We start from the raw sequence: 144179 nt of genomic DNA on the forward strand, positions 1-144179 counted from the left end.
TACTGATTTTAAAAGACTTGATTTTCCATGACCTCAAATGTGGCAGAGATCTTTTTTTTTAATGGGATGTATTTTGACCCTTCAAATTTAGCTATTACATATAATTACATTTCTACGTGGGCTTTCACCAATATAACAGAAATATTCAAACCGAAAATGAACAACATAAAAAGTCAGACTAACACTTAACTTGATGCATAATCGGTTACAAAACTGAGTTTTATGGTGCTCTGTGCAGTGGCGTAAGTTCGTCCCAATTGCCCGGCAATATAAATATTGGTACCCCCCCCACACACATACACAGAGACACACCACCTTAAATAAATACATGTTATGTATATTATGTTTACAATTAATACAGTGTGACATCTATGGTCCTGCTAGGCTGGGGAGTAAGCCACTTAACCGTTATCGATTTTTTTAACCGTTAAGTGATTCGAATGTGCAGGGGAGGAGAGGTGCCCCCCTTGGGAGCAGGAGCCCGGCGGCAGATGACTCCATTGCCTCCCAGAGTTCTGCCTCTGGCTCTGTGCTGGCCAAACAACCTGTGCACATGACATCACAGTAGTCTGTGTTAAGAGAACATGTTTTGCTGTTTCCACCATGCACAGCTAAAGTAGGCTTCTACCTACAAAGAAATGCATTTTTTCAGTGGCGTGGCTTGGTTTGGGGCGCCCCCCCCGCCATTAATTGGGGGTGCCTCCCCCCCTCCCCCAGCCGCCCGTGCCCCCCCCCCATCGCCGCAGGCTTACCTGTCTGCGCGTCCCGGCTCCCCTCCTGGCTTCAATTAATTCTATGCAGACGGACCACGATAAAATGGCCGCCCCCATACCGCAGACAGTTTCAGAGAACTATCCAAGTGGGCATAAAGTTGATTTTATAAAGCTGCGCTCGCCACGCTTCGGGCTCGGTGGCTCGCTGTGCTCGCCACGCTTATAAAATCAACTCTATGCCCACTTGGATAGTGGGGAAATGAACAGGACCTTGTTAACATTGAATCCTATGCAAAATCGCATCGAATCGCATCGCATGCGATATCGGATGCGATTCGATGTTATTTTGTCGAAAATCGAGTCGAATCGCATCTGATTGTATGCCTTAAGGTAAGGCATACAATGACAAAATCGGGCGCCCAGATACTACATAAGTACCGCCAATATTTACCCTGCATAGAAAGAAAATAACTCACCCAAAACTCTCTCTGCACATGTTACATCTGCCCCACCTGTTTGTGCACATGGTTTTGCCCATTTTGACAACAAATTTTTACTGCAATCAGATCTGAATAAGGGCCATTGTGTGACTATCTGCCACAAAAAGGGTGTTACGTACTGGGGGATTATGGACAGTGGCGTAGCAATAGCTCCGCAGCCACCACGGTCGCTTGGAGGCACTAGGGAAGTTTGGGTGCCATGGGGTCTGCGGAAGCTATTGCTGCTGCCAAAATCTCTGATGCCCGCAGTGCCTGTCTGTACTGAGTCTCGGTGCTCCTTCATCTCCTGTCATTTGTAAAATGGCCGCCCCCTTCCCAGCAGACAGTTATTAAGGATGCTAGAGGAGGCAGCGACCTCCTCTTGCTTCCTAAATAATGGTCTTCTGTAAGGCGGTGGCCATTTTGGATGTCCAGCCGGCCGGGGACCGCTACGGATCATCGCGGCCGAAGATGCAGCGGTGAGGGGGTAAGTGCAGGTGAGTGGGGGGAGAGAGAGTAGGAGGGGGGGTGCACACATTTGAGTGGTGGGGGGGTGGGGGGGCCCAATTGTAGTTACACCACTGATCATGGATCACAGTACACTGGGGCTGATTCAGAGGTGGATGTTGCTGGAGCCACAGTACCCCAGTCCAAAGATAGTGCTATGTCTTCGGTCTTACAATGCAGATTTCCTGGCCTCTCCATCAGAGTTCCTGAAGTCCTTCTGAGTAACCTCAGGTCTTTGGACAAAGCTGCGGATCATATCATCTACACTATAGGAGATGCCTATTTATAGACCACGCCTCCTGCTACTTTTGTATATTTTACCACAGCCGCTGCATAGAATTACACATTGGCTGTGCATTAGCATCCATCTCTGGATCAGTCCCATAATACACATTTGTGTTACTGCTCATATAAACGGTATCCGGGTGATAGCCTGACACCAAAAGGTCGACATGCATGAGGTCAACATGACAATTGTTGACACATGCAAAGGTCTACATAAGTTTTTCATGATTATTTAATTTATTTATTTTTACTTTTCATACTTTAACATCCATGCGGGCTCTGAATGTCCCGCAGCATGGCGAGCTCAGCATGCCACGCAAGGGTAAGGGCTACACTACAGTTCATGTGCTTAGGTGTCAACATTGACATAGAAAATGCATGTTGGTATTTTCCAGTGTCATCCTTTTGTCAATGTCGTCCTTATGCAAAGTCAACCTTATGTCAACCTACTGCATGTTGACCTTTTGGCATTTATCTATTGTTACACTGTTAACACTTTGTTCCACGCTCCATATAAACTCATATAAGCTCTCTGATACCTTTGTCATAATTTTGTGCTACATAACACTTGACTATTTGCAAAGAAAATCCATTATTACAGTATATTATAAAGAAAGAAGTACTGTATATAAAAAGCATCTTGGATAAATGGATAAAATGTGCGTGTAGTATATCGCCTAAGCTAGGACATTTGCAGAATCCTAGAACACAAGGGGTTTTCCTAGTAGCTGGGTTAATGGAAGAAATTGACCCATATATAAACATGATTCCTGTAGCTTCTGTTAGCGTATTTGGCCTTGTTCTATAAAAATAGAACAGGTTCAGAGTCCCCACCTGCAAACACAACCTTGTGAGAGTAAACAGAAGCCTACATCATCCATTTCCAGTGGGAAAATGCTGGTTATGCAAAATAATATTGTGTGTGAGTTCTAGTGAAAGAACCTATTCTACTCTGCAGTTATTATCAGAACACCGGATCCACAGGCCGAGGCGTACCTAGAGATTCGTAGGCCCCATAGCAAAAGTTTGTAAGGGCCCCCTAATTAGCAACTGATGGTGATAAATATATGTAAAACATATTAATTAAACAGCAAATAAGGGCCCCCTTCAGCTCTGGGCCCCGTAGCAGCTGCACCCCTTGCACCTATGGTAGTAACGCCCTTGTCTACAGGAAATATCAGGTAGAATTTGTGACACTAGTTTATCAACATCAATGTTCACAAATAGGTAGTGTCCTCTATACAATACTAGTTAGTAATACAGAGGCCGATTCAGACCCATTTGTTTGGGTCAGAATTCGGACCCTTTTATGATGGTGGAGGGTCTGTGCGAACACCTTCAGTGAGTATCACATTAGCAGGGGGCCACAGCAAGGGAGCGCCCAGTGTTTTAAGAACGTTCCCATGAAAACGCAGGGCGTTCACCCGGGAACGCAGGCGAGTCAATGCCTGCACGGGGTGGCAGATGTCACATGATGCTAGCGCCCACCCTGTCTTTGGCGATCAGTGACAGAAATAAAAGTCAGTTTAGACTGACTTGTATTTCCGAAGGGGAGAAATGGTTGGAGGCCATTAACTGATTTCTCTCCCCTTCACCCGCATGAGAGGGGATCTGTTCTCGTACACATCCCCTTGCATGCTAGCATGTTTGGCGGGGGCGGCAGGATCACTGACCTGTTCTTTTGGCTGCGAGTGTACACAGGCCAGCGAACAGGTCTGAATCAGGCCCACGATGTCAAAGGAGAAAATATTCACAAAAACAGAATTTGACAATGCAGACTCTCTGGGGGAAACTTACTAAGATGGGAGTTCTATTTCACCTGGGATGTTGCTATGGGCAACCAATCAGAATTGACTTTTATTTAGCACCTTCTAGTAGATATGGGCAACCAATTAGATACTATCTGAAATAGAACTCCCATCTTATTTAAATGTACACCTTTATTCCTAATCTAGCAATGATTATATTATATTATGTATAATATACTGGTAGGCTAATTGGCTCCAACAAAAATAACCTTAGAATGTCTGTGTGTGTGTACATGTGGTAGGGAATATAGATTGTAAGCTCCGCTGGTGCAGGGACTGATGTGAATGTTTAAATATTCTCTGTAAAGAGCTGCGGAAAAAAAAAAAACAAATTAGTCACACTAATGGTGTGTACACACGGTGAGATTCCTTTGCTATTCAACTTGCTATACAATCTTTGCTAACTCATGTGCTATTACATACAATCCATACAATCTGCTTTAGATTTGCACTATATAGTCATTGCTGCCCTGTCTATCTGGGTTTCGATTTGTGCTGTTTCGGGAGCGCGCATCGGGATTGCAAGGTAAAAAACCGGCGCGATCTGCATGCGATTTTGAATATGAGATGAGAGATTCACTTTATTATCATTACCCCATGATAGGGCAACAAAATTAAGTTTTAACATCTTCCGTATCAGTGTATGGCGGCGACAAACTTAATCACAGTACATAAAAACAATAATACAATCAGTACACACACTACCTAGAATTTAAAGCTATAACTGCTGTAGGAAAAAAACTATTCCTCAGTCTGCTTGTCCTATTTTTAAAACACCTGAAACGCCTACCAGAAGGCAAAAGTGTGAATAGACCCTGCGCTGGGTGAGTCAGATCCTTTATAATATTATTTGCACGGCGCTTACAGCATTTCCGCTGAATAGCTTCCACCGCTGGAAGTGAGGTCCCTACAATCCACTGGGCCGTTTCAACAACCCTCTGAAGCATCTTTCGGTCTGCGACTGTGCAATTTCCATACCATACTGTAACACAGTTGGTTAGAATACTCTCTATGGCACATCGGTAAAAGTTCACCAGAATACTTGATGACAACTGATGTCTTTTTAACACCCTTAAGAAGAAAAGGCGTTTGTGAGCCTTCTTCACTAAACTCTTTGTATTCGTTGACCAAGAGAGGTCCTCCGAAATTAATGTGCCTAGAAATTTAAAACACGGAACCCTTTCAACCTCCATCCCATCTATCTGGATAGGGACAACCTGTTTACTTTACTCCCTTCGAAAATCAACAATAATCTCTTTTGTTTTGCTGATATTAAGTAACAAGTTGTTATCACAGCACCAAGCAGCAAGAGATTGTATCTCTTCTCTGTAAGCGGTTTCATCATTCTCGCTGATGAGACCTACCAGTGTCGTATCATCAGCGAACTTGATGATAGTGTTTGTTGGATGAACCGGCTTACAATCAGAGGTAAAAACAGAATATAAAAATGGACTTAACACACAGCCCTGCGGTACCCCTGTATTTAGTGTAATAGTGGCCGAACTATTGGTTCCTGATCTGACCACTTGCGGTCTGTCAGACAGAAAATCCATAATCCAGTTACACATAAAACCATTAATTCCTAGTTCAGATAGTTTGATAACCAACTTCGCCGGAATCACCGTATTGAACGCGGAACTAAAGTCCACAAACAATAGTCTAGCATATGTGTTGTATTTATCCAAATGAGACAGCACTGAATGCAATAACAAGGAGATAGCATCCTCCGTGCTCCTGTTCTTACGATATGCAAACTAGTAAGGATCCAACAGAGGGGAAAGACTATCCTTCAAATGTACCAGCACCAGCCGCTCAAAGCATTTCATGATAATCGGCGTAAGTGCTACAGGACGATAGTCATTTAAACCTTTTGGGCTAGCAATCTTGGGTAACGGAATAATGGCCGTGCTCTTAAAACATGCCGGAACCGTTGCCCTGGATAAAGACAGGTTAAAAAAATCTCTAAAAACCCCTGCCAATTGCACCGCACATGCCCCAAGAACACGCCCCGGATTACTATCCGGTCCTGCCGACTTGTCAGCATCAATCCGACCCAGTGCAGCACAGACCTCCTCTGATGACAATACAAGAGGCTGACCACTTAACGGCAATTTGGTCACCCTCTCACAGTTATCTCTATCAAAACGCGCATAAAAATAATTCAGCTCGTCCAGAAAAGAGACATCTGAGGTCACTAAGTTAGAGACTTTCGACCTATAATCACTCACGACCTGAATACCCTGCCACATGCGCCAGGGGGTCTGATTTTAAAAAATGCTCCTCGATTTTCATCTTATAACAATGCTTCGCTTTTACTATCCCCTTCCTCAGATTCGCCCTAGAAATGTTATAGGCTAGTGCATCCCCCTTTCTAAAGGCGATGTTACGAGCCTCTAACAGAAGCCGGACCTCCCCAGTCATCCAGGGTTTCTGATTGGGGTACACAATAATCTGTTTCCAGGACGTAACCTCCTCAATGTTTAAATTGATAAAGTCCAGCACTGTAGCAGCATAGATGTCAATATCCGTATGAAGACCACCGACAGCCTGTGGCACAAATGCATTCCAATCAGTATGCCCAAACCTCTTCTGCAGCTCAGCCTCCGCCCCGCTTGGCCAAACTTTAATGTCTCTCACTACCGGCTTCACTCGCTTAATAAGTGGAGAATACTTAGGGGTGAGAAATAAGGATAGATGGTCAGATTGACCCAGATGAGGAAGGGCCACTGCAGAATAGGCTCCAGCAATATTTGTATAAACATGGTCCAGTATGTTATCCCCCCTAGTTTTACAGGTAACATGTTGATGGAATTTTGGTGATACGGTTTTTAAATTCGTATGGTTAAAGTCGCCGGCAATTATAAAAGCCGCCTCCGGATAAGTAGTCTGCTGTTTGCTAATAGCCATGTGCAGCTCTTTCAAAGCCATTTTAGCCGCTGCTAAAAATCTCATGCTGGATTGTACTGTGTGTACACACCATAAGTTCTGGTAAAATATATGGTTCTCCTCTAGAACCAGCTCCATAACAAGAAAGGGGGATTTTTATGTGTCACATTTATCAACTGATACAATTACCTCTTTCATTAAAGGGCCATTATATAAACAGAATGTAGCTGTACAGTACAAAGTTCTATTGTATTTTACATATTGCTCTTCAATAGATTTCATTTCCAAAGGGAAACAAAACTACATTCAATGACCAAGATGAGGAAATAGCACTGGTCAATTGGAGAGTGTTAAAATCAATGTACAGTATCAAAGGCAAATATTTTCCAGCACACACCTTCAAAATCTGGGCTATGAGTGAAAGTCTCCATCAGCATATTACAATGTGTGTATCCATGTACTGTAAGATTGGTTTGTCTCTTAGGTTTAGAAAGCTCAACAGAGACAGATGAACCTCATGTTGTTTTGCAAGTGGTGCAGATTTAAATGTCATTGAGAGTCTAGAAGGAGTCTAAAGCTGCCCATTATTTGTTTTAGAAATACAATGCTGTTTTTTTTATATATTTATTTATTTTAAAAAAAGCTTTTACCAGCAGCAGGCATTTCCAGACATACATTAGGTTCTCCATACATAATGGAATAAATATGGGTGCCTGACCGTCAAAATACCGACGCTGGCATTACCTTTCCCCTGTCCTCCTTACCTTAACTCTCTCTCCCACCAGACTAACCCTACCCACCCCTTTACCCTCTCTGCCAGTGTCTAATCCTAACCTTCCCACCCTGCTGTCTAATCCTAGCCCTTACGCCTTGTTGACTAACCCCTTTTTCGAACTGCCAAACCTTCCCTCTCCAAAGTCAAGATTCAGGCATTGTTGCATGAAGCCCCACCCCCAAATGGTTGGTGAAGCGGTTAGTGTCCTCTTGCTACTTGGGAGGTGAGCATTGCTCTGTCCCTACAAATGTTTATTGATTAATTAAGCATCAGATATTTATACCACACAGAGGCCCTTATTCTAATCGGCTCGGTACGGCCCGCGTGCGGCCGTACCGCCGATGTTTTCTCTCTGCACATGCGCAGAGGTCACTCTGCGCATGTGCAGGGGAATTCTCCGTGTTAAAAATTTAGACGCCGCAAAGGGGGCGTATAGGGGCGTGAGGGGCTTCATCCCCTCATTTCCCTATGTGTACGCCCCGCGTTTCATGGGCGTTCCCATGCAAACGCGGGGCGTACGCATGGTAATGAGGGCATGACGCCACTCATGGGGGCGGAAAGCTGACGTCGCCGGATGTCAGCTTTCAGCCCCCATACAAGCTACCACACGGACGATTGTCCGTGTGGTCTCAGCTTGCGGGAGCTGCCGCGGCGTGCGGTCCTGCCTTCGATGGTCGTCGACCATCGAATGCAGGGGGCAGCTCCCAGCATGGTGGAGGCGTACGCCTCCACCATTTTCGTGCGGTTCGCCAGCCGTCCGTGTACGGACGGCCGTGGCGAACCGTATGGTGGGCGGGGATTCGTCTGGTGCGGTCGGAGCCGCATATGCGGCTCGACCGCACCAACCAGAATAAGGGCCAGAGAGAAGATCTATTTCTATCACTGCTATTTCAGAAATATCTATGGTCGAAGATCTTTAGTCAAAGTGTTAAATATCTTTGGTCAAAGTGTTAAAATAAGTTCCATGTGATAGACAGTGTTCCTACTGCAGACACTATCAAATAGGAAACTGAATTCCCAGAAATTGTGGGAACTGCAATTAATCATAATGTGATTCAGAAGCACATCTCCAGTGTTTTTGTTTGAGAAGCAGAACTGTCACATTTTTTTTATCTTCCCCCGTCTAAACAGAATTGATGTTACTATTTTAAAACCTCTATCTATATTTAGGCAAATGGCAACTGCTGTGGTGTTGCTTGAAGCTGTTTGTTATTTTAAAGGAAGGATGGTATAATCTGCATAATATAATAGTGATATTGTAAATAATTATATTAATATAACATTAAGAAGCTAGACACTTATTTTTCATACTTATAGTTCATATATTTTGGAATATTAGGCAATTAATTGACAAAAAGTAGTAGTCAGTGTCGGTTTTTACCTATGGACTGCAAGGCTGCAGCCCACCCAGGTAAAATCTGCCACTGTCTCTGCCTAAAGTGAAGCCAGATACAGTCTGTGAGACTGCTCTGGCTTCAATGTGACTGGCAGTGACTTACTATTGGAAGTCCGACCTGCCAGTCACTCAAGACATTCCCATTGGGAGGTGTTCCCTCCATCCGTGATGCCTCTCTGTGCGCAAATGTGGACCATACTGTGCATGCGCCGAACCTGGGAACCAGATTAAGCCTCCAGGGGCTGCTGCAAAGGCAGTCCATGGAGGCTTGGGCCAACGCATGCACAGTATTTATAAAGTTACTGCTGCAATATCAGCACTGCAGGCAGTGGCGTAACTAGCAATTTTGCTCCCCCCTGCCAAAATAAATTCTGGCGCCTCCCCCCCCCCCATTATTTTTTTAAAATGCCAGCCCAGCAGCCACCGGGGATCAAGAGGAGTAGGCAACGCCGCCTGGGGAGTGGGGATCAGGGGAAGCTGGACACTGACATGTGTCACACATTCCCCGGCTAATAGCCAGCGGAGGTAAACGTGATCTCTCTCCCCCTCTCCCCTACTGCGTCCTGTCAGGTCCTTACCCCGCTTTCCACCTGCCATGCTGTTCCTGGCCACAGTGATCAGACAGCCTATCTGATCGCTGTGACCAGGAGCGGCAAGGCAGGCGGAAAAACTGTAAATTCTCAGCGCTGTCCTGCACAATCCCCGTCGGCCGACTTGTACATAGCATTGTACCTTCGCCGCCTAGGATCCCGGAATACTCAGCAGCTCTGCGCACAAGCTGGAAGGGCAGCCGGCATGGTGGAAGGGGGAGCGCTCTCTGGCGAGTCTGGCTGTCTGTGTGTGTGAGGACGCTCAGTGAACCTGTCACTGCGTCCTCACACAGAGAGCCAGGGAGCACTCCCCCTTCCACCATGCCGGCTGCCCTTCCAGCTTGCGCGCAGCGCTGCGGTGAATTCCGGGATCCCAGGCAGCGAATGTACAATGCTCTGTACAAGGGAACACTCTGATCCTGCGCCCCGGTGGAGCCTGCTCCCCCCTGCCATCGCTGGGGCTGCGGACCCCAAGTTACGCCACTGACTGCAGGTGAGGCAGATGTAAAACATGTGAGGTGCGTTCATACTGGAATCATATAAATATAATACCCAAACAGGCTCTAAAACAGCCTCAAAGGGAGGAATCAAATTAGCCACTGGTTTAACTAACTTAACTAGTAGGGTTTAACCCGTGTGTTAAGACCCAGAGGTCGACTCTCCTAGCAGCTCCTGAAGCTGCAGTAAAAGGTACCCTGTTGGGTTTAACACACAAGGAAACTGATTGATTACACACATTTGGGTAGATGTATGAGGCAGGGAGAATTGAGCCAGAGGAGAAGTGGCCCATGACAACCATGGAGCTGCTCTGTATAATGTTACATTATGCAAATGATAGATGTTACTTCAGCGCTGATTGGTTGTCATGGGCCACTTCTCCTCTGGCTCACTTCTCCTCCCTTATCACTGCTTCATATATCTAACCTATTAACCCAAACTTTACCATGTGGTGAAAAAGCAGTTTTACTGAATAGCTTTACACGTGAAACACGGAGCTTATCCCCATGTCATACTTGCCTACTCTCTAAGGTGACACTCCTGTGGAAGTTGTATAGTCTCTCAGATTCACCCATTTCCCACAAACCAGCCGCCCACTTACCAAGTAGAGTGGGCTGGCCAATGACAAGATTTGCATGATTGTAGCCACTACCAGCCCCGCCCTCTCCCCTTTGTACAATGCTGGTAGCCTCAGCATTACATAGTGGGGGTGTGGCCACAATGACACAACACAAAGCCATGCCCACTTCACAGCCTCCCTCACTGCATCACCCGCTACCCGCCAAATATGGCAAGCCACGCCCCCATATCATGTTGATATGCCAAACTGGCTGCCCTCTCCCAGAAGGTGCAGCCATAAAGTTGCCAACTATGCCCCATGCAGCAAATCCTATGGCTAATTGGATGCCCCCCAAAGTGCTTTACATAAACCTGATTGGTCCAAATTGCAGCAGAAACAACTTAACACCGGTGCATACTGCATATTTTATTCTATTAAGGCATACAACATATGTATTGTACTGTGTATTTATAAAGCCTTCTTCTTTGGCATGTTATGTAAACAAAGTGCCTGAATGCATTGCTACACAATGTTCTCAGCAAGCCTTGTGAGAGATGAGGCCAATTGCTTTTTTTAACAGTTTCTAAAAAAGACACAACAACCTAGATAACTAGCAACATATATATATATATATATATATATATATATATATATATATATATATATATATATACACATACACACACACACACACAAGTGAAGAAGCATGCTTCCATAGGAAAGTACTGTGTATTACAAAACAAAACTCTACACAATAAACAAGGAGATTTAACAGGCACACATCAAATGTGACAGCTTGCCGTAGTGTCCATGGAATGTAACCCATCATGGTACAATATACATGCAGTTGTTGACCCTCCCCCAATTGCTTAATAAACCGATCTCTTTGCTGACCTAATGGGGAACCAAAATAGTTTGAGAGCAGGTGGCACAGCTTGCAGTGACCAATGAGCAGGCGAATCCAGGAAAGGGTGTCCTTTTGAATGATGACTGGGCTCATCAAATATTTATTTTCGTTTCTGTTTATCTGCAGTGTGCCCAGTCTGAGGATGGTGGAGGCAGGCTGATATTTTAACTAGTGAAGTTCCAGCTATAACCCATCCACTGATGGTAATGTCATACTTTCCCAATGTACATATTACCAACTACATCATTCAGCCATAGAGATGCCCTGTTTATTCTCCATTATAAATACACTAATTATTATCCAGGGACACATTCTCTGTTGTTGTGATGCATATATAATGAGGAGCTGTAACCTACAATGGTCCACCGGATGTCAGCTGCCCGCCCCTTTCCTTCCCAGTGTACACGCATATGTAATACCCCTTTTCCACTAGCCTAAATATCCCGGGTTTTTGCACAGGAGCGCGCAAAACCCAGGATTTTTGGCAGGTGGAAATGCTCCCTGTAGAAATAACCAGGTCCTGAGACCCGGCATTTCTACCCAGGTAGCGACTAGGGTTGAACACGTGTTCAACCTGGGTCACTGTGTAGTGTAAACGGGTAACCGGGGTCAATGCGACCCGAGTCCCGTTCACTAAAGTGCAAAAGCCGGCGCGCCTCCCTGACCCCACCTCCCGATGATGCCGGGTGGGGACTCTAGAGTGAATGGGTTTGCAAGCCAGGTCGCACCCAGGTTGTAGCCAGGTACAAAATCCAGGGTGCGACCCGGCTTGCAGATGGAAAAGGGGTATAAGTGACTTAAGAGTTACATTTCTATGCGTGAACCTTCCACATTTTCGTTGGTTGGCAACCATCGAAAGATGTGGGTGATTCCCCCTGCCCTGAGAATGGATGGTACTGTGTATCATCCACTCACAAGCCCCTGCGAGCGAGTCACCCTTGCGAATGGGTGGCGCCAACGGGTGGCGAATGGGTGTCTGGATTTTCTTGTGAAAAACACAACTCCTCTATCAACTAGGAAGAAACCAACACAATTAATCCAATAAATACATTTTTTTCAATTCACTTTTCTATTTGAACTATCAGGGTGAGGATTACAAAGAAATACAATGTTGGTTGTATTACGCTAACATATGAGCACAGGGGCAGCTTTTGCTATTGAGTTTTGCTCAATTTATATCAATGTTCAGATCAGTAAAAATACTATACAGTATAAGAACATACTTATATCAATGATGGCACAGGACAAACAATGATCTTAAAAAATCAATACATAATGGTTTAAAATGTGAGACAGCAGAGCTGCATAAATACAAGCTTAATACCAGCCTCATGAGTTTCTATGTGAGACTATTAATACACTGCTGAAGAGCCACATCAGAAATTCTTGCTGCGTTGCAAACCCTCTCTCCACTTACATCGGCTTACACACCAGAAGGGGTCAGCTGATGGTGTTGGCCTCAGAGTTAGCATAAGGAAACAGTGATTTCTCAGCAGGGCTTCTTATAGAAATCTGCTGTAAAGATTAATGTGCTATGGATATGGGTGGACCACCTTCACTAGCAATGTGTATGGGAGTGGCTGGTTATTTAATGTCCTTCATCTGCAATTACTTTGCCATAGACAGATCATAGAACCAAATCTGTTTTAGGAATATACACACTGTATGTAGACAGAAGGTTATGCTGGGCTGACTCGTTTAGCAAAATACAGTAAGCAAGACAATGTGATATTGGAAAACACCAAAGTCCACAGAGAACTAATCTCTGGGATGGGATGCATTTAGCATGTTGGTCCCGGTGGTGTTGACAATCGGAATATCGATGCCGGAATCGTAATACAGAGGACCGATGTCAGAACCCAGACACCACTCACAATGCCGGCACCTGACTGTTGGCATCCTGAATATACGTATCCCTGGGCTGGGTAGGGTTAGGCCATGGTGGTGGTGGTGGTGAGGTGTTTAGGAAATACACAGGAGGTTGGGGTTAGGCTGTGGGGTAGATGAGGGATAGAGTGCAGACAAGGAAAATTAGACACTAAGGGGTTTATTTACTAAAATGAGAGTTCTATTTCTGATAAGATGTTGCTATGGGCAACCAATCAGAATCTGCTTCTTATCTATTTAGCACCTTCTAGAGAATAATTCATAGAATCTTATTGGTTGCCCATAGCAAAGCAAATTCTCACCTGAAATAGAACTCCCCTCTTAGAAAATAAACCCCTAAGAAGGGGATATGGTTAGGGCTTGGCTTTGGGGAGAGGTAGGGAGGGGGGCAGGTGGGGAGGGTAAAAATGCTTACCTAGCAGATGGCAGAATTCTGTGCATCAAGCCCCCCCCCAGATGCCAATACCAGTATTTATCTTTTGAAAAATAAGCAGCTTCGACAATAATGTACACTACAGTAGCTAATATACCCGGTTTCAACTCCCTTAGGGCTATTTCACACGCTCCGGCTCCAGCCGGGCAGGGAAACCCCACATGGCCAGGAAGCTGTGCCGCACACAACAGTTTACAATGGTGGGGATGGCCACAGCCCGGAAGCCATGAACAACTACTGTGTGCGGCACGGCATTTGGCTGTGCTGGGTTTCGCCGCCCAGCAGGAGCGAGTGAAATAGCCCTTAGGAGTCAGTAGCGAATAGTATTCCTGCTTAGTGTGAGCTAAACATAAATCTTCAGGCACCCGGCAGGTCACATGTTGCAGGCCACACGGCAGGGGCACAGAGTTTACCAACTGTTATATTTTCAAAGAGCTTAATGGTGATGCATTATGATTGGCTGGCAGACATTTTGTCAAATAACAAAATGAACATCGCCAATTGAATTTTGCACATCTGCAGACCAAGAGTTTTAATTTGGTATATGATGTGCCCTGCTCAGGTAACTGCACCATATAGATTCTTCTGTAGCAGTTTCTACTACAAATGTCATTATTAAGGACTTCATGTGCTCCCCCAGTGAATCACTGCAGACTCAACTACTAATCTCTGTTCAAATATTCTCCTGGCTTGTACTGTGATGACAACGGTATTAAAAGAATTGTTTTGTCTTCATTCCTTCCTTCATTTCATTTCCAAACCTGCCTCTTGTAACAGGCTCGGTCCTCAGCTCCATTCATACTGTATTGTCACTTACCACCCTATCAGTGCTCATACCTCCCAACTGTCACGCTTTCCGCGGGAACGTCCCGATATTCGGGGACGTTCCCGCGTCCCGCCCGGGGCCGCCATTGTCCCGCGGTGGGGGGGACAGTTGGGAGCCCCCCCAGTTTGCCGAGAATAGACGCTGTGCACATGCGTACAGCGTCTATTCAGCGCCGACGAGCGGCGAAAACGGGGGCATGGCCGGAGTTCGCGTCACCCCGTGAGGCCACGCCCCCTTTTCTTGAGGCCACGCCCCCTTTCCGCGCGAACGTCCCGACCTCCCAACTTCAAAAGTTGGGAGGTATGAGTGCTGGCAAACTGTGGCAGTGGCACCAATTACATTTTACAGATTTGGAGCCAGCCACGGCTCTCACCAGGTCTCCTCTTCCCGGCGTGCCTGCCTCGGTGATGCCAGCAATCCCAGCAATCACCGCTGCTCCCACAGTTCTAGCTCATGAGATCTTGCTTGTCCCCAACTCCAGCAGCAGCAGGAAGCGCTCAAATCCCAGCGCACTCTATTGTGCCGATGCTGTGCCCCCCCCCCCCCCAGGACCCAGCGCCTAGGGCTGCAGCCTAATCAGCCATTTGGTTAATCAGGTCCTGGCTGAGGCTGACAATTTGCTGTGTCACGGAAGTGGATCAATGTGGAACTGGAACGTGTAGTTGCAGTGAGTGACCTAATGCATTTACAGTACATGCATCTGCTGTATAACTCTACAACATTTTCAACCTCTGTGATCGTTTCCCAAAATACTTCTTCAATAAAACCAAATAATTTATGAAATGCTTTTTGAATGATTTAACTAAGGGCCTTATTCAGACCTGCTCGCTAGGCAGCTTATATTCGCTGCCTAGCGAGCAGGTAAACGCTGCCCCATTGCACGCACGCCCACTCCCCCATCCCCCTCCGAGTGAATCCCTGCACTGGCATGCGAGCGGATGTGTACACTAACACATCCCATCGCACACGGCCGCACTGTGGAAAGATCATTCGATGGCCCCTCACCATCGTGGATAAAAGTAAGTCTATACTTACTTTTATTCTGGATGGAGATGACCGAAATGGGGCGCTGAAGTCATGTGACATCAGCCGCCCACTCCAAGCAGGCATGGATACACCTGTGCTTGCAGGGGTATGCCCAGCATTTCTATGGGCATGCCCATAAATGCTGGGCGGTCCCCTGCTTCTGCCCTTGCCCGCCCATCACTGAGCGTACGCCCCAGCAGGTTTGCACATGCACGTATTTGCACATGTGCAAACCCCAACCATCAGGCAGGGTTGCAAATTCGGACCAGACCAGAATCGTCCCCTATGACTGCATGTCACACTCCTGAGAATGTGTAAAGTACAGTACACATCATCACATCTGTAATTCTCACTCTGAGGCTGATGGGTAGGTGGGCATGGCATCTGGTTGGCAGGATTTTATGTTTCGTGGCACACAACATGCACACTTTTCGAACCCCCACCCTCCCACAAGACCTGTGTCTGACCTGGGTAGTTGAACAGGGTTTCAAACCCCCCTCACACTGTAGGTTGAATTAGTATCCCGACTGCCGGTGCTCCGACAGGGGGGATACCAACACACAGGGGCTACTCTCCCTTTTGGGGGTCCACGACCCCCATAGATGGAGAATAGAACCTGTGGGGAGCGTAGTGAAACACCGGGCCCGCAGCGTGGCAAGTGCATCGAGCCATCAAGGGGCTTCTTTGCACTCGCCCCCCTGTCTGAGAACCGGCAGTCGGGATCCCGATGTCGGCCTACTAACTGTCGGGATCCCCACTGTCGTAGGAGCATACCACACCCCTCCCCACTGCTGGTACTTGGATATGATGTCCTTACTGAGTTTGACTGAGATTTCCAGGTAACACGACCCAGTTTAAATTTGCGCCCCCCTGCCACAAATTTGGGTCCTGGCTCCTGCTGTTAATAAAAAGTGACACTCAGAAAATGGATGCCGCTGCCTCCTCTAGCATCCTCAAAAACTGTCTGCATTATGTGGGAAGCCATTTTCTGAGTGTCACTTCTTATTAGCAGCAGCAGCCGGGACAAGCAGACAGAAGCGCCAGCGGTAGGAGGTATCGGCCGAACGGGGGTGTGTGTGTTGTTTTTTATTAGCACCAGGAGCCGGGAGAGCTGGGACCCGCAGACAGAAGCGCCGGTGGCAGGGACAGCGGGCAGCAGGTAACAATAGCTCCATAGACTCCCGCGGTGCCCACACCTTCTCAGCACCTCGGGGGCTGCGGGGCTATAGTTACGCTACTGTCTCAAACCCTTTCCCACCGAACATAAACTAGGGCGTTGCCCAGGCAATAACCCAGGTTATAAGTTTGGTGAAAAAGGGGTATAAATTTACCTCCACGCTGTATGTAAGTTCAACAACTCCCCACCTTCCCACAAACTGGCATAAACTTGTCAGGGAAAATACATGCCAATAACAATTATCGGAAATCAGAGGCATATACTACCAATCCTTGAGATGTCTACAGTTCTGTTTATTTACCATAAGCTATTTTTGCATCTAGCTACAGAGAACCTTGGACATTGTATCAACAGAATGAGTAAGAGGTCACATGTCTAATAAAACAGAATGTGGAGATATGCTTTTTGCTGCATGAAGATCTTGAGCAATGTTTAGTAATCTTTTGAGCATTGTCATTTATTTCCTAAAACGGAAACTACATTCAGGAGTTCACAGAAAAGCTGTTATAGTAAACATGTCACAAATGCACTTTGAAGCATTTCGCATACAACAGGCTATTTGTTACTATTATTTATTTAGAATTATTTATTACCAGTTATTTATATAGCTATATATAACTATTTACGGAGAATATGCTTCCATTCACATCAGTCCCTGCCCCAGTGGAGTTTACAATCTATATTGCCTACCACATATCCAAGCACTCACATTCAGTCTAGGGTTAAGGCCCCCACACATCGAGGCGATTTGGTCCGATTTCGGACGATTGCGACCAATCGGCCTTTTAAATCGGACCAAATCGCCTCTCCCTGACATGCAGTCGGGTCCAATGCGCGGCCCCGTGCGCATTGGACCCGACTAGGTGGTCAGACCGGCTGGCCGACCGACCACCCGTTCTGGGGCGGGCGGGAAGCAGGGACGCATGCAATTCATCACAACGGATCGCATGTGTCCCTGCCGCCAGGAAGGTCCCGGCGGCTCGCACTCTGTCGGGTGTCCGTACACTGCTGCAAGACATCGCAGGATTTCCGGGAATCTCCCGATTTTGGTGGCAACCCTCCAGGAGGCTTTTTCAGTATCCGGATTCCAGGATTCTCACGGAATCTGGTTGTCTGAAAAAACCTCCCTGCCCTATTTGCCTCCTCTCCGCGTCCCCATCCATCACGTTAACATACAGCGCCTGCCAGGACTGCCTTCGCAGCCTGACAGACGCACTCGCGAGATGATGATGTCATCACCTTGCGAGTATTACCCTGCAAGTCCGCCGGCACCGCTCATGCGTTTTTCATTTGCTGGCTGCCTGCACGTGTTTCCAGACTCCCAGCATGCCCTGCCTGCTGCCTCCGCCCCTCCGCTCTGACTGCTGCTACAGTAGTTGTGGGATGGACTGACACCACGCTGCTGCTGCTGAAGGACCTGACACATGCTGGCATGTAAGACTACCAGCGCCAGTGGGTGAGTTGAATGTGGACTTCCTCCCTGCCATCTGCCCCCCCCCCCCGGCTTGCCAGCGCTGCCCAACTCTCCTGCCAGCGCTGGCCACCCCTCCGGCCTTCCTGCGCCCTGCCAGTGTCAGCGCTGCCCACCCCCGGCCAGCCAGCTCCCCCCCAGGCCTGTAAGCTGCCCCCCGGGCCTGCCACCTGCCCTACCCCCCCCCCGCCATCCCCCCCCTGCCAGCGCGCTGCCCCCCCCCTCCGGCCTGCCAGCTCTGTCCACCCCCTGCCACCTGTGTTATCTGGCACTGTGGGGCATATGTGTTTTCTGTCACTGTGAGGGCATGTGTGTTTTCTGGCACTGTGGGGGCATGTGTGTTATCTGGCACCGTGGGGGCAAATGTGTTATCTTATGGGGGCAAATGTGTTATCTTATGGGGGCATTAGTATTATAGGAGGCATCTCCAGGAATTGAAGAAGAGTGAGGTGGCAACCCTAACGGCTGCTAAACTATCTGCAGCCATGCGAATACATCCAGATTCATTTGAAACTTGCTTATCATCGAATGAGTTGTGTTTACACACAAACTTTTCTTCTCAGCCTGCTAGTCTTATAGTGTGTACACACGGTACAATTTGCCTTCCGATGTTGACGATACAGTCAACATCGGATCGGCATTGGATGCAGATCGCAAGGGTTTTAACCCTTGCTATCCCGATCCGAGTTCACGTATCGCAAGCTAGAAAGTCTTGGCTGCCTTGACTATATAGTGCAGATCTGCACTATATAGTCAAGATTGTATGCAAATCGGATTTGCCTTGCGATCCGATCTGATCATATCGGAGATCGCATCTCAAGGCACATCTCACCGTGTGTACACACCATTAGGGCTTATAATGGATTGCATTAAATAGTTGATAGATTACAACACAGTATAATAAACTATAGTGTTCTGTATTTTCCTTCAAACATGTTGTATTAAATTACAGTACATATAGTAGAAAAATAAGACGTCTTTTTCCACCCATTTGTTATATTACTACACAGCAGATTATATCACAATTCAGTACAATAATGGTGCTTTATGTTTGGCCAAGAAAGGGAGAGCATATTGCAGATAATATCCTGCCTGTCACCAGCAGGCAACACCCAAGCAGCCTCCTCCGGCTGACCCTGTCACAGGCACTGTACATTCACACATCCCTCACCAGTGACCTTGATGGGCGGAGCTCAGATCGGTGACCTTCATGGGCGGAGGAAATGTCCCTTCTAATGCTTAGCGTCAGCGTTTTCTAAAACGTCACCCGCTTCTCCTTCCTCTCCTGACCTTCTGAGGCGTGGCCTGTGCGGCACTACTAGGCGGCCATTGGATTACCTCAGTTGTGACCCCGCCCTCCACCGCACGCGATTGGATGTCGGCGGAAAGAGGGGATACTCTATGTCTCCCGACAGTGCGAACCGGAAGCGCCTCTCGCTCCAGCTGGTTGTCATTTCTCTCTGCGCTCGGTCCTGACTAGAAGGACGGGGAGGAGCAGCGGTGTCGGACAGAGCCTGGCGAGAGACAGACACACAGAGGGTTCCCCTCCCCCGCTCCCGGAGCCTGACACACGGACCCCCCTCCTCCTCCTGCTACCCCCCTGACACAGAGACCCCCCTCCTCCTCCTCTCACCTGACACACAGTCACACAGCGCCGCACTTCCATCTCTCAGCTCTGACACACCGGGGCCGGGCTGCTGCTGTCACCGGGGCGGGGGACCAGAGCCAACCATATGCTGTAATGTCACTGAGGCTGGGGGCCGAGCTCCTGCGCTAGGGACACAGCAGCATTCTCCCCTGCTCGCTATCATATACATATAGATATAATCCCAGTCACCGGCAGCAGCAGCAGGCGGAATACTACCCGGAGACCGACAGCTGCTGCCCCAAAATATGCTGCTGGCTTCATGAGGTAATTACTCTGCATGGTGACTGTAGTAAAGGGGCTGCTGTGTGGGTGGCTCTGGTGTCCTTGGAATGATGGTGTATGTAGCCATGTATGCATTGATCTGGTGTGTGAGGTGTACTGCTAGTGATGGTGGATGTAGTAATGTATGTGTGTGTGTGGGGGGTGTACTGGGAATGATGAGATAGATATAATGTGGGTGTATTAGGATTTTGGTTCATTCTAAAGAGGAAAAAAAAATTATACGTCATCTTACTTTCCTCTCTCTCTCCCTCTCTCTCTTTTCTCTGAATGATGGGCGAGCCAGGGTGCTGAGAGGAGGAGGAGGACATACAGCCAGCTGCAGCCAGGAGAAGATCCCTTCCAGCCCCCTTATATTCTGCCTTCATATACCTTGTTAGCTGTGTGAATGGAAAAAGCCTCTCAATGACAGAAAAATCCCCATTGATCTCCACGCTGCACTTAATGGATTGAAGCTGGGGGTGAGGCAGAAGCCAGCCCAGGCACAACCCAGTCTCACTAAACCAAAGAATAATTTGGTATATTCCACCCATAATTTCCTCCTCCGCCTGATAAGCAGGCACGCTAGGCTGTTGTAAATGTCTGGAAAGGAATATCGTTAGAAGGTGCAGATTTGTTTTCTCCATATCGAAGAATATTTGTAACCACCATTATTATATTTTGGTGTTCAGGAAAAATTGAATCCGAGGCGGCGTATATACACATTGAGCACAATTTGGCCTCAATCAGAAAAAAATCTATTTTTTGCTCTGAATATTTGTAATGGGGGATTACGGGTTTGGAGTGCTGGTGCAAAATAACACTGGGAATAAATCAGCTTTTCCAGTCAGATTTCATCCACATCTGCAGCCTCCTCACCATCATCAAAACGCATCCCAGAGCCCTGCTGCTTTTATAAATAATACAGCTGCCAATGGCAGCAATGCTGGATCAGCTTGGCTCTTTCCTGCTCCAGCTGCCCATAACATTCAGGATGAGATTTTGGGGTCAGAGAAATCCAAATCTCAACAACAGGAACAGCAAGAGTCCTTAGAAAAACAACAGCTTTCCCCTAGCCAAAGCCAGGAAACGGGAATCCTACCTGACCCTGAGAAAGTGAAATCAGAAGAAAACCAAGGAGACAGCTCTTCAGAAAATGGCAAGGAGAAAATAAGAATAGAATCTCCAGTGTTGACAGGGTTTGATTACCAAGAGGCATCAGGGCTTGGGTCTTCAAATCAGACCCTGACTTCCTCCGCATCCCAACTTACAGGTTTTAGCAACTGGTCAGCTGCTATTGCCCCTTCTTCTAATACTATCATTAATGAAGATGCAAGCTTTTTTCATCAGGGAGGGGTCACTGCTGCTTCAGCAAATAATGGAGCTCTGCTGTTCCAAAATTTCCCTCACCACGTGAGCCCTGGTTTTGGTGGTAGCTTTTCTCCACAGATTGGACCCATGTCACAACATCATCCCCACCATCCTCATTTTCAGCATCATCATAACCAACATCAACAGCAAAGGAGGTCTCCTGCCAGTCCACACCCACCCCCATTCCCTCACAGAAATGCTGCTTTTAACCAACTACCCCATTTGGCCAATAATCTCAACAAGCCTCCCTCTCCATGGAGCAGCTACCAAAGCCCGTCACCTACACCATCTTCTTCATGGAGCCCAGGAGGCAGCGGATATGGAGGCTGGGGTGGATCCCAAGGTAGGGACCACCGTAGAGGACTTAATGGAGGAATAACACCATTGAATTCCATCTCGCCCCTAAAGAAAAATTTTGGAAATAACCACATCCAGTTGCAGAAGTATGCCAGGCCCAACTCTGGCTTTGCACAAAAGTCTTGGATGGAAGACAGTTTGAACAGAGCCGATAACATATTTCCTTTTGCGGTGAGGATACATGTATTGTGTTTGTGTGTCTCTAGCTGTTAAGTACAAAGAAATTAAAAAGGGAATGGGAGGTGGGATTTCTTATGCTCTTCATTTTATGCTAGCATCTTCGTCAGCTTGCATCTCTAATCACCAATCAATGAAATGTAGCATAATGGTTTATTTTTGCTCGGCTCATTAGGAGTTGTATGCAGTGGTAAGTAAAATTTAGCATCATTTTGGGTATTTATATAATAAATAGTGCATTCACAACTTCCATCTACAGAAAATTTATTTTTTAAGGTTTTAAACTAGTTAATTTAACAACGGCCTCCAGCAGATGGTGGGAGATATGCAGCATTACGTATTGATTAATTTAACAAATTCACTGATTCGATCTGTAGAACACTGCAATTCATTGACTGTGAAATATCTATTCTCAGCATGCATGGCATGCCTTCGTCATACAGTGTCATTTAGGCTGGATTCCTATGTACCAGCTACTGTATCATTGCTAATATCAATGATTGCGTAATGCGTGACCTTGAAATATTGCAGCAGAGCTACAATACTTGCCTATTGCTCAGCAATTGTGCAGTTTGATGATAAGCTTAGGGAGTGCAATGCAGATATCACATCAGCTCCTGGCAATGGCCCATAGCTTGAGGGCTTTTACCAACAGATAAAGGCTTTTTTTTACATTTATTTCTAAAACAAAAGCAAAGGCGAACATGTCAGTTGATTTACAAAGATCTCAAATGTGCTAAAAAATTATAATTTTTTTTTTGTTTCAATTCTGCCAGCTTTTCTGCAGCAGTAAGCAATGGTTCTCTATAATATCATAGCCTTTTACTGTTACATGTGAAGGCTCTTACAATGGTTTGATTTTCCAATGTATATATATATATTTTTTTTTTGTACATATATGGAAAAGAATGCGTCCAGGCCCCAACACCTACCCATCTGAGAATGTGTAGCAGTGTCTTATATTATGTATCAAACTACAATTATTTTATATAGTGTCATTCAAGTATATGGTTGTGCATGTATATTTTCCTGTATTTTTTTATTTTTTTCCTCTTCCCAAGTAGCTTGTATATGCTGTATATGTATGTATGTATGCATGATGTTTTGGTTTATGTTGGCAATGGTGTTCAAAACATTTACATGGATGTCCTATAATAATGCAGGTAATTGCTAGTATCATTGGCAGCTGTTGTACTGTTCTTTTACATAGATTCATAGGGTGGCTTTTTTTATAGGTAGCAATTTAAGGGTTGCAGCATAACCTTTTTGTGTAGACTAGTCATGGCTATATTTAGTCCAAAGACTGCTGAAGCTTCAGCTCTTTTTACACTATGAAACCAAGCCTTTGGTATATAGTTACTTTAGAACCATTATTAATTAAACATTGGCAGCATTGTCCAGTTCTAGAAAAGCATGACATTTTAAAGCTAGTAACCTTTTTAGCTTTCTTTCTTTTTTTTTAATAAATGCATTCTCAATCTTTAACATGTTGCCAGTGGAATATGCTCTTGCATTATCAATTATACCTTAATATGTAACACAGGAGAATTCGATGACCTTTGCCTTGGCTCAGTTCGGTATCCAGATTCACAATAGATTGACTGACTCTAGGTCAGGCATGTCCAAACTGTGGCCCTCCAGCATGCCTTGCCATAGTTTTAGCATTCCCTAATACGCACCCATCTTTGTAGGGGGTGGGGTGGCGGGCTGGCCAATTAGCATGTGGTAACATGCAGCGTTCTTATGCTAATGAGGCCATGACGGACATGCGTGGTGGGGTGGGCAGCTGACATCACTGGATGTCAGTCACCTGCCCATCCCCCCACCTGCCCATTCCCCCCCATAAACGGATGTTTATGTAAAACCTCCATTCGCAGCCATTGCAAACTTAAGCACCTTGCGAATGGTGGGCTGGCGTACCACCATTTACAAGGCGGGATCTGGTTTACTCGCAAGGATGCAAATTTGCATCCAAACGAATTAATCAGAATACCCCCCCACCAGAGTGAGAATAGAATAGTGTGCAGCGGTACACTTATACTGTGTCCATGTCGATATAGGCGCCCCAAAAAACTTGTCGACCTTTTACTGGTCAACCTTCTGTCAATGTTGACATTTAGTATGTTGACCATTGTTAAAGGTGTCGACCTATCCACTCTCGACCATTAGTGGTTGACCTAATGACTGTTGACCTAGAGTAAATCTATCATTTATACCATAACTGCTCAGTTCATAGGGGCCAATGCACTTAACGATGATATGCTGCTTAACATCATTGCCATGTTGAACCAGATACATTTATTTATTATTTATTTACAGTTTCTTATATAGCGCAGCAGATTCCGTTGCGCTTTCCAATAGTAGACAGTGATAAGACAAACTGGGCAACAACAGACAGACTTGGAGGTAGGAGGGCCCTGCTGCAAGCTTACAATCTATAGGGATATAGGGGGGAACACAAGGACAGGCACCAGTAATAGCATAGCTCTATATGAGGTACATGGAAACTAGTGGAGCTAAATTAGCTATTGTTTATTAGTATCGCGCCAAAAGGGTTCTGCTCCTAACAGCTATACATAAATAAGCAAGAAAAAAAATAACAAATTACAGTACAAGACAATTTAGGACAAGATCATGGTAAGTAGAGAGTTGCATCAGGACACTGAAGCAATTTTTCTGGTGGTAGAGATATATCTATTTCTTGTTTCTTATATAGCGCACCATATTTCGTTGTGCCTAACCATTGGAAACAACCGAGATAAAAAAACGGACATAGAGGTAGGAGGGCCCTACTCACAAGCTTACAATCTATAGGGATAATAGGAGGGATACATAAGGATAGGATTCCATAGCATGGCAGTCCCACCAGATTACAAGAAAGCCCGGATGGGATGCAATTAGATATGAAAGCTACTGGAGGTTATGTGGGGGTTCTGGTAAAATGACCAGCTTGCCTGAAGAGGTGAGTTTTCAGGAAATGCTTTAAATTTGGAGGCTAGAGGAGTGTCTTAATGTACGTGGAAGTGCATTCCATAGGGTGGGTGCTGCCCGACAAAATGCTGTAAGTGGGAGCAAGTAATAAGTGTGGATGAGAGATGCAGATCTTGTGCAGAGCAGAGAGTTCGGGTGGGGATATATTAAGAGATATGAGTAATGGCTTTGTATGTAAATAGAAGTATTTTATATTGAATGCGGTAATATACAGGCAACCAACGGAGGGACTGACAGAGCGGACCAGCAGAGTCAGGAAGATCAGCCTAGCGGCTGCATTAAAAGTCCAAAATCTATATATTCTAAGAAAAGCACATGAGAGCTTACATAAGACCAGTGATTTCCAACCTTTAAACCTTGTGGCACACTAAATAAGATTTGAAAATTGCCAAGGCACACCATGAGATCCCCACAGGGCAAAACACATTGGCCCCTACAGGAAAAAACAAACCCATTGGCCCCCATATAAAAAAACAATCACACTGGTCCCACAGGTAATAAAATACATTGGCCCTTTACATGAAAAGAGACCAGTAAATAACAGTTGAACTGGTGGTGGCTGTAATCTGGTTTGGGCATCTCTAGATAGGGGGGCACACTTGAGAACAGCTCAGGGCACACTAGTGTTCCACGGCACAGTGGTTGAAAAACACTGCATTAGACTATACATTTTAAAATGGAAAGCTACATTGTGGAATGGAGGGCTGTATGTCCAATACTTGTGCTCTTTGGGAGCTGCCTAGTCTGCCACTCAAGGATCTATGTTTAAGTGCAAATTGCTGGCTGGAATATCGCTTGGTGCCTTACACATTGAGCAATTTTCACGGGACTGAACGACTTTCCATAGTAGGAGACTACTGCGATGATGGCCATACAAGGACTAGGTGGTTTAGAGCTGAAAGCAGCTCAAATGGCAACAATTGTGCTACTTTCATCTCAAAATAGACTAGTTATTGAATTGGTACTATTAAAAAATAAATCAAGATTGATAGGTTGAAAACTGTAGTGGAAAACCATACATCTAGCTGATAAATTTTTATTGAATGGTTCCTTTTTATATTCCTCTATGAATACTTAAATCGTTTTCAGTGTTGTCCCTCCATAGTAAAATCTGAGTATAGACACTAGAAAGCATTTTTTTTAAATTAAGATTGCAACCCATTTTTAAAGATCATCCATTTTGCAAGTCCCTATTGCAGGATTGGACTGGCCTACAGGGGTCTAGTGGAAACCAGCCCGCCCTGTCTTCAAGGGATCCATTCCAAAATTATACATACAGATGTAGCGGGATTCATCTTCGCACGTCCCCTTCCGACGGTTCTGCCCTCGGTCGCCCGGTGCCCACACCGGGCGACCGTACCCCCCGCAGTGCCCTCGGGTCCCCCCCAGCCCCCTCCAGCGGGAGGCGGACAGTATTGCGTCCGCCTCGCCGCCCGGATACTGAGACTCAGTCAGATGGAGCGCCGTGTTGCTGGCGGATCGCCAGCAAAGATAAAACCAGCCCCATCTGTATGTCACCTTCTACTGCACAGACCTATGGTCAGGGGTTGGCTGGCAACTTTTCGCCTGGGGGGCAAGTCTAGAGCACTGGCCCACAACGCATCGTTAAATGGAGGTTTTTTTGTTTAACAAATAATAAAAAATAAAAAAATTAGGCCTGGAATTGATTTATACCATAGATACTTTTTTATTCTAACTGCTCTACATGTATAACAACACGAGGACACTACAGGCTGCTGCTCCTGCATAACAACATGAGGACACCACAAGCTGCTTCCCTGCATAATAACAGGACTGAGGAGTAGGGACACCTGTCGTGTCCTCACTCCGCAGTCCTGTTCTCCCCCTGTAAAGATGCTATTACCTAAGGCTGATCTCAACGCCACAACTGGACAGACACTGAGGCTGCAGTCCTACAGCACTAAAATTAAAAACAAGTATGTGGTGCTTGAATGATGAAAGAAAACAGTACTTGTGTAGTTTCATGGCGCCGTGCTACTTCCGGGTTCTACGCTCGCCACAAACTATGTTAAAAAAGTAACATCACTCCATGCCAACATGGATAGTTCATACCCTCACTATCCATGTTGGCATGGAGTTGATTTTAAATAGCGTGGCGAGCGTAGCGAGCCACCGAGCCCGCAGCATGGGCGCAGTGAAACTACACAAGTACCAAGAAAACCAATATATTTATTAACAACACATATAACATGTATATATCAAAACATTTGCACAGGTGTGTGTGTGTATGTATGTATATGTGTATATGTATATATGTGTGTGTGTGTATATATGTGTGTGTGTGTGTATGTGTATATATATATATATATATATATATATATATATATATATATATATATATATAGTGTGTGTGTGTGTTCCTTCTAGGAAATAAGGCAGGGCGCTGGAGGGGCGGACCGGGCATGCTGACGTCACTAGAGGGGGCGTGCCCGGTCCGCCGACGTCACTACAGGAGGCGTGCCCGGGCCGCCGCATCGCACATGGGGGCGTGCCCAGGCCGCCGCATCGCTGAAGGGGGCTTTCCCGGCCATGGCTACGTCACTGAGCTGCCGGGACGTAGCCATGGCCGGGCAAGCCCCCTTCAGCGATGCGACGGCCCGGGCACTCCGGCGGGACAGACTGCAGGCTGATTTAGCGGGGCGCTGCTAGAGGGGCAGGGCGCATTTTGCCCTTTAAAAATCGGGCAGGGTGCAGCGCCCTGCTAAAACAGCCTAGCGGGAACACTATATATGTGTGTGTGTATATGTATGTGTGTGTATGTATGTGTATGTATGTGTATGTATGTGTATATGTGTGTGTATATATATATATATATATTTACATTTACAAATATAAAAATAGGGTAATAATTAAAAGCAAGTGGCCTACAGCACTAGTAGGGGAAAAATGGAACTTTACGCACACACAGGCCGGCTGGTGGAAGTAGGGTGCCTTGTGATGATCGGCGCAGGCTGTGCTGCTTCCTGGTGCTCTGGCCCTTCATCCAACCTACATCCCGCCCTCTGTTGCCTCCTGCACTGTCTAGACCAGGGGTTCTCCAACTATTTTGCTTTGGGACCCCATCAGCCAATAAAAATATTTAGAGGACCCCAGCAAGTTACTACAGAAGGTCATCACATCACAAGTGTAGTCAGCAGACAGCATGTACATGGTAGCATTGTGGAGGCACAAAATGATGGGAGGAGTCTATGGGCCCCATACATCAGCAATTAATTGTGACAATCCTGAGATCTGGAGATGATGGCCACAATTCATTTTAGATGTGTGGGCTCCCCCTTTTGGCAATCCCAATCAAAAATTAATAGGGATCGCCAATCGATTGCTTTAATCAGATTTTTAAACATGCTTAATAATCTGGTATTATCTGCGGATCTTTTTATGTGTGGGCATTCCCAATTCGTCTTTATATATTTACATTATGAACAGCTTAAATGACAATCGATTGGGCAATTTCCAGATATGAAGATGCAATCTTTAGATGGAAAAATCTGCCGATCACTGAAATAAATCTGTAGTGTGTGGGCAAGTCAAATAGTTTGTAGAATCCATTTATCTGGCCAAAAAAATCCCTGGATCTGGAAATCCATTAATTGTGATTGCTGATGTATGGGGCCTATAACATAACAGACCATTCAACAGATGTTTCAGACTCCTTGAATCACTGACTGAGATTAGAAAAGTCATCAGCCTGATGGTCAGCAACATGGAGTCGCAACCACATGCTGAGAAGGTCAGGACCCTCAGTTTACGAAACGCTGGTTTAGACACATCCTCAGTGCAGGAGGCCGACGGCCATGTTCTAAAAGCCGTGGATGCTGACAGGAGGAGGTGGCCAATACTCACTGGACCACCAGGCGCAGCACTAATTGATAATAAAGCGGCCAGTGGGGTACATGGCACCCCCCCCCCCCCCCCAGCCCAGCTCGCCACTGCCTATGGTGTATCTTTCACAGTACACTGCTTTTACCAATTTGGTACATTATCCTGCATGCACTAACAGGACAGATATACATACATGCATGCATACGTACAGTGGGGCATACGTACAGTGGGGCAAAAAAGTATTTGGACTGCTACCGATTGTGCAAGTTGACCCACTTAAAAAAGATGAGAGGTCTGTATTTTCCATCATAGGTACTCTTCAACTGTGAGAGACAGAATGTGGAGGGGTCAAAACCCCACAGGAAATCCTTGTATGATTTCTAAACAATGTATTTGGATATTCTTGTAGAAAATAAATATTTGGACAATCAAAAAGATAAAACTCAATAATTTCATAATATATAACCTCGATTGGCAATTGGCAATTACAGAGGTCAAACGTTTCCTGTAGATCTTGACCAGGTTTGCACACACTGTAGCAGGTACTTTAGCCCACTCTTCCATGCAGATCTTCTCTAGATCTGTTATAAGACTACACAGCAAAGTCTCTAAGCATGGGCCCCTGCCACTGAATTTTCCTGGTGGGTCACTCATGCCCGAGTCCGACACACGTGTAATTGCTTCAGGCGTTTCTGAAATGCAATTAAATTGTGTGCACTCAGCTCCCTATATATGAACTTAAATTGCAATAATTAGGTAGCCAGAAATAGTGATTGGATGTTCTTGTACCTACTTGCCTATAATACAATTATTAGGTGTAAAAACAATATAGGTTACAGTGCCTTTTAATACCATGTCATACCTTGCATAAAATGAACCTTCTGAATGCTAAAGCTATATGCTTTTATGCCAATGGTTGCCCCTCCTTTTCCATAATGGGGGTCCTTGGTTTTGTTTCCATGCTGCAAGGAAGAGTATTTGTGTAGGTATCGCTCTTGACCATATTAACCAGACTAACAACTACAAATTGCTGTATGAGAAGGCATTTATTAAACTGCAGCTGCACCTTTTTGAGTCAATTAATTTCTATGAGGATAAAGGCCAGTAATTTACCGCAGCTGATGAACTCGGCAAGGGCTATCTACTTAGACCTGTTAAGCGGCACTTATAAAGTATTATGCTTCAGGCACCCGAACCATAGTGTGTCATATGGAGCCTAAGCCACAATAACATACGGGATTGGGAAAACCTATCCCAGATCACTTATCGCATAACCGTGAGTCCTTTTTTAACTACCGTAAGTGGCCTGTAACTGAATAGCACGGTTTTTGACTGATGGTGAATATGCAACTATAATGCCATTTTTATTGGGCCTAAAATAAAACTTGATGGGATGATAGTCAAAAAGTGAATTGCAGTCATAAGTTTGTAATATTGACACATTTGAAAAGCAGAATATATACAGCTTCTTTAGAGACATTGACACATTATGCAATTGGTTACTTTTTTCAGGTTAAACAACATTTTCAGGCTTTGCAGACTTCCTTCTTGATCTCTAAAATTGTGTCCCCTAGCTTGTTTTCTCAAACATTGCCGGATATATTTCGTTAAATGAAAGCGATTAAACCAATATTTCTGAATGACCATTGTTTTTTAGTGTTTGGATGAAAATGGTAGATTTGTCATTCACTCCCATACACCAGATTTGTGTTCCCATTAGACAGATTGGACAGATAATTATTTAGGTGTGGACCCATTTTTAAGCCCCATAAACACTAGAAGAAACCCGCCAATGCTAATATAGCTGGGGGTGGGAACCAGGCGAGGTTCCCGTCACTGCCAAGCACAGAGGGGAGCAATGCTGCAGCAGGACTATGCATCGCTAACTATATTGTGTGCACACACTAGACAAGATAGTAACAGAAGGGCCCTTCTGAGCAGTATCTTTTACTATCTTGTCTAGTGTGTATGGAGCTTTACAATACTATGCTCTTTAACATTTGTAACAAGTTGCCTTGTGCTTTTTTAATTAAGTAAACAGACATGCTTTTCTCTAAACCAACTCTACATATCTATTAACCACTCAATGTATTGGTTTTGTACACTGGGTCATGCCCAGTGATGTCACAACAATATATTTGTTTTGCTGTGTCAGTTCAGCAGGTCCTTTTTTAACTATTAAGGTAGCTGTATAATTAACAATGTATTGGTTAACTAGAATTAAGATGAATAGTTTTGTGGATTTTCTCAACATTCGGTCAATTTGGTTGACGTATTGACCTAAACATTGTTGAACTATTATATATCATGCCCTGTCTATAGCTGGGTTTACCCTGAGCGATATGCCATCCGGTAGGGTGGTTTGTACCATTGTATTGATTAAATCGCTCAGGGCGTACGCTTAATATGCTGGCTCCTGCTATCGCATGCAAGTTTTCAGGTTTGAAGTGGTGCACATCAAACTTAGCACTATGGCTAGTGATTTGGTGCCTATTGTGCAGTGTATGGTAAATAGAACGACAGACAATATGTTGGACCGATTTATCATTCTCTTCATGCTAGAATTAATTTTATTAGAATTGAGTGTCATAAAGGTTGTTCAAGTGTGTACAGGATTAACGATATAGCGCTTGTGTCTACAAATCTAAAATATTTGGTTGCTAGCAAGATTGGAGTGTGAGTACACTCAATTTGGCTAGTTCTGGCCTAAAGGGAAATAGTCGGTAAAGTCTGCATGATTGGCAGTCACTTCGGTGTACCCAGTTTAAGATATGCGTTGACTTGCACACATTTATTAGCAAAAGCAAACATCATTTTTTTTTCTTAGACCTATAGCACCTGAAATATACATAGAATTCATATCATAAGCTGGCTTTTCATTGTTAACTTGTTACTTGAACGTCTTAATTCAAAACCTACTGTGCAATCAGGTGGTATTGTACCCAGGTTTTTAATCTAGATTGGCAAAGGCTGAAAGAAGTGTGTCTATATTGCGTGGATGTGGTTTTGGCCAGCTTATCACATTATATTGGGCTACAAATGATGGCCCAGATATGATTTGCAAAGGTTACTTTATCGACTAATGGCTAAGGTCCTTCTGATATGTTGCCCATTATGCCAATGAGAGAATCGAGATGAAGCAGGCTGAAAATTGCTCAGGGCTTACACACCGAGCGGTTTTTGCCTGTCCAAGCGTCAGCTATGGAAAGCTGTCCACCGCGTCGGTCATCTGCTGGTATTATCAGCCACCGGTGATGATGCAGGAGCGAGCATCAGCGTTCATCGATGCCCCTTGCATTCTGGGCAGCTTTTGAGCTGAAAGCAGCTCAACCAACAAACCTGAGCTGCTTTCAGCTCAAAATCTCCCATTGTGCATGGGCCTTTAAGCACCATACTAGACAGATACAGGTAACTTTTGAAATGCTCTCTGGGGGTTATACTTGTTCACTCGCAAACAGGGCTGTGGAGTCTGAGTCGAGGAGTCTGAGTAAATTTCGAGTACCTGGGGTCGGAGTCGGCAAACAATGCACCGACTCCGAAAATGATAATTAATGACTTCTCTACTGTAAGAATAAAGACCAATGCATGCAGTGCCTCACGTAACCGCAAAACAAACACGTTAAGTGACCATGAAAAAGCATGCTTTTCATGTGCTTCACTATATGGCACGCAACGCACAATTCGGAGCACCAATACTTATAAATGTATTCTCCCTGTTGTAGTTTACAATTTATTTCAAACGTTCAATAAGGTTTTCAATACCTCGAAAAATTCATTCAACCAAGCTCTCCCACCATACGCACAACATCTTTTTACGCGGATGAAGATCTTGTTTCATGCGCGGGGTCGTTTGTTTACCTTGGCTAAGCCATTCCTTACGCTGGTTCATATTGATGTACAGGCACCATTTTTCGTCGCCAGTAACGATTCGGTAAAGAAATTGTTCCTTGTGTCCGTGAATTGAACGGTGACGAGCAAGCAAACCAGCGGACAAACATTGTGTTTTGTCCTTTGCTTAAACTGTTCAATACAGTAGACTGTTGGCTTCCCAGCCTCTAGTTTCTGTAGTAATAATATGTATGTTGCCTTTCTTTCCTTCAAGGAATGTATCAAATACATTCGCATATTAATACAGAGGAGTCTGAGTCGGGGTCAGCCGTATGAGGGGTCGGGGTCAGAGTCGGACCATTTATCTACAGACTCCACAGCCCTGCTCGCAAAGGCACCATCACTCTCTTATGGACAAAACCATGTGCACTGCAGGTGGGGCCTGATGTAACATGTGCATGATGGAATTAGATTTGGGTGGGGTTTGTACTTCAAAGTGAGATTTTTATTGCAGTGTAAAAATAAAGCAGCCAGTATTTACCCAGCACAGAAATAAAACACCCAAATCTAACTCTCTCTGCACATGTTACATCAGCCCCACCTGCAGTGCACATGGTTTTGTCCAAAAGAGAGTGATTGTGCCTTTGCGAGTGAACTAGAATAACCCCGATTTAATGTGTGTGTGTGTGTGTGGGGAAGGGGAGAGGGGCAGATGAGTTTGCTACCAAGGCACTTTTATACTACATGCCAGGAATTTTCCGAGGCTTGCAAGATGTTCTATTCCTGTCTCTTGGCACAGGCCCTGGTAAGGAGAAGGATTGAGAACCCAGACAGCATCCTTGGTAGAATGCTTTCATACACACGCAAAAATTGCGGTTTAATGTGCCTTTAGGTGCAAAAACCCTGGAATTTTGTGCTACTGTAAAAGGGCAATTTAGTCTCCTACGTTCAACAGATCCTGGCAACTAAAAGGATTTGAATCTTCCTTATCCATTTTCTAGTGATTTAACCTGAAGTTATTTTTATACTTCTGTAAACTACAGGGCCAACATAGAGCGCACCCATGTGTGCTATTTTAAACTCTTATTTCAAAAGTTTAGGCATTCTTATGGAATTGGTCTTGTGTCTACTGTAATAACAGCCTCTATTCTACCGAGAAATTATTATTCTCATATTTATATGCTTACCCATATGTGCCACAAGATGTCTACAACAACACAACTTGACTGTACATCATTACGTAGGGTAGTGTTAAACACCATTCTGCAGCCAAAGACAAAGTGAAAGTGAACATGTCAAAGCAAATGGTGGGACATCATGTGGCACAAACATCCATAAATCTGGACCCAACTGGATGGAAAATCCCAATAGATTTTGAACTTGACCGCAAGGATTTTGAACTAACCCGGTCAGCAAGTATGTTAATGACATTAAGCTCTGATGTTGGGTGATGAGACCTGGCTTTCTACATCAAAGTATGCAAATTATTTTTGGTGTATCTCTTTGCCAGTAAGGGTCACATGTCCAAATCCATGTTTAAAAACAAAAAGACCAAACTGTACTAGAACATTATTAAAACTAGCCAAAGCTATAGTGTTGTCAGTACATATCCAGATAGGAAGTGTTTTCCTAGCATTCATGCAACCTATATTCATTACACTGCCAAATGGTGACACATGATTTATCATTCTCTAGTGAACTATTTTCACTGCTCCGGTAGATGTTTTACACCACAGAAGCTGTAAATTGCTGTTGAGCATTGTGATATGAGTCTTGTGTATAGCTGCACATAAACTCAATCCATGAAACCTTTTTATGAATAGTTATGGCAGTGATGTTTCTTCTAGATGCAGTTCATAACTTATTACTTAGTCTTGTGACCAGGGATAGACCATTGTTGTACTTTTCCACTTCACAATAAAAGTAACTCACAGTTTATATGGCAGATCTAGCGATTTAGAGGTTTGATAATCTGCCTGATTGAACAGGTTACATCTTATGACAGTGCAGCATTAATATTCACTGAGTTACCTGATACAACCCATTCTAATACTAATGTTTGTCACTCTCTAGCGATTGTATAGCTGTATGCTTGCGTTAATGCAATGTTTGGGGAAACCTACTAAGCAGTATTAACCGTATGTATTTACATCTGTGCAATATGGGGGTTGTCTATAATGGAAAACACACTCTGTGGCCAAAATTTATCTTCCCCTATACAGAGCAATCTGTGGCTCGTTATTAAATTGTGTTTTGCCTAGTCCCTATGAGCACAGACTAATGGCATGTGATGTTTCGTTGTACAATTTCATTAATTGTAAAATACACCGATCGCCGTGTTGGCTGTGCTTCCCCCAGTCCTCGTGCACCCCCCCCCCCCCCAGCCATCATCCTGGAGGTGAATGGATGCCACGCACAGGCATCCATTCACCTCCTCCGCTACCGCCGCTGCTGTCTGCACAGTATAGCAGAAAGCAGCGCAGGCTCTGTGCCCCCCCGGTACAACCTGCGGACCAGGTTGCACGTCCCCCTTTGATTTGTAAATAGGAGCCAGGTCATCCAACCCGGCGTACCCATTTACACCGCCCTCTACCCAGTTCCTAGCTGTGTTCTACCCAGGTCAGCACCTGGGTAGAAGTCCCGTGTAAAGGGACACAGCGTGACACATTTTACACCGCCTCTGACCCGCCGAAGATCCGGTGTTTTGAGGCGGTGTAAAAGGGGTATAATTATTCAGCAAAGATAAGGTAGTGCACTTTGTTGCCCAATGGCACGTGCAGTACAAAAAAACCTTACTTGAAGTGGAACAGCCCTTGTTAAAGTTCAGTAACCTTTATGTTGAAGACTTCATTGTACGGCATATCTTGGTCCGCTTCTGTAAATAGTTCCAAGTTCTGTTAAAGGAAAGGTTTTTTTTTATTATTTATTATTCTCTCTGCAGTAAGCATAACATTATAAGACTGTAATAAATATTTTCTTCTTTTTTATTTATTCTGGGATAACATTGTAGCCCCCTACACACGGGGCGACGGGGGAGCCTGTGCTGAGCGATGGTCTAAAGCACACATCGTGGTATGCTCGCTGTGTGAATAACAATGCAGAGCGAGGCTTCGTCAATTTTTTTTTTTATAGGCAAATCCCCTCAGTGAAAGCATTGTCTCTCCCTGTGGGCATTGCCAACGTGCAGGCCCATGCATTGCCGTCTCCATACACACAAAGCGATCAGTGCTCCATTTGTAAGCAATCTAGTCAGATCGCTTGGAGATGGGGTGAAAACTTTAGAAAAAAATGTAACTTAAAAATTTGATTAGTGTCAGCATAGTGTCCCTGTCAGAATCAGCGTAGTGTTCCTGTGGCCAGCGTAGTTAGTGTAGTCAGCGTCCCTGTCAGAATCAGCGTAGTGTTACGCGGCCAGCGGCCCTGTCAGTATCAGCCTCATGTTTACTCAGCCAGCGTAGTCAGTACGTTCGCGGCTAGCCAGAGCTTATGTAGTTAGCGCAGTTAACACGTGTCATCATTATTGTTTAGGATAGATGACATGACAGGTGTGAATGTGTTCCTGAAACACCCCCACTATCCACGCCAGCCCGAAGCGTGGCGAGCGGACGCGGATTACTTGACGTGTATTCTGCGTCCCCTTGCGGGACTCGCTGCGCTTGCCATGCTTCAGGCTTGTTTTACACGTCCCCTTGTGGGGCTTGCTGTACTCGCGACGCTTTGGGCTCGCTGCACTCGCCACACTTTATAAAATCAACTCCACGCCGATGTGGATAGTGGGGGTATGAACTGGTCGGGAGGACGCGTAACGCATCCATACGCGGGGCTCGCCATGCTTCGGGCTGGCGTGGATAGTGGTGGTTTGAAAAGGAGCCAGTATGTAACATGGAGCACTGGCAAATGTGTCCTTTATTGTGCATGAGACGCACTTGCGCCTGCACCCCCCTTTGTACACGAGATGCACGTGCTGCTGAACCCCCTAACCCTGTCTCCCTGAAGCGGACATAGGCAGGGTTGCCGTACCCTGCCACAAGAATAACTGAGATACGCGTCTCAGGCAGATAGAGCGCCTCTCCGCCGGTGTACGCCAGCTCAGGGGATCTGGCGGTTACCGGTGCTGTGTGAGAGGTGCTCACTAGGCTTTCTGGGGACAGAGCTGCAGATCGCGGGGACAGTACGGTGACTACGCTACCTGATTGGGACACTACGCAGGGCTTAGCCGTTGGGCTAAGCTGACAACATAGCTTAGCCTATGCTGAAAACATAGCGTAGCCTGCTGCCGTGAAACTACACAAGTACCAACTAGATATTTACTAGGAGTGTGGTTTACATGTGATGTATTGATTTTTCCCATCTGTATTTATTTTTACATTATCCTATAGCTACATTAACTTGGTATAATATAAACGATCATTGTGTGCAGATGCTTAATAGTCAATATTAGTCTAGCTTTCAAGAAACTGAATGGAGCTTGCTGCAGCTTTTCCAGTTTAAAAACTAGGTGTTGACACAGTGATGTAGAGGAGAACTGGATTATTTCTGTGCCAAAGATTAGTTTCACAGCAATAAATGTACCATGCGGTACAGTATACAATGATCAATACAGTGAATGTCCTCTTTCTAGTTGTATTACTTACCATCTGATTGTTTTTGTTTATTCACCTGCTCCTAGCTCACCCTGGCGCTTAGGAGCAGGAAGTGCAGCCCCTTTTTGAATGACACTACAAGGAAAGTGAGGAAACTAGATGGGTCAAATGTTTCCTATATGCCATCACATTCTATGAGAAGTACATTAGAAGTAAGTAGGAGACCTAAAAGGGGAATTGGGTCACCAACAACTATGTCGACATGCAGGTAGGTCGACAGTCGACCTGTTTTTTTTTTTTTTTTTGTGCCGACAGGTGGTATATCATGCCCTACCATCCACTAGGGCAGGCATGTCCAAACAGTGGCCCTCCAGCTGTTGTGAAACTACACATCCCAGCATGCCTTGCCATAGTTTTAGCATTCCCTAATAGCAAAACTGTGGCAAGGCATGATGGGACTTGGAGTTTCACAACAGCTGGAGGGCCATAGATTGGACAGACCTGCACTAGGGCTTGGTGAGAGAATAAAATAGTGTGCCGAGAGTAGCGAGGCACCGTGCCTAAAGCGTGGACGCACTGCTACGCTTCAGTGTTTATGTTGACTGTGTCGATATTCTGAGGAAAAAACACGTAAAAAAAGCATGTCAACCTTTTAAATGTCGACCTTCTGTTGTGTTGACCATACTGCATGACGACCTACTTGCTGGTGACCAAATGATCCATATCCATAGAAAGTTATAGTCCTAAGCATTGCCGCTTCTAATTAGTCCTCAGTCTCTACATCCCCTCACCGAAATTTAGGAAATCTAAGGGTATGTACACTGGTTGATGTGTGCACTGAAAGATATCGGTGACTAATTTCCCTTGAACTTCCCCATCCTGGACGAACGATATTGTACATACACACTGAACGATGTGACATGATCTAGTTAGACTCTCGTTTTTTCTTCTGACAGAGATGCAAAATTGACACGCCTACACAGTTGACTAACAACCTTGATGAATGACACGTGGGTGTATGCGCATCATCTGTAGCATAGACGCTGGACGATATTTTGACAAGTAATATTCAGAAGGGACAAAATTAACGATATTGGTCAAAATAATCATAGAATATGTATGTGCCTTAAGAATTGGTTGCATGAAGCAGTGCCTGGTTCTCTTGCAAGTGGATGGAGCAGAGTACCTTGCAAGTGGTCTGCAGAGTACCCCCAGGGGTACTAGTACCCCAGGTTGGGAACCACTGGTATAGATTAAAGTTCTAATTGTGGGTCACGCTTCTAGTCCTGATGTTGCTGTGGTATAACACAGCAGTCATTGGATTCCTTATTTTTCAACCTCTCTGTCCTTTATGATCTTGTGCTCTTTTACCCAGCTCATACTGGTTTAATATCCTGATTCTTGCAATTTATTTTAAAATCTTGATCAGGCTAGATTTTTAAGTAACACATTTAATGAGTGAAACATTATTATGATGGTATAACTGGATCCCTGTTATACATACAGATGTGTCCTACTTCATTCATTCTGCAGTCACATCTTTCCAGACGATTTGTATATATCTATACCAGATTTATGTTACAAACGGCCAACTATTTGGCTGGATGGAAAGATGATTTTTATGTACAGCATGTGACCAACACTTGTCTGCTTTACCAGCAAAGATTGAGATCTTGGAGCAAACCGATTGGTTGCTAAATGAGTGGAGCAACTTTTTTGGGATTTTAGGGTTGGGCTAAGGGCTGATTCAGACTCATTTGCTCCGCTACAAATTCGCAGCACGAGTGGTTATCAAACGACCACGTATGCGCTTGGTCCAAAGTGAGCATGCGCGAGCCATCCTTGCAATTACAGCCCGTGATAGTAGGCCATTTGCAAGTTGATTGACAGGCACGTGGGTGGAACCCAGGCATTTTCTGGAAGTGCTCAGGAAAACGCAGGCATTGCGTGACCATTGGGAGGGTGGGCCGCTGATGTCGATAGCAGTCTCCTCCCGATGGCCTTTGCATCGCCTGTGAACAGGAGGAAATCCATTCGATGGTGGGTGATTACAAATGGATTTCCCCCTGTGTGTACGGCTGTGAATGTATTTACAGCCATGCACCGGGGCGGGGAGACACCGTGGTGGGTCAGCATTTACCTGATTGCTGGGCTGCAAACATTTGCAGCCCAGCAATTAGGTCTTAATGTACTCTACCGAGTGATCACAATGTGCATGGCGAAATGTGTGCAACCTGGCTCGCAGGTGAACTGGGTCCTTTCTCTTTCTAATACTCTCCATACATCCTGTTTTTGAACTGGGTCAAAATGTCCCACCTGTGCCGCTTCAACCGCTTCTAGTTGGTCTGGCAGGGGATCTAATTCTGCGGTCACCATCGCCTCTACACGTCGTTTAACTTCATATGCAAACTTGACATCAGTTTTATGGGTTTTTTCTAGGAGTTAGTGAAACTCCAATTCCGGGACTCATGACTAAAACTTGCAATAACTGCTGCCGCTCGTACTTCCAATTCTCCTTACACCTTGGATTGGCGGGTGTTGGCAGAGCTGCATCTAGTGTCTATGTCTATTAGTGTTTATTCTAGCATCCGCTATCTTTGAAAATCCATGCAGTTCCTCTTCCCTGCCTGGGGTGTCACTGTAGTGCTTCTAGCACAGTGTGGTCTGTATATCAGCACTGAAATGCAAACCAGACCTGTGTTAGAAACAGTACAGCAGACAGCGACACCCCAGTCAGGGAAGAGGAACTGCATGGATTTTCAAAGATAGCGGGTGCTAGAATGAACACGATCTATATTAATGTCAGGCTGTATTCTCTGTGGCTTGGCAGGTGAACAACCTGACCTAATGTACATGTAGCCATAGTCAATGGTGCTATATTTGTGTGCTGCAATTGTATTTTCCCCAGTGGGTTTACAGGCGTGCAGCATAACCACCTTGCAGCCATGGTTCCTGGTGCAGCAGTTGTGACAGGTTGTCTATCACTTTGCATTGGGAGTTTGGCGTCCGCCCGCAGGTGCCCCGCAGACCAACACTGGTACATTCCAGTGTTGCTGCTGCATGCTGTCAATCTGAGCTGGCACTAGGCTTGGCATGCATGCATGCCTCTAGGCATTCCAGTGCCCTAGGTATATGCCTTGGGCCAGCTCTGGTATAAACCCTTTATATTAGAAGTCATTGTTGTACTACTTTGACCATATGAAAAAACACTGCTGTACACCCCAGGGTTGTCTTTTTACACAGGGCACTAATCTGTCATTTATAATAGGCAGTGTACGCTTTATTTATATTATAAACCGTTTTCTTAATAAATTCATGGTTTTATTCATCTGTTAGCGCCCCTTGTGTAGCATAGATCTGTCACAGTTGTCCACAATAATCTATTCTACCTGATCTATACAACTTATTTTTGGGGCTTGATCCATTACGTAAATTTTTTTGGGGTAACCTATTTTTTATGTTAAATGCAAAGGCGTGACCTAAGGTGTCCCCTGTGGCTATCCAATTTGCCCGAAGTCTCACCTGCTGAGGTCCTAAAATAATGTCCCAATTAATGCCCCGTTTTTGCGAACTGTGAAAAACCTAGGTCTGTGAACTGTATCACTGATGCAATGTTTTTTGCCTGAAAACAGGTAATTCTTCATGCGGTTAAAGTGGGTTCTAATTGGATTGCCTGAACAGTAGAAGTATTTTTTGGGTAAATCTATGCTTTGGCAGGGTGAAATATTTTATAGTGGGCAACTGAATTCCTCAATGTGTAATTAATGCAAACAAACAAAATACCTCCATATTTCCAAATTTCAGGGTATTTCTGGAATTGCATCCTGCTTACATGTAACTTTCACGTGCTCATCTAAATATTTACTTCACTTACTTTACTTTCATTTTTATGTTCTTTTGCAGGATCGAACTAGAACTTTTGACATGCACTCGCTGGAAAGCTCACTGATTGACATAATGAGAGCAGAAAATGATTCTCTGAAAGGTAACTCCTCAGTTTCTTGTTCCCTTTTCTTTTCACAATTGATTTTAAATCTGTTTATTAAATATAACAAGCAGCTTCTAAAGCTAAGCAGGCTGTCAGTATGCAGTAGGAAATCTGGATGTGCTTGGCTTTGTTTATATTTTTTTTGGTGGGGCCTTGATTTATACTGTCAAAATATTTAGTACATATTTGCTTAAATTGCATGATGTATTTGCGCACACTTTTTATTTTGAGACATGTGGGTGTGTCATGGATCCAGCAGTACTTTTGACAGTGTTGGTGATCTAGAACAGGATAACTAGCATGCAGACTAGGCTGCTGTCATACATACTGGTGTGGGAGTCTTCAGCGCATCTGGAAGTGGATGCTCCTTGCTATACCAGCTTCTGCGTTCCGCTTTAATTTTCCTTTAGAGTTGTGTTGACTCCTCTATTGTGCTCCAAATATACTTTTTTTTTTTATATTTTCTTGGTATACAGACGTTAGGTTGACCACTGAAGGTTGACAGGCTTTAGGTCGACACTTTAATAAGGTCGACTGGGTCAAAAGTTTGACACAAGTATTAGGTTGTCTTCGGGAAGGTCTACAGTCAAAAGGTCAACATATGCCGACAGGTGGTATATCATGCTCTACCATCCACTACGCCGCGGAGAGAGAAGCATGGCGCGTGGACGTGGTACTGTTGAAATACGGGACCAAAAAAAAGAGTGTAAAGCCCATGTCTACCTCTATCTTGTTGATCTTTTGACCCTGTCGACCATAGACATGTCGACCCTTTTCATGTGTGGACTTTATGACCGGGCAACCTTCAGTGGTGGCCTTAAGAGTGTCGACCCAATAACCCATACTCAAAATAATGAGGAATACTTTCTACTTGGAGTTGTTTTGCATCCTACAGTATTTGCGAGTGACACCTTTTTAACGAAAAGTCAAATGAAACACATTAAGTGCTGCACAGTCACTCCACCGCATAGTATGACTGACTAAAAGACTGATTAACATGCAAGGAGGATACATTTATGTGGACACATCTGCATATTGAAATTTATGACAATTCCAGAAGATTATAAATGGACTTTTAATATAGATTGATGTGCAGGGTAGTGAGCTTCGGTCTTATTGATCTTTTGATTTTACTATGCGCTCCAATCAGCCCATTGTTACCTGGCATAGTAAACGTGTGTTTTGTTTTTCTTTCCCAACATTGCCAGTATAGGCATCAGAAATGTATTTAACCATCTGATGAACTTTTATGAATGGAAGAAAAAACTCGTCAAATGAGAACTGGTTTATATAACTGAAGTCTTTATTTGCCAGAAAGTAACTGTTGTACATACAGAGCACTAAAGTGTGTATGATCACCCAGATGTTTGAACCAGGGTACAACTCAGATGTTTGCAGGTGCTGTTTGGCAATGGAAGCATTTGGCATTTTCCTGTGGGCTCCAGCCATAAGGGAGCACAGATAAATGTATTTATAACCACTTTCTGCACCCTGCTGATCACAGCAGCTGCTGGAACACAGAAGCATAGTTCATAGTGCTGCAGAGACAGTAAGGGTGCTGGCTTGGATGCACCTAGTATGAACTTAAGCCATTAATGTGTGTCCATATGGTAATAGATTTGAAACCTAGTGGAGCAGGGACTGATTCATATTCCAAATGGTCTCTGTAAAATGTAGCATAATGCTGATGTACAGAGGTACCTTTTTATATGACACAATCATTTAAACAATGACCATTACAAGTATTACATTTGTAAATCAATGAGCTACTAACAGCACTTGGGTCCTATAATGTATTAACTGCTATAAAGAGCACTGGTGTAACAGAGTTGTCACTACCAAACTCGAAATAGATATGACTGAAGTAAGCTCCATGCAACTACAGTAGGAGACTGACGTGTTGGATAATGATATGCTTCCAACACATTTTGAAGCTCTCTCAAGCTCCTTTCTGAACTTTAAATAAGCAGATTTACAATGCTTTGTGTGAAACAAATATTTGTTTACCAAATCAATTTTAAGGTGTGGGCCCACCACACAATATTCAAGGCTGGCCCTTGACAATTGATCTGTACCCTGGCTTGTGGATAGAGTAAACCACTTTGGCACCACAACCTTTTGTTCATTCGCATTTTCCTTCTAAGTTACTGATTAGCTTAATGTTTGTATACCATCGCTCTGTGCTGCATTACATAATATTTATGGCATCCTATGTGTTTGTGGAATACACTAAGGCCAGGTACACCCTAGACAACATTATATATGAATATGTTGAGAACGACCATTGGTTATAGCAGATTTTGACAATTTTACCAAGTGTGGAGCACTATATGGATAGCGATGCGCACTTCCGCTTGCCGATTGCGTCAATGTATTTTTAAGTCTGGTGTTTTTTTACTGTAGATGTATCTTGGTCACAAGGCAGTGAGACTAGAATGGATGAGGAGGCTATGCTGATTAATTTGATATGACACCTATATTCTGTGACTGAGTCTGTATGCGGAATAGAACTTTGGAATAAAACTGCAGCTTCTACATTGTAGCACTTCATATACAGGTTCAGAGATTGGCTCTCACATGTCTACAAGTGTCATATATGAATGCACAGTCTCCTCGTGCATCCTAGTCACATTGGGTTGTGACTAAGATGCATTTTTGGCAAAAAAAGATGGTGACTAGAAGATTCTCAAGCGACTTGCATGCAGCAAAGATAAATGAGGACACATCTGTTCATAACAAAATCTGTTCATTATAAAAGCAAACACAAAATCATACAGCATGTTATGCAATATATAATAAACACACGTTTATTGTCCAGTGATAGATAATCTGATTAATTTTGAAGTCCAAATAAAAATCCTAGCAGAACAAAGAAAAAATTGCAGTGATCCTTCTGAAGATTAAATCCGCTGCTGTCTGAATGGTTTAGTATGGTCTGCAATGTGTATTGACTGCTTGCTTTAACTCATTTTGTATGTATGTGAACATGTGCAACTTAGGTGTATGTCCCTCTCTAACTCCACTACTCTAAGACTTTGCCCGCACAGCTCTCTGACCTTGCAAAGCTTCAAACTGGCACTGAAAACCTACCTGTTCATAAAATCGCACCCTTCTGCATAACCTAGTTCAGAGGATGTTCATCTTACCTGCCCCCTCCCTCCTGTCCTGGCCATTCCTGCCATGCTCACTTCCTTCTGGGCTCCTTGCCTACGCCTCATGTCCCCTGTATCTCCCCCTTCCTCTAGACCAGTGGTTCCCAACCCTGGTCTTCAAGTACCCCCAACATGTCTTCCAGGTTACCTAGCACGTGCACTCATTCAGACACATTTTAAAAGATCCACAGGTGGAGCTCATTATTTCACTTGTGACTCTGTGTGGATACCTGGAAAACATGCACTGTTGGGGGTACTTGAGGACCAGGGTTGGGAGCCACCACTCTAGACTGTAAGTTACTTGGAGCAGGGTCCTTTTTCACCCCTGATCTTCTTCTCCTACACTTCAATTACAGGTCTCTCCAATTCAGTGATTGTCCATACCTGCATTTCTTCTCACTTGTAATCACTCATTTTTACCAACTATAACCTGCCCTTGTAGTACACGTGCAACTACTTTGCTTCCCTACATCTCAGCTGTATTGTGTATTGATAATTGTACTACTTGTTACCTGTGCTCTGTTTTAGTTACGGTTTTATGTTTTGTTCTGTGTACCCTGTTTTGTTCTGTTGTGTGCTATATGTATGGCTATGCGAACCACCTGTGTGTGTGTGTGTGTGTGTGTACACACACACACACACACTTCTAGTCTATCAAGAAATAATTGGTTACCTGTGCACTAGGTTTGTCATTAATGGTTTGGGGCAAGCTGCTAGCTGTCAGTGTTGCTCACCTTGTAGGGTAGAGGTATGAATACTAGAACTGTGCTACATACTGTATATAGTTATAGGTTTAGGTAGTTGTAGAGTGAGACAAAATGGGAGCGATGCGTAGATCTGGTCATTTGTGTACCCTTTTTTTGTTAAATCTAATCCATATTCACAGAATTGATGCATTTAGTATGCACAAGATTCTTAAAATATTATTATTATTATTATACTTTTATTTATAAGGCGCCACAAGGGCGCCGTACAAAGGAACAATACAGGGAGACAAAACTTGGCATAACATTGAATAAATAACAAAAATAGAGTACAAATAAAGAGAGCCACAGTTCAATACACATTACAGCTTAAATATAAGTAGTGAGGACTCAATCAACATACAACTAGAGGCTTGAGGCCAATGATGGAGAGGAGTATGCAGACGTAGATGGTCACTGAGTGTTTGAGTATGGGAGAGCTGTGAGTGAAATGTGAAGAGAAGTGGGCTTTGACAACAGGAGGGAAGAGGGCCCTGCTCAGAGGAGCTTACAATCTAGTAGGAAGGGGAGACAGACCGATTACAAGAGGTGTACGTGAGTGGGTGGTGGTTAGATAGCAGGATGTAAAAAGGCAAGGGGTCGGAGAACCAGCTAGTTTATGCAGTGGAAGGGTACGCTTTGATGAATAGGTGAGTTTTCAGTGCCCGTTTGAAGCTTTGCAAGGTCGGGGAGAGTCTAATGGAGCGAGGGAGTGCGTTCCACTGAAGGGGTGCAGCACGGGCAAAGTCCTGTACTCTAGCATGGGAAGCAGTGATCAGGGTGGAGGAGAGATGACATTCGTCAGCCGATCGTAGAGGGCGGGGCATGTAAATATGTGGCATGCCATTAGTCTGTGTGTGACTTTGCATGTATGCAGAATTGAATATATCTGTAGTTGCGTAAATCAGGCACAATTTTATGGAAAAAGACTCACAAAAAACTTTGTGCTACTGTGTTACACAGTACTCACACATTGTGCAACATGACTTGTAGTGGATGGATGGTAGATATATGTACACACATATGTACCTCCTTTTATCACTGTGTTGGCCTGACCAATCTGCCAACTGCTTTACTGGATCGTAACACACTTTCCAGCCACTTTTGGAGTTCCCAATCATTCCAATCCTTCCCACATCTCATACATAATTTTTGTCCACACTCCTTTCTACCCACTCCAACCACCACCTCACTCCTCTCTACATTTATGTTTTGTATTTATAATATACACATGTTAACCCCTTCCTGACAGAGACAGTTTTTGCGTTCCTGACAGAGCCCTTTTTTTCAAATCTGACATGTATCACTTAAGTGGGGATAACTTTTTTTTGCTTTTACTTATCCCAGTGATTTTGAGATTGTTTTTTCGTGACACATTGTACTTCAAATTAGTGGTAAATTTGGGTCGATACAGTCTGTGTTTTTTTGTGAAAAATACCAAAATGTCGTGAAAAAATGGAAAATTTTGCAATTTGCAAAATGTTAAATTTTCTGCTAGTGAGACAAATAATCATACCACTCAAAATAGTTAATAACTAACATAGACCATATGTCTACTTTATGTTTCCATCATTATTTCAACTTCCTTTTAATTTTTTTGGACACTAGGAGGCTTACAATATGAATAGCAAATTCTCAAATTTTCAAGAAAATTTCAAACACTGATTTTTTTAGGGACCAGTTCAGTTCTGATGTGACTTTGAGGGACTTGTATGTGAGACACCCCCATAAATGATACCATTTCAAAAACTGCACCCCTCACAGTATTCAAAACAGCATTTTGGAAGTTTGTTAACCCTTTAGGTGTTTCACAGGAATTAAAACAAAGTGTAGGTGAAATTTCAAAATTTCATTTTTTTTGCAGATTTGCAATTTTAATACATTTTTCTAAGGAACACAGTACATTTTACTAGAGAAATGTGACTAAAAATTGATTCCCCCAATTCTTTTGTTTTCATAAATATCCTATATGTGGCCCTAGTGTGCACGTTGACCAAACCACAGGCTTCATAATAGAAGGAGCACCTACTTGATTTTGGAGCCTCCTCTTTATGAGATTATTTTTTAGGCACCATGTAGGTTTCTAGGCACCATAAGATGCTAAAATTTAGGAACCCCCCCACAAGTGACCCCATTTTGCAAACTACACCCCTCAGGGAATTCATCTAGGGGTATAGTGTACATTTCAAACCCCCAGGGGTTTCACCAATTTTGATACAACTGGGCTGTGCAAATGCAAAATTACATTTTTTACACAAAAATGCAGTTCTGGCTCAAAATTTTTCATTTTCACAAGGAATGAAGGAGACAAAGCACCCCAAAATCTGTGCCCCAATTTCTCCCGAGTACGGCAATGCCTCACATGTGACCAAAAAATACCATTTGGGTGCATGGCAGGACTCAGAAAGGAAGGAGTGATTTTTGGATTTTGCAGCTCAGATTCTGGTGGAATGTTGGTGGGTGCTATGTTGCATTAGCAAGACCCCCCAAGCACCAATACAGTGGAACCCCCCCACAAGTGACCCCATTTTGCAAACTACACCCCTCAGGGAATTCATCTAGGGGTATAGTGTACATTTCAAACCCCCAGGGGTTTCACCAATTTTGATACAACTGGGCAGTGAAAATGAAAAATTACATTTTTTACACAAAAATGCAGTTCTGGCTCAAAATTTTTCATTTTCACAAGGAATGAAGGAGACAAAGCACCCCAAAATCTGTGCCCCAACTTCTCCCAAGTACGGCAATGCCTCATGTGTGACCAAAAAGTGGCAGGACTCAGAAGGGAAGGAGTGATATTTGGATTTTGCAGCACAAATTCTGGTGGAATGTTGGTGGGTGCTATGTCGCATTAGCAAGACCCCCAAGGCACCAATACAGTGGAACCCCCCCACAAGTGACCCCATTTTGCAAACTACACCCCTCAGGGAATTCATCTAGGGGTATAGTGTACATTTCAAACCCCCAGGGGTTTCACCAATTTTGATACAACTGGGCAGTGAAAATGAAAAATTACATTTTTTTACACAAAAATGCAGTTCTGGCTCAAAATTTTTCATTTTCAGAAGGTATGAAGGAGAAAAAGCACCCCAAAATCTGTGCCCCAATTTCTCCCGAGTACGGCAATGCCTCATGTGTGAAAAAAAGTGGCAGGACTCAGAAGGGAAGGAGTGATATTTGGATTTTGCAGCACAAATTCTGGTGGAATGTTGGTGGGTGCTATGTCGCATTAGCAAGACCCCCAAAGCACCAATACAGTGGAACCCCCCCACAAGTGACCCCATTTTGCAAACTACACCCCTCAGGGAATTCATCTAGGGGTATAGTGTACATTTCAAACCCCCAGGGGTTTCACCAATTGTGGTACAACTGGGCAGTGAAAATGAAAAATTAAATTTTTTACACAAAAATGCAGTTCTGGCTCAATTTTTCATTTTCATAAGGTATGAAGGAGAAAAAGCACCCCAAAATCTGTGACCAAAAAATACCAGTTGGGTGCATGGCAGGACTCAGAAGGGAAGGAGTGATTTTTGGATTTTGCAGCTCAGATTCTGGTGGAATGTTGGTGGGTGCTATGTGGCATTAGCAAGACCCCCGAAGCACGGTGAAATGATGAACCTAATAATCCATAGATGTGTGGTATATTTTAAAACACTCCTTTATACATAGGCCGGGTTTGTCGGGGCAAGTTTCACAGTGGAAAATAGTTTCCTTTCTTATTCCCTTTTTATAGCAAACTTTGCACCTTTTTTGTGTCCTGCCCTTTCTTGCAGTGGAGGGGATTTCGTTCGGAAAATGCTGCCCTGGTACAATACGGGGGCCAGTACTAGAAGTACTGGGGCCCTCTGCCTGCTGGTTCCCAAATACTAGGCCCTTTATGACTTCCTCTTGAAAGTGCATAAATGTCCCCCTCTGGCCGGTAGAACGGAATAGCACGTAAGCGTTATACAGTGCCATCTGGATGATATACACGGCCAGCTTCTTGTACCAGATTTTTGTTTTCCGCAGGGCACTGTACGGCTTCAGTACCTGATCTGAAAGATCCACTCCGCCCATGTACCTATTGTAATCCAGGATACAATTAGGTTTTGAGGTGTGGGTACTGGTACCTCGTACAGGGACGGAGGTGGTACTGTCTCCGTGAATTGTTGTCAGTATAAGGACATCCCTCTTGTCCTTATATTTGACCAACAACATATTTTCGGTGCATATTCCCCTGCTTTCACCCCTTCTCATTACTTGGGCAATGTGCGTTTTTGGGAGGCCTCTTTGGTTCTTGCGCACAGTACCGCAAGCTGCTGTACCTCTTGAACCAAGGGCCTTAAACAGGGGGATGCTAGTGTAAAAGTTATCCACATAGAGGTGATAACCTTTATCCAGGAAGGGGTACACTAAATCCCAGACAATTTTTCCACTAACACCTACGAGGGAGGGGGGGCATTCTGGCGGTTCAATTCTTGAATCCTTCCCTTCATATACCCTAAACCTGTGAGTGTACCCTGAGGTGCTTTCACACAGCTTATACATTTTTATGCCATACCTTGCCCTCTTACTGGGAAGGTACTGGCGGAATTTAACCCTTCCTTTAAAATGCATAAGGGACTCGTCTATGCAAATGAATTTATCTGGGATGTACATCTCTTCAAATTTGGCACTGAAATGACCAATGACCGGCCTGACTTTAAATATCCGGTCAAAGGTGGGATCATCTCTGGGTGGGCACTGTGCATTATCGTTGTAATGCAAAAATTTAAGGATCGTCTCAAATCGAGCCCGGGGCATGGCCATACGGTAAAATGGGGTGCTGTACAGAACATCTGTACTCCAATATTGCCTAATTTCTGGCTTTTTTACTATGCCCATATGAAACACCAGACCCCAAAACGTCATCATCTCTACTGCATCTACAGGGGTCCACCTAGCAAATGATGACGTGGGGTTTTGAGCAATAAACTGCTGGGCATATAAATTAGTTTGGTCCACCATTAAATTTATAAAATCATCAGAGAAAAATAATTTGAAAAAGTCAATTTCTCTGAGACCTGTGGAATCAAATTGGATTCCTGGCATGGCCAAAAACTCAGGAACCTGGGGCTCAAAATTGTCTGGTGGTGGGGTCCATACGAGATCAATTATTGGGGGGTGGGTCTCAGCTGCTCTACGGGGGCGTCTTTGAGGGGGTCCCTCATCACCAGAGGAGGAAGAGGAGCTTAAGACGAACCCTTCAAATTCCCCGCTTGCATCACTGGCTGTGTCAGAGTCAGAGGCAAGCATGGCATATGCCTCCTCCGCTGAATACATTCTTCTGGATGACTGGGATGACATTTGGGATGCCATTTTTATTTTTGTGTTACTGGTAGTGAAATGTTTCAACACGTGTATAGTGTAGGGGGGGGTACAAACTTTATTTCAACCCGGGGGGTATGTAGTGTGTAGTGTGTATGTAGTGCAGAAAAAAAAAAATACTTTATACAAAAAAAAAAAATTGAAGGGGTTAAAAAAAAAAAAAAAAAAAAGGTCCTGCGCCAAAAATTGAGCACAGATGTTGGTCAGTAACGTCCGTCACTGAACAGCGCTCAAAGGCAACAGGAATTTGATCAAAAAAAAAAAAAAATAGATCAACCCTGTGCCGAAAAAGATGATCAGTGATGTACGTCACTGATCAGCGCACAGTGGCCACAGGACACCCACAAAATCACAGTGTGTGTAAAAAAAAAAATTAAAAAAAGACCCCACAGCACACACAAAAAAAAAAAGGTGATCAGTGATGCGACACTGATTACCAGTGAGGGGCAGCAGGTGCACAACCTTTGGTGCAACTGACAGTGCAACTGGCAGGTATATATATAAAAAAAAAAAACCTCTGCACCCCCAAAAAGTTGCTGATCACCTCAGATATAGTGATCAGCACAAAAGGCGGGGGCAGCAGACACAAAATTTAGCACTCTCTATCACTATCTCTCTCTATCTCTCACTATCTATCACTCTATGACACTGCAGCAGCAGCACTGACAGTTATATATATGAAAAATAACCCCTGCACCCCCAAAAAGTTGCTGGGGGTGCACAAAAGGGGGGCAGCAGACACAAAATATAGCAGTCTCTATCACTCTCTGTCACTATCTCTCTCTATCTCTCTATCTCTCTATCTCTCACTATCTATCACTGTATGACACTGCAGCAGCAGCACTGACAGGTATATATATATATAAAAAATACCCTGCGCCCCCAAAAAGTTGCTGATCAGTTAATTTATACTGATCAGCACAAAAGGGGGGGCAGCAGTCAGTTATATAAAAAAATATATAGCACAATCTGTCACTATCTCTCTATCTCTCTCTATCTCTCTCTCTCTATCTCTCTCTATCTCTCTCTATCTCTCTATCTATAACTCTATTATACTGCAGCAGCAAAAAATATAGCACTCTCTGTCACTAGGCCTCTCTATCTCTCTCTCTATCTCTCTCTCTCTCTATCTCTCTATCTAATAACTCGCAGCAGCACAACACAGCACAACACAGCACAGGATGTCTCAAGAAGAAGCAAGATCCAGGCAGTGATCAGGTAAGTATTTAGCAAGTTCTGGTCAGTAAATGGCGACAGCTGGGCACGGTGACCGCACTGCACGCTATTCCAGACCGGAATGGCGTCTGCAGTGCAGTCACCGTTAGTTTAAACCCCCCTCCATGGCTGTGATTGGTCCGTCGGTCCGACGGACCAATCACGGCCTTTGGGGGCGGGCGGGGTGAGGTGGGGTGACACCAGTGTCACCCTTACACCCCGCGGTGATTGGTGCTGTACTTTACAGCACCAATCACCTCCGATCCCGTGTCACCGGCGAACGTTATTCGCCGGTGACACAGAAAACGCTGTAATTGGCTGTTCACACTGAACAGCCAGCCAATCACAGCGATCGCCGACGGGGGGGCGGCATCGCAGCCCCCCCTGGGCATGCAGGGACATGTCTGCTGTCAGGGACAGCAGACATCGTCCCTCTGTCACTGCGTCTCTAGACGCAGTGACAGTTAGAAGTCATGACATATATATACGTCATGTGTCGGGAAGTACTTCCCGGCCATGACGTATATATACGTCAAATGTCGGGAAGGGGTTAAATTACATCTCTATTCACTCATGAATACGGACAGTTTCTGTATCAAATGCATGCACAGAAGTAAATGTATGTGGTTGTCCATCCTATTTAGTCTGCTAACCTTTTGATTAATAGGCATTTTGGGATGTTCAGTTGGTAACATGCCAAAATGCATTCATCTTGAAGTAGACTAACAGAATAGTAGGTACATTAGTCCACCAGTTATTATGCAACTAGAAAACAGCTAGTTTTCAGTGTGAAAAAGTGTGCGAAACAAAGCCTTCACCTATCTGGTTCTAATGTACCCAGTTTCCTTTCTCCATCATTCGGACCATCCATAAACCTCTGTGCTAATGACACTCAAATCTACCTTTCCTCTCCTGATCTCTCTTCCTTTTTCCTTACTCGTGTTTCAAGCTGTGTCTCTGCTATCTCTTGTATGTATCAGCCCTTTCTTAAACTTGACATGTCTGTCTGAGATTGATCTCACCTTCCCACATAACCTCACCTCTCTCACAAATTCACTATCTTTTGGTGGCACAACTAACTCTTCTAGCCTTTAAGTGCATGGCCTTGGGGAAATCCTTGATTCCTTCCTCCTTCAAACCACACATCAGTACCTTTTTGCAGTCCTGCCGTTTCCATCGCAAAAAATTTCCAGGCTCAGGCCAGTTCTTAAGAAGCATGGGCAGAAAAGATTTCCTTAATTGCCCACAAAAATAATAAAGTATAATTTATTTTAAACCAACTACTAATTGCTTGATGGTCTATATGCATTGTCCATTGCAGCACCCCCATTCTACCAATTGGATAAATCTATTATCAATTGTGGTTTAACACTGAGTACTCTTGAGTACCCACTGGGGCAAAAGCCTTTTCCCTACTGCCCTACTGTATATCAGACCATTTCTTACCCTGGATGCTACAAAGACCCTTATTCACTCACTAGTCCTCTCCAGATTGGACCACTCAAATCTACTCCTAAAAATGCCTCTTTGCACTTCTTCAATTTGCCTTCACTGCTGCTGCCAGACTTCCTCTCCAAAGATACTACGTCTGTCTCCCCTCCCCTACAAGCCCTACACTGGCTCCCATTCTCCTTCTGAATCCAATTCAAGCTTCTCACACCCAATTACAATGCCCTCTCCCACTTGCATATATATGAACTAATCTCCCTTTCACATCCACCGTCTTCACTCTACAAGTACATGCCACCTCTCCTGCCAAATGATTATTTCCTGCCTCCAAGATTTTGGATATAGTGCTCCCTACCTATGGAATTCACTACCTCTCCCTATCAGACTCTACAAAAGTTTAAAATCTCTCCAGACCCGCTTCATCAAATCCAGCCATCTCTTATCCCCTACCCCCACCTGTTACATGCTTAGTTCTACCTGTGTTGCTCCTTCCTGTCTGCCCCTTCCATTCAGAATGTAGGCTCTCCCAAGCAGGGCCCTCTCCACTTACGTGCTTTATCTTTTAAACCATTTTCTACTCCATACTCCCTACAACATCATCAATACTTTTGGTGTCTTTGCCTACTTTGGCTTGTACTGTAAAGCTGGATACAAACTATAAGATTATCTGCCCAAACTTTCTGGTTGTAACGAAATTCTGTTAATGTATGGGAGCAAATGAGAATTGACCATTTGCTTCCATACACTGAAAAAGAGACAAATGGATAATCGGACAAATCGAATAAATTTGTTAAATTAAATAGATTCAACCAAACAACCATTTTTGCCCATGCGGTATTTACATATGATTTATTGCATGTAAAAATAACACATCAAGTGCCAAATTGTTGTTGAACCCTCCCAGGGAGCTCAGGGGGCAGATTGGTCCGACTTGTCCTAAGGAGAAGTGTATGGGGGCCTTAACTCTTCTGTGGGCTTTGAGCAGATGAGTTAGCCTTCCTCCCTATGCACCTAAGCATGGTGATCCATTACCCTATTTTTCTTAGGGTCATGGATCCCCCTTCACCCTTTTTCTTTACTTAGACCACTATTGATAGCTACTAAATTCTGTATACCATGAAATCTCCACAAGACCTACATTTGGTAGCAGCTCTGACCCAGTTATTTAGCCATCATAGTTTAACCATTGTCAAAGTCTCAATTTTCTTCACCACAGTTCACTTTCTGCTTGGTAACATTGTAATGAGATAATCAATGTTACTCACTTCACCTGTCTGTGGTTAAAATCCTCTATTTAAAATGAGTTCTACTTGCTACCTCTTTTATCATCCTGCTATGAAAATAAGAGTATTGTGATGGCCTATCTAATGCCTTCATGATTTATAAATAATTGTATCAGATTATGTTAAGGGCCTACATGTTTAATAATTGTGGCAAGTTTTGCCTTTTTCCGAATTTTTTATTTTTTTTGCAAGGATTTTCAATTGTTTTAAGGGAGATATTCAATCCTGGATTCCAACTGTGAGATCATTCCAATAGTGGGAATCCTGGCCCGTTTTCGCCTGGCTTGACCGTATATCCACAGACAGAATTCATTGTTCCGCCGATCTACTATCAAAAAGGAGGCGTGTTGGAGAGAATGGCCGTGGATTGTTGAGATCCGGCTGTGAATTCAACAATCCACAGCCGTTTGTGAAAAAACAGACCCAACTGGTTTTAAAGTTGCCATTTTTGTCGAATTCCACATTCATGAAACGGCGGCCACTGCGATTTCCCGTCGGGGATTGAATACTCCCCTGTGTCTTAAGGCGCAAACAAATGTGGCAACGCCAGCTTTTTGGCTGAGCGATGTGCTGAGCTGGGCTTTGACTATTTCTTTTTAGCAGAAGCACTGGCTTTCCTTGCGGTCAATAGTGAATTTAAATAATTGAATAATGTGATTTATTACTAAAAAAATACAACCTGTCTGATACAAGTAGCGGTTGTAGTAAAGTACTAGCCTACTGCAAAAAAAAAATACTGTATGTCGCTAACGTTAACTAAATGGATAGCTACATAAACGGAGTGATTCTCATGACATAGTGTTACGCGGCCACTGCGCAAGTAAGTAAATCTAGGGCCTTATAGGATGGGGAAATTGTATAAAATACAGTATTATTAATTAAAGAATCCAATCAGTCACTTGAAAAATACATCCAGGTGGTCTAGACGAAAATGATACAGCATTTTCACCTAGTAAATTTTTGTCATGTCGTGGACTAATATTTAGCCAACATTTTCGTTATTTAGAAATTCCTATTTTCGTAAATTACATTTTAGTCACAGAAAAAAACACTCTGACAAATAGTTTGTCAGTTTTCAGCAATGAAATTAACGGAGTAGCTCCGTCACACTTTTATCTATGTCCTGTATTAAGGTTAGGTCTCTAGCTCATGTTTTAGTGTAATAATTATTTGAAGATCTATTACAGTCCTTGGCTTTAGGTAATATATAATTGTGTGATAGACTGCTAATGCTGCAGCCAATGTAGACATCAGAAATTGTAGGACCCAGTAGAAATAAAGCAAGCCGATATCCTACCTCACCTATGTATAGCATGTAGCAATGGTGCCTGCAGTAGTCCACTACCAAGTTCCTTTTGTTATAAAAATACATCTAGTAGATACAATGCACCTGTTGAGTTCTTCACACTTTCTTTCTACATTTCAAAAATGTGTTGTGTGGATATTTTATTTTACAAAATAGTGTGGCAAACAGGGGGGCCATCTGGATGTACAAGTTCTGTGGATGTGGTTATTTGAGGAGTAGCAATACTAAAAAAAAGTTTATTTTTTATACAATTCCCCCTTGGCTGTTTCACACAGCAATCAGATTTCCTCTTCCCATTGGGCATGAGTATCCATATTCATTGACAGTAAATTACATTTTTCTATAGTGGAAACCTTTCCATACTGTACATGTTGTAATGTTTGCCTTTGTAATTGAGTTTTCAGTACATAAGTACTATTTTTTTTTTTCAGGTCCTATAAAACTGGTCACATAACTGATTCACATGCACTAGAGCCAACACATTATTACTGTATTACAAGTAGACTACCATAGTTGGCACTAGAGCGGGCGGTGTGACTCGGAGCCAGATTGTTTCGGCAGGCGAACTTCACAGCATGACCTCTGACCAAGTCATGGTGCTCAGAGCCACACAGCCATAGATGGAAGCATCCAGCAGCAACTGAGCTCAGATCCTGCCCGGCATTGGTAATCCCAGGATTGGAGTTCAAATCCTGGCCATTTTGAGGGCCAAATACCAATAGGCATTGGCTTTTTTGGATCTGTGACCATCAGAACACATACAGGATTAACTAAAAGTGTTATTTTTATGGGAGTAGAACTCTAATGGCACGTAAAGAAAAATATTGGTGAAAAATCGAATATGCCAGTTTTTCACTCCCCGTATTTCATTGCTGGTAATCTGATAACCCCCCTTAGAAGTATGTATATCTACAAAGTTGCTGCTATATAAATAAATGAAAACTGTTTTATATTTGACCTAAAAAAAAAAAAGATAAAAATGTCCCAGTTGGCTTCCAAAGTAAGAACAGCTGGATGCAAGGATTACATAGTTACTGGGCCTGTGAATAAGCTGCTTTCCCTGCCTCGCCTTACATTCTGCATTCCTCTAATCTAACACATTCATGATTGTAATTGTGGAGTAGGGTATAAATAGATTTTAAAGTACATGCTCGCTCGTAGGTCAAATCTCATGACTGAACAACATTTTTTTAATTATGTATTCGACTATGAATGTCCAGTTCTCTATATCAGGTGTAACAATGTGTCAGTGGATTTATATTGCAACTCTTGCTGAACAAATCTAGGGGTAACCGTTCCTGAGCTATGCATAGCTAACAAATGATTGTTAAGATTTTAATAATAATTTTGTTAATTTAAATTTTTATATAACACCCATCTCTTAATAGTACAAAGTGCTTTGCAGCAAAAACTACAAAACAAGCTTAACATTGATATTAGAATAAAGACTTTCCTGTTTACTAATTTCACTATTTTAGAAAGATTCTATACTGTATTTGGGGATTCTCGAACTCTGTGGGGATGAGAGTTAAGGCCCCCATATACCTGAAAGACATTGCACCTAATCATACAATCTCGAGGGATTGTAAAATGGATTGTATGAAGATTGTGTGCACACAATCATGCAATGCTGGCCCCGGGGGGTTGGAGGATTGGTCCTCTAATCTGACGTGCTGCACGTCAGATCAGTTGGAATTGGAAGCAGATTGCACATGGCAATCTGTCATTAGATGGCTCACGCAACTGGGGTCATTTGCCACTCCCTCCCTGACTAGCAGAGAAGAGTGGTACAGCTTCGGACGGGCAGCTTTAGAGAGCAGTGGACGGCCTTCTACTCAATTCTATCTCCACTGTGAAAACTGTTTTCAGAGGATTGCTGCATTTGGGCTATTTAATAATGGAGTAACGCTGCAGATGTGACCAGATTGGTAGATGTTACCTGAAAATAAAAAAAAATAGTAATAAAAACTGGATATTTGGTACTCCTAGCCTTTTGATCCTAGTAGCCCAGCCCCCTATTTAAATGTAGCTTCAATCATACAATCATGCAGCAGATGGATTGTATGACTGATTGTGAGTACATTGTGTGAGCAAAAACCACTAAGGATTGCCGGGGAGTTGAAGGGAAAGACGCAATCATAGATGGCCATCTTTAGAGTCAGTCAGAAAGCTGAAAGTTCAGCCTGCAGATGTGTTCAGGGAGATTCTAGGTAGAGTTAATAGTCCATCTACAGATCGCAGTAATCAAAGGGGGGCCGTAAGGAATTACTTTGGTCCTTGGTCATGTATGGTTTTGAAAGTATGTAAGCCACTGTGGCACTGGTGATGAGTATACTCCAGAAGATGTGACCTACCGATGACAGATTTGAACCATCTAAGGACTGTGCTATCCAGGTCGCAGAAATTGTCACTTGATTAGAATCCGATGGTGTCAGATGCTGCATAGAGATCAAGAAGTATTAACATTGAATAGTCACCTCTCTTGCCATTAGAATATCATTTAGCACACATTCCAGAGTCCTGTGTCTTCTCCTTAATCCTGACTGGAATGGATCATAGATATCATGGGTTTCCGGGCAGGTTTTAGATGGGTTGCAAACACTTTCTCAATAACCTTTCCTAGAAAGGAATTTTAGCATTTCTCACAATTTTGGCATTGACAGCACACATGGCTGACTGTTTTATTTAAGCCATACTATTTGTGCGATAGACCATATTTTCTGTAGACTAGTGGTTTTTATGGCTCTCAATATTGTAGCACAAAGGGTTAAGTAGTCACCTGTGCTCAAGTATGCATATCTTGAAAACCTGGATTGTTAGGATGCCTCCATGACCAAGTTTTGGAACCTCTGCTGTAAACTATATTATATTATTTATTAACACAAGAGCAAGCATTTTAAATCTAGGCCAGTACTGTAGTTCCCACAATTTTTTGAATCACGGTGCCTCTGAGTAGTACAATTGTGTTTTTGTTTTTTCACAACACCCCATGGGCAAAAGCATATTTAAAATAAGTACTCTCTGTTTATCTTATCCTTTGGGTGAGTTATGTGGTAATGGTCAGGATTCACTTCTGTTTGTCCACAATTTGCCTATCACAGTGGTCATAAAAAAAATTAGATCCAGACTAATTGAAAATAATTCATTTTATTTTAGCAAAAATTATAGACTTGTTCTCTTTTATGTTTTATACTTCTGCTGCTTTCACATTGCCTAAACGTTTGAGACCCGGTATTTTGAAACGGTATTTAAACTGTATATTACCGTTTCAAACCCCTTTCACACTGCACATAAATACCGGGTCTCAAGCAGGTTTGCAGTGTGAAAGCAGGACAGACAGTAGCTATAAGACAGTGTAGTGCATATGTAATGAGCCGCTCATTCATATGCACTGCGCTCATTACATATGTGCATATGTAATGAGCGGCTCATTACATACGCGCATATGTAATGAGCGCAGTGCATATGAATGAGCCACTCCTTAAACATTCACATATGTAATGAGCGGCTCATTACATATGCACTGCGCTCTCAGAGCTACTGCCTGAGTCCTATATATCGGTTCAGAGCCATTCGCACTGTATAAAAAACAGCTCTGAACCGTGTAGAACTCTGCTTTTTACCAGTTTTCAAATACCGGTTATTTGTAACCTGTAAATGCAGACTGGTGCTTTTTCCCACTGCAGCTCTAACCGTTTTAAAAGGCTAAAAAGGGATGCAGTCAAAATACCAACGGTCAAAATCCCGAATCGGTCATAATACAGACAAGAACAAAATCCCGACATTTAAAATCCCGACAAGGACAAAATCCCGACAGGGTCAAAATACCAACATATAGAATGTACAGGTGAAACAGTCAACATGACTTTCCTTCGACAGGTCGCAAGGTCGACATGGGTTTTTTCACTGATTTTTGACCCGACATGTGCCGACAGGCGGTATTTCATGCCCTACCATCCACTAGGGCGTGGTGGGAGAATAAAATAGTGTGCCCGAAGCATTGCGAGCTATGCGAGGGGCTGCGGTTCACTTCCAACTGTATCCAAGTCGACTTGTGTCGACATTCGGGTCAAAAAACAATGAAAAAACCCATGTTGACCTCGCAACCTGTCGACGGAAAGTCATGTTGACTGTTTCACCTGTACATTCTATATGTCGGGATTTTGTCCTTGTCGGGATTTTGACCCATTCAGGATTTTGACAGTCAGGATTTCATACCGACTCCGCTAAAAAATCGGCAATATACCGGTTAAGAGCTGCAGTGTGAAAGGGGTATTATTTATTAGTGTCGATTTTTCCTAGTTCAGATGTTGCAGAACCATGGTATTGGTTGTGAAGTTCTAATGCATCCCCTACTAGTAAGGGATTATGTAATAGTGGTGGAATTTCCAATGGTAGCTAAAATTTGCCCCATTTTCCTGGTATGTGTGGGGGTAGTAGCAAGAGAGGAGGAATATTGGCATCTTCAGTCACTGGCAGTTATACCCTCTCCTTGAGCCGGAGTTTGTCAGGCTAGACTGGACAATTGGCTGAACTCCCTCCACTGTTAATGAAATTCAATAATTTGGTGCATTTGCTTCTAACACACATTTTGGAATTGTATACCCATCTATTTTATCTGATATATAACTCATTTGAGTGAAGAAGGAATGTACTTTTAATTAGTAAAGGTTATTCTGGAACATATGATGGTCAGCTTGTGCTCCCCTTGCGGGCTTGTTGTTCCTATCAAGTTATGATAAAGTGCAATTTATCGACTAGTAGTGTTCATTCTAACACCCCATGGGCAAAAGCATATTTAAAATAAGTACTCTCTGTTTATCTTATCCTTTGGGTGAGTTATGTGGTAATGGTCAGGATTCACTTCTGTTTGTCCACAATTTGCCTATCACAGTGGTCATAAAAAAAAATTAGATCCAGACTAATTGAAAATAATTCATTTTATTTTAGCAAAAATTATAGACTTGTTCTCTTTTATGTTTTATACTTCTGCTGCTTTCACATTGCCTAAACGTTTGAGACCCGGTATTTTGAAACGGTATTTAAACTGTATATTACCGTTTCAAACCCCTTTCACACTGCACATAAATACCGGGTCTCAAGCAGGTTTGCAGTGTGAAAGCAGGACAGACAGTAGCTATAAGACAGTGTAGTGCATATGTAATGAGCCGCTCATTCATATGCACTGCGCTCATTACATATGTGCATATGTAATGAGCGGCTCATTACATACGCGCATATGTAATGAGCGCAGTGCATATGAATGAGCCACTCCTTAAACATTCACATATGTAATGAGCGGCTCATTACATATGCACTGCGCTCTCAGAGCTACTGCCTGAGTCCTATATATCGGTTCAGAGCCATTCGCACTGTATAAAAAACAGCTCTGAACCGTGTAGAACTCTGCTTTTTACCAGTTTTCAAATACCGGTTATTTGTAACCTGTAAATGCAGACTGGTGCTTTTTCCCACTACAGCTCTAACCGTTTTAAAAGGCTAAAAAGGGATGCAGTCAAAATACCAACGGTCAAAACCCCGAATCGGTCATAATACCGACAAGAACAAAATCCCGACATTTAAAATCCCGACAAGGACAAAATCCCGACAGGGTCAAAATACCAACATATAGAATGTACAGGTGAAACAGTCAACATGACTTTCCTTCGACAGGTCGCAAGGTCGACATGGGTTTTTTCACTGATTTTTGACCCGACATGTGCCGACAGGCGGTATTTCATGCCCTACCATCCACTAGGGCGTGGTGGGAGAATAAAATAGTGTGCCCGAAGCATTGCGAGCTATGCGAGGGGCTGCGGTTCACTTCCAACTGTATCCAAGTCGACTTGTGTCGACATTCGGGTCAAAAAACAATGAAAAAACCCATGTTGACCTCGCAACCTGTCAACGGAAAGTCATGTTGACTGTTTCACCTGTACATTCTATATGTCGGGATTTTGTCCTTGTCGGGATTTTGACCCATTCAGGATTTTGACAGTCAGGATTTCATACCGAATCCGCTAAAAAATCGGCAATATACCGGTTAAGAGCTGCAGTGTGAAAGGGGTATTATTTATTAGTAGAGACAGGATTATATGCATTTGCATATTTGCATATGCATTTGCATATTTTGCCCATTCTCACTGGTTATTGCATATTTTACCAAAAATCTAGTGATGGTGCATATTTTAGGCACCGCCCTCTTCCCACCCGCGAGTCAGAGCACTGCTTTGCCCTGCTGCTGCTGGCCAGGTAGTAGTAGAGTGTGCAGGCTGGGGCAATATGTGTGCAGTGTGGGGAACCTTGGATGTACGCTATGTCTGACACTGCTCTGGGCTGCCAATCCATGTTGATAAAAGTCAGTCGGGCAGATGACATTACAAAGCTCCTGAACCTTTGCCTGCTCCTGGCCTGGAACTTTACACCAAGAGACAGACTTCTGCAGCAGAGGAGGCAGGCGGAAGGGTTGTGACATCACGCAGCGCAGAGGAAATGCTTTGTCACAGTGAGTATGCGGCGCAGGGAGGAAGCCTTCAACTGCGCCGCCCTCACACGCTATACTGACATTTGCGGCGCTGGCGATGAGGGTCCGTGTAGTTTATGCAAGAGCATCTTTGGACGCTGCAGTATGCTGTAGCAGCCAGGAAGAAAAAGTATCCTGTGTACAGCACTAGACATCTGCAGATGCTGTGGGCCTATTTTTGAGGTTTATTTGCAACTAATTGTATGCTGATTTTTAAATAAATAAGTTAAAAAATGACTTTTTTATTATTGAATGTAGCATATTTTAACACTTTTCATGCATATTTTAAGTATTTTTCATGCATATTTGCATGCATATTTCAAGCTTTTTATGTTGCATATAATCCTGTCTCTATTTATTAGTGTCGATTTTTTCCTAGTTCAGATGTTGCAGAACCATGGTATTGGTTGTGAAGTTCTAATGCATCCCCTACTAGTAAAGGATTATGTAATAGTGGTGGAATTTCCAATGGTAGCTAAAATTTGCCCCATTTTCCTGGTATGTGTGGGGGTAGTAGCAAGAGAGGAGGAATATTGGCATCTTCAGTCACTGGCAGTTATACCCTCTCCTTGAGCCGGAGTTTGTCAGGCTAGGCTGGACAATTGGCTGAACTCCCTCCACTGTTAATGAAATTCAATAATTTGGTGCATTTGCTTCTATCACACATTTTGGAATTGTATACCCATCTATTTTATCTGATATATAACTCATTTGAGTGAAGAAGGAATGTACTTTTAATTAGTAAAGGTTATTCTGGAACATATGATGGTCAGCTTGTGCTCCCCTTGCGGGCTTGTTGTTCCTATCAAGTTATGATAAAGTGCAATTTATCGACTAGCTATATTTTTATTTCTGTGGAATGCTTCGTAACATTCCTAACACTGTTTTTGTGGTTTACATAACATTGCCCTACACTGGTATGCTTGCACCCTTTGCAATTCTGTTTCACAACAGGCGTCTCTTGCACAATGTCAGGCAGCTGATCATGGAACATGCAACTTATTAACTCATTTACAGAAAAACTTTTTAGTAAGGACTTTGCTGGTTAAATACAAATTTAGATTTTTAGTTGACAAACTAAAGTTTATTATAGCACTTGTATAAATACAGAAACCCTAGCACTTGTCATACAATTCTGTTTGTCCATGGTCTTTGTGTGTCACATGTTAATACAATTAGGGGACACTGAAAGCTGGATTTGGGAAACCGTGATGTAGAGTCTGGGTACCAAGAATTAAATAGTCTGTGATGTGCATTATGTAAAATTGTCTGCTCTCTAAAAACGAGATCTCGTATTAATCTCTAGAAATAGGATTCTTTGCAACTCATGTGCACTCCGTTTAGGATCGAGTTAACTGAAAGGATCAAAATTGAGGTATGCTATTGCTATGCACAGTCACTAACTCTCTGTGGAACATGAGTTTGTGGGGGCTATGCTGTAATCTGCAGCCTTGCACAAGTGCTGCCCCATCTCTATGCCTCGGAGTATAAATTTAACGTATAGATTATTTGTTTGAGTGTTTTTTATACAGAGTTTTTGTTAGAATAAGCTCTTTCGCATTGTGCAGTATTTGTGTTTTTGGCAATGGTCTTGCTGTTAAAAGAAAAATGTATAATTGGGGCTCTTACTACTGGCAGCAAAAAAAAAATACAACCATATGTGAGTTAAAGCATTCTGAACAGTCCCCATATTCTCTTTTTTTTGTATATGTTAACAGGATTTGAATTGAGTGATACCAACACAATGTCTACCATATATCAGAAACTCATATTTGCCCCCCCCCCCCCCCCCTTCCACTATTTTACCCTTGTTCATTTGGCACCATACAAATGGATTTTAGGATTTTGTTTGGCTCTGAGGTGAGCAGCAGCGCGGAGAGCGACGGACATGCTGCAGTTAACGAGAAACTCCTTCGTCAGGACATGCTGCGTGAGGGAGGGGGCATTAACGGCATGTGGGGGCGCGCATTATTAATGACATCAAGCATACACCCTAAAGAAACCGTAAAAGATCTTTCAAAATGGAGTTTTTTAAAGCTATTTTTCACTTTATCTTCTAGTGTAAAGGGGTATACTGCTTTTTACAAATGTACCTATTTATGTTTAAAATATGAATGTTTCTTTTTTACTTTGCTGAATGTTAATTCAACTTCCCATAAATGCTGAGAAAATATAAATGTTGTTCACTTGTGGTTGTATATACAACCCTATCAATGTTACAAGAGATTTTTTTTTTTATCTCTCATCTATATATCTATTATTATTAGCTAAAAATGTTACTTGTGGAAAGGACTATAAACATATATTGTGTGTGTGTATGGATATATATATATATATATATATATATATATATATATATATATATATATATATATATATATATATATATATATATATATATATATATATATATATATATATATATATATACACAATTGGTTGGATAGAGGTGTAAGCGACAGCAGATACCTGTATACTAAAAGAAGTACTCTTTATAGCAAAAAAGAGTTTATTATATATATTTTATATATATAAAAAAGCGCACAATAGCACTATTTAGGGGAACAAACAGTAAGATACAATTTATACAGAAAAAACACAATAATAAAAAATGCGAGATTTTTCTAAAAAATGCCTACAGGTGGTATCGCTAAAAATGGGGAGGGGATTAAAAGGTAATATAAAAGTGAAAGACTTAGCTAGGTGGAGGAGTCAGCAGGCAGTACCCAATGCGTTTCGTCTAAGAGACTTCTTCAAGAACCTTTTTCAGTAAAAAGATTTGCCTTAGAGAATGAAAATAGCACACATTCGCCGTAGAACATGGCAAAATCAGCCTCATTGAATACTGCCCAATGTGTTGACTGACCTCTGTTCAAAGTGCATTTTAAATGTATTCAATAACTGCCTGTGTATAACACCTATTGTAGATGTGTAGTTGATTGGCCCCTAACCCGGAATTACATTTAAAATAGATGGTAAAAATATTCGGAGTATATCCTGACTTTTTTTTTTTTTTTTTTTATTTGCTATCTATATTGACAGCAGAAAAAGCACATTATCTTATCATAGATAATAAAGAAGTGAAGCTTTTGTGGTTTCTAGGTTTTTAAGGAAGCTCAGTAATTTTAGTTTCTTTTTGCTGTTTTGCAATGAAGCTTGTTTAAAGAAAGTATATTTACTTTAATCATTGTATGCTGCCCTGTGTTCTATAATTACTGGTTCACTGTTTAACTACTAGTCTTAAATCACTTGTTACAAGCTGACAGGTTTTGAGGTGTGGTTTAATTAAAAAAAAAAAAAGTTGCATTTTTATTGCAATTTAAAACCGGACATTTCCAACTGAAGGGTTAGTGGTAGAAGGGAATGTTTGCATTATTACGATTATTCTCTTGTACATTGCTGCATATCTGGACAGTTCATAAATGGAAGTGATCACCATACAAATACCATAAAATCACATGTAACATAATGTACATATGGTTTAGACCACATGAGTTTTTGGCTGAGAAGTGTGTGGCTACTTTAAGGCCGAAACATTGTCCTCAATTAGTTATTAAAGTAGACATTACTTGACTTTATTAGGCTGTTTTGGTCCTGTCCATAACCAATCACCATATCACATATTAAAGTTTTGATAGAAGGGGACGATCAAAGCTGCTTTATAGCCTTCAAGGCTTCATACTTTGCTCTGAAAAGTCCAGAATAGAATAAGAGTTTGGCAAGCTTGGTGCCTTATGAGGGAATGGCTTGGTCTTGCTTCATCCACTGTACTTGCACCACATCCTGTTGGTACCAGTTTTGGAGACTCCACGTAACACGTTCTTTCTTGAATTCCTTGATAGTCCCTTTGAAAATAAACACTACACCTTACAGTAATTTGCATCGATGGCAACTACTTCATTAATGCCGTTTTATTTATATTATATAATGTCATGTGGATGGAGCTAATAGGGTAACATTTCTACAAACTACTTCACAATACCCTGTTCTTGGAAATTATAGCTGTATGATCTATATTTTGTGTGTGATTTAAATTATGAAATACACTTCACCCTCTTACAAAATATGGTTGGTATTTTCCAGGAGAAACCGTATACGTTCATTATATTGTGACTTTATTTTTTTTTTTAAATAAGGAGATATGGAATTGTGTACCTGCACACTGAGTAAACTGATTTGGACTAGCTGCAAACACTGAAATGGTCTGACTAGAACCATTTTGAATAGTTTAGCATACAGTGGATTTGGTTTGTGCTGCGCTCTTTCCTTATGTGTCCGGTCTGTATGCCCAGATCTAACTGCTTGTGTATCTTTACACTAATAATCGTATTGGCACAGTTATAATTTATACAGTTTTTACATAAAAAATGGGGGGTTGTTAAAAGCACTATTGCAATACAACAGCAGTATTCAACAGCGATGACAGCCCTGTTATTGCAAATCGTACAGCACCCTGTCCCACAATTGCGCACCGGACTCCCAGCCTGTCTTGCCAAAGTGGGTGACAACAGTCTGATCTGCTCAATATTGTGTGGTGAAGTATGTCCGATTCTTCCCAAGCAGGAAATATAGTATTTAAACAGTCTAAAAATTGTATCTGAAAGCGGCGTCCAGCTAGTCAGATATACATGTAGTAGTCTTCAGGTACCTCTTTTTTTGAAGCCAGTGGTGGTGTGGGTTTTCATAGGAGGGGTGGACAGTGCAGTTTAGGGTATGTCTGCGTTTGCTTACCTCTGGACAGTCTGGGCACCGCGTGCACGTGGAGACACAGCATGCTGCAACCACGGCTTACCTCCGGTGGCTGCAGGGATTTAGAATGGTGAAGTACATTGCCCCGGCCAACAATGTTTCCGTGTGTGCCGCGTCCCCCAATCCGTCTGGGATCCCTCCTGCCTCTCTTCACACTCGCAGCCTCCTATTTACCATTCCTCACGATCGGTCCGTTCGTAGTTGACATCTGGTTCTGGCTCCTGTTCAGCTCCAAGTTCTTCTGGGCTGTCCCCCTGTTAGGGGTGCATCTGGTCACTCTTGTGTATTTGCTCCAACGCCTTTCAGCTCTTAAAGCCTTCAAGGAGTTTGTGAAGAAGGCTTTAAGAGCTGAAACGCGTAGGAGCAAATACACAAGACTGCCAGACACCAGGGACAGCCGGACTAAATGTATATCTGACTAGTGGGACACAGCATTCAGATAAAATTTTTAGACTGTGTTCCCAAGTGGGAAATATAGCCTTTTCTCCACACAATATTGAGCGGTACTTGTGTATTTGCACGGCGCCCACTAAGCTATTTGCTTAGTGGGCTATTCTGCATAGTGAAATTGCATCACATCACATGCAATTTTGCGGTGCTATGCGATGCAATGAGATTTTCCTTAGTTAATTTTTAGTGCACCCCTGCCATTTGTGGTGCGATGCGATTTTTCATTGTATAAGCACTCATGCAATGAGATGTGATTGTACTTCATTTTAAAAGCACCCGTGCACACCCCCACTATCCACGTCCCCCCGAAGCATGGCGAGTGGATGCGGTTACGCGTCCTGACCTTTTTCATACCCCCACTATCCACGTCGGCGTTGAGTTGACTTTCTAAAGTGTACCGAGCCCCACAGATTACTGTACATGTATTCCTCATCCCCTCGTGAGGCTCGCCACACTTTATAAAATCAACTCCACGTGGATAGTGGGGGTATGAAAAGGTCAGGAGGACGCGGGGCTCGCAACGCTTCGGGGCGACGTGGATAGTGGGGGCGTGCATGGGTGCTTTTAAAATGAAGTACCATCACATCTCATCGCATGGGTGCTTATACAATGAAAAAATTGCATCGCACCGCAAATGGCATGCGATGCGATCTGCGGGCACAAAAATTAACTGAGGAAAATTGCATTGCAAAATTGCATACAATGCGATTTTCCTACAGTGCCGTACGTATGTAAGTTGGATGCCCTGCAAATACACAAGTACCTATTGAGCAGATCAGAGACCTTTGGTCACCCACTTTGGCAAGACAGCTGGAGCCCGGTGCACAATTTTGGGACACGGTGCTGTACGATTTGCAATAACCAGGGCTGTCGGCACTGTTGAATACTGCTGTTGTATTGCAGTAGTGCTTGTAACAACCCCTTCTTTTTAATGTTGGAGGTCCTTAAAGTTTCAGTGTGACAACTTATATCTTTAACCCTGTTGAAACGGTGCACTTTCTTTTACATAAAAGGATAACAGATTTCATAATGCTAACTTGAGTAATGATGGAAGGGTATCCAGACTGATCATAGATTGACTCTAGGTCGACAAGCCTAAGGTCAGCCACTATTGGTCGACAGGGTCTAAGGTCAACAGGGTCAATAGGTCGACATGCATTTTTTCCAAAATTTTGAGCCAAAATGTGCCGATTGGCGATATTTCATGCCCTACCATCCACTATGGCGTGGATGAGAATATAATAGTGTTCCGAGCACAGCAAGGCACCAAGTCCGAAGCATGGTGAGGGGATGCGGCACACTTAGACAGTGTCCATGTCAACCTATGTCGATGTATACACCCCAAAAAATGAAAACCGCGTGTCGACTTTTTGGCTGTCGACCTTTTGGCTGTCGACCTATTGACCCTGTACACCTTTTCACTGACTTTTTTGCACTCTGTCACCTTTTGATTGTCGACCTTTTGACCCTGTCGGGCATTTGACTGTCGACCATTAGTGGTTGACCGTATGACTGAAGACCTAGACCAGTGGTAGCCAACCCTAGCTCTTGAGAGCTACCAACAGTTCACATTTTCCAGACAACCTAGTTGCTGCACAGCTGCACTCATTAATCACTGACACATTTTAAAAGATACACAGATGGAGCTAATTAGCTCACTTGTGATTCTGGGCCTTTTTGGTTCATTCTTTCTGACAAAATCCTTCTTAGATGGGCAAAACCATGTGCACTGCAGGTGGGGCAGATGTAACATATGCAGAGAGAATTAGATTTGGGTGAGTAATTTTGTTTCTGTGCAGGGAAAATACTGACTGCTTTATTTTTACACTGCAATATAGATCTCACTTTGAAGTAAAACCCCACCCAAATCTAATTCTCTCTGCACATGTTACATCTGCCCCACCTGCAGTGCACATGGTTTTGCCCATCTAAGAAGGATTTTGTCAGAAAGAATGAACCAAAATAAGGCCCTCTGTGAGGAGACGTGCAAAACATGCACTTTTGGTAGCTCTCGAGGACTAGGGTTGGCTACCCCAGACCTAGACATTGTAGATCTAATACACCATAACCTGATGGAAGTATTTTGTTGTTCAGTGATAATTGTTTGGAAATGCACTTCCAATCGAGTTTAGCCCAAGATGAAATGCAGAATGGAGATGTTTTGACTATTACAGAGGTGGATTGTTTTGCATATGATTTAAATAACCCTGTATCAATTGAGGATTTCTTTATGTTGTAACGGGGATTATTATGGATTTAACGCCCATTTCCGAGGGCTCCAATCTGGAATACAAAATCCTAAATTTAGGTGACGAAATATACAATAAACAATGATGGCTTATCTAACAGAATAAAACCTTTTATATTTTTCCATACTTTTTTTTTAAATATTATTAATATTATATCCTCCACATTTATGCAGTGAAGTCTCCACCGAAAACAATTGGCATTTACATCTGGCTAAACACAATAAATGTTGTACAAACAAATGAGTGCTTTATCATCCTCTTTAGGTACTTATATGTTAGTTGGGCGCCCACTAAGCTATTTGCTTAGTTTTCCGCGGGGCTCGCCACGCTTTGGGCTCGGTGGCTCGCTGCGCTCGCCACACTGTATAAAATCAACCTAATGCTGACATTGATAGTGGGGGTAGGAGCGTTCTAACTATAGTGGGCGCTCAAAGTACCCCTTTTTATTTTTAATTGCATGCATGGAGAGTGTTAGGGTAACTGTTTTAATTAAAGATGACCGTGTCTTAAAATCTTTTTTATTTTGAGTCTGTATGGTAAAATTTCAGTGGTAATAATTATGTGAGATTTTTACATGTAAGTGCGTACAATGCGGTCATTTCTGAGAGCCAGTAAAATGAGATATTGTACAGAGGATGTAATTAGATTTCCTAATCATGATAACATTGTCTGAAAGGTTCTTTTCTTTTCCCGACATGCAGCAAGGACATATGGACGAAGGAGAGGTAATCATTCTGCATTTACGTCTTATAACAATGTTTAGAATGTCAGTGATGAGCAACAGATCATTTTCCAATCCTGTCATTTCATGAAATGGTTTACTAACAAGATGATTTGTTACTTATGTCTTACGGCCATCGAGAATTTTTAGTATATAGTAAAATATCACCTCGACATTGTCTGATAGACATAGTCCCATGCAACGCCAGATCAAGTAAACAAGTAGTAGTTTAGTTGCCTTGTCCTAGAATAAAATTGGGATTTCATAGGGAACAAATATGTTATGTAACAGGTGTTCTCGGCGCACTAGTAAGATTAGTTGTAACAGGATGATCCCACTTTCCTGCTACAGTATGAAGTTGCACACCCCCATATGGTCATTACGATTCAGTGTACTATGGTTAGGAATGACCGGGGGACAGAGCTGTCTGCGCAGGCAGCCCATCCTCACTTTTTAAGCAGGTATTGTGTTTTCTTGCGGACATAGCTTTCAGATGGCTTTCCTTTGCCCTCAAGGGCTGCATTTACTATATTCCTGCTAAGCTAAAGTTTGAATCTTCTTTTGAGCTTTCATTGCCAAAAATTCCTGCACTCTACTTTTCTAGGTTGGTGCATTAGTAAAAACATTAAAATAACCATCAAAAAATAGTTGTAAGCATTTGTACATTTATGAACCACAGTAATTCTGTACACCTTGACCAGTTTTCACCTACAATGTCGTACCAATAATGACTTTCGAAAAGGGTGAGTTATGTATGACCTGCTCCAATCACATGTGGTCATTAATGATCTTTCAGTAACAACGTTTCTGTAAAGTCAAACAAAATCAAGATTCAAACATCCTGAAATCCTTTCATCTAAACATATTTTATACAATTTGCAGTCTCAAATTTGGATTGTTTCCTTAAGTTATCTGCAGCTTCATAACTATTTCATTTTAACATTACTTTAAGTATTCCTGTTTAAATGCCAAGTTAATGTGATACAGTACAAATGTTTTTATAGACTAAACAGAAAGAACAGTCATAACCCTGTTTAAGTTCTGTTTACATGGTCATTGTACTCTGTCACAAACAAAGGTACATTCTTTCCTGCTCTAGGACTTGGGGTATTGATTGTGTGAATCCTTAGTATATGGCATCCTTTTTTGGATGTATCTACCCAGTTTGAAACTGGAGTTATCTGTAAGTGTACGGACCTATAGGTATATAATAATAATTTACATGCTGCAAATTCAACTTCTAAAATGATTGATTACTCGATTCGTTTTTTTGTTTTTTTTGGTAAATAATAAAATTTGTTGCATTAATTCTATTCTTTAACTTTACTTACTGCTGTTCTAAATAGTTTTTTTTGTACCGATTCTGGCAATGGACATACAGTAACATGTTTACGGCTCAGTTCAGCCTGGATAGCTTTTTATAATGTTAATGTTTTGAAACTCTATAAAAGCAAATCTGCGGAAATAAACCAGACCTTAATCTCCTTTCTGTGCTTTAGCTTACTGTGCATTTAATTGTCAGTGACTGCAAAGTTTTTAAATGCACTTGCCCATTGATTATTCTTACAACTTTGATTGCGGACAAATCTTTATTATGCACTTTACCTTGTTTAAATAATTTTATATAGTTAGTGAAGCAGAGTTATGAACTAAAATTGAATGGGTTTGTACTTCTATGATGGATATATATATATATATATTGGATTCCAACTGTCGGAGCGTCCTGAGTCTGAATCCCAGGCCCTTTTCGTTCCATTTGACAGTAGGAATTCAATGTTCCGAGTCAGTAAGTCAAAGGTTTGGTGAAGAAGGCTGTGGATTGTTGAAAAATGTCTGAGAATTCGACAAAATAGATACTACCTTTTTTACAGTCAGATCTGTTTTGTGTAAACTGCCTTCAATGATGTTTGTAACGAGCGCATTGAATAAGCAACTGGCGCTATTTCCACAAGCAAAAATAGCTGCTGGGATTGAATACCCCCCTTTATCTTGAGATCAACTTTACTACAGAAAATATCATTCCTACATTAAAAAATTAAGAACTGACTGAGTTCGTTTAATATGTGTTTAACATAAAAATCTGTGAAACGTCACAATTTTTTTATTCCTTTTCTGAAGCATTGGCTCCTTAACCCTTTTGAGTGCTAACATCTGTAATATACTGTATGTTCCAAATATCTGCAAAAAATGTATCACACATTTTTTATATAAATTCAAATAACAAATGTGTAAATAGATTTCCTATAAAAGGTATTTATGATTAATAAGGTTTGCTTGCCCATTTTCATACCTTTTTGACAATCACTGGGCACAGAAAGGGTTAAAGCAGGGGTGTGGAACCTCAGGCTTGGGGGCCGTATGCGGCCCCCGTAGCCGGTCTGAGTTGCCCGCCTGGTGGCTTTGCCGGGAATCAAGTACAAGTGAATTCTCGCGAGAGGTCAGTATTTCTTGCAAGATTCCTCTTAATCAACTGCAGCCGGAGACTCTGTCCTATTCAGCAGCAGTAGCCAGAGCGTGAGACAGCTGCAGCAGGACAATTTGTAAGAGAATTTTTTACATATGGCTCCCGAATGCTTTTTACCCATAAAAACGGCCCTTGGCACAAAAAAAGGTTCCCCACCCCTGGGTTAAAGGTTACTCAGTGTTGTTTTTGTGTGTGTGTGTGTGTGTGTGTATATGTGTGTGTTTTTAAGCTATTCTCTTTGATAGCATGACTTGATCACTGTTAGGTTTGTTTAACATTATAAACCTGAAACATTTCTGTCACTGGGAAGGTGGCGCTGTAGAGGAGAAGGGATCACTAAGTAAGTAGACTATGGCTGCAGGTCTGCTAGCAGGGCCCACTTGGCTTGAATGCATTATATGCGTCTTCCCACTATGATTAAATATCACCAGGGAATCAAATGCTTCTCTCTCAATCCCATAAAATTACTTGTAAGATCACTACTGAACACTTGATGGTATGCAGAGTATCTTGACGTTCTACTCAAAATATAATTAGAAAACTGGGGAAAGTAAATTGTAACCCTAAGTGTTAAATATATGACATTTTGGCTGCACGCATTGTGATCTAATTAGAGCAATTGCTTAAAATATGCTAATACATTTACTTTTTATTCTTTTTAGGCCAGTCCTCTCTTTTTCCAATGGAAGATGGTTTTTTGGATGATGGTCGAAGCGATCAAACTCTGCACAGTGGCTTGGGGTCTCCTCACTGCTTTCCACATCAGAATGGTGAAAGAGTGGAACGATATTCCCGCAAAGTGTTTGTGGGCGGTCTGCCCCCGGATATAGATGAAGGTACGGTCTGCCAAGAATAGTGAAACTATGTTAGTGAAGTGTGACTGGGTCTTTTATTAATAGGCAAAGTATCCATAATATTACTTAGAGAGCAATACCATGCATCTGAATGCAGAGTCCCTTGCATTCAGATTGGCCTCCATCACAAATCGTGCAGGCCATTTATTTCTGTATAAACGCATTTTGCAAAAAGGAAAGCATTTTCAATTTTGTTCTTAAGCTTTAACAGAAGTGACTACAATATACTGTATATTTCTAATAATTACCATTTGCAGATATGTGAAGTTAGGTTATAGGTGTTACTGCCATCTGCAATTCAAGAATCTAAAATTATTGGATTAAAGTGCTAAGTAACTTTTGTTCATTCTTTCCTATGGTGCCTTTCTTTTAATGTGGTCAAATATACATTACCGTATACTAATGCAAAGCTTTCAGAATGTTACTAGTTTTTATAATTTGATTTCAGGACAATCAAAACCGATTTTAAGAATGAACAGACTGCTACTCTGGGAGGAACATGTTAACATTTATGTTGACTGACCATAATAAAGTTCTGAATAGGCCTGGTACGCGACCCCAACAGGGTGCCTATTATCAAAATAACAGTGCAACCTAACCATCCCCAGTATACTTAAGGTTTGCGATTCTGGCATAAGGGTTCTGAACGGTGCCAGACTTCTGACTGCCGGCACTGAACGTTGGCTAGCAAACATCGCCCTGCTGATGAGCTCCTACACCATGAGCAAAGATCATGGCCCTGTATGTCCAGTGTGCCGAAATCTGTCTTTTGTGTGCAATTCTGTTATGAAGTACAGTATTACAATTAGTGCTCAAAGAATATAAGTGACTTTTTCTTATGCATAGAAAATGGAAAAAGAAAAATCCGTTTCTAAGCGCCGATATGCTTTTTCTGTCAGGTCTTTGGGTGTGTTCAAATATATTTATGTTTAACGACTTGGGCTTTTTCTAGAAAATGTTGCTTATTTTGTTTGCAGAAGAGTATGTGATTTTTAAGCTACCCGGTTGGCTCAATATCTAGGTAGACATTTGACACATAAAAAGGTTGCCATGAGTATTTTTAATAAACTTTTTTTTTTCCATCTTTTTAAAACCCAAATCTTGGTGATGGGGGTTCATGCTTTACCGTCCACGTGGACTCCAGTTGGGAACGGTAAAGTATGTAGAGCAGAGCAAATCTCTTCATGCGAGAAATACGCATTACACTAATTTTGGTGCTCCACGTGGTCAGGTGTCTATAATGGCAGCAACAAAGTGGAAATCTCATGTTGAACTTTTGCTTACGCCGACCATTGTGCGTATCGACCTATTGATAGGCTACCTATACATTAAGTTAATCCACAAACTGATTTTTAGGGGCAAATTGCAGGAATTGTTTTCCTGTGGTTTGAAGTTTGAAAACAGAGCCAAATGTTGCCTCCATTGCTTCTTCCATCTAGCGTCTACTCCACTAACATAGTGGCATGTTCCTGTTTCTCAAGAGCGGCAACAAAATACAAATCTCTTATATCTAGTCAAAAAAGTGCCCATAAGATTAAGGCATGTGCCACCTTTACCACTGAGCCTCTCAATTATAGAAACACGTTTATTAGTAAAGTTTTTCATCTGTATGAGATCAGTTTTTACCTTTTTGTAAATGTTTCTCAGGGAAGGGCGAAGTAACTTATTGTGACTTTTGAGCCTTGAGTATATTGTTTCAAACAAGTTTTGAGCCTTCTAACAGGCTTAATGACCATTCCATTCTAGTTCTGTTTTCACCCATAATGGGGCAGAACATGGAAGGGTAAATCATACGTATAGATAGGGACACAACAGATGCGCTTCTAGAGAGGAGGAGGCTTGTGTACAGTCTCCATCTGGGCCCCCTCCTCTCTATCTGGCAGTGCTGTGTAGGCTCTGAGCCAGAGCTAGAGTCCTGTAGAGCCCAGAGTCTACTGCACATGTGCAGGTCTCTGGGAAAGTGGTGCAGTGGTACTGTGTGCTTAACCAGGGCAATGGCCACCATGGTAATTGCAATAAACTGCAACCCTCATAACTATACCAATGCGCATTACTTGACATTTGTAAGCCACATACTGTAGCAACATTTTTAGAAGCATCATTAAACTGATAAAAGGGTAACAAAGGGCATATACACCTAGGAATTTGATGGGGGCAAGTGCTATATGAGCGATATAGATATTTTAAGAAGTAATACCCCATATGTTAAATGGCCAGTACGTGCTGCATTTGCAGTGAACCTCACCGTTTAACACTTTGCAGTCCACATTTTATTGAACAGTCTGGATTAAGTGTTTAAATTTTTTTTTCAAAAATGGTCTACATTGAATGTTGAATAATGTTAATGGTCTTCTTTTAAATGGGCTGACCATCGGATCTCCTATGCTGCTTACACCAGGTATTTCAAACGTTTTTTAAAACGGGTCAGAGCAAGTTTAACCCCTTTCACATCACATGTAAATACCTGGTCTCAAGCAGGTTTGCGGTGTAAAAGCAGCATGGGTAGGGGGTCTGACAGTGAGCAGTAGCTGATCTGCTCTGAGACATGAATGAGACATTCACTGCTGGAAAAAAAGCCATTCTCGCCGTACATACCCCCTCACTGCCGCATTGACTACACCCCTAAATCTCCCATCACATTTTAAATTGTGCAACATGGTTTTGTTGAGCTGTTTATTTATTTATTGGGGGGGGGGGGGGGGCTTGGTTTCCAATATGATTTTGGCAAGGTGAGTAAAATAAATGCAGTCAAGGAATTTCTAATTAACCTTTAGAAGGTCTTTTAATTGTATTCATAATGCAGATGCTTTTACAGTTATATCAATTACTGCAAGCAATAGATATAGGTTGAGTATCCCTTATCCAAAATGCTCGGCACCAGAAATATTTTGGATACCGGATTATTCCGTATTTCAGAATATTTTTATATTTCAATGATGTATCTTGAGGTATCATGCATTTATGTTGCATAAACACATCAAACACATGAAATACACACAAATATATTTGTGCTTAAAACAAAGTTTCAAAACATGAAACAAAGTTTGTGTATTCTCAGGTACTGAATTTTAAATGGCAAGCAATCATTTTCTTGCACATATTTAGTGCCAGTTGCATATCATTTCCCCGGCATTGCCAGTTGCATATCATTTCCCCGGCAGTGCTGTTATAGATGTCCCTAGTAGCAGTTTTAGCAAGAAATTAGTTTTTTCCCTTTCTGGAATGAGGACTCTGTTCTTAGAACTATTTGCTGGTATGGTCTGCATTTATTTATGACAATTCGGCAATTTAATGCCTTTTTCAAAGGTCTTTGAAAAATACATTAATTTCTCCAAAAATAACATTTATGTGGTAAATTTAATAAAACTTCTAACAATAAAAACGGGTTATGTTGCCCATAGCAACCAATCAGATTCTTTAGAATTGGATGCAATAGAGAAATTATTAGAATCTGTTGCTATGGGCAACATTTCCTCTTTTCATTTTTCGAAGCTTTACTAAATATACCCCTAGAATCTGGTTGCAATAGACAATACCACCATTTTCATTAATATTATGCATCATGAATTTCCCCTTAAACTGTAAACACTGTCCTCCCATACAGTATAGAGCAGGCCTAGCCAACCTGTGGCTCTCCAGATGTTGTGAAACTACACATCCCAGCATCCTTTGCCACAGTTTTAGCATTCCATAAGAGCAAAACTGTGGCACTGCATGATGGGACATGTCGTTTCACAACATCTAGAGAGTCACAGGTTGGCCAGGCATGGTATAGCTTGATATTCAATACGGTCAGCGAGGTGGTTTGTATTTTGAGGATGGCTCATTTTCTGCGAGGAAAAGTCATGCTCACCTTCAAACTCCCTCGCCGTGCTCAATGTTTGGCCAGAATCCTCGCCGTGAGGATCCCCTTAAACGGCGAGGTTTGCTGCAAATGCAGCGAGTCGCCACACTTTGGGCCTTATTCTAGTTCACTCTTTATGACAAAATACTTCTTAGATGGACAAAACCATGTGCACTGCAGGGGGGCAGATGTCAAATGTGCAGAGAGAATTAGATTTGGGTGAGTTATTTTGTTTATGTGCAGGGTAAATACTGGCTGCTTTATTTTTACACTGCAATACAGATCTCACTTTGCTGTAAAACCCCACCCAAATCTAACTCTCTGCACAAGTTACATCTGCACCACTGCCCTTTGTGGCGAGCCCTGTCATTTTAACCCCTTCCCGACATTGCCTTTTATGTTAATTTTTTTTTTTTTTTCTCCTTGCGTTCAAATAAGCGTAACTTTTTTAATTTTCCGGCTATATAGACACATGAGGGCTTTTTTTTTTGCGGGACAAGTTGTACTTTGTAATGGTACCATTTACTATACCGTATAATATTCTGGGGAATCAGGAAATAATTAAATGTGGGGTAAAAAAAAAAAAAAACGCCATTCCACAATTTTGCGCTGGTTACGGTTTTTTTGGAGTTCATAGTTCGTTTAAAATGATGGGTTATCTTTATTCTATGGGTCGTTAAGATTCTGGTGATACCAAACTTATATAGTTTTCGTTATGTTTTACCACTAAAAAAAAAAATCGCAACTTTTACGGTTTTTCTAATTTGCGTTGCGTCGCCATGTTCTGCGGCTTATAACTTTTTTATTTTTCCACCTACGGACCTGGGTGAGGGCTCATTTTTTGCGGGCTGAAGTGTACTTTTTAATTAATTTAATTATGGGATATGGGCGACTTTCTGATCTCTTTTAGTTATTTTTTTTTGGGTACGCGATGCGACCAAAAAACGTAGTTTTGGCGTTTGGAATTATTTTCCGTTTACGCCTTTAACCGTGCGGGATAACTAATGTTATATTTTAATAGATCGGACTTTTAGGAACGCGGCGATACCAAATATGTTTATTTTTTTATTTTTTATTTATTTTTATTTGTGAAATGGGGAAAGGGGGGTGATTTGAACTTTTAATATTTTTTTATTTTTTTTTTTATTTTTAAACTTATTTTTTTTTTTTTTTTTACTTTTACTACAAGGCCCCCTAGTGTACTTGACCACTAGGGGGCGCGATCGCCTGTACTAGGTTCAGCCATAGAGCTCTATGGCTGAACGTAGTGATTTTATGCACTTCCTATTACATCCTGCCTCAGGCAGTATATGATAGGTATGCAGACACGGCCAGCACAGGGGTCTACATTAGACCCCTGGCTACCATGGCAACCGATCGGCACCCTCCGATCTCGCTGCGGGGGGCCCCGATCGGCGCCGGAGGGGGGCGCCCCCCCTCCGATCAGCTATTTAAGCACTGCGGTCGCTTTGCCCGCGGTGCTTAAAGGGTTAAACGGCCACGATCGGCGAACTCGCCGCTCGTGGCCGTGAGAGCAGGGACCTGGCTGTAATATACAGCCATTACCTGCTCTCTTTCAAGCCAGCTCACTCCGTGAGCTGGCTTGATTCCCCCTCAACCGACATATGACGTAAATGTACGTCATATGTCGGGAAGGGGTTAATGGCCACTGTCGCCAATTCCACCTAAGGGAACAGGTGAGGAGGCAAATGGCAAGTGAACCTCGCTATGGGGAGTGTGTTGAATACTCTGACGGCGACAAAAAGCCATCCTCAATGTACAAACACCCTCGCCGTGGCATTAAATACAGTCCATAGATAAGAAGCATTTCTCTCCAACACCGAAAAAATGGTACTTGTTTCCTAGCACGGCGCCACCGATTATAATTGTATGCAATCGGGGACGCGCATTACTTCATAGGTATTACACGGGGCTCGCTGTGCTCGCCACGCTTCGGGCTCGGTGGCTCGCTGCGCTCGCCACACTATATAAAATCAAATCCATGCCGACGTGGTCGGAGGACGCGTACCGCCGCCCTTCGCGGGCTCGCTGCGCTCGTCCTACTTCGGGTTGGCGTTCATCTTGGGGTGGCGTTAACAATGGGGGGGTATTTGACATAGAAATTACCCATCAGGGTGGGTATACAATCAAAAATTTGGTATGGGGGGCCATTTAACATTGGTTCCTATGTAAAATCGGGTCCATCGAATTGGTTGGATTGTATGCCATTATAATAGCATACAATGGACCCGATTTTACATAGGGATTTAACATTACATACAATGTTTACAATGTAAAATCAGGTCGGTTGCATCGCATGCCATTTTAATGCCATCCCAATTTTACATTTGTCGGGAAACCTAAAAAAAAAGCCAGAAATCGGGTTGGTCGGGTCCCATCGCATACCTTAAGTTAAGGTATGTGATGGGACCCGATGGGCGCCGTGCTAGGAAACCAGTACCGAAAAAAATGATTACATATTGTTTTTTTTTCTTTACAACTTAATTATTTATTTTTTTCCCCCATGGTGGAGCATCCCTAACATCTGAATGGGATCATTGGGTCGACCAAATGTTGGTCGACAGTCATTAGGTCGACATACTGGAAGGTCGACAGGTGTCTAGGTCAACATGGCACAAGGTCGACAGGTGTCTGTCGACACAACAGTTAGGTCGATAGGGGGTTAGGTTGACATAGGTTAGGTCAACAGTCAAAAGGTCGACTTGGAGTTTTTCACTGTTTTTTTACCTGAATGTCGACAGAGTTGACATGGACACAGTTTCAAATGCACTGCATCCCCTCACAAGGCTTCGGGCACGCACGGTGCCTCACTACAATCTGCACACTATGTTATTCTCCCACCACGCCCTAGTGGATGTTAGGGCATGAAATACCACCTGTCTGCACATGTCAGGTCAAAAAACAGTGAAGAACCCCATGTCGACCTTTTGACTGTTGACCATCTTGAGGTAGACCCATCGACACCCGTAACATCACGCTCTCTCCTTTTTGGAAAAGCAAACCTCAGAATGTCTGTGTGTGTGTGTGTGTGTGTGTGTGTGTGTGTGTGTGTGTGTGTGTGTGTGTGCGTGTGTGTGTGTGCGTTACCAAAGACTACAGTTGTAGTACATTGATTAGCAGTTTAGATGAAATGCCAAGAAAAGGTTTTATTAATGTATCTAGAGATTTCAAAATCCAATTTGCTTTCTTTAATGGAATTCACATATCTTACACGAGTGAGAAAGCGGACACGCTGCCAAGGAGACCACAAGATAATGAAGCTCATTTAATACAAGACTTACATTTTTTGTTGTTTAAGCAGACGATGATAATCCATCTTAATGTCCGTTTTGAGATTATGCGTTTGCGCATAGAAGGAAAAACTGGGTAACAGGTGACCAATACATAATCTAATTTCTTCCTAGTTGGTTTTCAAATTTAATAAGATCGTTTTTTTCAGTACGCTAATACTACACATGGTATGTGGGCAATATGCCAACAGCTCATCCATTTTTGCCCAAAAACTGACTTTTTTTTTTATACTTTACCATCCCAGTAAACCTGGAGGGTGAATATAATAGTGCCCAAGGCATGACCAGTGTAGCGGTACACTTAAACAATATCTGTGTCGACCTACATAAACACACACAAAAAAACCCCATCAAAATGCATGTCTGCATGTTAAATGTTGGTATTTTGACCATGTTGGTCAACTGAACATGTCTGTATAATGAATGTCACCATATTGGTGTCTGTATAATGACAGTCGGTCACTCGACTATCTGTAAATCATACTAAAACCTTACTCATTTCTTACACTATAAAGAGTAGCAAGGAAAATATGAGCAAGGCATTCCTCCAGTAATTAGCAGCAATGTATGCAGCCAAACTTGGCTCTTTATTGAATCACCCTTTAAGTGTTACATTTCCTTCACAAGGACCTGCGGGCATCTGACATGCAGTTTAATTGCTTGGTAACTACCCTAGGGGATGCTTTATTAACCCTTTAATGTGCCAACGTTGCAGTGAGAGCTGTGCCACACATCTGCTAAAAGGCCAGGGCCGCAGTCGGGGGAATATTATTTCCGGAAAATTAACTGAAGTCAATTGATTTTGAAGTTTAGTAAAAAATTGCACCCCCCCCCCCCCCCAAAAAAAAAATTTGCTGTGAGCGAGGCTGGCATTTTTAGTGGATGTTTTGCACATCTCTCAGCAAAGTTGGCACTCAAAGGGTTAAAGGACACTTTATTTACCTTGCACTTAAAAGTGAATACTGTATATAGCTAAGGTAGAGTTACAATCATGGTGATATTCCCCACTGCATTGAATAATGGGGTCATCACAACCAAGGGTTAATTTGGAAAAGTGGGTACTTGTGTACAATCACGGCTCCCACAATGTCCATCGCATAGCAAAAAAAATCGCATTTTTAACGTAAATAAATCCAAATGAATTGAAATTAGTATAAAACATGTTCAATGGCCCCACCCCCACTATCAAACGAACCCGAAGCGTAGCGAGCCCGCGATGGGCGGCGGTACGCGTCCTTCGACCTTTTCATACCCCCACTATCCACGTCGGCGTGGAGTCGAGAATAGAAAGTCACAGGTATACGTGTCCCCTCGCTGCGCTCGCCACACTTTCTATTCTCAACTCCACGCCGACGTGGATAGTGGGGGTATGAAAAGGTCGTAGGACGCATACCGCCGCCCCTCGCTGTGCTCGCCACGCTTCGTGTTTGCGTTGATAGTGGTGGTGGTACAGCCTGAAAAATTACATTTGGGGGCCATTGAACATGTTTGATACTAATTTCAATGCATTTGGAATTATTTCTGTTAAAAAATCGCATGAGATCGCATGCGATGCGATTGCATGCGATTTTTAAAAAATGCTTAAAACCTGCAAAAATCGCATCCCATCACATGCCATCGCATGCCACTACATATGGCATGCGATCGGAGCCATGAAAGTACACAAGTACTGAAAAGTGTATTGGGAAGTTAACATGACCAGGTATTGTGGTTAAGTGGCCTTACTATATTACTAAGACCTACTGTATCAGGGATTTGCACAGTTTGATTGTCGGGACATGCGCTCCTGACTGGGATGAGAAGTTTGCATCTTATGTACGGTTAAATATTTATCTGCCCGGTCTCCTGATCCCATATACACCCATACACACTGAGCTATTATTAGCACTGTGTGAACAGCGCCTCCACAAGTTTAAGCTGGGTTAACTGCTCTCTGCTGATAGGCGAGCTTTTATCCGATTGGTCGAGTGACCGAAATTATTTGTACCAATCATAACCCTTATGTAATAGCTAAAATTGGTGGTCAAAGTAGAAATTTTTAAGTGCGGCTATAGAAAAGTGTTGATGATTTAATGCTTCTTTCAGCCATTTTGGAGTCTCCAGGATTTGCAAAAATCTATTGTGCCTATTGATCAGGAAGATTAAAAGTAAATACATGATTAACGTGGTTTTGGCAGAACACTGAGATACAGGACTATTTAGCCTCGAACATGCCACCCATCTGTTTTATAAAAAGATCGCTTGGTTTAATCATAAGTGTGAGGAGGTATTTCATGGCAGTATAAGAAATGGGTTCTTTTATTAGTACATTTTAAATGTCCTTCATAATATTTCACTTGAATCTTCAATTAATTTAATTTATTAGAAAGAAGTTCACAACATCTCTTTTCTATAAACCTTGTCAGTAGACCAAATCTGTGTTAAATGGAAAATACCTTGTGTGGGATGTAAATATGAACTGACATTAAATGTATAATTCCTGTTTATGAATGCTATAACAGGCTAAATTAGGACTAGGTATGTAATGGTTTAGCAAACCGCACATCCTAGTTTTATCTCATGAACGATCAAAGTTTTAGGTACTTGTTTCCTAGCAGGGCGTCCAGTACTAGTGTTCCTTCTAGGAACTAGGGCGGGGGGGGGGGGTCGGACCGGGCCCGCCGACGTCAATATTTTGGGCGTGCCCGGGCCGCCAACGTCACAAAAGGGGCGTGCCCGGCCAGCGGCATCACGCAAAGGGGTGGGCCCGGCCAGCGGCGTCATGCGAAGGGGGCGGGCCCGGCCTCCCGGAAGGCTGTACACTGCCGGGGAAGTGCCGGGCATCGCTATGTACAGCTGTGCCGGGCTTCCCCGGTCACAACAGCAGTGACGAAGGCAGGCTGTTTTAGCGGGGCGCTGCCAGAGGGGCAGGGCGCATTTTGCACTTTAAAAATCGGGCAGGGCGCAGCGCCCCGCTAAAACAGCATAGCGGGAACACTACAGTACGGTGTAAGCGTACAGGGCTATTCTCCGTAGTAAAATTGCATTGCATTTCATGGGCCATTATAGTGCCATGCGATACGATTTCTTAATGTAATTTATTCACTACTCTGTTGGCCCTAGGGGATTGCATCGCACCTCCCACAAAATCACAAGCGATTTTATAGGGTGCGATGCCATACCATTAGCTATACACTTGTATGACATACAATGAGGTTTAACAGACCCCCCCACTATCCACGCCACCCCGAAGCCTGGCGAGCGCAGCGGAACGCGTCCTCCCGACCTTTTCATACTCCCACTATCCACGTCGGCGTGGAGTTTATTTTATATAGTGTGGCAAGCGAGGCGAGCGGACGCGGATTATGTTACATGTATTCCGCGTCCCCTCGCTGCGCTCAACATGCTTGTGGCTTGCTGCGCTCGCCACACTATATAGAATCAACTCCACGCCGATGTGGATAGTGGGGGTATGAAAAATTCAGGAGGACGTGTTCCGCCGCCCCTCGCGGGGCTCTCTGAGCTCGCCACGCTTGGAGGTGGCTTGGAAAGTGGGGGGTCAGTGAAACCTCATTGTATGTCATACAAGTATATAGCTAATGGCATGGCATTGCACCCTATAATATCGCATGCGATTTTTGCAGGAGGTGCCATGCAATGCAATCCCCTAGTGCCCACAGAGCAGTGAGTAAATGACATTAAAAAATCACATTGCATCACATGGCACTATAATGGCCCATGAGATGCAATGCGATTTTTGCTATGGTAGCATACGTAAGTAAACTGGGCGCCCTGCTAGGAAATAAGTACCAAGTTTTGGGATATACTGTTGACTTCATTTGAATGTTATTTATATTCTCAGGACAAGCCTCTGATTTGCACATGTATATTATTACTATGATACATTTCATATACTTATTGAATTTTGTTGTGTTAACATTTTTATATTTTTTATTTTGTTTTTAGGAATTACTTGTTTGATTTACCAACAGTTTGGGGGTCAATACTAGTTTGCATGTAAATTTTCTTCATATTTATGTTGATGTTTAAAATAAGGACTAATTACATTGGATGGATGTGTCCTAATGCATCCATTGCTGCCATTAAGCCAAACAATGCTGCGATCCAGCGGCCACTGCTTTTTATCCCATTGCCATTGTGGTTTATATACAGGCTCCAGTCGCACACAGAAATACCCTGTCCGCGCAGCTCTCTTCTGTTTTGAGCACACAAAAATAAGTATGCATAATCCGCAGTCTCCTGGTGCATCCTAGTTGCATCACATTGGCCCTTATTCAGGTCTGATCACAGTACAAATTTGTTTGGAAAATGGGAAAAACCATGTGCACTGCAGGTGGAACAGATGTAACATGTGCAGAGAGAGTTAGATTTGCATGAGTTATTTTGTTTCTGTGCAGGGTAAATACTGGCTGCATTATTTTTACACTGCAACTTAGATTTCAGTTTTAACACGCCCCACCCAAATTTTACTTTCTTTTCACATGTTACATCTGCCCCACCTGCAGTGCACATGGTTTTGCCCATTTTCCAAACAAATTTGTTCAAATCAAATCTGAATAAGAGCCTTTGCGACCAAGATGCATTTTCAGCAAAGAAAGATGTGCTCGCAGAGTTTCACAGGATCTCACTGCTGCTCTCTAGCCAGGCATTTTCTGCTTTGTGGCCTGTGAAGGCTATGCAGCACTGAGTGTCTGCACACACTGTATGATATATTGTCCTTTCTTATGATTGGTCACGGTGGACATTATATAGTATGTACCCTTAAATCCACACAATCATCATTTGACAATTTGGGTGTTGTACCTACCCATATGATGACTATGTGAGGTGCTACAGATGGGACAATACAACAGACAGTGTGGTGTAGTTACATTAAACGTGTAACCATATATCCTTTCATACAGCAATGTGATATATGGTTACATCAATCTGCTGTGTTTGCACGTCACTGAGGTGTGTAATGTGCTCAAGAGGCATGTGAATATGGTTACCCCTTTAAGAGATGAGAAACTGCTCACTATTGGCTGTTGCCGTCTGCATTAATCCGGTCAGTGTGATTTCTTGCACTATGCTGCTACTCTTGTTCTACTTATACAATATTTTGTTTTGCAGATAAAGTTAGGAGGTTATTTTGCTAACTCATTTTTATTTATTACTATTTCAGATGAAATCACTGCTAGTTTTCGACGGTTTGGTCCTTTGATTGTTGATTGGCCACACAAAGCAGAAAGCAAATCTTATTTTCCTCCCAAAGGTAATCTACTTTAATTCCGTATTTATGCCATTATGTCAATAGAAGTTGTGAGAGTATTGGATATATTCACTGTATACAGCAGTTTTTCCCAAACTCTGTCCTCAGGAACGCCCACCAATGCATGTTTTCCAGGTCCTCTGGCAGGTCATTACTCCATGACACTTTAAAATGTGGAGATAATAATTTCACTTGTGATACTGTAAGGTGGCCTGAGAAATGTGCCCTGTCCTTGAGGACCGGGTTCAGGTACCACTGGTATAGAGCATTTTACATAAGCTCTCTTAAACTGTTGTGGAAATATTGACATGTTTTATAATAATCTCATTGCTATTGGTCATTCATTAATTGTATTAATCTTAGTTTTCGTTATATAATGCTCTATTCATTCCAGATTTATCATGTTACTGACTGTACCAGTAACCGGTAGCAACAGCTACATTTTGTACATTAGATGTTTACTGTTGTGTTCAAATTCACCACTTATTATGGAAGTAATTTAATACCTTGATCTGCTATTGGATTGTAAACTGTATATCTTCTTAATCCAGGCTATGCATTCTTACTATTCCAAGATGAAAGTTCTGTGCAGGCTCTGATTGACGCTTGCATTGAAGAGGACAGTAAGCTCTACCTGTGTGTGTCGAGCCCTACCATTAAAGACAAACCAGTGAGTATTCATTGTATAAAATGTCATAATTTTCTTTGTAGTTACTTGTGCACGGTAAGTACTCACACCACCTAAATGACTAAGCTTACAAAATAAATCTTCACTCAAGAACCTCCAATGTTTACCTAGCAATTTGGAAGCTTTAACCGGGTGGAATGCCTGTCTTGTATGCTGCCTGACAACTTCAAGTGCACTTCACAAGCTCCTCTTCCTTTCAGAATGAGGGTAGCTCTCAAACTCTGTCCATGCTCAGGTTGTGATAAACTTGTTAGTGATCATACCTGCTGTGTGATATACTGTATATGAAAAGTATTAGATCTCCTTTCTTTTGTCTACAGGTGATTGAATATTGTTTCTGCCATAGTTGTAGTTATTGTACTTGCAACGTTGATATATTTCAGAACTTAAGTTTTGAATTAAATCTGATGGTGCTGTAATTGTTTATCATTGAATTAAAGCAATTAAGCAAACTTCAGGGTTGATTGCAGTTCAGAGTGTGTAATGATATGCGAATGCCGCAGAAGCAGTCTAGTTTAAATAGACACCTATTAGCAGTACAAAGAATCTACCAGAATTCATCTGGTGGTTGAGCTTTTAGCCATTTGGCACCGACTCTGTTAGACTTTCCCCTCACAGTTCTAGAGGACTCCACTCTAGAATACTTCAAAAGCAGGCTCAAGCATTCCTGTTTACTCAAACATTTCCTTAATTGTTTTTTAGTATTGCCATACTCTGTATTTTATGGAAAACTTTTCAGTACTTCATTCTGTACTGTTATGCTCAAGCTATCCATTTAGCAGCTTCAGTTCTATTGTGTGCTATATAAACTTATCTGCTTCTGTAATCATCTTTGAGAACATCTGACCTCTAAATAATCCCCAAGGTACTCAGTATATGCAGTGTGAACACGCGGGAAATCTGCATTGGGGGGAGGAGGAAATGCATTCCCTGGTCGTTGCATGCCTACAACACCGAGCAGACACACCTCCATTTTGTAAAACGCTCACTGCTGCTACTGTAAGAATACTGACCTGTTACAGCTTAGGCACCACTGTGATCATCATTGCAGCCACTGATCTGCACATGTGCCATGTTGAATCATGTGCATATTCAAGTTAATGAATAGCGAGATTGATTCTGCCCCATTTTGGTGACTACTTTTAAAGACATTCCGGGGGTTTTGGGATTATTTTTTCCGTCTCCTGTGAGTCCCCATTTAATGACCAGTCTAACCACTCGCCTATCATTGGAGATGGTTTCCAATCTTGATTACAAGGATTCAACACGCATCAAAGCATACAGAGATTTATACATACAGAGATCATTTTATATTACTTCAAATTGTTGATGTTATACACTTCAATTCCCATATGGCACAGTAGGTTGTATAATGCCAACTTATATATTTGACTTGTGATTATCATACATGTAGGGGGAAATTTACTAAAGAAAATTTGTAAAAAATAGGTGTATTTGTATTTAGAAATACACTTATTTTTGACATTTACTATCCCGAAAATACGGCAATTCGTATTGATAGCACATCAATACGAATACGAATTGCCGTATTTTCGGGATAGTGAATGTCAAAAATAAGTGTATTTCTATATACAAATACACCTATTTTTTTACAAATTTCCTTTAGTAAATTTCCCCCGTAATGTTTTCTGAAATAATGCAATGCAGCCTTTTCTTTTTGTATACGATGTGTACCTTTCTATACCTCAATAAAAAAAGATTGTTACCTAAAAAAAGAAATGTTGATCAGATCTACTGTAAATACATGGGTGGAACTTGGTCCATCACTGGCTAATGTTCTACCATGCATCTACCATGTTTTTGTTCAGCTTCCTAATGTTAAATCCATATGCTCCCTCATACTACTGAGGCCTATTTTCTGGCCATCTGGGGATGCCTGGTTTTCACTATATGAGCAAAACTCTTAGATCAGACTTGTGTAGATAATGATATTTTATTTTAGCTTGGACCTCTAAGATTTGCATATGTGCATGTAAAGACCTCCTGTTATAGTTGAAATGATTATAAATATGCAATATTACCAGCTATAAATGTTTCATTTTGCAACACATGCAAAGGTTATCTAGGTTTAAAATGTCCTTTTAAAGGGTATACAGTATTAACTAAAAATTTTGGAACCGCCAATATAATAAATGAATCTCATGTATCCAAAATGCTTGTTACTTGAAGTATTTTGCATCGGTTGTGTTTCCATATTTTGGAATATAATCCTACCATAATTTCTTGAGCATGGAACCCATGTTTAACCCTTTGACTGCCAAGGGAAGTTGTCAAAATAGGTGTGAAAATTGGCAAGCAAACCTTTTTAGTTGCCCTTTGAAAGCTCTCTAACCACAACATTGGCATTCAAATATGCATTAAAAATGCCAGCGCCGCAAACACTGACTGTTCTTTGAGTGTGTTCAATATTTAACTCCGCTTCAGTTATTTCATTTGGCTGGATTTGTATTTAAACGAAAAGAACAGTCGCTGTGAGTGACGCTGGCATTTTTAGCGCATATTTTGAGGATTGCTCACAGCAACATTGGGTCTGAAAGGGTTGAACACAAAATCCATTTATGTTCCTTATACCCAGCCTGAAGGTAGATCTAAACAATATTTTTTTTTATTTGTGCATGAAAAATTTTTGTGTACATTAAACCATCAGAAAAAAAAGTTGTCAATTCGTCATGCATGCTCAAATTCCATATTTTGGATATGGAGACTTGCATATATGTGCATTTTAACTGTTTTTATATTGGGAAAAGTGAGTAATACCATGGTGAAAGTTATACGTTCAATTAATATTTTATTTGGCTCTTATGACCGTTTATTTTCCTCCAATCTCTAATGCGAAGGTCAGCTTTTCCCATCATACACCTTTTACCTGTGTGCTGTAAATATGTATCCCACATACCGTGATGTTCTTAGTGGCCCCGGTCTCTCTAGAAATGTGCTTCAAATCTAGACTGGGTACCATTCTGGACAGAAGATCTCCTAAAACCTATATTTCCATCTAATTTAATTAAATAATGATACTGTTTAAACAAGTTTACTCTGATGCTTGTGCCATCCACCACAAAATCCCCATACGTGAAATGTACTTTCTAGTTGTTACTAAATTACAATTCCTGATTAGCAGTCCTATAACTGCTACTGTATGATGGAAATACCTACCTTGCACCAGATCATACAGAACGCAATCTTGTGAAAAGATGTAGGGGAAAATTATAGAACGACACCCAAAATTTGCAAATCTGGCTACATTGTTGTTGCATTTCTGGGTATCTGAGTGGAGGAAAATGTTCCTATTTTTAGATTTCATGTAATAAGGTTTTCCAAGAATTAGGTGCCTGGTTGAGGTTCTTTACAAAACCCTAGCTCTGTGTGTGTGTGTGTGTGTGTGTGTGTGTGTGTGTATATGTACAAACTTTGTTATGCGTGCACCAAAAATATATAGTTTTCATTCATTTATTGAGGATTCAATCTGTTTTTCCATAGGTTCAGATCCGGCCCTGGAACCTCAGTGACAGTGACTTTGTGATGGATGGCTCACAGCCTCTTGATCCACGGAAAACCATTTTTGTTGGCGGTGTCCCACGGCCACTGCGGGCTGGTATGTTTTTGTTGTACATGTTGCTTTATTTTTCTTGACTGAAACATAATAATTAGATTTTTACTTGCATACAGAAGAGGCTTTTATAGTTGCATACTTTTAGTTGATTAACTTGTCTTTATTTAAACAAACATTTTAAAGACACTACGAAGATAAAAACAATGTCTGACATTCTTTCCTCTGAGAAAATGGATGGTTTCACAGACCAATGAATCTACCACACTACTTGTATGTGGCATAATCTGGGACACAGAGACTGTCAGTGCTGATGACCAAATACATAGTCGAGCATTGATCTCCATGGTTTAAATATTTTATTAGAGTATTTTGTTTCTGGCAGTCCATGATTAATTCAAAGTGGAAATTGATCCTGTTAATTTCTTTAAACCGTTGGACCTTGTGATAGAAGGCTGTAACATGTTTGTGGAATTTTAAAGCGGGTCATACTAAGAACTGGTAGAGATCAATTTTAAGAGCTAGATGCCTCCCAAATCCAGTTACAATTTACAGAAAAATGTTATAAGAAAGGTGCCTTTTTTTTATCAAGATTGCATTTTTTTAAAACTTTTATCTTAATTTGTAATTAGTATGCGACGCACATTTTATGAAGTTGCATGGCGCATAGACCAGTGCTGTTTAGCGCAACTTGAACTTTCTACCAGTTGCAACTAGAATATGGGTATTGCTATGTATATAAACCTCTTTACTGCTGAGGCTATTCTCACCCCTGTGCTGGGCCCATTTTGGCAATTTTTAGTCTGGATACGTTCCAATAGCAATATCAATAATTCAATATACTTTTTTCTTCATGTATCTGAATTTAGACCAAAACATTAGTTTATTCATTACTCCTAATAATGCAATTCGATAAAATATAAAATTCTTCAGATCTCCTTTTCATAACAACTGTTTGGTTATTGCCTTGGTATCAAACCACTGCTAAAAGCAGAATTCAGCACATTGATTGTTCATGATACAATCTGCAATTTAATTATAATTTTCTCCCCTTGGTTAGTGCTTCTTGAATGAAACTCCTTAAATGTTTGGTAATAAATATGGTAGCACAAGGCTTACCATTTGAAAACTAAACTGGCTGCCGCATGAAATGGGGCCCCATGTTTATATTTGATTCTGCATGGGGGAGAGCTGGGCATCTCTCCATTTAATAGAAAGTGTAACTTTCTGTACTGAAAGACGTTGTATTTGGTGATCAAGAGAATTACTCCTAAGAATGTACATTACTTGAAAGAGGGAAGTCTTCTGTCAAGTTGGCATACCCACAACATTTGTAGGTACAAGGATGAAGATGATTGGGTACTTTCAGTTGTATTCCTCTTTTCCTTTCTCTTGGATTAACTAACATTGGGGCAGATGTATTAAGCTTGGTGAAGAGCGAAAGTGGAAGGAGATCACTCACCAGCCAATCAACTCCCAACTGTAATTTTTACACAGTTGATTGGCTGTTGCTTTTTCTCCATTTTATCTCTTCACCAAGCTTAATGCATCTGCCCGAATAGCTAGTAAAAGGGCCACCTCATTTAAAAGAGGACACTTTATTTATTTTAAAGTGGTATATTTATGCCAGGATGGGGCAGAACTTCCTTCAACTTTGGTCTTTTTCTCTATAGTGAAATTTTCCAATCTCTCCCCATTGCCTGGCTGTATGTTGTGGCTGATAGGCAGTTCCATCCTATCTGGCAGTCCCTATGGTTGGAGGGGGCAGTTTTTTTTCTCTGCCTTGTGCTGCACACTCTTAACCTATGTGTTAAAGACCTCAAACCTGTCCTCAACACTGAAGATATTAAACAGGCAACCCTGTGTGGATTTTATTAGTACTTGTGTATGTAAGGATAGTAACAATGGGTGTGTCAGTCCTTGTGCATGTAGATGAAGGGATGTGCACCATGGCGGGGCTTGTTGCGGTAAATTGAAAGTGCATATGCCGCAGTGTCTCAAAAAAAGTCCCACACTCTTTTCCAATTAGATGGAAGATTATAATCTTAAATCAGATTATTTGTTGCTATGGCCTTTTACATTTGATCATATTGAATGTTTATTTAGAAGAAAGACAGTTCAATTAAAATCAATTTACGGTGTTCTGTGCAATTACCACTGCAGATGATGTACTGAGTAATGCATATTGCTTTACTGCAATTAAAGCATTTTCTTTGTATTTATTTTACCTCTGTTACAGTGGAGTTAGCTATGATAATGGACCGCCTCTATGGAGGAGTATGCTATGCTGGCATAGACACAGATCCGGAGTTAAAATATCCAAAAGGAGCTGGGCGAGTGGCCTTTTCCAACCAACAGAGTTACATAGCTGCTATCAGCGCCCGCTTTGTTCAGCTGCAACACGGAGAAATTGATAAGCGGGTGAGTTGCTTTGTATATTGCACTGAATGCCCATACTGGGCACCCAGCAGATCTGTTTTGTCCTTGTGTCCCATTCCCTAATTTAACTTTTTTTTTTTTAAATATACATAAGCACACATACACGGTTACATTTGTTGGGACCCTTCCATGCAAAAATAACCCCATATTTTTCTATTAAATTGGATCTGACCAAAGTTATTGGAATCTATCTTACATATTTGGTAGAAATCTGGCATTGTGTTTTCATAGAGCAAAAGAAGATGGCATGGACAGAAGTGATGGAATAATTTAACTTTATATTTTGGTGCAAAACCTTTAAATATAATTGGTGACATTAATTAGCGGTCAATGAGACTTCTGCACTTATCAACAATCAGTTTGGCCCTCTCTTCCTGAGCAGGCGGCTCCAGCTGTGTCTGTTTTGATTGGTGCCTTCTCCAGACTGCATATTTCAGCTCTTTCCATAGATTTGCAATAGGAGTCCTCCTGGGTCTTCTCCATGGAGCCTGCTGTAGCTCCATTGAGAAGTCACTGATGTACCTTGACAGAATTATGCTTTTATCTCTTTGGAAGTTTTAATTTGCACTTTCTCTACCATTCTCACCAACCTGTTTAGTCTATGATCAGTTTGCCTCGTTCAGCCCCACGTCGAAAGAGGATGGCGACATTCCCATGTATACTATGCAACGCCGTCCTAAAAGCCGCTCATCTGCTGGTATAACCAGCAGATGAACAGCTTTCCCGGCGATGTTACGGGAACGCGCAGCAGTGCTCACCGCCGGGCCATACACACTGAAAGCCACTCAAACCTCCTGTTTTGAGTGCCTTTCAGCTCAGTCGAGCAGTGTGTATGGGCCTTTAGTTAGTCAGCATAGTGTCCCTGTCAGAATCAGCGTAGTGTTCCCACGGCCAGCGTAGTCAGCTTGTATCTGCGACTGTGTACGTATGCGCCTAGCCGGAGCTTACACAGTTATCATAGCCAGTCAGCACTGTGTCAGCGCTTATCACATTGTGTGGGAACCTTTGACCATTTTTAACCTGACTGACATGACAGGTGTGAATGTGTTCCTGAAACACCCCCACTATCCATGTCAGCCCGAAGCGTGGTGAGCGCAGTGGTACACGTCCTCCTGACCTGTACATGCCCCCACTATCCATGTCGGCGTGGAGTTGATTTTATAAAGTGTGGCGAGGTGACGCGTAAAACCAGCCTGAAGCATGGTGACTGGATGTATATTACTTGACGTATATTCCGCGTCCCCTTTCTGCGCTCGCCACGCTTCAGGCTGGCATAGATAGTGGGGGTTTGAAATGGAGGCATTTGCCAGTATGTAACATGGAGCACTGGCAAATGCATCCTTTATTCTGCTTGAAATGCACTTGCTCCCGCACCCCCCCCCCCCTTTGTGCACGAGACGTACACGCTACCGGACCCCTTACCATGACAGTCTCCCTGAAGCGAACACAGGCAGCGTTGCTGTACCCTACCGCAAGAATTACTGAGACGCACAAGCGTATGCAGATGGAGTGCCTCCGCCTACACCCGCATGATCGCCTCTCTGCCAGCGTCCGCCAGTGCAGGGATTCTGGCGGTTACTGGTGCTGTGTGAGAGATGGTCACTAGGCTTGCCAGGGACAGAGCTGCAGCTCGCGGGCAGAGTACGGTGACTATGCTGCCTGACTGGGACATTACGCTGATTACACAGGGCTGCCGCGGGGACACTATGCTGACAAAGTAGCGTGCCGCCGTGAAACTACACAAGTACCAAAAAGGAGACTCTCTGTTTGGGGAAACAGCTGATCACAGGAGCATACTCCTCCGACCAGCGACCACCCCAGGACTGGTCGCAGGAGCGTGCTACCGGCGACAGTCGCCAAGTACACATGGGAATATAGTCACTTAGCGACCATATCTCCTGCGATATAGGCTAGAATTGCCATGTGTGTGCAGGGCTTAAGTGTGCATTCTCAGTCTGCTTATATTTCCTGTGTTTTCCTGTCCTGTGTTGCCCTCCTTGTGACCAGGCATATATTGATGCAGAAAATTGGTAACTTTAAATTGTCCATCCAACCATATCTGCCAGTTTGTGCTCTGCTTAACCATACATAACTTGGCCAGAAAGAATGCCTTGTTTTGAATAAAATTAGTTCAAACCCAGCACATGTTCTTCAGATACAATTGCAAACCTAGCAGTGCATTATAAATATTTGACATAAATAAAAATGATTACACTAATGCACTTTACTCCACATTGTTCTCTAATCCTTCGCCCAATATCCTGTTGCTGCTCTTTTAATTGTTCTATAATTTTGTGCTGACAGGTGGAAGTGAAGCCATATGTCTTGGATGACCAGCTGTGTGATGAGTGTCAAGGAGCTCGCTGCAGTGGCAAGTTTGCTCCGTTCTTCTGTGCTAACGTTACCTGTCTGCAGTATTACTGTGAATATTGCTGGGCTGCTATCCACTCACGTGCTGGCCGGGAGTTCCATAAGCCACTGGTGAAGGAGGGAGGAGATCGCCCAAGGCATATTTCATTCCGTTGGAATTGAGTTTACCCATTGCTTAACTTCCTTCCCAAGGATCCAAATAAGTGCACTCTTCTGTTCTCTTATTCTCCCTCCCTCCTACCATCCTTAGGAAAGCATGTCCTCTTGTTGTAGTCTGTATTTTAACAATAGTATAACGAAAGAATGACCTACACCATAGGTATTTTGTAGAGTCTTGTGTCATTGAGAACTGTATTGGAACGCCTTTTTTTGGTTCATAACAATATCACACTGATGCATGCAAGTTTCATGCTGTCCTCATTGAAAACCAAGGGAGCAGGGAGACTGCAACAATTTTAATTAATATTATTATTCTTATTAATGTATGTTTTTTTTATTTTGACTCAAAAGAGAAGAGCTTAAAATGACAAAGCAAGAAAAAGAAAACCAGAGTATTTTTTTTAATTAAATTATTGTTAAATAAAAAGTAACAGAAGAATACTGTTAATGTAACCATGCAACCACAATAACACTATTGGTCTGTTTGACACAGCTTATTTTTTACTAGGGGAGACTTTTTTATTTCCTATTTATTGGGGATTATTTTTAATTTTCTGTTTAGCTTTATTTTTTACCTTTTTGTTTTTTTGTAGTAGTAGTTAGCTATTGCTTATTGCAAACATCCCACTCTGCCCAACACCGAAACCCCACCCCCATATTATTATACCATATAGTTTTTTTTTTTTTAAATTTTATAGATATCCACAGAACTGGCTAAATGTACACAGACCTCTGATGTACTTTAACAGGGAGGTGTTTGCATTTAAGCTTTTTAAGAATGTAAATGTTGAGTGAAGTTACTACTGAGGGGAGTGCACTTATTTATTTATTTTTTTCCAGTGAAATAAAAAAAAATAAAACAAAAAAAATGTAAAACTACAATATCAGTTAACCCTCATCTCCCCATTCCTTCCCCCAAAATAAACCTCCTACCAAAGCTCAAATAAAATTAAATTACAGAAGGCAGGCATTTCTGCTCCGAAAGAACAAATGTATAGATTTTTATTTTTTGATGCTTAATATATATCTATAGTCCTAATTTACGTATACCTATATCCGGTGCCAGCTTCTGTTCTCCATTTTGACTCTGAACACTTGAAAGATACCTCAAGGATGGAATTAGATGTTTGGAATGATTCAGTCTGCAAATCTGGACTGTAACGGAGGAGCCCATTCTTGCTTATGTTAACCCTTTGCTGTCTAAGAGTAGAGTAGCAGCACATGTCAGTTACCAGATAAAATCCTACAGATTTATTCTGGCCCTTTAGCAGACAAGGGGCTTAAGAAGGGCTTCCCTTAGCATAAAGTCACTTTACACATCTGCATTGTTTGCTTGGATGCTAGGTTATATAATATAGTGCAGTGGAATTTTGCCCTGATGAGAGTCATTGGGGTAAATAGGAAACCTGGAAAACAAAATAGTACTGTACTGCTGTCTGGCAAAATGCCCAAAACTGCTTTGCACAAGTTGGTTGGATCTCAATGCAATATTTCTCATTGATGCTTTAAACTTTGTTTATTGCAGGTAATCAGCAAATGGTAGAATTCTAGAATATCATTATTGTTGTGAAATACTTAACACTTTACATGCTAACTCAGCTTGAACAGAGGTTGGTTGTGAAAGTTTCAGAACCTACAGGTTTGAGGCGCTTTTGGCACTTAGGACTTTAAGCTGCTTATTCCACTGAATAATCTTTTGATGCCTTAACCCCTTTAGAGACAAATAACTTGGCCAACACACCACTTTGTCAGCCCCAGGGGAACAGCCTTCAAGCAACTTTGGGTTTATACAAATGATATAGATTGTGGATTTGAGGTTTAATATTCTGGTTTTTAACCAGTGCTGTCCTACATATTCAAGCAGAAGTATCCATTATATCGATTTGCAATGTTGGAAATGTTATGCACATACATTTGCTGCTACTTACCACACAAAAAAGTGTGGTTATTGGAGTGATCTCAACAGCCTTAAAGCAAAGACAATTTGGATAAATAGATGGGTGTTATAAGTAATTGGAAAATAGGACCTGCACTCCGATCCGTAGAAGAAAAAGTTCTGTAATACTAAAACCTACATTCCTTCTGTAGTAGGATCTAGTAATAATGCTCAATCTTGAAGCCCAATGCTTCAGAATTTGTTTTCAGCAGGCAAAATGATTTTCCCCACCATGTGTAGCTGGCTGGTTCATTTTTATATAATATGTTCACAAGTATAGCATAAGGGCATACTCATGGTACATATGCCACTGTCACAGTAAAATATTAGTATTTGGCATAGGCTCTTGTGATTGTTTTCATTTGATCTAGAGTAGCTGCTTTGAAAGCACAGGTTTGGAATGGACTTGGGAGTTTCGATCTGAATTCAAAACCATTCGTTGTATATGCATAAAGGCAGGTGCTGGCTTCAACTATTGACCAGTTTATTTAAAACACTGCAGACATAATTGGTTATAAATATTTGTAGATTGAAGTTCATTGCTTCTAACAATGCGATTTCACCATCTTAGACCGTGAAAACCAAAGACTTGCTTCAGTGCTGCTGCTTGAAGAGCACCTGAGTTGTTTATCATATATATTTTTTTCACCTTCCACAATCCGAGCCCATTCATAATAGAACTCATAAGTATTTAACCTTTACAAAGAAAGAAAAAATGTCCCTCCCTTCCCCTCAGCATTAACATTACTAAACACACCTAGTTTTTTTTTTTATGTATTTTAATGTGCATCACTCTACCAAAAGACATTTGCTGATGGTTGAAGAAAATCTAGGTAAAGGAGCTGCTTGTAATAACCCATCCCTGTACTGCAATGAAAAATATAATTTCTATAGTGGGTGCTCTAGTGTACATCTAGTCAACTGATTTTCATAACCCTAGAACATTTATTTAAATCCTTTTATCCGTTAAAAATTAGGTGGCTTGGGGTGTGCTAGAGTGCCATTCCTACCAGTTATCAGTGGCAAAGACTTAACCTTTTCACTGCCAAATGTTTGCACAGCAGTGTGGCATGCCTATTCGCTTCCAAGATGTATACGAGTAGAACGCTGGATGAAGGTTAGTTTCCGTAGTGTCCACCACAGCAGGGAAAAGGTTAACTCCAGAATAAACCACTGTTTGGAAGCTAGCATTGAAGAATATTTTCTTTTTATTTCCCTTTTGTACATGACCTGCTGACTTTCGGTACAGTGTTTTTGTAGCTTAACTTATTTTTGTCATGCACATATTGTACACTTGTTATGCACTAATTTTATATATCTTATGTTTCCAGCAGTGAGCATTTAGGCCCACTTTTCACTGGCGGGATATCTCTTTATGCAATACCTCAATTTTTCATATTGCAAAGAGTAGCTTTTTGTACTTTTATTACGGAGAGATCTTCATATAACTTCATTTTTTAAGATAAATAATTTTAATAAATTTTTATTTTCTTATATTCTGCTTTTTATACATTTCAGTGCTCTGCATACATTTTGAATGATGGATGTTGTGCACTGGTAATGCTACTTCAGAACCTGCAAAGATACAAAAGCACGCGGCTTTAAATATTCTAGCCCACACCAAACATTTGGTGTCCGTTTCATTTAAAAAATGCATTCGATCTAATTTTGAGAGGTGAAAAATAGAAATCGCATGAACATGACAATTTAATCCCTTGGAAAAACAAAAAAAAATGTAGCATAGAAATTTAAAAGTACAGTAACAATTGAAAATGTATTCTGCTTCTTCATATTTCTCATTTTTTAAAGAATTGAAAAAAAAAAAATATATATATATATAATTGCAGACTTTTTTTGGTGAATGTTTATCCATTTTACATATTAACAAAATTAATGTTAGGTGTTTATAATGCAGAAATATCTGCAGTTTTGGAAAACAAAGTCAATTTTAAGTGGAAAAAGTTCAAAAAATAAAACCATACCTTCTGGTTCCAGATGTGTAATGTTAGTATGCATGACTAATATAAGGAAAAAAATATTGTTATTCTACTAATATTCACTTGTTGTTATTGTGTGAAAAGCGTGTTTACTGATGACTTGGTAACACTTTAATTTACAGAGCATAAAGAACCATGAACTTACTCTGCACTCAGAGTTCCCATTGTATGGATTCATGGCTTTAGTATAATGTATGCTAGTAGATAATTTATCGCCTATCCAGCTCATAGTTGGCACCTCAGTTTATTAGCTTGGGAGTAAGCATGTGATATATAGCCTAAGTCCTCGTCTCTTCACATGCCTAGAGTTTTTGGTTTTCTGTAACCTGCTTTATTCTGAATGAGCCTTTATTAGCAGTGATTGCAGTGCTGGTACCTTCAGCTGAAAAAGCAGTTAGAGCATCACATCCCGGGGTGTTAACATGGTTAGTTTCTGCACTGTAAACCAATGTTACTTATTGTATTAACGTGATGAAAACCCTCACTGCCAAATGCTTTGGCCTAGTATATACTTCTCCATACACAGACCTCTGCATAATGCAAGTTAAAACGTTTGCAGTGAATGACTGGCATTTTGTAATAAATGCTGTTGGAAAGACTTGATCTCACCCTTTTTGTTTTGTTTTTTTCTTTTCTTTTTTAATTTATATATTTTTAATTGTTTTTGAAGAGTTTAGCCTTCTGTTAAAAGGTGATTTAAAACTTGAATGTGATAATGAATTGTGGCGAGTTGAACTTCAAGTTATGTGCAATACTTATTTCTGACTTTTGAAAGATCTTTGCAGTGTAATTCTTCATTGTTTTTAATTGCAGGCATTTAAAGATGTCGTTTTCTACTGTTATAGTAATCCTCTTTCTTGCTGGTGTTTCTAAAGAAAAGAATCAGAAATCAATCTTTCTACTAATGTAAAACTGAGATTATTTTTTAAAAAAATGGAATATAAGAGGTTTTGGTCATTGGCGTTATTTTGTTACCTTCTTTTTAACTCCTGATATCCTGGAGGAGCTTGAACCTTCTAGAGAATCTTGCCTCTCCAGATATTCAGGGTTTAAAGCTACTGTGATTGATAACCTTGTAAGAAATGGGACAATATTGTATTCAACTGTTTTATTTTTTATATTTTTAAATTTAAAAGCATAATTAGTTTTTATAATTTTCATCAGATTCTTTTTGTTATATTTTTTTTGAAAGTGAAATTATTAACAAGTGGGTGTCTAATTTTTACTAATCCCTAATGTTATCATCTTTTTCAGTGTATTGCTCATTTATCAGAAGGAAAAAAGTTATTTAAGTATGTCAGTTAATTGTACCACTTGGCTGAATTTACACATAGTTTTTACTGTGTATGGGGAGGTTGTAGTATTTATTATAGCATTTTAAATAAAGGTAATTCATTTTTTTATTAAAGTCATTTTCACGTTTAAGTTCATATTTTTGTATGTTCTACTCTAATTAAGTTATATAACACAAGTTCCTTTTTTAAAGAGTTCATTTGTTGAAGTGCTAGTGAAAAATTAATGTTATTAAATAGTTTGCAAATGACTATTTATACCAGTATGCATATAATTTTTAAATATTTGTAATGTGAGATGTTGAATGAATAAAACTTTTAACTCTAAATTGTCTTGATTTGTTGTTGTTTTGCTAGATCTACCTTCCTGTAACTTTAATTGCATATGTTATTCTTAAGAACGGCTCAATGTTTGACCAAATTCATTGTACATATAGGCAACACTTACTTGCCCTCAATTAGGACACAAAATGGCTCTCTAAACATTTTTTGTCCCAGGCACATGGTAGAGCTGTGGTTTATATGAAGTCCTCGATTAGCTGCCTATGTGAAGGTATTATTCAATATTAAGTTGGTCACAGACATGAGATCTAATTTGTTAGCCACTTTAATTAGGGGCGGAGACTACGGATGGTATAAATTAATAATAGCTGAGTTTGGGAAAGTGTGATTTTGAAAAAGCAATGTTGATATTTAAGTGACCTATCACCTCGTGACATTAAGTTTTATGTTGGTGTGTATAGAACTACAGAATGGACACACTGGGAGGCTTTGTGCACTATGCATCTGTGCGATACATGGACCTCAATTACTATTCATCAGAGTGTACATTAGTAGAAATAATAAAATTAATGATGCTAAAGTTTCTGGATACGCCCCAGGGAACAATATTTTTAAAGCTTTACAATCCCAATTGTAAAGCACAACGGAATATCCTGTGCTGTATAAGAAACTAAATAATCCTTGGACAGAGGGTAAGTGGTGCAGAGCTTGAGCATATTAGAACACCACAAGGTTATTTTTAAAAGTGGTAACACAGAGTGGTTCAAGTTGATAGATCTACCCCAAAACATCGAATAGAATGCTGCAGTGAACATATTAGATTTGGACTATCTACTATTAGATTTCCACTATATTGTCTTGGCTGCCAAGAATATTTTTCTATCCGATTTACACTACACTGGAGTGCGCATTGGGAATGAATCTGCAGATTTTGCTTCTATAGGCAAAATCAGATAGAAAAATAGTGGAACTATCTAGTGGAAATTTAATAGTAGATAGTGCAAATCTAATGTGTTTGCTACTGCATTTGATTCGATACAGATTCAATTTACTTCTTGAAGGATCAAACACTGAGCAAATATCAAATCGAATGCACATCGAAAAGTAAATGGAAAATTGTGACAATTGAAAAGGAGTAGAAAAAACTTCAGAATAGGTCAAATCGAAAACCGAATCGAACAGTGTACACGCACTATTTAAAACTTACTAATTTCATGGCATTCAGAAGAGATTTCAATTACCTCTTGGTAACAAAACCTATATATTCACAGCATGCATGCCAAGACTAGTCTCAGCGATGGCCAAGATGTAGCAGGACACATCTGTAGGATATAAAGCTTGTTTACATATTTAGATTTAATGGTTATCAAGTATAAAGTTGAAATAATCCTGGACATCCACATAGTAAGCACAAGCAATCTCTGTCTAGATCTGTTGATTGTTTTTTTTTTTTTCTTTGAGCTGCCATAGATTTTAGAGAGGGGAGTGGCAAGAAGATAGGTCTTCCACAGACTAACTATATGACATCAGAGACTGACAAATGACGCAGATATTTGCCTTTTCAATAAATTGACAATTAAACCAACCTACAATATCACACTAAAAGTCCTAATACAATTAATAGACAAGTAATAGTGATTATGACCTTTCCTTACTTTTTTAACCAGACCTAATCTAAAATAAAAACGTAGGTCTCCAAAATCTTAGAAGTGCTAGGTTTTTAGAAGTAACATGGTTGTTATAATGGTAAGTTACTTAAAGGTATGTTCCTCCACCCAAGCTACTAAAATGAGGAAATGAAGGAGCAAGTGCGGGACAACCCCCAACAGGCCCAAATGTTTATTAACAAAGTCTATGCCATAGGTGCTGATTTTATGTTTTTGCTGGTGGGTGCTCATGCCAAAAATATAGGGGAGTGGCTTCAAGGGGAAGGGGCGTGGCCACAAAATAATACCAGTACGCAATATAGTTGTCTCCAATATTCAAATTACGGCAACAATGTTCCCCTTTTTACATATAACTTGTGGACCTGCAGCTGTTTCTCTATGATAACCGTACGTATCCCCATGAACAGGAATGCCGGAAAGATGCTTCGGTCAGCTTTGTTAATGCCGCTGGGCAGCATCTTTTATGCGGCAGCCGCCGGGTCACTAAAGAGCGGACGGAATACACTCTTCCCGGCATACTGCGGCAGGGCTGGCGATGCGGGTGCTGCAGCTGCAAATTAGCAAGTTAATATGGTAGCCCAGCAGCGTGACTCGGGCCCGTGGGTGCTCCTCAATTTTCGTGGGTGCTCGGTCCCTTGAGCACCCACAGAATCGGCACCTATGGTCTATGCATATAATAATTTGTCTAGAAGAAAAATAGTATGACCCTGTGTTCCTTTTAAATTGATGTCCCTATACTTGTATAATTGTTTTTAGATGAGCTTCTTATAGGGCTGTCACTCAGATGGATTCTCCTATGTCCCTCTCCTCCAGTCTTTTATCCTACAACTCTGCATCCTTCTCTGCCACTTCTGATTTGTTACCTGCTGCAATATGCACAGCTCAGACTCCTCCCAGGGAGCTGAGTAAGACTACAAGATGTCACCACCACTATCATTGGATATTCCCAACACTTTAAGAGACCCACACAACAACCTTCAATGTCCACAGCACTTCTAACCACTATGTAATCTGCTCCTCTCTATGTTGTTCCTATCTGACACTTTATGATTGTGAATGCTGATCATCTGAGTGCAACTTTTTTCCAACCTGGGACACCAGTTTATAGCCCTTTGGCTCTGTGCAGGTTCTATCCTGGTGCTGGGGATTTTTGTATAGAAACATTGGCATTTCAGGGTATTTTATGTATGCATGAGGTCATGGGATAGGTGTCGAGTACTGTATTTTGTAGTACCCCTCCAACCCAGTGAAGTGCAACAACTTGACATGGCATTGCTTCACAAGGGAACAGACTTGTGAAAGTGATGCCTTTGGAAAGATGTTGACCCATGCCACCTGGACAGCTTCCCATAGCTCCCTGATATTTGTAGAAGCAGGGTCGTGGGTGAGAATGGACCTTTCAGTAACATCCTATAAATGCTTGATTTATGTTTGGATGAATAGTGTAGCTACCACATTAACCCAACTCTCCAGAATAATCCAAACCAATTCTGGACAACTTGGAACTGATGAGTGCATTATTCTGTTGGAATATTTCATCATTGTGGGTGGTACATTATGTCTGAGGATGGGTGTAAATGGTAATCAAGCAATGAAACCTAGCATTTACTGGTCAAAGATGTGTTCTTGTGGCCAACAGATCCAACCCATGCCACGGGAACACATCCATACCATTATGTAACACACAAGCCTGAATGGTGCCTTGTTGAAAGCTGGGGGCTTTGGCCCATTGGAGTCTTATCCACATCTAAACCCTACCATCAGTCCAAACCAACTGGAACCATTACTCATAGACCTCTCTGGCCACCAAGAATAAAAAGTTGTCCGCAACTGGTCTGTCCACGTTGAGTGATTTTGCCGTAACCTAGTTGATGAGATTGAAAAAAATACATTAGTCCATCAAGTTCAACCTATATTTGTTCACCTGTGGTGTAAATGACCTGGATGCGGTTACTTCCTGTCTTATAAACCAGAATCCTTTACAACACAAAATGGCTGTCCAATTTATTTCTGAGTCCACTATAGTAAAATATAATTAGTCAATTGGCAAGGGCTCAAATGTGTTCTCTGGGATATTTGTCTGCAGAACTCATGTGGGCACAGACAATTGCCATATCAGTGGAGTCTCTGGTCTTCCTCTGCTCATTTAACAGCTCCATTATCTCAAAAAAAATATGTAAATTGTGTAATTTTTAAATTTTTATTGAAGTTTTAACATTTACATAACCATAGTAAAAGGGCATATTAATTATGGCAACTTATAAATGAAGGGCAGGTAAAAACAACATTATTAGGTATTTTCATATATGGGTGCATACAAAAGAGGGATGTACAGTTAAGCAAAAGTAGTAATATAACATAGCGTAACACTGTACAAATGATAAATATGAAACATAAACCCAAAGGCGCCATTCAGGTAGACATTCAAAACTCCTAGCATATGGTGTCAGATTATATATATATATATATATATATATATATATATATATATATATATATATATATATATATATTTCTATGTGAGTGCACTCATTTTGTGACAAGGATAAAAAAATGTTAATATATCACAATCAGAGTATGAGAAAAGGGAAAAACCTACTTAATACTAACAAAATAAAATCCCCAAAACAAACCTCCCCATAGCCCCTCAACCTGTATGACCTAACCACAACCTAGGTATACCTGGATCCCGAACAACTTCTCCCCACCCAACTAACTATACTAACTTATCTAATTCTATTTCCCCCCTCTCCTCCCTACCCAATTAAAGGATATTAAACGGATAGTTAACAGGGGCAAAGAACAGGATAGTCTAAGCTAGTTTAGGACCAGCCTTCCCGCATTTAAAGGGCACAATAAAGTAGGTTCATTCAATTCAGGATATAGCGGCAGTTTGAGAAATAAGCAGCTTAAAGTGTACATTAGAAAGTTCAAAAGGGATAAGCCCTAAGTGACACAAAGTCAAAGTATACAAGCACTGCCTCTACATCTAATAAAATAGGTAACATATGACAGGTAAAATATGTTCTGACAAAGCCACTTGTAGCAAAGACAGTATGAAACCCCCAAAAAGTTAAATAAAAACGGCATAATAGTGAGACATACTCATAAACAATAGGGAAATTAATAAAGGTATAGATGAGCAGAATCCTCGCTCCAAGTTAGAACGAGTCACTAGTCTGACCAGTTTTTAGTCCCCTGATGGAGTACGGCGATCATCCTGTAAAGATTATTATTCTCATGAGGACTAATAGAGGAATAGCTGGAGCATTAAGAGGTTAAAGTCCAGGAGCAGAACTTAATCGTCGATAACAGAAGAGTGTGTCACCATCCCACTCACAGGGGTAACACACCAATTAGGCTCCAATTTATATAGGTGGACATAGGAGTACATGTCCAGTGTAGTATTCGGGTCTGCAGCAGGAAAAAACAGAAGATCAGTGGATCTAGAAGGGTATAAAGAAAAGGATTAGATACCTCCCTGTAAATCATCCAACAGGCGGTAGATTCTAGCAGAGGAGGCATATATCACACGCAGGATCTGTTTAACAAAGGATTTCATATTTATGAAAAAGACAAGTGACTTAGGAGATCCACTATAGGAATGTGAAGAGTGGTCAGGTTGTCAAGTCACATGAAGCAAATCACTGTCATAGCCTAGTGTCCGGTCAGGACAAATGGCATCAGCTCACCAATTGCGCTGTGTCAGGTATCACTTGCCGCTGCAGGGGTCACTTAGTAGCCACGTTAAATTGCAGAGTAGAGGCAACAAAGAATTCTAAATCCTGCTGGTACCGACTGGCATCTACAGGAACTGAAGCAACCTTTATTGAGTGCCACAGCTCAGTGATCTGGTGATCAGGCAAGATGGCGGAACACTTATATGAAGGCCTTAAATCTGGTCATCTTAGATAGGACCTTTAAAGCTTTAGCAGATCAAATTATGGAATCAGCTCCAGTATCTGGGGAAGCATCCCCCATGTAAATGGCTAAGGCGCTCCAACATATTTGAGTCTGCTATTAGAGTGCATAGAGTGCTTTGGTCAAACTGCGACAGACCGATACAGAGTATACTTCTAGAGCAGGCATGTCCAACGTTGGCCCTCCAGATGTTGTGAAACTACACATCCCAGCATGCTTTGCCACAGTTTTGCTATTAGAGAATGCTAAAACTATTGCAAAGCATGCTGGGATGTGTAGTTTCAAAACATCTGGAGGGCCAACGTTGGACATGCCTGTTCTAGAGTCTCAGCTTCCCCTTGCAGCGGATTTGAGAGTTAGAGGAAAGTCTTCACCTTTTGTGACCCTGCAGCAGTCTAAGCCTTGAAGCTAACCAGTGCCATGATGAGTTGCCCTCCCATCTGGGGGACCCCAGAGTGGAAGCCCATCTATCAAGATTCAAGGCGATAGGGTGTGTTTTTGCCTGGGTTCCTGGGTAAGACATCTTGTACCTTACAGGTACCAGATAGTGTCTCTGGACACAAGACGCATATCTACACATCCCCATTTGGGAACTGCACCAGGCTTTTCTACTGTGTGCAATAGTGGATGCATACTAACCATTTAAATTTCAGATTTTCATTCGCTCCACGGACCTTTAAGAAGGTGATGACCATAATGATGACACACCTACGCTCCCAGGGCATGACTATAATCCCCCACCTAGACTATCTCCTTAAGACATGATCTGCACAGAAACTGAGGATGGAAATTGCCCTTACACATTGAATATTTATCATAAACGTCCCAAAATCTTATCTAGTGCATTCGCTGAGGCTTCAGATCCTGAGCATGATTTTGTATGCTTCTCTCCAGAGAAAACTTTTCACTGAACAATATCCACAGCCTTAGGGAATTCATTTGACTCATAATTCACCTAAAATAGGTACTTGCAGGACCACCACTAGGCAGCTTCAGGCATTTGCCTAGGGCGCCGGCCAGTGGAGGGCGTTACTGAGCTGCAGCAGCAGCGCTCCTGCCCGAGGAGAGCAAGTACTACCAGCAGCTATTCCCGGACCCAACAGGTGAGCCGTACCCCCTGCTCGTGGATCTGATCGTCGGGTGCCACCCGCACCACCGCGCTGGTTAGCGGCAATGTGCGGGTGATGGCTGCCCTCTCCTTCCCTGCTGGTCAGTGTTGCTCTACAGGTAGCGCACAGCCTGCATGCCTGCACACCCGCCCCGCCTGCATGCCCCCCCCCCCCCCCCGGAGTCCCCGACTATGTTGAGGTGAGGGAGGGTGGAAGGGGAGATAAGTGTCTGGGGGGGCAGCGGTGATTTAGAAGATTTGCCTAGGGTGCTGACATGGCCAGCACCGGCCCTGGGTACTTGTCCATCTCTGGACAAGGCTTCTAGGAAAGATGGTAGCTTCATTTGAGGCAATACAGTATTCTGTCTGAATATTTATATAAAAATATTCAGAAATTCTGAATAATCCGTTATCCAAAATTCTTCTGGTCCCGAGTATTTTGGATAAGGGATACTCAACCTGTATTGTAATCAGGCACTGTGGGACAAATGCACTAAGCTTCAAAAGTGATAAAATGGAGAGTAATAAACAACCAACCAATCAGCTCCTGCCTGACATTTTTTAAACAGAGTCTGTGACATGGCAGGTAGGAGCTGATTGGCTGGCTGTTTATCACTCTCCATTTTATCACTTTTGAAGCTTACTGCATCTGGCCCTATATCAGTTATGGATATTCCTATAAGTGCCTGTCAATAGACTCCATGGAGAAAATTTACTAAGATGTACCCATTCGACCTTAATTACATCCGGGAGCCAGTGGTCAGCTCATTTACTAACAGCCAAATAAGGCTGATTTGCCATTTTACAAATGGAAAGCACAGCTGAATTCAGCCGTACAAAAGAATAGACCATCGATAGAACTCGGCCGTAAAGGATCATAGAGTTCTATCAGATCATCTAATTTGCAAACATTCGTATTACTACATTTGTCTGTGAGCTCACCTAAAAATATGCATGGAAAATGCAACATAGTTTGCATCCGTATTTTCTGAAGCATGCAAGGATCAGTCAGATCCATACAATGCTTCTCTGTGTAAAAATATTTAAAAATAATAATAATAAAAAAACCTACAGTATGTATTGTAATCAGCTCTTTAAATCGGTCCTGGTTTCAGAAATACAGGGGAACAAATGATTGGGGTTCTCCTATATTTCAAACCACTGGGCTCTTGGACTGGTCCTGGTTATAAAAAATAGGGGGTCAAAAAGAATAGGAGTCCCCTGTATTTTTATAACCAGCACCGGGCTCCAACAGCAAGCAGGGTAATGCCACAGCCAGAAAACACTTTTTATACAAGATCCCCCGGCCAAAGCATCAATTTGTGGCTGGTCAGCCCGACCCCAAAGTCAATAGAGTTCAACCACAAAGGTGAAAGCAATTGACTTTGCGGTCAGGCTGATTTGCTGGTTCCCACCATAGATGTGTATGTTAAAGTCTTGACATAGACGCCTATGGTCAGAACCAGCCATAGATGCACATGTTAAATTCATTCATCGCAGCTGGGGTCTGCTATACTTTCCTTAGTATAAGTCTGCCCTCACAGTGCAGATATTAAGAGGAAAGACATATTAATAAGCCAACCTTTATGCTGAATAGAGATGAAGAGGAATCTCCTTCATAAAGTCAATGTGAATGGCACCCTATACTTGTATTAGAGACTCAGATATGTCTCTACTAGTGGTACAGTAGCTTCCCTTTCCTGGTCTCTCATGTTTGTTTGTTTCCTTCATTCTCCTATCCCCCTCACCTTTACTCCCTGTCACTCTTCTATTTCCCAATATCTCCCCATCTCTAATCTCTGTACCCCTTACCCTGTCCATCTCCTCCTCTATATGCCCCTCACCTCCCCTTATCTATGTCCACTTTACCCCTCCACCGTATTTTATCTCTGCCCCCTCACCTTTCCTCCATCTCCCATCTTTATCACCCTACCTCCCATTCTCCACATGTCTCATCTATATCCCCCTCACCCTCCACATTTTCCCAACTATAATCTGTCATCTCACCCCCACCGCACTGCCATCTACTCCAGTGCCTCTCATTATTGTCCCTTTCATCTCCCCATCTCTACTTTAATTTCTGTCTCACTCAATACCAGGGCCGAAAACAGAAATTTTGAGGCCCTGTACAATGATATTTCTGCCCCACACCCACACCTAATCCCAAATCCACACAACCCTCTTCTGTATGGGCCTCATTTAACCTTTTACTGCTCCAGATCCTGCTTTCAGGTGCGAACTTCTCTTGTTCTCAGTCCTGCTGACCTGGCTCCTGGCTGCTGCTTCCTACTGGCCTGTCACTTTCACAAAAGAACACCAAGTGGCAGGGTGCACAGTAGATGGCAGTGGCACACAGTGAGTCATTCAGGCTCTGCCACACACAGATGGTGCCTAGTAGACGGCCAGGCCGAGAGGGTCACTGTCAGGCCAGCTAGTACAGGCAGCGGCCGTGTCGGGGCAGGGAAGCTCTGGGGCCCTTCAGATCACTTGGTCCTGTCACACTTGTTCCCATTGACCCCCCTGTCGCCGGCCCTGCTCAATGCGTTTGTTCCCCTTGCCCCAATCACACTTCCCAGTCTAATTTCTCTGTAATTGTTACAACCCCATCTCCTCTATTATCTCTGTCCTAATGTCAGTCTCACCTATTTTTGGCACTGCCCCCCTAAAATAGAATGTTTAAAACAGATATTCAATTGAGACATTTGAATGCAACTATACTGCAATTTTAATCACTATTCCAACCGGAAATAGTGGAACATTGACAATATGTATTCCTACAAATTCAGGGGTACAGATGCTTCACTAACATTTGCCTACTGTATTGCTTTTTGGGGACACCGAGGGAATGGTTCCCACTGAATTCAAAGGTCAGTCAGACTACTGTCCAACAAGCTTTTTGCTGGCCACAGGAAATGAAAGAGGAATAAAAGCCCTTGATGGCTCAGATTAAAGAACTGGATGACATCATGTCTTCCGCAGCATAAAATAAATAGACACAGCTGAGCTCACTCATTAGGTTGGCATAACACAGCCTTTAACCCCTTTGCCTCAGTTCATTGCTCTATTTGTGTAGTGTAAAACTCAGCCAAACCAACACATGGAAATTGTGATCATCTAGCTCTACCATACTTATTTTTTCTTTTCTTTTTTTGTGAACTATACACTAGATATTCCCATGGTGATCTATTTTATATAATCTTTTCATACATACGCCAATGTATTGTATGCCCTGTGCACTACTATTCCACAAACACAGAACAGGTAGTTGCTGCAATACATCATTGCAGTACATCATTCCAAAATCGGATTTGTTGCGATGGTCAACATCACCATTATTATTTTTAGAAGCTTCAGCATATTTTTTCCTTATGGGGCCTACACACGTAGCTATTTTTGTCTATTTTCTAAGCAATCTGATTAGATATGACTGGATCACTTAGAAATTAAGCACAAATTGCTGTGTGTTGGGCCCATATCGATAGCGATAACTTTTCACTGCTCCAGATCCTGCTTTCAGGTGGTGCGAACTTCTCTCGTTCTCAGTCCTGCTGGCCTGGCACCTCGCTATCGCAGGGTTAGATATTTCAAACATGCTTGAAATATCTAGTCATCATCTGTGTTCTCTCTATGGAGAACAAAATAACACCCAAATCTAGCCAGTCGGGATCCCGACTCTACCTGCCAGCAAGTTTGGTGTTCTGCTAAATGACAATGTAAATGAGCCCTTTGAGTGCCAACATCTCTGTGAGCAATGTGCAAAATATCCATTAAAAATGCCAGCGTCACTCACATTTGTTATATAAATTCAAATAACAAAATGTTGTGAGAAAAAAGATTATATTTAAGTTAAACATTACAGGTCATTATGATGAACAAAAATGTTTGCTTGGCAAGGGGTGTTGAAGGCATGTGAATGAAGCTGGTATTCATTCCGCCCAGTTTCATTCGCATGTCTCAACATCCAGCTCTTTCTTACATGGGGTGATTCAGGTTGGTTTGCAAAAGCAAAATCCTTTAGTGGACAAAACCATGTAACACGTGCAGAGAGTTACATTTGGGAAAGTTATCTGGTTTCTGTGTAGGTTAAATACTGGCTGCTTTATTTTTATACTGCACTTCCCAAATGTAACTCTCTCTGCACATGTTACATCAGCCCCACCTGTAGTGCACCTGGTTTTGTCCATTAAAGGAGTTTGCTTTTGCAAACCAACCTGAATCAACCCCATAGAGAAGGAGAAAGAAGTGAGTGATCACTGGGACTTGAGGATAGCTGAGATGGGCCCAGAGGTGGACAATGAACTATAATAATAAACTTTATTATACCGGAATAGAAGGCAACTGGAATTTATAAGGATTAAGCCAAGTAGGGGAATTAGCTGGAACCAAAAGCACTCAGCAATCTCTGGCGCTGGACTGGAGTACAGTTTGAACCAGACAGAACCCAGAATACAACTTGGAGCTGGACTGGCGTGAAGTACAGCTTGAACCAGATTGGACCAAGGATGCATCTTAGAGCTGGACTGGAGTACAGCTTGAACTGGACTGGACCCGGAATGCCACTTGAATTCTCACACTAGCAGTCAGGTCTGAATCAGGCCCTGAATAGTGGAAACATTTTATTGCAAGTTCTTGAGGCAGAGGTGGATTTAGACCAATTTATGGACCCCTGTCCTCAAACAATCCATAGTGCTATATTTTAATTCCTGAATTATACCTCGTACATTATTTGTCACGTGCATGTGTGTGAATCTGTACAGCTAATACTATGTAAAATAGTGAATTGTTAAGATAGAAAATGTTGGCACAGTATAAGCATACCTGACCCTCTCCATGAGGGAGAAAATGCTCTGTTCCTGGACTTCCCTGGTAATGTATGATTGCCATCACCTGTGGGGAGCTACAGTAGGTAATTGATAAGAAAGGTGTTTCACCACAGGTGATGGCAATCATACATTGCCAGGGAAGTCCAGGAACAGAGCATTTTCTCCCTCATGGAGAGGGTCAGGTAGGCAAGTATGTGTATAAGTAATGGGATGTGGGGCTTGCTAACAGGGAATAGGGTGCAGTTTAATTTTTTTATGGTTTAAGATTATTTTTTAAATTAATGTATTTTTTTTTTTATCATTTTGACATTAGTGCAACTGTATGCCAAAATTGGTGTTAATTTGTTCACAATTGCAAAAACTAGCCAGCAAAGGCAGCTGAATAGCATGGAGCGGTATTGAATATATTTTGAAATTGCAGGAGCAGGGCTGTTATCTCACTAGAACAGGCTTCATCCTGCTCTGCAGCCCTAGTTAACTCTTAAAGTGATGGAGTTCTAACCACCTCACTGAGGGGCTGATAATTCTTTAATGGACTAAATGTTCACTGCAGGAGAGGCAGATCCAAATTACTATTGGCCAAGTGGATCAAACCTGCAGGCTCAACAGAGGTGAGTATGTATGGATGGTGTATGTAATAAAGGGGTCAATTCTGGTTGGTTTGCAAAAGCAAACTCTTTAATGCAAAAAAAAACATGTGCACTGCATGTGGGGCTGATGTAACATGGGCAGAGAGTGTTACATTTGCGCAGAGTTATTTTGTTTCTGTGCAGAGTAAATACTGGCTGCTTTATTCTTACACTGCAATTTAGATTTCAGTTTGAGCAGACCCCACCCAAATGTTACATCTTCCCCACCTGCACTGCACATGGTTTTGTCCAATAAATTAACCAGAATCACCCCCTGTATGTTAGAGGCAAGCATCTGAGCAGTGAGTGTATACTCACTGCTCAGATGCTCACCTTCCCACTCACCACTCACTGTCATTATACCCATTTACAGGTGCAAGATGTGGCAGAGCTGCATAGCATAAAGGGGGTAGAGGACATGGGGTTTAAGAAAAAAACTGCTCAAATCCAACACAGACAGGTGAGTGGTTAACCTTAAAACAAAATTATAAAGTTCAAGTAATACTAAATGCACAACCAAACTCGGGCAACATCGGGTACCTCAGCTAGTATATACATACAAGGCTGGATTGAAAAGTAATGCCTCCATGGCTATAAGTTATTTGTGAACACATTTGAAAACTTTTTTCACTTTATCCTCTATGTAATGTACTATTCACTTTTCAATGTAGTCCGAATCCCTTTCCACGCATGTGCACCAACGCTTGACGAGTCGGGCAAACCCATCAGGGAAGAAAATTGGTGGTTAGAGTTGAAGTATTGACCCTTAAGGTACTCTTTCATGGAGGTGAAAGTTGCAGTCGCAAGGTCAGGGCTGTACTACGGGTGTGGCAGAACCTCATTGAACCTCAGATCAGATGGACTATTTAATCCAATGTGCTGCTATCGATGTTTCGGTGCTCGGTGGCCCCGTATTCAGGATGAAATGCACAACAAATATACAGTGGCAATACAAACATATAAATAAGGGTCACTTACCTGCCCCCCCCCCCCGGTGTTTCAGGGGGCGGGTCGATGGGGCATCCCTGAAACACATATAGCAATATAAAAGCAGCAGCACTCAGGAGCTGGTACATAAATCTATATTTGTGTGTCACATACAGATGGAGCTTAGCCCATCTTTGCAGGGGTTGGCGATTCTGTCGCCATCCCGCCAGGGGGCACGCACGCATGAGACGCTCGCATGCCCCCTGGCAACGGAGCCTGCCTCTGGTCCCCGCCGCCTCCCCCGCCATTGCTGCCGGTACCCCTCGCCGCCCCCAGCGCCCCCCTAACCCTGCCCATCTCCCTGAAGCGGAGACGGGCAGGAACACGCAGCATCCCCGCCGAGAGACTGGGATGCGCATGCGTGTGAGATGCACGCACGTCCCAGTTCAGTGTAGCCCCTGTTCGCTGGTGCTCGCCAGCGGGGAGGGTCTGGCGAGCCCCGGCCAAGGATGGCAGGGGCTACATCTGTATATCATAAATGTGACACAAAAATATACATTTGTTGGCATTGGCATCAGTACTGTACTGTGTTGTAACAGTGGCTCTACCTGACATTAAATATATAATATTATATATAACTGGCTTTACTATGATATAACTTCTATCATTTACTGTACTGTGGTGTAAGGGGCTATACCATGGTGTAGCTTGTATAAGAGGCTCTATTGTGGCGTAACATGTATAAGTGACTCTAAAGAGGCCAACATGTCTAAGTGTCTCTACTGTGGTTAATGTGTATAAGCAACTGTACTTTGTAGAGTAATATGTGTATACAGCTTTCCAATGTGATATAATATGTATAATTTACTCTACTTTATAACATAAAGTGTATAAGGGGCTCTATTGTCTGGCATATCTTATATAAGGGGTACTACTGTGTTGTATAATGTAAATAATGGACACTACTGTGTGGTGCAATGTGAATTGGTACTTTTCAGTGCCTACACCCTTTTCCATGTAGCCATGCCCCTATATTTTTGCAGCATGCCTTTGCATTCACTGTTCCAATTGTCAGGAACCCCGATTCTCGTGCTGCTCGCACACGCCACTTACCAGCATGCTGGTTTACTCTGCGCCGCAGATCAACCACTGGTGTGACCTGCAATCCCTGGCATGATGTCTCTGTGTCACAAATCCTGTTCTCTGCCACATGATCTAGAAAACTCATGGGGTAATTCCTGTTCTGTGTATGCTGCAGCATACCTCCCAACTTATGGACAGAAGAAATAGGGACACTCGCGCGGCGAAGCCGTGCGAGCGCCCGAAAAGGGGGCGGGGCGTATGCAAATGAGGGCGCGGCTTATGCTAATTAGCCGCGACCTCATTTTCATACGAGAATAGACGCTGTGCGCATGCGCACAGCGTCTATTCTACTAGATTGGGGGGTCTCCCAACTGCCACCCCCCGCAGCGGGACAATGCCTGCCGCGGGTGGGACAGCGGGACAGTACCCGAAAATCGGGACTGTCCCTCTAAAATCGTGACAGTTGGGAGGTATGCTGCAGCAAGTAACATGATCCAGGTAAAACACAATGCATACTTCCTGGTTCTGTGTGCAGATGCTGCTACTGCTGCAAGCTGCTGACAATCAGCAATCACCTGGAGGAATATAAACCAGCTTCCCAGAGTTCTCCTTGCCTTGAACAAATGTTCATTCTGCTCTCTGTGTGGTTACCCCAGAGACAGAGAGTTCCCAGGCTCCAGGCTATCCAGTGCTCCCAGTGATTCCACCTTCAGTGTCCTGCTGCTGCTGATCTACCAGTTGCTCCTGCTTACTTCATCCCTGCGGTTGAGTGTGACCAGCTACCCCCAGCAAAGGTCACCACTGGCCCTGGCTAGCTATCCCTGCTAGCTCCCAGGCTAGGCATCCATATTGGCTCCCAGGCTAGGCATCCATATTGGCTCCCAGGCCAGGCATCCATATTGGCTCCCAGGCCAATCTCCTGCTATTGCTCAACGTCAGTGACTATCACCAACTTTATTCCTGATTTTCGACAGTATTGTTTACCCCTGGGTTGACTATCCAATACTGCAGTCTCCAGCAACAATTACCACCAGTGTCCAGACTGTCGAACAGTGTCCTGGCTGTCAACAATCTTCAACTGCCCATGCCGGCTCCCCGGCCAACAACCATCATTGGCTCCCAGGCCATCGACACTCCTCCTGCTCCCAGGCCGTCAACACGTGCCTATGGTTCCCAGGACGTCAACACTCGCCTACGGTTCCCAGGCCGTCGACACTTCTACTGACTACCAAGTCATCTCCAAGTATAACCGGCTTCCAGGCCGTCTCCAAGTATCTCCGGCTCCCAGGCAAGTTGATATTTCTACTGACTCCCAGGTCGTCTCCAAGTATCTCCAGCTCTCAGACTGCTACCTGCCATCCCCCGGTGTTTCCCAGTGTCCCCAGTGTTGCTATACAGCATTCAGTGCCATCGAACCACTATCGATGGTTAAAGTATTCCATTACAATCGCTCTGCAATCTCCTGAGAATCACTCCTGCCTGTCACAGGGAAAACCCGGGCAGCAACCTGGCCGCCAGTTGCAGCAAAGTCCATATCCCCTTGCGGTGGTCACTGGTGAAAACCACTGATGGCTTAGACTCCGCGCCTCTGTCTTAGGGTCTCGCTAATCCTCTGTACCTCCCTCAGGATATCACCAGTGCATCAGCTCCAAATACCTGAAACCACCTAGCTTCCAGTTCCCTGCGCCCTCCACTGGCTCACCCAGGTCATTACCGGGAACACAACCAGACCAGCCTGTGACACCAAAGTAAACTTTCTCCCTGGTCACGGATTTTTTTTATATTTTTTTTATTTTCAAATGTGCCAGAACCCAAACCAGTATAAGGGGGCAAACAAACCTCTTGCTCCAGGCACCATGTCACCTTGCCTGAACCCCCCTATGTTTGCCTATGCACTATATGCATCATACAGCAGGGACCACACAATCCTTATCAACCACAAAAAAATTATTACTAACCAACATTTCCCATTGAGTGTCAAGTTACCTGTTAAGTAACTTTAGGGTATGTTTATCAAAGCTTCGAGAGAGATGAAGTAGCAAACAATCAGCTCCTAGTATTTTTCAAACACTCCCTTTTAAAATGACAGGAGCATCTTAGTTGATGCTTTATCTATCTCCAAACTTTGATACCTACCCCACTAATTCTATATCCGCAATATCCTCAGAGGCCAACAAACTGATTTAAGGTGGCCACTATTCACAGCGAAGATATTTCAAACATATTTAAAAACGGGCTCCATTATTGTTACAGTAGCAGTTCAAGATCATATGTCAGCAACAATATGGGGAATATATAGATATAGCCACACTTCTCAGAACTTCATGTCGCCCATGCAACAGGTATAGTGAAAAAGCACAGACTCTCCATGACACTGCCCATCTCCACAGTCAAGAGGAGATAATCATAGCCAGCCACAGTACCTGCGACATAAGGACTGGGCATATCCAAGTCCCAGTCACTAAGCACCCAAGGTGGCTGAGACTGTATGCTGTGAAGCCTGTGAGCTGCAGCTAACAGAAACCGGAGGACGGTAATAAGTAAATAAATAAATAAAAGCTGCGGTACTTGTGTAGTTTCACGGCGCCGTGCGTCTGAGTCCCCTTGCGGGCTCGGTGGCTCGCTACGCTTTCTAAAATCAACTCCATGCCAACATGGATAGTGGGGGTATGAACTATCCATGTTGGCATGGAGTTAAGTTAGTTTATTTTAGATAGTTTGCTGAGCGTACAAACCGGAAGTAGCACAGCGCCATGCTGGCGCCGTGAAACTACACAAGTACTGAAGCCGCTAATTTGCCCGGGGGGGACTTGTAGGTACTTATGTATTATCTGGGCTCCCATGTTAAATGCACCCCATTTTTTCATACCCCTACTATCCAACTACGCATGGAGTTGATTTTATATAGTGTGGCGAGCCACCGTGCCCGAAGCGTGGCAAGGGGACGCGGTCTCATAAGAAAAATGGGAGCCCAGATATTACATAAGTACTGAGGATTTAATTAGACAGTGGTCCAACATTATTTTAAACAACACTTATTCTAATCTTCTTATCTGGTACTTATGTAATATCTGGGCTCCCATTTTTCTTATGAGACCGCGTCCCCTCGCCACGCTTCCGGCACGGTGGCTCGCCACACTATATAAAATCAACTCCATGCGTAGTTGGATAGTAGGGGTATGAAAAAATGGGGTGCATTTAACATGGGAGCCCAGATAATACATAAGTACCTCTTATCTTTATCACATCTGTCGTTCTATATTTTAAAAAAAAACTTTCACCTTTTTATATGCAAAAATTCATTAAAGGTTATATTTTATCTAATATTAGAAAGGATGCCCAGTGCATCCTACTATACTTTATTTTCTTGTGTGGTAGTGGATCTTACTAAAAGTCAAGGGTAGCACCTCCATGAACCTTAACTAACAAAGGGTACTAATCCTAAATTAATAAAAACAGTGGAGTAAGGAAAGTCCATAAATTATCTACCTAAGCTGGTGCGGGAGCTCTCCTCATAAAATAGTGAAAAAGCAAGCTACCACGCTCATGTGTCGCAACCATGACTCATTATCGTGTGCATTAGCCGGCGCAGTGCAGTGATTCTGAGTCTCAAGTTGGACTTACTGTGCCAAGTGGGCACTAGCGGCCATATCGCAGTCACAATAAGCATTGCCACACCAGTAGATAATGTACATATAGTATATACTTGCTGCCCCAGTTTAAGAAGTCAATTTAAGAACTACAAAGGCAGTAACATTGAGTCTGGAACATATTGCAGGGGCTTAGCAGTGTCCGCACCAGGAAGTTTCTCCTCATCTGATTAGTTACCTCACCTAACAAAGTGCAGACAGTCACCAGCAGGAGATAAAACAGTTCATTGCTCATCAATCACAGTAAATTCCCTTCATACAAATTAACAGACCTCCATGCTGTACCTGATTAATGTCAAAGTACAGTATGTCCAGTAGGTCATGGGAAAGCTTATTTTCCTTCTCTAGGTCCTACAGTATATTCTGCCATTCACTGCCCTGATGTTGTGGTGTATATAGTTCCTATTGCTGTGTAAGTATCCCGTGGAAGGATATAACAGATCTTAATAGGATATAACAGATCTTATTTTCTTGTGTGTTAAATTGGCGTATGAATACCTGTGATGTATGTAGTTCCTGCCCTGCAGTTTATGAGTAAAGAAGCATGCTGAACTTCCTGTGTCCTCCTTCATGAAGGGTTGATATAATATAAGTTACAGACTTAACACTGGCGACGAGGATAAAACCTATTCTTCAGTATTGCTCCAGTGATCAGTGGAATGCCAAAGGACTGACTCTACACAATTGTGGGGTGAAAAAGGGCAGCACATGCAGACAGCCATCACTGAATACAGGAGCATGTGAGTTCTATCATTCTTTCTATACAGAAGAGAGGAAAGAGGACATTAACCCCTTCCCGACATTTGACGTACATTTACGTCATGGTCGGGATGTACTTCCCGACACATGACGTAAATGTACGTCATGACTTCAAAGTGTCACCGCGTCTAGGGACGCGGTGACAGAGGGACAATGTCTGCTGTCCCTGACAGCAGACATCTTCCCTCATTGCCCAGGGGGGGCAGCGATTGGCTGTTCAAACGTGAACAGCCAAAAGCAGCGTTTACTGTGTAATGTGTAAAATTTAGACTCTGCTGCCCCCTAGCGTCCAAAAAAAATAAAAGAAAGTTGAAATAATGATGTAATAATAAAGTTTAGATATGGTCTATGTTAGTTATTAACTATTTTGAGTGGTATGATTATTTGTCTCACAAGCAGAAAATGTAACATTTTGCAAATTGCTAAATGTTCATTTTTTTTACGACATTTTGGTATTTTTCACAAAAAAAAAAAACTGTATCGACCAAAATTTATCACTAACTTAAAGTACAATGTGTCACGGGAAAACAATCTCAAAATCACTGGGATAAGTAAAAGCAAAAAAAAGTTATCCCCACTTAAGTGATACCTGTCAGATTTGAAAAAAAAGGCCTCTGTCAGGAAGGCAAAAACATGCTGCGTCGGTAAGGGGTTAAGGCAAAATGTCAGGATATATTGGCACAATAGCTGCTTTTGATAGTGCTATAGAGGACTGGGCTACATATATTGAGAGAGTGGAATTGTACTGTGATGCTAACTGTGTGCAGGCTGACAAGAAAGTAGCAGACTTACTAAGTGTGATGGGGGCCAAAACATACAGTTTACTGAGGAGTTTAGTAACACCTGAGAAGCCAGCCACCAAGTCATTCACTGACATTGTGGACATTTTACAAAAGCATCTAAATCCTAAACCATTAGTGATTGCTGAAAGATTCAGGTTTCACAGAAGAAATCAAAGTGAAAGTGTGTCTAAGTACATTGCTGCATTAAGAAAGTTATCTGAACACTGTGAGTTTGGAGCAGGGTTATCAGATGCCTTAAGAGACCAATTGGTTTGTGGGATGATAAGTACAAATACACAAAAGAAATTGCTGGCTGAGCCTAAACTGACCTTAGAGAGTGCACTATCCATAGCTATTTCAATGGAGACTGCAACCAGAGATGCATCAGAATTGCAACAGAAGGCTCCAGAATGTTCTACCACTCCAATTCATTGGAATCAGAGACAGCCCTGTGCCTGCTGTGGGAAGTCCTCACATGAAGCCAGTCAGTGCTGGTTTAAAGACAAAGTATGTCGAAATTGTAAGAAAAGAGGCCATATTGAAAGGACATGTCAGTCGGGGAAAACACCCAACCGCTCAAAAGCATATAAAGCCTCTGGGAGAAAATATACAACACCCCAGGTGCATAAGGTAACCGACAATGAATCCGACTCTACTGATAGTACTGGGACAGAAAAAGGCTTAGGCAGCCTAGATGTGCACTCTGTAACATCAAAAGAGTGCCAAGTGATGTGGGTCACCTTAAAAGTAGCAGGTATTGACTTAAAAATGGAATTAGACACAGGCGCTGCTCTGTCAGTGATAAATGCAAAGGATTACAAACGCTTATTTGCTACAATTCCTTTAAAGAAAACATCAGTGAATCTCCACACATTCACGGGCGAACTGGTGTCTCCACTGGGAAAAATAAAGGTTTCTGTGAAATACAAAGGCAATAATCATGGGTACTCTTTACCTAGAAGGGCGCCCGTCGTGGTGATCGCGGGTACATTTATGTGTGGCCGCGACGCGACCGACGCGATGCCCGCGATTTCCCATTGAAACCCATGTTAAACATGGAAATCGCGTCGGTCGCGTCGCGGCCGTCCATAAATGTACCCGCGATGCCCACGACGCGATGCACCCGATTTCCCATAGGAATCAATGTTAAATGGCCCGACCGACGCGATTTTACTGTTAAATGCCTCAATGGACCCGATTTGGCCATAGGAATCAATGTTAAATGGGCCACAGAGCCCAAATAGGCACAATTAACCCTTAAATGTCCCCCCAAATTTTTAACGCCACCCCACGATCCACGCCAACCCGAAGCGTGGCGAGCGCAGCGAGCCCGCGAGGGGCGGCGGTACGCGTCCTCCGACCTTTTCATGCCCTACTATCCACGTCGGCGTGGAGTTGAGAATAGAATAGTGTGGTGAGCGCAGCGAGCCACCGAGCCCGAAGCGTGGCGAGCGGCCGCGGATACCTTCACAGTTATACGCGTCCCCTCGCGGGCTTCACAGGTGTCCGTGGCGACGCGGACACCTGTGAAGCCCGCGAGGGGACGCGTTTACCTGTGAAGGTATCCGCGTCCCCTCGCGGGGCTCGCTGCGCTCGCCACGCTTCGGGCTCGGTGGCTCGCTGCGCTCGCCACACTATTCTATTCTCAACTCCACGCCGACGTGGATAGTAGGGCATGAAAAGGTCGGAGGACGCGTACAGCCGCCCCTCGCGGGATCGCTGCGCTCGCCACGGATCATGGGGTGGCGTTAAAAATTTGGGGGGACATTTAAGGGTTAATTGTGCCTATTTGGGCTCTGTGGCCCATTTAACATTGATTCCTATGGCAAAATCGCGGGCATTGAGCCATTTTACATGAAAATCGCGCTCAATCAGCCTTTTTAACATTGTTCCCTATGGGAAAATCGCGGTCATGCCTGCGATGACCGCGATTTTTACCCCCGACGCCCGCGATTCCAATCGCTGGCGCCCATCTAGGTAAAGAGTACCTAATCATGAACTGTATCTATACGTACCTCCACAGGGTGGGCCGGCACTATTGGGTCGTGATTGGATAAGGAAAATTCAACTTGACTGGCATTCCATTCACACGTTACAGTCTACCACCTCCTCCAATGTATCTAGCAGTGATGCAGCTACTAAAGGGCTCTCAAAACTTTTGGATGCTGTACAATCCATTTTCCAAGAAGGAATTGGCACATTAAAGGGCATCAAGGCGAATATAGAGGTGGATCCACAGGCAGTTCCAAAGTTTCATAAAGCTCGTACAGTACCATATGCTATTCGACCAAGGGTTGAGAAGGAATTACAGAGATTAGAAGACACTGGTATACTCTCCCCTGTGGAATGGAGTGAATGGGCTACGCCTATAGTTCCAGTAGTAAAGAAGGATAAAATGGGAAGTATCCGAATTTGTGGCGATTTCAAGATGACAATAAATCCAGAGCTACGAACCGTACAGTATCCTTTGCCCAAAATAGAGGACATCTTTGCATCTCTTTCAGGGGGTGACCGCTTTTCCAAAATTGATCTAGCTCAAGCGTACTTACAGATGGAAATTGAGGAAGCGTCCAAGAAATATCTTACCATCAACACACACAAAGGCTTGATTTGTAGCCTTCTGGGGTAACATATACCTTGTGTAGTGCTACATTTACAATTTGTCTGTATTTATCTAAGTTGGGAGGAGTGTGGTGTATATAGTTCCTATTGCTGTGTAAGTATCCCGTGGAAGGATATAACAGATCTTATTTTCTTGTGTGTTAAATTGGCGTATGAATACCTGTAATGTATGTAGTTCCTGCCCTGCAGTTTATGAGTAAAGAAGCATGCTGAACTTCCTGTGTCCTCCTTCATGAAGGGTTGATATAATATAAGTTACAGACTTAACAGATGTAGAAAACTGTGAACATCTAAACATCTATTTGCATATCAGATTTAACAAAAGCTTATAAAAATATGAGGTTTGTTCCATAAGGTAATAAGTAATTGCATACATTTATTCAACTGAGCCGTGAAAAAGATCCCTCCATTGATCGAAACGCGTTGGCATTAGCAGGTGGACGTGGTCACTTATAATCTTTTATCTAATGTTTTAACGGAGCCACAGCCTGGAAGCGGGGACCAGGGACCACGGCCACAGTAGCCAGCGGGGAGTCAGACTGCAAATTCATTCATTCCACCGCTGATCATCAAAGGAAGCGCGGTGTGTAAAGACGGGCAGAGGAGGTGTGGATTAACCCTTCCTGCCCTGCTGTTACCTACGGGACGGACTTTTCTCTAAACAAGTACTGGACTTTTGGGAGTGATTATTTTTTAATCGTAGGATTGTTCTTTTAAAATACAGTCCACATATACAAATACATTTAATCTAATATCCGTACAAGCATCGGACTGTGCCTTTTCTAACATCTAACCCTAAGCGCCTGTATTATATATTTTTCTACTATTGCTTGCTGGCTGATTGAACCGGCTGGGAAATTATTCAGGCTTCTGGGGGAAAGGCGCGCTTGATCAGATTTACACACCACACCATATCCTATAACTACTGTGGGGTGCCTACAAGTGAAATTTCTGGCAAAGCTCCCTCTCCCCTCCGCTGCTGCAGTTTCCCTGCAGTGGCAGCCTGCACGACTAGGCACTCAGTGACTGAGCAGCAGGCTGCTGTTTTACATGCTTGGCGGCTCTGTCCTGCTATATGGCAGCTCAGCTGTCAGCCAGTGCAGTAGGAAGTCAGGAGCCAGTGAGAGACGCCTGCATTCCCAGCTCCCCTCTGCACTGACTGACAGCTGAGCCGCTGTATAGCAGAACAGTGCAGCTGAATTTTAGAGGGGAAAAAACAGTAATGTGTATATGTTAATCAAAATATATACTAAAACAGTAAAGATATGCTTCTTGAAAAAAATATACTCATGTAACAGGATATTCACATTCGAAATTAGATCAAGCTAGCAGTTATTTAAGTTTTCAATTAAAGTAGATGTCACATAGGAGGACATTCATTTTGGGATCTGATCCATTCACCATTCAGAATCATTAGAACACAACAGTTGCTGTGCTTTACAGCAGCCTGATCGCGCACAAAAGTGTACGCTTCCCCATAGACTTGTGAGAGCGTTTGTACAAATTTCGGATTCCTCTGGGCAGGTTAAGGGTATAAGATGGGTTGCCATTGCAGGCACCAAAATACCAAAGCAATGACCTTCACCTGCAATTTAGTTTAGTAGTAGAATCTGAGTCTTTGCACAAAATACATTGAAATTAGCCAATGGATTTTTTTAGACAGTCCAAGCAACAACTCCCCCTTACAAATGAAATAAACAAATGCCCCTCCTTTGTTATTACAAGCACTCACCTGCCCCCTCAGATATTCCATAAATATTGCGCAATTGTAAGCTGGCTTCTGACAGGAATCACCAGTCTCCACTGGAGGCATTCTGCGCATGTGCCGGGATGCGCTTGGTGCCTGCAACGCATAGGCACGTTGGGAACATACTTAGGATGTTCCCAGCGCCTGCTACGCACAGGCACGTCCCGGCGTCACCTCCATAGGGCAGCGCTGCATGCACACTCAGCGCCGCGCGACCACACACACAATGTCCAGTATGATGCCGAGCCGCCCGCCTGTCCCCCCTGTCAAAGTGAAACTCTGCTGGTGAGTCGCCGTGACCCAAGGCATGGCGGCACACCTGTCAGCTGTCGGCACACCGGTTGAAAATGTCTGCACTATGTGATAACTATTGTGTCACATACCTACTCCAGCCTTATATTGTCTCTACCATATACTCTATTCCATCATCTTGTTCAGTGGATCCCAAACTGTGCTCCACAGCTCAAGGAGGCCACCTATTATTAATTAGGGTATTTCATTTTTTTTTTGTGTATACAGGAGGGAAGATAGTTGTGGCAATGTGCAATTGGGGGGGGCATCTGTCAGTGAAAGGCAACAATGAATCATGAGGCTGCCTGTAGCTGAATGGGGTTCCACAACATAGAGTGTGTTTGGGGCAACTGGAGAGACAAGGGGGGAATTTACTAAGGAGGCCAATCCACTGTACAAATGGGATCAGCCGTGATCTGCGTTTTTTTCGGCTTGAGAACTCAAACAACAAATTTACAAATCTGCCAAGTTTCCCAGCAACCAAATACAGATGACCCTGAAGCATTCCATGGATCAGTCAGATCCATGCAATGCTTCTCTGTGTAAAAGTTAGAAAATTATATATTTAATTTTAAAACACTGCAAGGCACTCCCACGAGTATAACAACCCCAGACTCTTTGAGCCAGTCCTGGTTTCTGAAATACAGGGACAAAAAAAGGTTCCCCCCCCCCTGGATTTCAGAAACCAGCACTGGCTCTTGGATCGGTCCTGGTTATAAAAATATGGGGAGAAAAAGAGTAGGGGTCCCTTTTTTTTATAACCAGTACCGGTCTACAAGAGCAGTGTAATACCACAGCTGGGGGGAACATTTATACAAGCTCTCCTGGCCAAGCACTAACACTCTGGCTGGTCAGCCCTGGTTGGGTCCTTGGGGGAGTAAGGACCCCCAATAAAGGTGTCCCCCTATGCTACCCCCAGCCATGACTGAAGCTATCCTCTGCATAGTATAAAATTAAGCATTGGGTTCTGCTGTGGATCAAGTCCAGCAAGATTCCCCCACATGCAGAGACTTGGAGAACCACAATTACAAGCATGCAGGGCAATAATGGGCCCACAGGGACTTGTACTGTAGTTCCTGTACCAAAGAAAGAAAAAAAGATAACTCTTTTTGTTGGGGCACTGCTTTTATTCTAATTCATTTAAAATGTATTTTTATTGGTATGCATTAAAATGCAGTGCACCAACCCAGCAACATAATATCTCAAAAGAGGGGAAAAAAGAGAGAGAAAAAAGAAGGGAAGGAGAGTGATGAAAAGGTAAGATCTGTAAGTGAAGGGGTCAAGAATAAAAAAAGAAAGAAAGAAACTTGTAGTTCCACAGCAAGACCAATACCCAAATAAAAAAACACAAACACACCTAATAAAGTATAACTTTGGGGGTGATTCTGGTTGGTTTGTGAAAGCAAACTCCTTTAATGAACAAAACCATATTCACTGCAGTTGGGGCTGATGTAACATGTGCAGGAAGAGTTAGATTTGGTTGGGGCACATATTTCAATTTGATATCTATATTGCAGTTTAAGAATAAAGTAGCTAGTATTTACTCTGCACAGAAACAAAATAACTCGCCCAAATGTAACTCTCTCTGCACAGGTTTCATCTGCCCCACCTGCAGTGCACATGGTTTTATCCATTAAAGAAGGAGTTTGCTTTTGCAAACCAACCAGAATTGCCACCTTTATTACATACACCATGCATACATACTCACGTCTCTTGAGCTTGTAGGTGTGGTCAACTTGTCCAATAGTAATTTGGACCTGTGAAAAAAAATGTATACTCACCCTATCCATTGTAGACCGCATCCTTTTGGTTCCATTTAGGTATCCTTTCATTAAAAAAAAAAAAACGCTGACCCGAACCACCTGACCAAGTAACCATGTATGTTTTCACATGCGGCTCCTCCCATAGGAATGAGGGGAATACCATTCACATCAGTGCAGCAATGTAGACAACAATGTAAGTGGACATATCGACATGAACCATATTATCAGCGGTTATAGTGAGGGGGAACTGGGGCAACTGAGTTCCACCACCTCTAATGGTAGGGGGAACTAGTTCCACCTCCAGCACAGCCCTGCACAGTAATTCCAACAGAAAAGACTGTCCCAGCAGCTCTCTTTCTGGCACAGTGTATGTGATTTCAAGCTGCCACAAGGTACTATTGCTGGGGGTACTATGATAAGGGGCTGTACTACTATGGACACTGTGTAAAAGCAATGCTACTGTGTTACATACATTTATACAGAGTACCACTGTGCAGTGTAACATGTAAAAATGGGGCACTACAATGTGGTAATGGGGTAAGGGGCACTACATGTGGTGTAATGTGAATGAGATTGTGCTACTGTGTGACATACTTTTAATTAGGATACAATTGTATGACCACTGTCCCTTCATAAAGAATGGGAGATAGTTTAAACTTATAGCTTGCAAGGGGTGCCAAAAACCCTGGCACTGGCCCAAGTTCGCCTAATTTGGGGGGAGGGGGGGTCGATGGCAGGGCAAAGGAGTTCCACCACCTCTCCATGACCACTTTAAGCTCTGCATATTATTATCTGTCCATTGTAGAATAACAATCAATATGCAATCACAAAACCTCCCGGGGGTTAATTGAATTGATTGCAAAGCCAGACACAAGGGGAAAAGTCCATGGAAAATACTGTATTATATTAATAAAAATTGTTCAACGAGGAGATAAGCAAGAGGTTTCTCTTCATATGCTCCAGATTAGCTACACAATGGATTAGTTAAAAGAGTGCCATAAGATTTTGCAAATGGGCAAGAGGGTCGCTGTGCCAGCTTAAATTTCAGCACAAACGCAATGGGGCTCTTTAATTTTCTCAATACATACAGGACTCAGCACCACCGAGCTGACTGGCACACAATAATGAGAATAATCACTAAGATATACTTTGGATATACTGTATACAGTACATCAATACTGTGGCAACACTATCGTGGGGTTTTCCCTGTGCTGTTTGTATGGTGTTGCTTCCTAGAAGTGCAATTTTACTTCTTACATAGGAACTACATAGGATTTTCCTTTAACATAAAATACGTTATTGTGTTTGCTTCAGTACAGAATTATTTTTTCTGCACAAAAAATGTAAAGATTTTTGAATGCTGGACAGAAGTTTGGTAGTGAAGAAAAGGGTGCCGAACCGCTACCCAGTGGAAATGTAGGGATTAATATAAAATTTGGTACTTGTTTCCTAGCACGGCCACAATCTTATGGATCGTGTACCTTTAAGTTAAGGTACACGATCCACACGATGGACCCGATTTCCTTTGAAATCAGGTCCATTTTGCCGGCTAGGACACAATATCGGGGGCATCGCGTCGGTCGGGACCATTAACATTGGTCCCGACGCGACCGACGCGATGCCCCCGATTTTTCCATAGGCTTCAATGTTAAAAAATATTTTAACATTGAAATCGTGTCGGGAAAGGTAAAATATCGGGGGCATCGCGTCGGTCGGGACCATTAACATTGGTCCCGACGCGATGCCCCCGATTTTTCCATAGGCTTCAATGTTAAAAAGGGATTTTTGTAAGAACTTACCGTTCGAATCCCTTTCTCTGATATGGTCCTGGTGACACAGCTCAACACTGGGATGTAGGAGGGTCCGAAGGAGCCAGGCACCTATCCTAAAGTTTTAGAGGGTAGGCTCCTCCCCTACTGCATCCCTGGACTCTTCAGTTCAATCTTTCAAAGCCACTGGAATACATTAACTCAGTACAAACGCCTGCACATATTATATGCACATTTTATAACAGAAAACTGTTAACTTTTAACCATTTTAACATAAACATCATGAAACTTCTGGCATACTTACTGAGCGTAAGGGAGGGATCGCTGTGTCACCAGGACCATATCAGAGAAAGGGATTCGAACGGTAAGTTCTTACAAAAATCCCTTTTTCTCTTTCAATGGTCCTGGTGACACAGCTCAACACTGGGACGTTCCAGAGCCGGTCCTTTGGGAGGGTACGCTCAGGTCTGCAGCTCTCAGCACTGCTCGCCCGAATGATGCGTCCTCCGACGCGAACTCATGGAATCTATAGAATTTGGCAAATGTGTGAACAGATGACCAAGTGGCAGCTCTGCATACCTGCTCAGCTGTGGCCCCATGTCGAACCGCCCAAGAGGTGGCAACTGACCTGGTGGTATGCGCATTTATTTTGGCCGGTACTGGTCTACCCACTTTGGTGTATGCAAAGGCTATCACAGACCGCAACCACCTAGCAATAGTCTGCTTAGATGCAGGCCAACCAATTTTGTGTACGTCATACAATACCAACAATGTGTCAGTCTTCCTGACACTCTTCACTCTGTCCACATATATGCGTAAGGCACGCACAACATCCAAAGTTCTCAACTTGTCCCTTTTCTTAGAACCCTCTGGGGGTTAAAACACAGGTAGAACTATCTCCTGATTTAAATGGAAGGTAGATACCACCTTCGGTAAAAACTGAGGCACTGTTCTTAAAACAGCCCTGTCATCATGAAAAATTAAGAAGGGAGATTTACATGACAAAGCTCCCAATTCTGAAACTCTTTTAGCAGATGCTACTGCTAACAAAAACACTAGCTTCCACGTGAGAAACTTAAAGTCAGCCGACCTTAAAGGTTCAAAAGGTGCCTTTTGAAGGCATTCCAAAACCAGTGATAGATCCCAAGGTGCTACTGGTTGCTTGTATGGAGGTTTCAACCTGGATACTCCTTGTAAAAAGGTTTGAATTTCCGGCAAAATGGCTATCTTTTTCTGGAAATAGATGGACAAGGCCGAAATCTGCACCTTTAGTGACTGAAGGCTTAGGCCCGATGAAAAACCATCTTGTAAGAATTCCATCATTCTTGATAGCTTAAAATGAGATGTATGAGCCTTTCTTCTCTCACACCATCGAATGTAAGTCTTCCAGACTCTATAATAATTTGCCGAAGATACAGCTTTTCTGGCTTTAATCATCGTCTGTACTACTGCCTCAGAAAACCCTTTTCTTTTCAAAATGGTGGTTTCAATAGCCAGGCCGTCAAAATCAATCGATCTGAATCCAGGTGATTGAATGGGCCTTGTCTTAGAAGGTCTGGTCTCAGAGGTAGACGCCATGAGTCCACAGACAACCTCTGAAGCCTCGAGTACCAGGACCTCCTTGGCCAATCTATGGCCACTAAGATCACTGGAACCTTCTGCCCCTGTATTTTCTTCAGAAGTCTCAGTAACATTGGTACTGGTGGGAATGCATAAAGGAGATCTCCCTGCCAGTGAATAGTCATGGCATCCACTGCCTCCGCTAGTGGATCCCTTGTTCTGGCATAGAACCTGGGCACTTGACGGTTGACCCTGGATGCCATCAGTTCCACATCCGGAGTTCCCCACATCGAAGTGATTTGGTGAAACACCTGAGGGTGTAAGCTCCATTCCCCTTCCTTGAGCTCCTCCCTGCTCAGGAAGTCGGCTTCTATATTCTCTATTCCTGGAATGAATATAGCCGATACAGCTGGAACATTCTGTTCCGCCCATAGGAAGATTCTGGACACCTCCCACATGGCCAATCTGCTGCGTGTACCTCCCTGGTGATTCAGATACGCCACAGCTGTGGCATTGTCGGTCTGAATCCTCAAAGGGAGGTTCTGTAACCTGTCTCCCGCCAAGGAAATCACTTTCCAGACAGCTCTCAGCTCCAAGATGTTGATTGGTAACGCTGATTCCTCTGCCGTCCACAGGCCCTGAAGCCTGAGATCCAGGACTATTGCCCCCCAGCCCCTGAGACTGGCGTCGGTAGTTACTATCAACCAGTCCCAGGTCTGTAATGACCGACCCCACTGAAGGGAATCTACTTCTGTCCACCATTTCAAGGATTCTCGGGTGTCCGAAGACAGCACTATCATCTCGGATTTCATGGTCAAAGTGTTTCCCGACCAGGCTGACAAAATGTTCCATTGGAACCTCCGAGAGTGGAACCTGGCAAATTGAAGCGTCTCGAATGACGCCACCATCTTCCCCAGGAGCTTGAGGCACCTCCATACTGAAATGCTCTGAGCCCTGAGAATCTCCTGGACTAGGGTGACCAGATCCCTGGCCTTTACCTCCGGGAGGAATACCCGATGAAGATGGGTGTCCAGTATGACTCCCAAGAATTGGAGCCTTTGTGACGGTACCAACTGAGATTTTTGCAAATTTAAAATCCAGCCGTGAGCCTGCAAAAAACTGATTGCCTCTGCCAAGTGACTCTGCAGCATGGCTGCTGACTCTGCTTTGAACAGGAGATCGTCCAAATAGGGTATTACTGTGATTCCCCTGAGCCTCAGCACCGCCGCCATTACTGACATTATCTTTGTGAATACCCTTGGCGCGGTTGCTAGCCCAAAGGGTAACGCCCGGAACTGTAAATGCAGGTCTCCTATGGCAAACCTCAACAAGGTCTGATGCTCCGGGTGTATAGGAACGTGCAAATATGCGTCCTGGACATCCATGGACGCCAAAAATTCTCCCTGGTCCAGACTCAGGAGTACTGACCGTAGGGACTCCATTTTGAAATGGTCTACCCATAAATGAACATTTAGGGACTTCAAATTTAGTATTGGTCTGAAAGACCCGTCTGGTTTGGGCACCAGGAACAGCGTGGAGTAAAAGCCTTTCTTCCACTCTGCCCTGGGGACTGGTGTAACCACCCCTTTTTCCAAAAGGGAGTGAGCTGCTCTCACAAGAGCTGTACGAAGCCGTGCCTCCTTTGGTAAGGATGTGGGGATGAACCTCTTCGGAGGCGGCCCTCTGCAAGGGATTTTGTAACCCTGTGTTATAATATCTAACACCCAGGCATCCTGGCCTAGAGAAGCCCAAGCGTCCCTGAAGAGTGTGAGACGCCCCCCCACTTTCGTCACTGTCGGGCGAAGCCCCTGACAGTCATGCAGAGGGTTTATCCTCTCCCTTTGTGGCAGGCTTCTTGTGAAAAGAGCCAAATTTTGACTTTTGTGTCTTGCCTCTAGAGGACTGAAACCTTCCCCTGAAAGACTGTCCTCGAAAGGACGCACCACCTCTAGGGGAGGGCCGAAAGGACGGCTTAAAAGCAGAAAATCTGGACGTCTGCTTTGCTGAGGAGGCCGGCAGGAATGTACTTTTGCCGCCCGTGGCCTGCTTTATAATCTCCTCTAATTCGGTACCAAAAAGCACCTTTCCTTTGAAGGCTAATGTTTCCAGAGCCTTCTTGGACTCATTGTCTGCTTCCCAGGCTTTAAGCCAAAGCACTCTCCTGGCATTAATGGAGACTGTGGACACTCTGGTTGCCATTTTAATAGCTTCCTCCTCTGCTTCCACTGCATATTTCGCAGCTGCCTTAATCTTTTCTGCAAGCAGTAACGCACCAGGGTCAGCCTGCAGCATGGTGCATAATTCACCAGCCCACTCTATCATGGCCTTAGAGACCCAGGCTGAAGCAATAAGGGGCCGTAAGGTAAACCCCACCCCTTCAAATATAGCCTTGAGGTTACCCTCCAGCTTTTTATCCACAGAATCTTTGAAAGCTGCACCGCCCTGTACTGGTAATACAGTAGCCTTGGACAAACGTGCCACTGAAGCGTCCACAACTGGGACCTTTTCCCAGAGCTCCGCATGAGACTCTGGCATGGGGTACAGACTAAGGAATCGCTTAGGCATCTGTAGCCTCTTATCAGGAGTTTTCCAAGCCCCTTCTAACAATTCCTGTAACCCCTCATCTGAAGGAAAAGTAACAGCCTCCTTCCGCTGTCGCTTAAAAACACCTTTAACAGGAGTCTTATCCTCCACAGACAGCTTTAAAGCCTGCTTCACAGCTACAATGAGATCCTCTATACCAGCAGCAGAGTTCTCTTCCACATCATCACCCTGATCCCAGGGGATGTCAGTATACTCTCCTTCCTCCTCATCTACCCCAGTAGTTAAAGCATAAGACCTTCTAGGGGTCCCTGCCACATCATCCATTTTGTCCAGCATTTCACTGAACCTGTTGATCCCTTTAGCAGTATCCTGCATCACCTGAATCAGCGCAGGATCTGCCTGGGTAAGAGGCAAGGAGCCAGACGACTGCTGAGATGATGGCATAGGTCTCTGTGATTCTACCAGCCCATCACTCTGCCTGTCCAAAAGCTGCACCAAAGCGTTAACTGACCTGCCTAGGGCCCTGGCCCACGCAGGTTCCATCTGCTCTGCCCTATGGGGTTCACTGCCCATGGGTCTCACATCAGCGCAAGTAATACATAAGCCCCCCTTGGCCATCTGCTCAGGGACAAACTTTTGTGTGCAAACATTGCACGCGCTCAGTGCACTAAGGGCTCCCTCCCCCAAAACCACAGCCTGATGCTCAGACATGATGCAAGTGATAAATGTATATCTATCAGTATACACAGTGCAAACAATGTACAAGCGTTTATACAGAGGCAATGCACCCAATCACTTATCTGTCTGTTGGTTTCAACTGCGGGGAAGCGATGCCCAGGAAATCCAAGTCACTCTGCCAGGATCAGTAAGCCAGCTCAGCTCCGCTGCAAGCGTTCTGAAAGGCGCCAAAGTCAGAGTGAAGGAAGAGACCACAGGTCCCTGCTGCTGCGGGGTCCGTGACCTTTTGGCGCCAACCACCCCCAGCCAGCCGCTCCTCAGGTAGGATTTCCTAGTTCCAGTGTCTCCCCCTCAACTGGGGATCACTTGGAACATGCCTGTCACAACGCTGCTGTCCTCTCATCTAGGAGCTCAGCGTGTAAGCTCCGCATAAAATGGCCGCCGCCATCACGGAGCGCCTGTCCCCCATGATCCCCACCTAAATGTGGAGCCGGTTTCAGGGTACTCCGGAGCCCAGGCAGCCTTTTAGAAAAGGCTATAAGCGCTGCACAGGGAGACCAGACAGTGTCTCCCCTGTGCACAGTGAGCTGACAGGACGCGCTTCTGTCAGCTCCTGCTGCGCTAGCAGTGTGAGGAATCACTATGAGAATCCTCACACTGTGCCTACCTAGCTAGGGTAAAAGTTAATAAAACAATAAAAATCCCCTAACTACTCTAATTCTTCGGCTGCTCCTGCAGCCCTTTAGAATAGCACCCACTCCAGTGGGCACCTAACACGAACTGAAGAGTCCAGGGATGCAGTAGGGGAGGAGCCTACCCTCTAAAACTTTAGGATAGGTGCCTGGCTCCTTCGGACCCTCCTACATCCCAGTGTTGAGCTGTGTCACCAGGACCATTGAAAGAGAAAATATTTTTTAACATTGAAATCGTGAGAAAATGAGAAAAATGTGAAATGGGCCAATATGACCCATTTCACATTATAGATGTCCCCGTCGTCACCCCACGATAGACGCCAACCCGAAGCGTGGCGAGCGCAGCGAGCTCGCGAGGGGCGGCGGTGTGCGTCCTCCGACCTTTTCATTCCCCTACTATCCACGTCGGCGTGGAGAATAGAATAGTGTGGCGAGCGCAGCGAGCCCGAAGCGTGGCGAGCGCACGCGTATAACTTCACAGGTTCGGGCTCGGTGGCTCGCCACACTATTCTATTCTCAACTCCACGCCAACGTGGATAGTAGGGGAATGAAAAGGTCGGAGGACGCGCACCGCCGCCCCTCGCGAGCTCGCTGCGCTCGCCACGCTTCGGGTTGGAGTCTATCGTGGGGTGGGGTTTACGCCGTTAAATTTGGGGGGGTTGCGAATATTTTACATTGAATCCAATGTAAAATCGGGTCCCAGGGACCCGATTTACATTTCATTCAATCAAAAAATCGGGTCGAAGGTCGGTCGCGTCGATCGCATCGCATGCGACCAAATCGCATGCGATGCGATCGACCCGATTTTTCCGACACGACCACCCCGATGTAAATCGGTGTGGCCGTGCTAGGAAACAAGTACCTAAAATTTTATAGAAACAAAGTAATGAAGCATGTAGCGCTTTTATTGCAATGAGTTTTCAAACTTTATTGCCTGACCCCCCATAAGCAAATTTAAATAGAAAATGCATGTATACGTTTTTAGGCATATACAGGTCTGCCGAGAGGTATGCCGGGCCTGATAACATTTTTGGGGTGTGGTCTAATCGTGGGAGGCGTAGATACCCCTGAGATTAGGCCACACCCCAAAAGGTTTTGGGGGGTGAAAAACACTCTAAAGTTGAGGGGGAGGGTGTTATTGTCCCCCCACCCCAGGCAGCAGCACAGTGTAGATGCTGTCAGTGAGACGCTCATGCTAAGCCAGCTGTCAGCACAGAACATGCTGTAGGTGTGTGCTGCTGCTGCCCAGGAGGGACGGGGGGGGTCGGACCAGGGCAAGTCTGGCCCCGGGTAATTAGTACCCGCCCTCTCTGCATCCCTGGGCATTACTGTAGGTTTGTGAAAATTTATTCTGTACTCTTATACATTTTATCCTGCATTTTTTTCTGCAAACTACTGTTATAAAAGAATATTAGACAGTTTTTATAAGATGGACTTTATTGAGAGAAAATGAAAGAAGAAAGTTTTTTGTGTACACTTCTGTTATGAAATGTTGACATCCATAATCTTGTGCATTTTATTACAGTGAGAATAACAATTATTTTATACATTTCGAAAATTACTTATTATCCTTTCTTGGGTTACTCTCAGGAACTCACTTTATAGAACAAAATGTTTTTTTTTTTTCTTTAAAACCACGTTATAAGAACTAAGATTTTAAGTTATTACACAACAAAATCGACACCTTGTGATCAACACTAGCAGGACACCTGGTGGCATGGTTCAGATAGGCTAGTAGCTGGGTGATTTGGGCCCACTGGGCACTCTTTCACAAAATTGAAGGAGACCCTGAACCCTCCTTTTTGCCCAGGGCCACCCGCCTCTTATTGCATTCACATAGTGTCAGGCTACAGCACAGCAGACATTAGGGCCCTGCTCTGAGTGACTGCAGACTAAGGCCAATCCGAAACAAACAGCCTGTGCATGCTCAGACTGCAGGGGAAGATGTGGTGGGCAACTGGGCATTGTGAGGAGCAGAGGTGCTGCTAGGACACTGCAGCCCCACTATCTGACACCGGCTAAGACATCTCCCACTATGAGGTAAGGATAATGATGAAGGAGGGGGGCTGATGTGTGAGGTTTGGATGATGAGGTAAGGTAAGAGGAGGCTGACAGTGTGGAAGATGTCTGAGGTGAGAAGGTTGATGATGAGAATAGGACTGGAGTGCAAAGGAAGGAGTATGGCAGTACGGATGGTGTAATGGTTAGCATTACTGCCTCACAGCACTGAGGTCATGGGTTCAATACCCACCATGGCCCTAACTGTGCGGAGTTTGTATATTCTCCCCGTACTTGCGTGGGTTTCCTCCGGGTACTCCGGTTTCCTCCCACAATCCAAAAATATACTGCTAGGCTAATTTGGCTCCCAACAAAAATTAACCCTAGAATGTCTGTGTGTGCGTGTACATGTGGTAGGGAATATAGACTGTAAGCTCCACTGGGGCAGGGACTGATGTGAATGGTCAAAATATTCTCTGTAAAGCGCTGCGGAATCTGTGTGCGCTATATAAGAAACTGCTAATAAATAAATAAATAAATAAAGTATGTGTGACATGATGTACAGGAGCAAACACAAGATTTTGACGAGGGGAGGTTATTTATTTTCACTTTTGTTTATTCTACTGTATCTAGTTTTCAATATTTCATTCCATTTTTATTCCTGTGAATGGGTGGTGCATTGCTTTGACCAAGATCTACACTGCAGTGAAGACAGTCCAGAGTCACACACAGATATAAAAGTGGTGCATATTAATCAGCATAGTCTACTGGTGCGTCCTAGCTGCATTCCATTGGGAATAAGACATATAAATAAAGCAAAAAAATAAAGATGCCTGATGCGAGTGGATATACACGGGAGCAGTCAGCTCACTCGCTCACTGCTACTGAGGCTAGATGTATGAGGAGACACCTGTAACTAATGCTGCTTTCAGACCGCAAAACTGGCTTTGACCAGGTATTTTAAAACGTTTCTAAAAACGGGTCTGCCAGCTAAAACCCCTTTCACACCGCATGTCTTTAAACGGTATTTCAGTGCAGTTTTTGTCCTTAAACGGTATTTCAATGCAGTATTTGTTCCTTCACAACTCTGAACCCGTTTTAACCCATAGAAAACAGTGGATGAAAAAAAAGGGGTCTGAAACGGGTAGGACCCTGCTTTATTACCATTTAGAAATACCAGTTCAATAGAACCGGTAAATTCACTCTGCACCTTTCAGACTGCACAAATTACCGTTTTAAAACTGTAAAAAATATGGCAAAATAACGGGAAAAAAGTGCGGTCTGAAAGGGGCATAATGGGCCCCATACATCAGCAATTCATTGTGACAATCCTCCGTTCTGGAGATGATTGTCACAATTAATATTTAATGTGTGGGCTCCCCCTTTTGGCAATCCCAATCAAAAATGAATAGGCATCGGTTGCTGAATCAGATTTTTAAACATGTTTAAAAAATCTGGTTTTATTGGAGTTTCATTTTTGTATGTGTGGGCATTCTAAGGCTTTGTACACACGGGGGCGATTATGTCTAATATATCGCCGGGTGAGGGCTCCCATTTTCTCCCCCGTAGTGAACATGCTCCTGCGACCAGCTGATTTCCACTGCCGGACTCCCCCAGCAGTTTCGTTTTCAGCAGCAACCATCTCTGGACGCTGATGCAAACGGACACTGAGCGATATATCGCTCAGCAATATATCCCCCTGTGTGTACGGGGCTTAACAGGAAAAATCTGCCGATCACTGAAACAAATCTGTAATGTGTGGGCAAGTCAAATAGATTGAAGAAACAAAAAAAATCACTGGATCTGAAAAACATTTAATTGTGATTGCTGATGTATGGGGGCCATTACCTTTGTCCCCACCCTTCTCCGCCCCCTGCTCGGCGTGTAGGGTGCATGCACCCGGCGGACCGAAAGTTCACCATGGGTGCATGCACCCTTTGTCTGCACATGCGCAGAAACGCGCCTGCGTAGAAACAAAACATCGGTCCTCCGTGCGACTGAATTAATCTGAATAAGTTGAGAGACTTGCTTGATACTTACTTTCCAGAGAATATGGACAAATTTGTATGGATTGAAGACTCATTCAGTGCTAAGGCCCCATCTGTATTTACAGATGGAGCCACTCTCATCAGAGCAGCTCCTGGTGTGACTACCGCCATGCGCCATCCTCCAGAATGGTGAATGTCAAGAAACTCGCACACCCCATTCTTGGCAATGGATGCGTGAGTGTGTTAGATGCTAAGCGTACATGTCCTCTCACCATCCATGTCATACATGTCCTGTCTCTGTCTACCGGATCGCCATCTGCCAGAAACCTGCGGATGGCGGTAAGGTAGAAACAGCGAGAGCGGCCCCATCTGTACTTCAACAGAAAGAACGCCTTATTGTGTTCTCCTGTGGCATGACTTTAAAAGTAAAATTTGACAGCACGGGACTTGAAGAGTTTGGATATCCATTAGAGATGAATATCCAATGCTAAGTTCACAGTTAGGCCCTGATTCTGCTCGGTCAGCTGCGCAGCTTATGGAACGCCTGTGATGCTGCTCCGACGAGTACCGCCCCCAATTCCCCTTGCATGTTGTTACAAAGACACATCCCCTCGCATGTCTTTGCTGCAGGAGAAATCATTCGATGGTCACTGACCATCAAATGATTTCTAAAGGCTTTGCAAATAAAAGTCAGTGGGAACTGACTTTTATTTATGTGTGCTGGGACGAAGACCGGGAACACATCGACCCACCTGAATAGGCATGGTAAGGCCCAGAGTTGTCATGGGAATGCCCATGAAATGTTGGGGTTTCCCATCCCCACCGCCCCAATCCCTGCGAACGGCTCAGCGACTATGCAAATCACAGAAGCTGTTCACAAAGGGGACCTGCACTTGGGCATAAAAGACCATATGCAGTCCCACAATTATCGGGAAGGTGCCAAACTCGCTATATAGCGAGCAGATAAGAATCACTCACTTAATCCTTTTGCAACAAATAGTATCTGTGTGAAGATTTTATTTGATCTTGCTTGTTAATGAGAGCTGTTAAATTATTTGAAAGAAATATGATTGGAATTTTTTTATTATTTTCCTTGGAACAACTTAATAAGTATTTCTGTCCTGACCTAAATACTTATTATGTTGACCCAACTAAAACTTTAAAAAAAAATGGGACAGCTCAGGAATTATTTTGGCTTAGGGGTGTTATTATGAAGACCCTAAGGGGAAAAGTTAATAAAATGTGAGTTAGTCTTCACATGTGATGTTGCTATGGGCAACCAATGATATCCTGTCTACTATCTTCTAGAGCAGTCATGTCCAACGTTGGCCCTCCAGATGTTGTGAAACTACACATCCCAGCATGCTTTGCCACAGTTTTGCTATTAGAGAATGCTAAAACTATTGCAAAGCATGCTGGAATGTGTAGTTTCAAAACATCTGGAGGGCCAACGTTGGACATGACTGCTCTAGAGGATGCTAAATAAATAAGTAGATTCTGATTGTTTGCCCATAGCAACTTCACATGTGACATCTAATTCCCATCTTAGTAAATTTCTCCCTAAGTGTGCCTCATACTGAGAAAGTTTGGGAAACACTTCTCTAGTTACATCCCAGCATTTACTCCCCAACTGTGATCTTCACAAAAGGTCTGACTTTTGTAAAACCTCTTCTGCAAACATATACTCCATTTAAAACCCAGCAGGTTTATGCTTTCTTGAGAAAGAACATTTTATCAACTGATCCTGGATGTGCCCTACTACTTCCTTAGTAGTAGTGGAGTATTCTGGCTTCCGTGCACACATGATCATGCATACACTACTGTGATGCATAGAAACATGCATAACAATGTCGAAAATTAACTGTGGTTGACATTATTTTATAACATTAATGGTGTAAAGGGAATATAGGTCACATATCAATTTATAGCGGGGATAGTGAGCAGATCCGCTCTACAAAACAGGTGCATTGTGTGTCCAGGGACTGCAGCATTGGACGTAGACTTCCTGGGCCTGCAGAAGGAACGTCTGCATAAGCGGGTGTAGCAAACCAGATTGGCAGTCGGGATTCCGACAGTCATTAACCCGTCGTCAGAATCCCAACAGCCCGGACTCAGACAGCGGGGGGGAGCTGTGGGCACAGTGGCTTGCAGCGCTCGCCACCAATTTTATTCTCCCTCTATAGGGGTCATGGACCCCAACGAGGGAGAATACCCGCTGCTCGTGTGTCGGGCTTTTAGCAGTTCCGACGTCGGGGTAATGACTGTTGGAATCCCGACTGCCAGTGAGTCCTCCGGCACCCGAATAAGCTTCGGCTTAAGGCCCATACACACTGGGCGGTTTTGAGCTGAAAGCAACTCCCTTTTGTTGTTTGATCTGCTTTCAGCTAAAAAATTGCCGAGTGTGTATGCAATGGCGATAAGTGTTCAAGTGTCCTGCTATGGAAATTTGTCCACCCCCGTGCAAATACACTGAGCGGCTTTCACTGCATCACTGGCTATACACGCTGCATGTATGGACCTTTACTCTCACCGGCGCAGAGCTGCAATGTTGCAGATGCTAGCAAGAGGCATCTCTTTTTCCTACATACACTTCTGCAGCATTAGTATGCATAAAGATAAAAACAGTGGTTGAAATATCAAAAAGATAGGTTTAACAAATTATTACAAATATATAACTTGGATTGCTTAGGCAGATCACACCTGCTGTGATGTACAGTATATGCTTTCTGATCATTAGTAGACATGGTTTCTATAACGACTTACAATAGTTACAGTATTTTTACAAAGAAAATACTTGAGGCTGGTACTGTACGTACCGAGTAAAGTTCATAACAAAAGCTTCTTGTTTTCCAGAAAAACATCAAGTTTTATTAGTACATGTTCCAGTCATATTAACAGTCATGCAGGAAAAATTCTTTCCTGATATTTCATGCCTTGCAAATGCACAATGACTCTATCTTTTACTTTCCCTTTGTATTTGTCTTATGTAAATATTTATATGTAATAATATTCATGTTCTAGGAATTTTATTAGCTACTATAAAGGTATTAACAAATCTGTGGCAGAGTTATTTTTGTCATAATCCTCTGAATTGTTTTTGTTAAGCTTAAATGTGGAATAATCGTGATACAATTTAGGGCTGTGACCTTGTGGCAGGTTTGACATCATTGGGGATTTGGTCAGTTTGACAGAGAGCAGCTAAATGGATGGAAGAAAGCATCCAGAGGAAGTGCATAATAAAATGTTAACTCTCTATATCTATTTCTGCTGCATATTAAGCAATACAAACAGAAATATTCTAGTCTTGTAGGGCTTGATTTTGCAATGCTAATGTTTATGTAGATGAGCGATTCATTTCTCCGGCAAATATGCTGAAATCCATAAAAACCTCCTTTGGTACATGCATTATACACTGTGTATGCACATACAGTATATACTGTTGTATTTGAGGAGAACATTACCAGAAGTGTCTTGAAAAGTGCCTGGCATTCATGGGTGTTGTATAAACAGAGACATGGAGATGGTCCATCTTATGGGCATGCTATGGGAGGTTTGTTGATGTGCAGACATAGACACTCAATCATTCACTCCGGAGGTCATACTCAGGAAAATCTCCATCTGACAAGGGGTTGGTACAAATTTCGATGGTGCAACCAATGGAGGAGTCTAAAGATGCACTAGGTGGTATTACTACAGATACTGAACGTGGGTGTCTCAGTTTTTGCATCTTCTTACGTATAGATGTACTCATGGGAAGGACACTAGCAGCATATACATACATGTGCAGATGGGTGGCCACCAAAAGATACAGCCACAACCACCTCTGTATTAGGCCTAAGAATGACACTAATTTAACTAATTTCAGTGATTTAGTTTTTGCAAACTCCAATCAGGTATATACTATATACTGTATCACCAAAATTAGAATGAACCAAATGAGATAATCCTTATCTGTCAGATAGAAATATTTCGTACTGTGGTTCATGTTTATGAAGCCAAAATCATGCAGAATCTGTTGTTTGCACATAAATATGGTGATATTTTAGTATTGGGGCTAATTAGCAAAGGATAGATGAAGAAAATATTTTAAAACCCAAGGTGTGGCTATTATATAAAAAGATTGATGCTATACTTCACATTGAATTATATTACAATAAGTGCATTTTAACTGTTCCCCTTCTCTGTACTCTCCTCCTGAATCCACACACTGCTGCATTCTTATTTTGACTTTAATCAGAGCCCTGCTGTAGCTCATTATCTGTCAGTTCCCTTGAGTACAGTTTTGATCTGGCGATTATGGAGGGTGTTATAGCACTGCAATCTGTTTCTCGGCCAAAAGCTGCTTCACATAAAGAGCTGTGTGGGCTGGTGTGTTGTCTTGATGGAGAATTAAACCATATTTCCACAACTCTGACATCTCTTTAGACAATTTCCTGAAAAGTTTTTAGTTATAATTATGTAAAGTTATAGTAATGTTGATTCACTGTTGTGCCTTATACTTACTTTGCCATCACTCCGTTACCTCCTCAAGTGGTCTGTTGGTTACTGAGAATAAACTCTCACTGTGGTCAGCATCAGGTACCTTGGCGCGTGTGTAGTGTGACCACGGTGCATTCTCAGCCTTACAATAACTACTCAGCTTGTAAATACCGACATTGCATACAATTTCACCATTTTTTTCGGTGAATCGGGCTGTTTTCACACCTTGCGGTGAATCTTTTTCACTGAAAATATGATTCACCCTATTCAATGTTCATTGTTCGCCGAAAACGAACAGTGAATGCCGTCCAGTTCTCCGTTTCATGCTTGCTGCAATTCGCTGGTGTATTTCAATGGGATTTTCACCGTGATTTGCCGAGAGTGTATTCAACACTAGGATGGAGAACTGCTTTCTACATGATTTTCGCCATGATTCACATTTTGCATTTGACATCTTTTTAAGGTGAACTGGAATGTGATCTTTTAAAATAAAGGTGTTTTTTTTTAATGTAAAAAAATCAGTAATTTTATTCTGTGACGGGGCATGCTATTTGGATGAATATATATTACATTTTTTTTTACACATGACACTGTCAGCAGGGGGAGCCGCTAATTATATATACATTGCACACTGGTCCCGCTCATTGCAAATGCACGAGCGGGACCAGTGCAGCGGCTCCCTCCACCACGTCCCCTGCCAGCTCTCCTGGCGGGCAGCTTCCGCTGCCTGTGTCCCCAGGAGCCCTCCTTCTCCCCCACAGTGTACGGCGCTGGCAGTGAGGCTTCCATCTCCCTGCCTTTCGCCATCCCCCCGGCTCTCTGCGGCATTCACTGGGGGGGAGGGGCGTCATCAGGGGCAGTTTGATTCGCTGCACATCGCTAAAAAAATCATTCAATGCTGGCCTTAGTATGGGTACTTTTATACAGAGCAGGAAACATCTCTTTTAAGGGTTGAAAAACTGCTGGGCCAAAGACTGTTGCCCCCGAGACACGTCAGCTGGAGTTGGCATCCGGTGATGTGAAGTTTGCATAAATATCATATGGTTATATTGCATAAAATATGTATTTTGATAATGTGCAAATGTACAAACAGTTTGTATGTTTTGATACTAACTTAGATCCGGATGCATTTTTATCTATGAATCCTTATTCATAAAGAGGAAGAACAAGGGCGTGAGGGGTGTATAAACTTAAGGTGCATACACACTGTACAATTTTTTTGACCAATTTCGTTCATTTTGGCCATATTGAATGAAAATTGGTCAAAATATCTTTCAGTGCATTTGCGACGGAAAATGAATGATGATGCGCATACCCGTCAGTTGTTCATCAAGGTTGTTCGTCAACTGTGCATGCAGCTCAATTTGGATATCTTTCAAAAAGAGCCTATAAACTGTAGCTAGATCTTTCGTCTTTCGTCAATATCTTTCGTCAACATCTTTCGTCCAGGACACTGGGTTCAAGGGAAATGTCTTTCAACCAAATTGGTCAAAATAATTGTACAGTGTGTATGCACCTTTAGGCTGAGTAGAGTACAGGTGTGTTCTTTTAGATGCAGTTCATGAGAGTGACAACAGAGATGCACACATACCTGCCAGAAGGCCTCTGTCTTGCAGATGCTCAACGTCTAATGTAAGATATGCACTGATGATGACTTTTGGCAGTGCTTTTGATTTACTGATTGCATATTGATCTCTCACAGTGATATTATTACTATTATGAGTTGTATTATGTAATTGTTATGTTCAATCTATCTACAGCAGGAAAGCATTTCCATTTGATGAATTT

General features: G+C 42.7%; 1 protein-coding gene across 2 annotated transcripts; it reads left to right on the forward strand.

The window, feature by feature from the left end:
• The first annotated feature begins 19641 nt into the window (after positions 1-19641).
• On the forward strand, positions 19642-100958 carry CPEB4 (cytoplasmic polyadenylation element binding protein 4). Of its 2 annotated transcripts, XM_083181997.1 has the most exons (10): positions 19642-20135; positions 20437-22028; positions 41183-41264; positions 70434-70457; positions 73580-73753; positions 86091-86180; positions 86729-86847; positions 90367-90481; positions 92676-92857; positions 95180-100958. In XM_083181997.1, exons 2-10 carry the CDS (start codon positions 20913-20915, stop codon positions 95405-95407), a joined length of 2130 nt encoding a protein of 709 aa, XP_083038123.1. In that variant the 5' UTR covers positions 19642-20135; positions 20437-20912; the 3' UTR covers positions 95408-100958. The 2 variants fall into 2 exon arrangements, with proteins under 2 accessions (XP_083038123.1, XP_083038124.1); XM_083181998.1 differs by lacking the exon at positions 70434-70457.
• Positions 100959-144179: the final 43221 nt, after the last annotated feature.

This window comes from Crinia signifera, chromosome 4 (assembly GCF_055691185.1).
Source record: "Crinia signifera chromosome 4, ASM5569118v1, whole genome shotgun sequence".
In the NCBI taxonomy this organism is placed as follows: Eukaryota; Metazoa; Chordata; class Amphibia; order Anura; family Myobatrachidae; genus Crinia; species Crinia signifera.

Bases quoted from the DNA above. Each gene is read 5' to 3' on its own strand.
- CPEB4 (XM_083181997.1), top strand. From the start codon at position 20,913: ATGGGGGATTACGGGTTTGGAGTGCTGGTGCAAAATAACACTGGGAAT. The intron at 86,181-86,728 runs GTAATCTACTTT...TTCTTAATCCAG, and splicing joins ATCTTATTTTCCTCCCAAAG to GCTATGCATTCTTACTATTC. The intron at 90,482-92,675 runs GTATGTTTTTGT...CCTCTGTTACAG, and splicing joins CCCACGGCCACTGCGGGCTG to TGGAGTTAGCTATGATAATG.